This window comes from Ictidomys tridecemlineatus, chromosome 12, assembly GCF_052094955.1.
Source record: "Ictidomys tridecemlineatus isolate mIctTri1 chromosome 12, mIctTri1.hap1, whole genome shotgun sequence".
In the NCBI taxonomy this organism is placed as follows: domain Eukaryota; kingdom Metazoa; phylum Chordata; class Mammalia; order Rodentia; family Sciuridae; genus Ictidomys; species Ictidomys tridecemlineatus.
The window spans coordinates 19,806,146-19,949,361 of NC_135488.1; the positions used below are offsets into that span (position 1 = coordinate 19,806,146).

General features: G+C 46.0%; 1 protein-coding gene and 3 long non-coding RNA genes across 19 annotated transcripts; 3 read left to right on the forward strand and 1 right to left on the reverse strand.

Annotated features, from left to right (window-relative positions):
* Positions 1 to 2,097: 2,097 nt before the first annotated feature.
* LOC144369100 (uncharacterized) lies at positions 2,098 to 5,859 on the reverse strand. 2 transcript variants are annotated; one of them, XR_013428556.1, is made up of 4 exons: positions 5,689 to 5,859; positions 5,054 to 5,197; positions 4,413 to 4,613; positions 2,098 to 3,251 (listed from the first exon to the last, which is right to left on the reverse strand). It is a non-coding gene; the product is annotated as an uncharacterized LOC144369100 (long non-coding RNA). The 2 variants fall into 2 exon arrangements; XR_013428555.1 differs by lacking the exon at positions 2,098 to 3,251 and having other exon boundaries at positions 4,035 to 4,613.
* Positions 4,306 to 66,357, forward strand: LOC144369099 (uncharacterized). 4 transcript variants are annotated; one of them, XR_013428552.1, is made up of 6 exons: positions 4,306 to 4,632; positions 18,498 to 18,587; positions 62,473 to 62,599; positions 62,927 to 63,054; positions 64,019 to 64,804; positions 65,652 to 66,357. It is a non-coding gene; the product is annotated as an uncharacterized LOC144369099 (long non-coding RNA). The 4 variants fall into 4 exon arrangements; XR_013428551.1 differs by having other exon boundaries at positions 4,408 to 4,632; positions 64,019 to 64,143; XR_013428553.1 differs by lacking the exon at positions 62,927 to 63,054 and having other exon boundaries at positions 4,411 to 4,632; positions 64,019 to 64,143.
* LOC144369552 (uncharacterized) lies at positions 43,459 to 45,935 on the forward strand. The gene is made up of 2 exons (XR_013429341.1): positions 43,459 to 44,363; positions 44,524 to 45,935. It is a non-coding gene; the product is annotated as an uncharacterized LOC144369552 (long non-coding RNA).
* A 7,587-nt stretch (positions 66,358 to 73,944) lies between the features above and the next one.
* Positions 73,945 to 108,988, forward strand: LOC144369101 (uncharacterized). 12 transcript variants are annotated; one of them, XM_078028159.1, is made up of 18 exons: positions 73,946 to 74,920; positions 75,046 to 75,327; positions 76,221 to 76,303; positions 78,391 to 78,549; positions 79,670 to 79,769; positions 85,272 to 85,438; positions 88,226 to 88,439; positions 90,364 to 90,532; positions 91,178 to 98,285; positions 98,522 to 98,727; positions 99,801 to 99,915; positions 101,248 to 101,363; positions 101,530 to 101,760; positions 102,843 to 102,957; positions 105,255 to 105,352; positions 105,519 to 105,635; positions 106,608 to 106,722; positions 108,617 to 108,988. In XM_078028159.1, exons 10-18 carry the CDS (start codon positions 98,659 to 98,661, stop codon positions 108,820 to 108,822), a joined length of 1,182 nt encoding a protein of 393 aa, XP_077884285.1. In that variant the 5' UTR covers positions 73,946 to 74,920; positions 75,046 to 75,327; positions 76,221 to 76,303; positions 78,391 to 78,549; positions 79,670 to 79,769; positions 85,272 to 85,438; positions 88,226 to 88,439; positions 90,364 to 90,532; positions 91,178 to 98,285; positions 98,522 to 98,658; the 3' UTR covers positions 108,823 to 108,988. The 12 variants fall into 12 exon arrangements, with proteins under 12 accessions (XP_077884289.1, XP_077884285.1, XP_077884290.1 ...); XM_078028163.1 differs by lacking the exon at positions 85,272 to 85,438 and having other exon boundaries at positions 73,945 to 74,920; XM_078028164.1 differs by lacking the exon at positions 85,272 to 85,438 and having other exon boundaries at positions 78,391 to 78,467.
* Positions 108,989 to 143,216: the final 34,228 nt, after the last annotated feature.

Sequence of the window (143,216 nt, forward strand, 5' to 3'; positions counted from 1 at the left end):
GACTGTGGATTTTGTGTGCACCTTGTTCTCTTCACTGAGGCTGTGAACTTAAATGCTATGATGTGTGAAACAAATCCATAGTATTGGATGCTGAGGTTGTTTCAAACTTTTCCATGTTATACCTGCAGGAACTTGAGGGAAATATGTGCTACATTGGATTCTCTGAGAGCAATTCCTAGCAGCAGGAGTCCTGGCCCAAGGATGTCAGGACTTTGGGGGCCTTGACCTGCAGGAGCATGCTTTCTCTAGAGAGCTTAGGTCCATCTCCATGGTGGGGAGTGTTTCTCAGCACCCCCTGGTAACACCCAGGTGGAAGCAAGCACACTGTGTATAGCCCATCAAATACTGGAAGGTAGTTCTCAGACTTCCCAGCTTCCCACACTCACTGGCTAAACAGCCATTTCTTTAAAATCCTGCACAGTCTACTCTCCAAGCTCCTCACTGTATCAGTCTGGGGATTACGAAATATTCTGGTTTGTAATTATGGTTTTAAAAAGGCGCCACCTAGACAGAACACAGTACACCTAGTGTGCCCTCACCCATTGTTGCGTCCTTTGCTTTGAACCCTGTTCTATTGTTGGTTTTTGTCTCAGCAGCTCACGTGAGGCTCACAGGAGCCTGTGGTGTGGGGACATTCAGAGTCCTCAATGCTCTGGTTAATTAGAGTTTCTTTCATTTGTTGCTTGTTTGGCTGGTTTTTGGAGCCCAGACCCAGGACTTCTATTTGGTGTGTGACAGTTCAATGCCGCAGCTTGTTTAAATGCCAGAGAGGCCCCTGAAAGCCAGTCCTTGGTGCCTCCAGTGAGACCACACCACATGACCCTGTGGGCCCAACCTGTCCCTGTGCAGAGGTCAGGAGGAGGCCATGGGTTGTTGAGGCCTGGGCTGCCTGGCGCCACCTCGGCCGGCTGTCCACTTACAGAGGTTCTCAAGAGCAACCAGGACCTTGGCTTGAAACAACTCTGGTGGAGGGTGCAGCTGACTCCCTGAGAAGGGCTCTCAGGTGACGTTGGACAATCTGCTAGCAGGTGGGGGGTGGTGCGCTATTGGCTGGCTCCTCCGGCCAGACACAGAGGCGAGTCTGGAGGCTGCCAGGACTCCAGCCCCCTCTGCCTCCCTTTGGCCTCTTTCCCTGTGCAAATAGAATGCAATTCCTCTGTGAAGCTGGCATTTAACCTTAGTGTTATAGGCAGGCTGAGGGTTGGCAGGACCTGTGGCCAAAGGTCTATCGTGCCCCCTGCTCCAGCTCTGACCTGATCCCCAAAGGCTTCCTACACAGCTATGTGGCTGTCTCGGCCCCTTCACATTTCTTCTGAAATAGTCAAGCCTTGGCCACTCCCAGGTGCAGATGTGTCTACAGGAGCCTGTCCAGATGTTGAGGGGCTCCAGGTGGGCTTGGCCCCTTGTTCGCCAGACTCCTCACCTTCTGGAAAGACTCATGGCTGAGCAGAGCCCTCAAAGGCACACGGCCTGCTGCAGAAACCCTGGCTGCTCCAGGGTCTGAGGTGACATCGCTCATGGAAAACTCTGAAATCAGCCTTTAGCCTCTAGATCTATAAGCTTCTGTATGGGGCAGGGAGAGGCAAACGTAGATGTTGGGACGGAGAAGCTGAGCTGCATAGACAGATAGCCTGTGTCCCGGGGCCTGGGCCAGTTCTAAGTGCTCTGTTGTACTTACAAATACAGGCAGAGACCTTGGCACTATGAAGGGTGTGGAGATGGAAGGACAGACGTTGGCCAGGGCTGGGGAGCCCAGACTGTAACAGTGAGACCTGGCCACTGAATGCTCTGACCCAAGGTGTTTGGGCAGCTGGAGTCCAGGGTCACAGGTAGGAAGGAACACACCTCCACGTGGCTCCCAGGGTACCCACAGTCATTATGCACCGGTTGCTGTTGGTGCCTACTTCCCACCCGAGGAAGATGGTCTTTAGTGTCTCTGGAGCCCAGGCAAGAGACCTTGACATGGTGAAGTGTTATCCTGGCTTTCCCTCCACGTTTCAGTGTTTGGATACTATAAAGGATAATGAGACTCTTATTTAATTCAAGTCAATTCAATTCCACCCCACTCAACCGTCTCCCATCAACGACGTCTGTGTCTTTTATCTCAATCATCATTTTTTTTTTGGAGGAGATAAAGCAGAAAATATAAACATACGTTAAAAATAAACCCCCTGCCTTGCTCTTCATATTTTCAACGTGTTTTCACATAACGTATTTCATTACAGACTCAAGCAGATGCTGTCATAAAAATGGTCTCAGATGTGGGATCCATGAAAACCAACTAAAAAGAACCCCTGAGAGCCGAGGGAGGAGAGCCATCCCGTTAGGCCCTGGCCCCACAGCTGCTGGTCCCCGGCAGTAGGGAGGCATTACTGGTTGTCACGATTAATCAAAGTGTTTGGAAACATCTCTTGCTTCTTCTAAAATTCCTTTTCCCACCTTAATTTCTTCTTCCCATATTATGCTGCTTCTCAAAGAGAAAATCCATACATTTCAGGGCTGGAAGAAGCCCCGGTCATCAGTTTGGCCAGTGGTTCTCAAAGTGTGGTCCCTGGGTGGATGGTCCCATCCAGGAACTTGTTAGAATGACTCAGGCCTCACCTGATCTGCTGAGCGTGAAGCTCGGGGACAGCATCCATGTTCTAACAGGCTCTCCAGGTGCTTCCAATGTGCACCTGTTTGAGGGCCAGTGATTTGAGTCAATTCCCTAATTTCAGACTAAGGTCCTGCGGGCAGAGGGTCAAGGTACACACATGGTGAGCAGCAGACTCCAATGTAAAGCCAGTTCCCAGGCTCCTGTCCTGGGCACTTCCTCCTGCCACCACCCTGCCCCTGCTGACCCCCCACAGAACAGTTCCAATCTCTGCTTCTGAGGGTGCAGAGGCCAGGCGGCTGATGGCCAGTGTCTCATAGCAACATCTCCCTGCTTGTGGGAGGCCATGTTGCCTGCAACTTAGTGGGCAGCACCAGACTTCAGAAGTTCCAATCTGGGAGGAAATGTAAGTGCTAAAACTCAGAACACAATAGGAGGCCACTGTCCCCGGGCCTCCTTCTGGACATGTCTGTGGGACTGGGAAAGCAGCCTCCCCTGCACCACACAGACAGCGGCCTCACCAAGGTGTCAGGGTCGTCTCTGGCCTGCCGATGTGTTTTAGGATGGGGGACGTCTGCCCTTCTTCCACTGCTGCTCAAGCACAGGGTCCACAGGGGAAGGCTGCAGAAGGGGCCACTGGATCCTCGATGCCCGCATTCTTGGGATGGTTTTGAAAACAATAAAAATCACATATTCCATGTCAGCGTGAGCCTGAGCAACTGCATGTTTACCGGGTAGTTATGAGGTGCCAGGCTCAGGGCCCTGTGGTCAATGAGTCACCAGGGCCTCTCTCAGGCACATTTCCACTCATGTGACGTCAGGCGTCCATCCCGGCCTCGCCCTTCCCGTCTCTCCTCCACTCTCTGTTGCCCCACAGATGGGCCATGTGGAGGGTTCCTTCTCCCCAAGGAGGAACAGACAGAGGTTCAGCCACTGGTTCAAAAGGAGGGTGAGGGTAGAACCAGGCGCCCCAGAGAACTGGAGCTGCTCTCAAACAACTGGAGAGAGGAGGAGTTCAAGATGGACATGGGAGGGACATCACAGGCAGGATCTCCGGGTTTTGCAACTGTGCCACAGACTGGATGGGACTTTGGGAGGCAAGGGCTGCAGCAGGTCAGGGAGGATGGTAGAGGGGGCCAGATGCCAGGATCTAGTCTGGACGAGACTCACGTCCAGTTCACTGAGCACTGGGAGGCCCTGGAGGTGAGGGAGGCTGGTGAGGGTAAAAGGGCAGTGGGTGGTCATGGGGTAGCCAGGGAGGAGTGGCCAGGGGGAGAGCCTCTGGTGTGAGGGTGCAGACAGACACTGCCCCAGGGATTAGCCCTGGCCAGAGCCAGTTACTGCAGCTGCAGCATCTGTGGGTCTGGCCTAACAATAACTGTGGGGAACGCATTTTCTCTTTATCCCTCACAATTTTTTTAGCACCAGATAACCGAGGACCTTTCCCATTTCCATTTCATTTAATCCATGTCACCACAGCCTGGAGAACAGGTGTGGGGAACGAGGAATAGAAATGTTTTGTGACTTGCCAGGGACCCATTGCCAGCAGGGAGCCCAGATCTCCTGTTCAAAAGCCATCACTCTCGAAAATGCCTCAGCGGGTTCTTGGTGTTCGGAGAAGCCAGAGAGTCACAGCCGGGGGAGCAGCCCAGGAGGAGCCCAAATGGCCAGCTCCCCAAAGCCAGTGCAGGAGAATGGGGAGAAAGAAGCAGAGAGTTGGCCCCTATCTCAGAGCATGCAGGCAGCTGCCCACCTTCCAGGGCAGCATCAGGGGTCTTTTGTAGGGTCTGTGCTCAGAAACTTCAGTGCTGATGCTTACGGTTGAGAGGTCTGGAGGAGCCTCATGTGGATGGGTGGACAGGAAGGCCCGCAGAGGTCAACCCTCAGAGCTGCTGGGAGGACCAGACAGAGTGCTGCCAGAGGGCACCACAAGCTCCCTTCAATGATAATGACTCCTGTTTGTTCTTCCAACAGGTGTCTATGGAGCACCTGCCATGCCATGGTATAGGTGCCTGGACCTCTGCAAAGACAAGTCAAAGGTGAGCTCCCAGCAACCAGAGGACAATAACCACAGCGCAGTTGGTGCCCCAGCCTGTAAATCCCCAGGCCATTTGTTACTCTTGGGGTCACTCCTCCTTTTAGTCCTAACACTGACCCAGTTCCTGACCTCTGGCCTGAGTTGGTGGGTGGTAAATGCTGCTTTTGAGTGGGCTCCCCCTGGAGTAGAACAATGGCCCACGGGGCCTAGACAGGTGGCGTGTTCTGTGGCCCAGGCAAGGCTGGGCCTCCTGCCTTTGCTGCTGAGAGTCACTGGTGTGGGTGGGGCTCCTCTAGGAGACCCCTCCCGCCTGCCGCTTGCAGCCAGTTAAATGTCAGGCACGGGGCAGGGCTGGTGGTGAGCTCTGCTGGGCTGGCGTGTCTGGGCAGCAGAGCAACCTTCCTAACAGTTGATGCCATTACCTCCTGGTTCCGAGAAAGGGTCTGGAGTCCCTGGGTGTTTCACCTGGCTGTTCAGCTCAGCTTGGTTTGGGTTTGGATCTTCCTGAGTCACTGATTCTCTGGGAAGACTGCCATTCTGGGCCCAGCTCCTCCTCCTTAGGGCACCTGAAACAGAGTGTAACCGGAGTTAGGTCTGCCATGGACCCATGCCGTGACCTTGAGCAAGGCACTTCGCATCTTGAACTGTGAAGTGGGGGTAGACATATCCATTGGGCCTGTGTCAGCATCAACTACCGTCCACACTGCCATCACCACCACCAACCCCCTCAGCCAAGTGGGAATCTGCCGTGTGTGGTGCTGGGCAAGCTCTTCTGGAAGTAGCCATTAATCCTCCTCGAATTCTATGGTGCCCAAGTGAGCAGTACTCTTCATTGAGCCATGAAATTCGGTGGGGATGAGCAGAAATTTGGACCCTGCAGGCTGACTCCAGGTTGAAACTCTTCCTCAGCCTCCTCGCTGCTACCTAGGAAACTGAATTCCCTTTCAGTTAACGTATCTGGAGAAGCACAGAGACATCTCTTCCAGTTGCCAACTCCAACCCTTTCCAGGCAAGCCCGGGGAACGGCCACAGGATCACGTCCAACTTAGGCCCATACCTGGCTCTCTGCGTATCAAGTAGCACGGAGGGTCATGACTGGGCCTGAGAACAGGAGACAGCAGCTTGTGGAATGAACTCAATTTGTGCACTTTCCCAGGGCCTGGGGGAGGCAAGGACAGCAACTGTGGCCTGGGAATTGCTGATGGTGGCCTGGTATCTTGGGAATGTACTCAGACGACCAGGGGATGTTTTTCTAGCCTCTCCTCCTCCTCCCCATTCCTGGGATGGTACTTTGGACCCCACCACTATTCCCAGGCACAAAGAGAAGCCTGAACCTGTTGTTTTTGAGTGGTTTTGGTGCTGATCTCATCTCACAAAGCTTTACCTCTGTGGCGGCGTGTGCCTGATTCAATGCTGCTGTTCCACACGACGATAGGCCCCAGCACTCTTATGAGGGAGCTATGATGACATTTATTTTATAAATAAGGGGACTGACATTCAGAGAGGTGAAGAAATGTCCCCAGGACTGTACAGGTGGAAGGGAAATCATGAAACCGGGATCCAGAGACAAGATCTGGATTCTTACCATGTTACAGGACCGTGCTCACAGAGAGTGCCATCTTGGTGGGCCCACCTTGCTTCTTCTGGACTGCACGAGGCTCTGTGCATGCTTCTGTCACCTTGGTGCATGACTCAGGCCAAGTCGCTAGGCCTCTTATGTCCCCTTACAGCACTGTGCTCATTCCAGCCAGGGCCACTATGAGAACAAATCAAAGCAAGTGGAGAAATCCACTTTCAACTCACCAGAAATGTGTACAGCTCCAACCATTGCTGGTGCTTAGTACTGAAGGGGACCACAACTCAGACCCAGAACTCCAGGGACTGCAGGCTCAGGGAACCAGCAGTGTGAGCTTAGTGGCCCAGAGCTGAGGGCGTGCATCTTGAATACAGACAGGCAGGAGAGGTCAAGGAGGAAATAATCCAACACTGGCAAATATTTGGAGAAGGTGGGCTTTGAAAGACCTTGAGAGGCCATTGGCAGGGTGATGAGGTGCTTCTAGAAGATCGCACTGTGGGAATAACCTGGTTCCAGAGCAGGAGTGGGGATGTGAAGGGGCTGGGCCTGTTCAGGTGGGGCATCTGTCTTTCTGGGGTTGCATTTGAGGAGGGGGTGGCCAGTGTCTTAGTCTGCTTGGGACACTTTAACCAAATGTACAGGGCAGCTTATAAACAACATGTTTATTTCTTACTGTTCTAGAGGCTTTGGGAGGACCTACTTTCTGGATAACACCTTTTTGCTGTGTCCTCGAGTGATGGAAGGGCGAGGGTCCTGTGGGGCCTCTTTATGGGGCACTCATGCCAATCACAGAGCCTCTACCCTCAGGACCTAATCACCTCCCCAAAGGCACCATCTTTCAAGGCCTTGGGGGTTAGGATGTCAACATGTAAATTTGGGGGTGCGCATTCAGATGATGGCACCTGTCTTTGAAGGTTTTTCAAGCCATGGGGAAGACTTCGTCATATCTTCTCTGAGCAAGGAGAAGCTCCTGCTGATTTTGAACAGGGAAATGACTGGACACCTGGTGCTAGAGAGGGTCGTCACAGGGCTGGACCAGAGGGGCTGGGGGAACCCAGAAGAGGGCAATGAGGGGGTAAAGATACAGGCAACAGGTGATGAGGGGCTGGCCTGGGGCACTCACAGAGCGCGTGAGGAGGATGTGGGGCGTACCAGGGACAATAAGGAAGGTCACTGCACATGTTTCCAGTGGAGGAGACAGAGAGGACTTCCTCCCACTGCAGCACAGCTGCCCCACGCCCTGGACACATGCTGCTTCCCCACACACCTGGGGGAGCCTGGCAGAAGGCACGCTGACGCCTCTATTTGCTGGCTGTCTAGCTTGGCCCAGAGACACAGAGGCCTCGCTTCCTCTGCCTTCCTGCATTTGGGTGATCTTCCTCCCAATGACTGTCATAGTCATAACTATAATAATCATAGTGGCAATAACATGATTCTGAATGGATGGAGACTCTTTTTTCTGAGGATGCTAATATGTGTGAGGTGGGGATGGGAGGGGTCCTGCAGTCGCAGGATGAGGCCCAACTGGCTGGAAAACCACTCCTGGCTGTGCAGAGAGGACCTAGCCCAGAGGGATGTGTTTCCATGCTCTGGAGCACAGAATCAGGCCCAGATTAGGGCACAAGTCCCCCTCAGATGATGGAGGGCACAGTGGCCCCTGCTGCCTGGTACACGTCCACCGGACTCAGCCTGGCTGGTAGTGATGGAGAAAGATGCTTCAGAGCTTCAAACCCTTCTCACCCTCCTCTAAGGAGCCTTGCCAGGGTCTCAGTGGACAGTGACCCTCCCTTCCTGCTCCAGGCTCCCTTCTGGCTGACTACACAACTAGCCTATAACAATACACACCATCTCGCAGCATTTTATGAAGAGAATGCCTGTCTGTGTTCATTATCTCATTCAGTCCTCCCCACCACACTGATAGCATTAATGTTATCATTCAAGCTTGTTCTGCAAACTTACATGGAGCAGATAGTATTAAATACTGTGAAAATAAGGTCTGCTTGGGGTCAGTTGGGCACCCAAACAAGGGACTCAGGGGTTAAGTGGCTAGGTCTCTATGCTGCACTCAAACTCAGGTCTTCCCCAAGTTGTGTACCTTTCCCCGATCCACAAGGCACTGTATTATTATTATTATTATTATTATTATTATTACTACTGGGGATGGAACCAGGGCCTCGTGCATGCTAGATAAACACTCTACCACTGAAATATGTCCCAGCTCCCTGCCACCTTATTTTTTTTTAACATGCAAACTACCAAATTTCAGCACGTTACTTCTGCAGGTTATGAATATTCATTTTTCTCATCCCCCAGGAAAAATCTATGAAAGGACTCTACACTTACAATTTATTACTATTAGTACCCATTTATGGCAAGTTGTGTGAAAGTTTTTTTTAAAAAAACCCGTTAGGCTTAGCAACATGGTTAGGCATACAGTATTGTAGCTAATCAAAAAATATCTGTAAATGAGGTCTTGACTCCCAGCCTTAGCTGACTTCCTCTCAAAACAAGAGTATCTAAGCTCATCTTTAAAAGTCTTCTATACCCTTCACTTCTCAAACATTTGGAATTAAAAAAAAATATTTTGCAGCTGTTTTTTAAATGATGTCCAATATTTAAGGAGATTACTGATGAGTCTGTTATAAAGAGGCAACACCTGGGCCCAGTAGGGACAATTTAAAAGCTTACCCTCCTTTCCAGTGGTGTGAAGGGGGACTTCATTGCATTTAGATTCTTTAGGTAGATATGGAAGGATGAGAAGCTGGAAATGCCTCCAGGCTGACAGTTCCTCTGCTTGTTCTTTGGTGGGGACCCAGACAGAGGAACTCTCTTTTGACTGTGCACATGCTGCCACCTTCCGGTGAAACTTGGCATCTTCTGTTCTTTTTAATATTATTATTATTATTATTTTATTCTAATTTGTTATATATGACAGCAGAATGCATTACAATTCATATTACACATATACAGCACAATTTTTCATACCTCTGGTTGCACACAAATTAGAGTCACACCATTCATGACTTCATACATGTAGTTAGGATAATGATGTCCATCTCATTCCACCATCTTTCCTATTTCATTTCCCTGTCCCTCCCTCCCTCCCTTTTCCCTACCTATAGTTTGTCTAATCCTCCCAAGCTACTCACCCAACCCCATTATAAATCAGCATCCTTATATCAGAGAAATCCTTATGTCAGAGAAAACATTCAGCATTTGTTTTTTGGGGACTGGCTAACTTCACTTACCAATATATTCTCAACTCCATCCATTTACCTGCAAATGCCATGATTTTATTCTCTTTTAATGCTGAATAGTATGTGTGTGTGTGTGTGTGTGTGTGTGTGTGTGTGTGTGTGTGTATGTATCACAGTTTCTTTAACTGTTCATCAACTGAAGGACATCTATGTTGGTCCTACAGTTTAGCTATTGTAAATTGTGCTGCTATAAACGTTGATATAGCTGCGTCCCTGTAGTATGCTGTTTTTAAGTCCTTTGGGTATAGACCGAGGAGAGGGATAGCTGGGTCAAATAGTGGTTCCATTCCAAGTTTTCCAAAGAATCTCCACGCTGCTTTCCATTTTGGCTGCACCAATTTGCAAGTCCCACCAGCAATGTATGAGTGTACTTTTTTCCTCACATCCTCGCCAACACTTATTGTTATATCTTCATAATAGCTGCCATTCTGACTGGAGTGAGATGAACTCTTAGAGTAGTTGTGATTTGCATTTCTCTAATTGCTAGAGATGTTGAACATTTTTTCATATATTTGTTGATTAATTGTATATCATCTTCTAAGAAGAGTCAGTTCAATTTCTTGGCCCATTTATTGATTGGGTTATTTGTTTTTTTGGTGTTAATATTTTTGAGTTCTTAATATATCCTAGAGATTAGTGCTTTATCTGATGTGCATGTGGGAAAACTTTGCTCCCCAAATCTAGGCTCTCTATTCACTTCACTGATTGTTTCTTTGAAGAAGCTTTTTAGTTTGAATCCATCACATTTATTGATTCTGGATTTTAATTCTTATGCTATAGAAGTTTTATTAAGGAAGCTGGGGCCTAATCAGACATGATGGAGATTTGGGCCTACTTTTTATTCTAAAAGGCACAGTGTCTCTAGTTTAATTCCTAGGTCCTTGATCCATTTTGAGTTGAGTTTTGTGCATGGTGAGAGATAGGGGTTTAATTTCATTTTGTTGCATATGGATTTCCAGTTCTCCCAGCACTATTTGTTGAAGAGGCTATCTTTTCTCCAATGCATGTTTTTGGCCCCTTTGTCTAATATAAGATAACTGTAGTTATGTGTAGCTTGTTTCTGTGTTCTCTATTCTGTACCATTGTTCTACCAGTCTGTTTTGGTGCCAATACCATTTTGTTTTTGTTACTATTGCTCTATAGCATAGTTTAAGGTCTGGTATAGTGATGCCACCTACTTCACTCTTCTTGCTAAAGATTACTTTAGCTATTCTGGGTCTCTTATTTTTCTAGATGAGAAATAGATCTTCTGGTCTTTTCTATTCACTTAGTGAACACAGGTTCTACTTCCGGATCCCATATGCTGGGGATACAAGTGAAATTCTGGGGGGGGGGGAAGTGATATGAAAAATGAGTACCTACACACAGAAAAAGGCAAGATAACTTCCTTACCTAGTGCTAAATGTTATGAAAATAAAGCATGAAGCACAAATAAAGCAAAAAAAATCACTGGAGAAACTGCTGAGGAAACACTTCAGCCAGGTGTCACTGAAGGCCTCCTGAGAAGGGTGTTTAATCCCAGAACTGACCGAGGAGTGGGAATCAGGCCCCAGATAGGAGGTCCCCAGGAGCAGGGGGGATGGGAGGGAGCCCCTAGGCTACAATAGGAGAGACGGTCAAGACATGCAGAGCCTTCTAGAACATTCCATGTACAGTGGAATCCACTGGAAGATTTTAGTCTTAAACGTTCTTTGAGACTTTGTGTCTGGACTTTTCACTAAATTCTTCATGCAGGTGCAAGGAGTCATGATGATAGAGCCCCAGAAACTAAACACTCACAATGCGGAGCTGCACGTTTGGGTCACCTGGGGAATTTATGAAATCCTGGTGCCTCAGCAACTCAATCCTAATTGTGGATGGGGTCCAGAACTCGTATTTGGTCCAATATTTGTGAGTGATTTAGTGCACCACCAGAGCTGAGGACTGCCAAGCGTGTGGGAAACGTGGCCTCAGCTGAGGGTGGTCAGGGAGAGCCTGACTCTCAGGGCGAGGGTTCCAGAAATTCCGGGGTAGTACGAGAGCGCTGATTTGGGGGTGGGCGGGCTGACTTTTGCTCTGGTGGGCTGTGAAGGGAGAAGGAGAAAGCAGACTGCAAAGTGCTGGGTATTATGAGAAAGAGCTGGCTGGGTTTGAAAAGCGACACACGGGAAGGAACACAGAACTGTTTTTATTACTTTGGAGGAAAAGGAGGTACAGAAAAGGTCAGAGGGGAGTCAGGGTGGAGGCCTGATCTGCAGAGGCGGATCTGGAGCTTTGGGAGGCTCACTCTGGTGGCCCCTCATGGACCTGTCCTGCCTTCAGGCATCCCACTCTACCTGGCCTCTTAGCTACCTCTCTTCCAGAAGCTTCCAGGAGAAGCAGCTGCCTACACCCTGAGGCCAAGGGAGAGGCTCCTGCGTCTCGCCAGCTGCCTTCCATGGGCACCCCCTGGCAGGTGCCAGGCTTCCTGTGGGTGAATCTGCACCGCAAATCCAACCCCAAACCGCTCAGGCCGGAGGGAATTTATAGGCTCAAATGGCAGAAGAGTTTAGGGGTGTGGTTTCTGGTGGTCTAGTTCCTGAAGCCAATCGCTGTGGGAGGGGAATACAGGGCTCTGATTGGTCGAACCAGAGTCACATTGGACCAATGGGAGCAGTGGCTGGTGTGGTGGGGGTGTCATACAAAGAGAAGAGCTCAACCCAGAGACAGTAGCAGTTCACCAGAAGACAGTCATCACGGGCTGTAACACCCAAGTGAGGGCCAAGGGTGCTGGCGTGACCCAAGCCAGCCAACATGCCCTGCGAGGTCTCGTCATACCCAGGAAGAGCGCAGAGCTGACCATCTTCCTTGTCCCGTTGGTGGATTTGAGTAGCTGTGGGTTGAGCTTGAAGATTTCGAGGAGCACTGTGGCCACCGCCTCAGGTTGGTTGAGGGACGGCCAACGATGCTTGTTGTAGGGTGAAGGTGACCCAACTTCTCCAGTGACACGCATACTAGAAAATGCCTGGCTGTCTCGCTTGCTTCCCCCGCGAAGCCTCCTCCTCCAGGTGAGTCCTTGCTCCAAGGTAGGCCCATCCTAGTGACAAGGAGTAAAAGGTGATTTGTAGACATTTCTTTTTTCCCCTTCAACATGGATTTTCTTTTCCAGAGCAGTTTTACATTCAGCAAATTTGAGCAAAGAGTACAGACTTCCCACAGGATCCCTGCCCCACCAACTCCCCCACAGGAGGTTACGTGTGTTAGGATTGATGAACCTACAGCGATGCATTGTTACCACCCAAAGTTCATGGTTCGCATTACGGTCCATGACGGTGGCACTCTGAGGGCTTAGGTAGACCCAGGATGGCAGGCATCACCATTATAGTATCACAAAAGAGTGGTTTCCACTGCCCTCAAAATCCTCTGTGCCCTCTTTACCCTGTCTGTTCCTCCAGAGGGCTCTCCCCTTTCCCTCTGGCAACCATTGGAACTTTTTTTTTTAACTGTCTCCACAGTTTTGCCTTTTAGTTGAAATGCAGTATATAGTCTTAAGATTTGCTTCATTCACTTAACAATGTGCACTTAAACTTCATCCACCTCTTTTTGTGGCCTCTTTTTAGTACTAAGGAATATTTTATTGTCTAGATGAACCACAGTTTACTTATCCTGAGGACATCTTGTTAGCTTTCAAGTTTTGGCAATTATGAATAAAGTTGCGAACATCATTTTCAGGTTTTTATGTAGATACACATTTTTAACCCCTCTAGGTCAATACCAAAGAGTGCAATTGCTGGATTGTACAGTAAGAATATGTTTAGTTTTGTAAGAAACTGCCCAACCGCCTGTCTACTAGTTTGCAGTTTGCCCCAGGAATTAATACAAGAGAGTTCTGGCTGCTCCACAGCTCCATCAGTACTTTGTACTGTCAGCGTTCTGGGTTTTGACCATTCTAATAGGTGCCCAGTGATGTCTCTTTATTGTTTTAATTTGTAATTCTCTGATGAAATCTGATGTGGAGCATCTTTTAATATGCTTGTTTGCCATTTTTAGTGAGTTATCTGATCAGGCCTTTGACCCACAGGCTGCACCAAAAGGTTTGTTTTCTTACCAAGTTCATTTTAAGAATTCTCTCCATATTCTGAGTAGCAATCCTTTATTAAAATGTCTTTTGCAAAGTTTTCTCAATCTGTGGCTTGTCTTCATTCTCTTGAAGCAGACAGTTGAGCTAGTACCTTTCTCTTGGTCCTAAACAGTAGAAATCTTTGTCTCCAGGGCTAGAGTGATGGCCATGTGGTGCAAACACCAATGGAGAGCCCTGGCACTGGACTGGCTAATGGTGGGTTTTTATTGAGCTAGCAAGAAGAGGAAGCAAGGCTCAGCAACTAGAATCACCAGATGAGAGTGCACTCAAGGTCGTGAGCAGGGAGCAGCTTCTGGAGGTGACAGTACCACGGACGTGGGCTGGGCAGGTCTGGATGGCTGTAAGAATGTCCAGTCGGGGCTGATCATTAAGGGCTCAAGCTGTCATTATTGATAAAGCCCTTACTGCTGGAATCTCTCTGATTGGAATCAATGGGCTCAGATTGGAAAGAAAAATGCTGAATTCTTTTTTTTTCTGCTAATATTTGTGAATCCAGATCTGTGATCAAATATCAAGAAAAAATTGAGAGATTTCAACTTGGATCAGACAGCATCATGAACAAGCCGCCTTATTGAGCCTCCTCAGTTCTGAGTTTCAAGCCAAATATAAAAGGAAGAGAGGGGGGAAAGACAGTGACAGAAAGAAGGATGGGAAGAGAGTAAAAAGAGAAAGGCGAGAAGGGGAAATCAAGCAAGCAGGGAAGCAGGAAACGAGGAAAGTTTGCTATTATGGGCTTTCCAGATGGCTTAAAATTGAAGACATGCTGGGGTGGAGCTCAGCAGCAGAGCACTTGCCTACCATGCTTGGGGCCCTGGGGTTCCACCCCAAGGCCTGCAAAAGAAAAAAAAAAATGAAGAAGGCAATCACAGCAGGAAAAACTTAGCCGGCTCCTTCTCACCTCCTACCTGCCTGCTTGGCTCGAAGTCATGCTCACCTCATTACCTGAGGAAGAGCAAGAGGCCCGGGCAGCCGGGACCTTGTCCAGGATCACACGGTGAGCTCAGGACATTGTGCCTCTTCTACCTAAAAGCTTACAGAATTGGCTTCTTGGACGTGATATAATTAGAACCTCATATAGAAAGCAAAAGTCATTAACAGCAGAACGAAGATGACTGCAAATGGACCTACAGAATCGGGGAAAGAGGGAGCTGGAAGCAGGTGACTTAGTTTCCACAATGCAGGCAACAGGGCAGTTTCACAACCACCCTGACATCCTGGAAGGCTTGTGGAGGAGAACTAACCCTCAAGGCACAGGAGCTCACAAGGGAAAGAAAAAACAGAATGAATGAGAATATAATCTTACGTTTATAAAAACCAGTACCTTTTTCAAAACAATCATGGGTGTAAAGCTACTGTCCTTGCCAATTTGTCTCAGGTTGGGAAAGACGTACAGGACACAAGTAGAGCTGGCAGAGGGGCTGATGGACCCTAGCCCTTGCCCAGTGCCCTCCTCATGCTGTCTGTCCCTTCAGAAGGGCCTCCACAGACATCTTTCCCCACTGTTTATTCTCCACTGGTGCAACCCTGCCTCTCTCATGGCCCTCAGCATCAGGAAGGATCCCTTCCCCCAGCAACTGTACCTTCTAACTCAACATTTTTCTTGCCTGACTTGTTGGCCCCCAGCCTTGCTACTGGGAAGAGCCATCTGAAAACCTGGCCCTGGATCCCTGTGCTCACTGGGGGCACCCAGGTGGTGAACTTTAAAAAGTCACAAGGTTATTCTGATGAGTGCTGAGGGCTGAGAACTTTCCTGGCTCTGTGAGAGGGCCTATTCTATAATTCACAGTTGCCAGAGTTCAAGAATATTGAGGTTTCCTCAGGACTTTATATGAAGAGGTACTTAAAAAAAAGTTAAATACATTTTTATTTGATACATAATCATTGTACATATTTATGGGGTACTTCAATACATGCATACAAATATGCACAGAACAGATCAGGGTACTTGGCGTATCTATTACCTCAGACATTTACTTTTCCTAGGACCATTCAAACTCTCCTTTACTAGCTGTTTTTCCCCCCCAGACACATGCACATATTTAGCTCAGTCACTTTGCAGCAGGTGTGGGGGTACGCACCTGTAATCCTAGAAACTCACAGGTAGCCTGAGAAAATTAGCACGATCCTATCCCAAAATTTAAAAACTGAAAAAGCCCTAAAGATGCAGCTTGGTAGGAGAATGCCACTGGACTCCAGTACCACAAAAAGGGAACAAAACAAAACCAGAGAGAAATTTGTCACATTGCCAAGAGAGTGGATTAATATGATTGTCAATTCTTGAGTTTTAGCTATTTAAGAATGTATTTGCATCTGAGAGTCTAGGAAAGAAAACAGTGTCAGAGGGTGAATTCAATTTATAACAGTCAACATTTGTTAGATAAGCAAAAGACAATGCTGGATGATAGCTTGACCACATACTCTGAATTTCATTATAGTATATTTGAATTGGAGTAGTAAAATTCATACATTGAAAGTATATGACTTGATGTTTTAAAATACACATAGGAAGGATTTGTAGGAAAAAATTATATAAAATATCTTCATCATCACGTAACATTTTTACAATGTAGGTTCAGTTCCCTTTCCTCGTTCTTGACCTCAGGCAACCACTAATTGAACTGCTAGATTTTCATACAAATGTTAACTTACAATGTAAACTCTTTTGTCAATTAACATGCTTTTGCGATTTTTTGATGTTATATTCACCTGTAGTTTGTCCTCTCTTATTGGCAAGTAGTATTCCACTGAGTGTATAGACCATATTAATTTATCCATTTACTAGTTTATGGTCACTTAGGTTATTTCCATTTTTTTTTTCTACTGCAAAAAATCTATGACTAAAATACACACACAAAGTTTTATGAGAGTATATTTTTGTTCGCTTGGGAAAATACATAACAGTGTGATTCCTGGGTCACTAGCTGTTTTGAAATATTCGGTTTGTTGTTGCCAACCATAGTTACCCCACTGTGCTGCAAACACTGGAATTATTCCTCCTACCCGTGCGTATTCCAGAAGAACCCCGTGGCCATCAGCCCCCTGTCTCCATCCCCTTCTCACCCAGGCTCTGGTGACCACTCTCCCACTCTTCTCTTCTCCAAGACCAATGTTTCAGCTTCCATATGTGAAGGAGATGTGCGGTATGTGTATTGCATACTTTACTTACGTCACCTAATGTCCTCCAGTTTGTCCACTCTGCTGCAAATGAGAGGACTTTCTTTTTGTGGCTAATATTGTGTATGTACAACATGCTTTCCTGACCTGTCCATCTGCCAGTGAGCGCCTAGGTTGATTCCACATCTTGGCTGTGGTGAAGAGTTCTGCAGTAAACACAGGACGCCTTCTTGAGTTACACCCCAGGGTCTCATGTGGATGGGCTGAGGACTCTCTGCCTCTCACTGGGAGTCCTACCAAGAGCTCCTGGAGGTGGAAGCTGGGCATTGCTTTTGGTGGTTTCCACGACTTTTGCAATGTGGTCAGAGTACAGTATCAAGTTCTGCCACACACACACAAATGAACCGCCAAACAAAGAAAATGCGTTGTTAAATAACTTCATCATCACAAATTAAAGGAACAAGGCATCAAACTCTCCAGGGATGATCGATAGACCAGAAATAAAACTAGCAACCAGAGAGCATGCAGGAAAGGCTAAAATAGGTAGCTTTAATAAAGAAAAAGAAAAATACAGTCCTACATGGAACACCTAACGAAGTAATTAAAATGGTTAGAAAATCAACAAATCAGTCAGCCCTTGCAAAAAAATAATAATAATTGTACCAGTAAAAAAAAAAGAGTAAAAAAAATGGAAACAGAAAGAAATATGAGCCCAAGAATGGAAACCAAGATTTGATTCTTTATTTAAAAGCATGACTGAAATAGTCTGGCTTGACCAACCAACAAAAGAGAAAGAGTATTATGAGAATATTAACTTGTTTTAAAAAGGCAATTATCATCATTTAAAAAGGCAGTCACCACATAGAAAAAACATTTTTTTCTTAATGTTATCTACAAGTTCGTGTAGCTGTAACTGCTAAGAATGATTGTGCAAATTAAATAAGCCACTTGAGAATCCAGACTGTTGGGAAGTCTGGCCTTGTGTCATCAAAGGCACACTCTCCAGACCTCGAGGTGTGGGAGCAGGGAGACCAGAGCCTGGGACCCTGGTGCCACTGCCACTCCCCTCCTGCTGGCTACTCTCCGGCTTCCTGTCCAGTGGCTGCTGGCCTAGGGCCCCATGCTCTGAAAGAGGGTGGCCCAGTTGTGACCATGCCCACACAGTGCTGCTTCCAACAGTGGGCCCAGAGGACCAAGCCTCAACTCGTGGGCCTTTGGAGTGGACACCTACTCAAGCCAGAGCACTCGTCAGGGGAGTCCAGATTTCGTTGTCTTCTTTTAGAGAGTAGTGGGCTTTATTAATTTACTGGTGTGTAGACTGGATCTCATTGTGGGCTTTATTAATTTACTGGCGTGTAGACTGGATCTCATTGTAGACTTCAGGGCAGGTCTGGAATTTTTCTTAGTCTCTAGTTAGAGAAAACCTTACTCTTAAAATCATGGCCTTTTTGGGGGGAATCTAAATTAAATGCCCAGGATGATTAGCAAGATCTCTTCCTTCTAAATGGTCAGAATATCAAACCCTCCCAATATATGTGATCTCTGGGATCTCTGGCCAGCTCACAATGCTGTCCCCATCCCCGGTAGCTATTCTCTGCCAGGATTTTAGAATTTGGCCAAGATTCAAAGTGAATTAAAATGCAGTTTTCTGGGGATATTTCTCGGTCAGTTCCATCTGTCATATCTGCTTTCTCCTTTCAAACAGAGCACTATGCCCTGGGCTGAACTCCTAGAGCTGCTTTTTGGAAAACGACCCTAAGCAGGAACATGGGGTGGATGGAAGACTTACATTGAGTGTTTTTTTTTTTCTTTATTTCTAGGATCACATTCCTCTATTGTCTGCTGTCCGGTGCCTGAAGAAGAGTTGCTTTAGCATCTTGTTCAATTTTATCGTTGATCAGAGAAGTAAGGTATGCTTGGCACCTTTCACCCCACTCTAGCAGGAACCAGAGAACTTGCTCCCAAGTCTCTTTATCACACATGTACAGTTATGCTCTCATAGAGATGGTAATTTTATCTGTTGGATGAGAATTCTGCCTTTTTACCTCTTTCTACAGAGGCTGGGTAAGGGATAGAAATTAGGAAAGAGGCTTGGATGGGGATTTTGTATGGGAAGGCATGTGCCTGGGCCAAGCACTACCTGGTTGTCCGCCCTATGGAAATGCTACCGTACTAGTTAGGCACCAGGTGCTGCATTGCCAGCTCCCACTCTATACACATAATTCCCAAATAGCAGTGCCTCCTGTCTTGAGATTCCCCTGAGGTCTGTTTCCTTCGTGGACCCAGATATACAGTGATCACCATTGGCTTATACTAATTGGAGATTAAGACTCTCCAGGGCTGTACACTACCAGCTAGTGGTCTGACAGTAACTGGGAAACGGCATCCCTCCCGGGCTGCCCTTTGCTCTTTTTAGGGAGACATAGGCCATGCATGGCTCATGCAGAAGAGCACAGCTCTGACCCATGGGAGCGCCACTTCATTGTGGATCAGCAATAGCACTGAGGCTATTTAGACTGATTCCTTAGCCTTAGTCCTTGTTTTCTGAGTTCAATGTGATCGTCACCCATGTGTTAATGCTGCCAGCATTTTTTTTAGTGATGACCATTCTCTTCCTTGCTGTTTCTAATTTCTACATTGATTACGTGGGCTCTCAAGTTCCCCCCTTAGAATGGCATATTTGCATATTCTGTTTTATGTGCTTATCTTTGAGCTCCTGTCTCTGTGAACTAAGTTCTTATTCATTTACCTTAGCACCTAAGCTGGTTCTGAAGGCATTCCTTCAGTTGTTTGTGGCATTATCATCAGGGATGATTCGCCCCTGGAGCACTCTGCCTTGACCCACAGGACCGACAGGAGCCCAGAAAAGAAATGTTTTTATTTCTTTCAAAGTCAGAAAAATAAATAATACCAAAAATATGACATTGAATCTACACTGGTGTTATATTAATATTTGTGCCAATGAGATCATAAAATATACTTTGAACACCATTTTTATGGAGGAAGGACATTTTTATGTAGGAAGGAGTTCAAAAAGACAAAAATTCCCTGTGACCACAAAAGTCATAATGTGACCCTGATTATTTTACTTAACAAATTAACATGAATTCCTTGGTATCACTTATCACCTGGATCCTAACTGAATGTCCCTGGCTGTGTTGGAGTTATCGTTTCTAGCTGGTTTGTGGGGTTAACACCTTGTGCTTGGCTGGCAAGACTGTTGAGTCTCTAGGGTGCCCCTTCTTCCCCTGAGCCCCACGCTGACGCTGATGACCTTTTGCAGAAACGTTAGTTGCCTAGCTACTCTGGTTGTCTATAGCTACCTGTTTGATTCTTTGTAGTGGCATTTATCTTCTTTCTCCATTTTCTACGTTGCTTGTTAGGGCAGTTAGTTGTTCAGGCTTCGTATCTGCATGTTGAATGTTCAGGGTAAGGATGTGTCAAAGGCAGGGTCATATTGCTTCGTGTCTTGTTATTACAGAGGTGCCTAAAGGCTGATGTCCCAACTATAGTGACGCTAAGATCAGCAAAGACATTCAGGTGGTGATGGATGATAATTAAATGCTTCAACTTTGCTGCTGGAGAATGCTCTTGTCTGGTCTTGAAAACCGTGATTTTCCTACTTTGTTCATTCTTGTAGCAGTGTCCTCAACACTTTGGAAGATTTGTTCAGATGCTTCATACAGAAAAATCAGGATAAATGCTTATTTTTTCCTTTACACTGTTGTTTTTCATATTAAGCAGTTGGTGAACTGGTTGCTTTTATTGCTGTTCAATGAACCTGAGTGTTTTCCTCTTTCTGCTGAAAACAGAAGCAATACAACCCAACAGCCATGCCTGTGCCGGAACCCAGGCACCCTGAGCAATCATCTCCAGGAGAGGAGCCGAGATTCCTTAAAGGGATGGTTCCAGGACTGGGGCAGGAAGTACACAGGACAATGCCCAGACAACTTTCATGCCAGAAAGCTGAAAGTTATCAAAGAGTAAAGACTTGAGTTGAAAGGACATAGGGTCTTACCACAGCAGACAGAAGGAACATCAGAAAAGACCTATGTAAAATGTTTTTCTGTGTAGCAGAGATTGAACCCAGGGGCGCTTAACTACTGAGCTACATTTCTGGAACTTTGGGTTTTTATTTTATGACAGGGTCTTGCTAAGTTGCTTAGGGCCTTGCTAAGTGGCTGAGGCTGATCTCACATTGCCTCAGCCTCAGCCTCCTGATTTGCTGGAATTACAGACAAAATGAAGTATTGATTAAAATAAACCAACCATATGAAATCTATGTGCTCACTATAGGGAGGGAGGGAGAGAGAGAGTAGAGGGAGAATAAAAAGTGCATATGCAACATTTTAGTTGTCGCCAAACTTCCTCTGCAGAAGCTTCTATATCACTTCCAGAATTGTGCAAGCAGTGTTGTTTTCAAACAGATTCCCAACAGAATACACCAGTGAACTTGGAGGAAAGTGATGCCATTATGGTTTAGTTTTTATTTTTACTTGTCTCATTTTGAGCCCTATTGAAAAATTTTTCTCAATTCAAAGTTTTTTTTCAGTTATTTTCCTATGAACTTTCTGTGCATATATCTTTTAAATTTACTCAATGGCTACTTGGCCTGTTTCCTCCTAAATTTCTAAGAGTTATTTGTATATTAGGGACAGTAGTCCTTTTCTGTAATATAGGTTGCAAATACACTTTCCCACTTTCTCATTTTTTGATTGATTGTAGTCATTTTTGTTTGTTTGCCATGAAAAATTTTTTATTTTGTTTTTCATTAATGCAATTGAATGTATTTGTCTTTTGGATGTTGCTTCTGGATGTTGTGTCATTAAATGGGTGATGTCTTGGATTTTTTTTCAATACATAGAATATTGTATTTACATAGAGTACAGTAAATATAAAAGATTGGAATATGAGCTGGGTGTGGTGGCAGTCGCCTGTATTCCCAGCCCCTCAGCAGGCTGAGGCAGGAGAACAGCAAGTTCAAATCCAGCCTCAGAAACTTAGGCCTAAGCTACTCAGCCAGACCTTGTCTCAAAATAAACTATAAAAAGGGCTGTGGATGTGGCTTAGTGGTTGGGTGTCCCTGAGTTCAATCCGAGGTACCAAAAAAAAAAAAAAAAAAGAAGATGAAATTAAACTATTTCCCCTTTTTATTGGTTCTTTTTAGTTACACATCACATTAAGGTTCATTTTGACGTAACTATAAAAGCTCAGAAGGTAGTTTGCTATAACTCAGTCCCTGCTTCTCCCCTCTCCCCCATCCTCTCCCCGCTCCCCCCTCCTGTCCCCCTCCCCCCTCCTGTCCCCCTCCCCCCTCCGCTCCACCTCCCCCCTCCGCTTCCCCTCCCTCCTCCCCCTCCTCTCTCCTCTTCTCCCTTCCCCTCCCCTCCCCTCCCTCCTCTTCCCTTTCCTCTGCTCCACTGATCTATTTACTTTTAGCTTTTTGCTAGTAGTCCCAAAAGCTAAAAGTAAATAGACTTTTCTGTTTACATTTGGACTTCTTGATTCCCTGCCCCAACACACCAGTGCATCTGTTGAGCCACGTGATGAAGACCAGGCATTTTGTGATCCCAGAGAAACAGGCAGCTGATGGCTGAGCTGGCCTGGCCTTGGGCTGCCTGGCGCCCACCCGGGGCCTGCGAGTCCTCCTGCCGGACAGACAATTCCCCAGAACATCTACAATGGAGGAGACCGCTTTGTGCCCAAACCTAAGACCAAGGAAGACCACTCCGTGGTGGCTGCGGGGCGCGGAGAAAGCAGGCCCAGCTCAGATCTCAGGAGTGACCACCACACGGGCTCCGCCTCCGACTGCAGCTCCTCGCCTTTCACACGCCCCCGCCCCAATCAGGTTATGAGGATGCCCGATGGAGGATCACCTGCTTCCCACACTCTCATAGGCCCCCAGTCCTGAGGCTCCTGTCCTTTCCGGCTCTTAGTGAGACCCCGGGTTCCCCTGCCCACTCCACTTGCACTGCCCTGTTCTGGTAGCCCAGGGAGCCGGGGAGTCCCAGGGGAAGGAGCAGGGCGGGGGGGGGGGGGGTCTGAGTGCAGGTTCCAGGCTGCCAGGTGTGAGCTGAGGCACCCGGGCTTTGGCGCACCTTCCTAAATCCAGGTGTGGCTCTGACTCTGGCAGAGAAGGTCCACCCCAAAGCCTCTCCGATCTGTTCCCACTCATCCCTAGTGTCCCTTTCCACCAGGCATCAGCCAGGAGAGGACCCCAGGGAGGCCTGCAGGGCCCATTTGCTCTGCCCACGTCCGGTGCCCTAGGGAAAATCCTCCAGACTTGGGGTGGGCGTGGAGGGGGGTCTGCCAGCCGGTGGTCGCCCAGCACCGCTGCCCCTCTGTTTGTTCCACTTGGAGTCCCCAGTTTCTTGACGTTTTTGTGTATTTATGTCCCTTTCCCTTTTTGATTGCTGTGAGTCAAGTTTTTATTGGTTTTAAATGTTGGCTCTCTAATTTTGTCAGCGCTGGGGAGGGGAATTCTGCAGTCTTGCCGCTTTCTGGTAAAGAAGGTGTCTCCGTCCCCCACCAGCTTCCTCCCTTAAAACACTTGGTGAGTAATCCTCTTCTTCACCTTTTCTGTAGATCCTGCAAGCTCTCCTTTCTTTTCAGGTGATCATTTTGGCAACAAACGTCATTTTTCCCCCTGCTAATGTATACTTCCTCCAGGTATTAAAACAGAATCAGGCTCTTGATTGAATAAAGGAAATAAAAAAATACCAGAAATTCATGGCAAAGGCATCTTCCTTTCACCTAGTGTGTAAGTTGGGGCTTACTGCAGTGGTGACCTGTGGTCATTCCTCAGAGTTTATGTTCATGCTACTCAATGTCCCATGTCAATGGGGACCTTTGCTCAGTGAATGGGCAGCCCTATTTATAAAGGAATTTGTCATTGTCTTGAACAAAATTGTTTCCCCAGTGTCTTAGTCTGCTTTGTGCTGCTATAACAGAATACCACAGGCTGGGTGATTTATAAAGGAGAAATTTATGTTCTCACAGTTCTGAAGGCTGGGAGTTCAAGGTCAAGGGGCCACAGGTTCCGAGTCAGGTAAGGGCCCCCTATTTGCTTCCAAGGTGGCGTCCTGATGCTGTGTCTTCACAGAACAGTGGGCAGGTGAACCCACTCCCACAAGCCTTTTGCACAGGGCATGAATTCATTCACAAAGACACATGACCTGGATGCCACAGAGGCCCTGCCTCCCAATGTGGCTGCAGTAGGGATTAAGTTTCCCACAGGTGGATCTGGGGACACATTCAAACCACAGGACCAGTCAGTTCTCCTCTGAACTGTTCTCCACCACCATGTTAGGTATGTCTGTGCACCTTCTCCAACGGCCCCCAGCTGGCTGTCTCAGCTTAGGCTTCTCTTGGTTAAGCACTTGCAGCGACCCTCGCTGGCCTCTCCATAGCAAGAAAAACACTCTATGTGGAGACCCATGGTCCATAGTGTGCCACTCAGAACTGCAGTGACCAGGGACGTCAGGGGCATGAGTTTAGGAATTCTGCTCACCACCAGCCAACTGTTGGCTCACACAAGCTTGTGGTAGTTAAAATACGGGCCTGATTCTCCTTATTTATGCTGGTACATTTAAATTTTTTTATATCCAATGTCGGATACTTCCAATTAGCCTAGTTCCCTGGGTGGTAAGTTCTGGGAGGATCCGTACTGGATGATCATGGCAGAACTTAGCCCTGTGATCAAATAAGAAATAACTCTGCAGACACTTTCTGTATTGTTTCCACGCCCACCCCCTACCCCTTCTCCTGGGCAGCTGAACAGAGTGGTCCTGGGGGGTGTGGCCTTGACCATGCTGAGCTCAGGAGCAGAACACTCAGGCCCATAAGTCTCAGGCCCTTTCTGTCTCTCTTACAGCCCTGATAAAGGAACCAGGGTGAGCGCTGACCACCCTCCTCTCTCTCCTACTTGTCTCTTCCCTTCTGAGCCCTCTGTCTCTGCTGAACTCAGGGCTGGGGGCACCCTGTGCGCTCAGAACCCACAGCTGGGCAGTCCCTTCAGGAAGTTGGAACTCTGGTGGGGCATGCCTGCCCCCTGCTGCCTGTAGGAGGAAGCGCAGCCTGCGCTGGGGAGGGCTCCGAGTTCTCCAGAGGATGCTGTCTCAGCACATGTGTGCTGCTATGGCGGACAGCCACACGCTAATGACTTTGTAAAGAAGAAGGATTCCTTTCTTATGGTCTTGGAGCCTGGGAAGTCCAAGATCGGCAGGCTTGGTGTCTGGGGACAGTCCCATCTGCGTTTCCAAGACAGCCTTGAACTCTGCAGACTCCAGAGTTCTGTGTCCTCCTATGACAGAAGGTGGGAAGCAGAGGGCGAAGCTCTACCTGTCAGGCCCTTGGGTGAGGGCACTTCATCCCGCTCACGAAGGCAGAGTCCTCATGGCCAGTCGTCCACCTCTTCACACCATGAACAACACACTCAACCAAAGCAGCTGCTCCTGAAACCACAAACTGTGGCTAATGCCAGCGAGAGAGGAGCTGGGGGTCTGGGAGGCTTGAGGATGTACGGCTCGTGTTCCTTTCCTCGGGGCAAAGGCATTCATTACTTGGAATGGAAGAAGAGAAAAACGAAAAATTGCATCATGAGCCAAGGGCTTCAATGATGTCACAATGCATAAAAACAACATCTGTATGTATAAGCACCTCGAGGATGGAAGAGGTCACCAGTCTTGGCTCTTGGTTAGAAACGAACTTCAACTGTGGGCTGAGCTTCTTTACCCAGTGCTCATCACATTGCACAAGTGTTATCCTGCTCAGGGGTTCACTCATCAGCAAAAATCTATTATGGTTAACTGTGCTCCATGTACTGGGGAGGTGTTTAGGGCGGTTGAAGGGAGGAAATAGAAACTTTAGTAACACAGTCTCTGTCCTAAGCAGCTCACAGGATGGAGGGACCTGACAAGGCAGAGTTCACAGAGGGTCAGACCATGGAAAGCGTTCACTCAAGGCCAGCTCTCTCCCATCCCTCTCTGGTCCCCCGAGTGTCCCCCTGTGCGGTACCACCTGTACTGCTTTCCTACCTTGCTTCTCATGATTCTCAGCTTAGGGGCTATTTCTCTGGGCAGTCTTCAGCTTTCAAGTTCACTGAAATGTATTTCTGGGTTACTGTGTCCTCACCACACTGGGTTTCCAAATGCCTGGTCCACACGTTTGTTCCTTCAGCAGATCCTCAGCTGTGCTCATTGATGAAATTCAGGGCTTCACGCAAGATGTAGCCTATAAATAGCCACTGAAGGAATTGTGGCTACTCAGCTTGGAGAAGAGAGCCAACAGGACAGAGACGATCAGACTTGTGAAGATCTGTCCTGGACTCTGTGTCAGAGGCAGAACTGACTGATTGATAGAAGAGAAAGACTGTGGCTTCAAACCAGTAATGTTGCCAAAACCAGAGCCAACCCAAAGTAGGATGCCCTGCTTTTGGATCCTTGGTTACTAATTTTTCCTTTATGTAAGTGTGAAGGCTCATGTGTGACACAATTCAAGAAAGTTCAGAGGAGAAAAGATTGGGTTGTGAGAGTCTTAACCCCATCAGTGAATTCATCCCCTGATAGGGATCAACTGAGTGGTAACTGAAGTGGTGGGTGTGGCTGGAGGAGGGGGGAATTAGGGTTTTGTGTGTGTGTGTGTGTGTGTGTGTGTGTGTGTGTCTGGCAAGTGGAAATCCTTCTCTGCTTCTTGATCACCATGATGTGAGCTGCTTCCCTCTGCCACACACTCTGCCATGATGTTCAGCCTCACCTTGAGCCCCAAGAAATGGAGCCAATCTTCTATGGCCTAGGACTTCTGAAAATATGAGCACTCAAACTTTTCCTCCTCTAAAGTAGATCTGGTTGAATCCTTTAGTCACAGCTGCAAAAAAAAAAAAAAAAAAAAAAATGCTGACTGAAACAGTAAGTAATGCTGAGATGAAAAGATTCTGTCAGCTTCTAATCATTTTTGAATAAATATCATATAAGTAACCCTATCAGAAAATGTTGCAGTCATAATTAGCTAATGCAAAGTTTCAAGAGATTTTAGTTCTACTTACAGCATTCGTTCTGAAGTACTTTCTATAGGAGGTAGGCAGTCAGCATTCGTTACTCCTTAGTTTTTGATTAATTGACTTTCTCTGACTTTGACAGGAGAAAGGGGAAATCTAGGATACCTTTGCACGGCATGGTCAGATGCAAGTGCAGGGTAGGAGTGCCCTCTAGCTGCCACATTTAAATCAAGAGAAATAAATTACAATCGCAGCCATGTAACGATCGCACGCCCCCCTCTAGTGGCTGAAGTGGATACATGCAGCGTTTCCAGTCCCAATGACTAGTGCTGCTCACTATGCGCTTGAGGTCTCAGGAAATGAAGAAATAGGTGGAGCCTCAGAGATGGCAAGGTTCAGTTTCTTCATTTGCAAAAGAAAGGGAAAAAACCCCTACGTTCAGAATAGGGAAGTGACTTGCCCAAAGCCAGGCGTTGCAAACAGCCTAGAATAGATCCTTGGCTTCCTGATGCTGGATGAATGTTTCCTGCGGGCCAGGTCTAGCCTGGATGCTGCAACTCTTGGTTTCCTGCCCACACATGCTCCCCTGACCGCGGGCATGTGTGGGCAGGAAGGTGGGCACCAGGAGTCCTTCCTCTTGGATAGTCTGAGCTCCATACGAACAAGCTGCTACCCTCAGATGGCACCACAGGTTTCCCTTCCTCGACCCGCCCCAGCATGAGCCTGGCTCAGTGTCCCTCTCGCTGTACTGGCGCCATCACACCTAGCCTGCAAGTGAGTGTTGCACAGCCTGGGAGTCTGTCCCTGGAGGCTGACCTGGAGTGCCCTGGGCGAGCAGATGGGGGCTCTCCGTATTGCCTCTCTTTACCGGGGCTGGGAGGGGCTGCTCCGGGCAGGTCTCTCAGGGCTAGGCCAGCGGTCCACCACTGCTCCTTCCCGGCCAGCCTCAAACCTCAAGGGAGGTGCGGCTCAGCCCAGTCATTCTCAACAGAGATGGATTCTGCCCCACAGTCAATGCTTTCGAATGACGGGTTAAACATTGTGGTGGTGTGAACGAACATGAATTTAATGCATCTGCTTCCAATTTTGACTTTTGATCTTTCCCCGGCTTCGGCGGGATACTCTCCAGGGCCAGCATCAGCGGGTCCCCGCTAGGGAGTCACCTGGGGAGACTCCCTAACTGCCTGGCCAGTATTTTTTGGCGATTGCGTTTTCTCATCTCATCATGTCTATACAACTCCCCTTCGCGTGTAGACGAGCCACCCAGTGCTTCTGTATGGACTGTCCCCTGTCGTGGTTGTGTCCTACTGCGCAGACCAGGAAGGCTCTCAGCGCGCCGGAGCAGGTGGGGCTCAGCCGCGGTGCCCGCAGGTCAGGCGTATTCTGTTCACCTCCTCTCCGGTATGGTCAGCCCGGGAGGGGTTATGATCATGATGACATTATGATAATAATGATCCTCTGAGGAGGGAGCTTCTGTAAATGACAATAAGTCGTATCGGGGGCCTTTGCCCAGGTCGGTTTCCTTGGAGAATGGCAGAGCTGAGGTTAATTCCGGGATCCCTGGTGGGTTCCTGTACAGGTAGACCCAGCTCAGGACCACCCCTGGCGGTCATAGTGACATAAGTCACACATGTCAGCTATAGGGACAAAGAAAACTGAGAGGGACTGAAGAGGGATTCCTGGTCTCTAATATTTAAGGGGCAGTAAGAACACAACGCACACAGTAAAAGAGAGGAAGAGAAAGGAGGTAGTCGGAGGAGAATTGAGAGAGGAGACACGCAGGAGGGGCAGCGTTCTCAGAAGGAAGTGGGCAGCAGTGTCCACCCCCGGAAGAGACCCGAGATAGAGTCAGGATGCCGCTGGCAATGGCTGGCCATGCTGATTTGCTGATGCTGGTTTTGCAGCTTCGGTGAGTGATGAGGACCGAAGTCAGGTCTTAACTGACTGAGGAGGAAGAGGGTACCAAGAAGGGGAGTCCTGGGCGTGGGCAGCTCTTCCAAAGCCAAATACAAAGGGAGGGAGAGAGAGAAGTGTGGTGGCCAAAGGGAACTAGAAGCTGGAGGCCAGGCCATGATGATGATGATGATGATGACGAGGACTGCAGGAAGCTCAGAGATGGAAGGTTGTGGTCATTGGAAACCACAAAGTAAAGCAGCATTCAGGAGCGCACATGGGGCAGTCTGGCCCACAGTTAACAGAGTCCCTGCAGCCACTTGAACCTGGAAGCTGAGAAGAGACACCCGTGTCACTTCATCAGAGGGGTGACTGCCAGCACCTGTGGAGTGGCTTGTCCTGTGATCACGCAGCCACTCAAACTCATGCTTCTCTGTATGAAGGGAAGCACAGGAATCGCCCCAGGCTGAGCTCTGGGCATGTCACTCCCAGACCTATGATTTCCCCAGATCCTTCTCTGGCCAATCAGCATCATCAGCAATATCCCTGTCCCTGCTCCAGTCCCATCAGTGTCCCTAGGATATGTAGTGATGTCCTCTCCTTCATCTGATATTAGCAGTTAGTGTCTGGTCTCTCTCTCTCTTTAGTGATCCTGGCTATAGGCTAATCAATTTTATTGATATTTTAAATATTTATTGATATTTTAATCAGTTTTTTGTCTTGTTGATATTTTCTATTGATTACCTGTTTTAAATTTCACTGATGTCTAATTCTTTAAATTATTTTCATTATATCTGGCTTACTTTAGATATAAGTTGTTTTTTCCCCCCAGTTTTTCTACTGTGGAATATTAATGACTTTAGATGTTTCCTTATTTGTCATATATGCAATCAGTTATTCAGATGTGCTTTATGACCCAGGATATGGTATATGTTGGTGGATGTCCCATGTGCATTTAAGAAGAACTTATAATCTCTGATTATTGCATGAAGCAGTATACAGATGCCAATCATATGCAATTGGTGGATTGTGATATTGAGTTCAATTATGTCTACTCATTTTCCTACGTACCTGCTAAATCTCTCCATCTCTCATAGAGGACTGTTGGAGTCTACAGCTCTAAGAGTAGATTCATTTACTTGACCTTGCATTTCCTATGTTTTTTGCCTTGTTCTGACTCTCTGCTATTAGGTGCATACACATACATGCATACACATACATCGAGAATTATTTTTTCTGTGAGAGTTGACTCCTGTGTAATTATGTAATGATTCATTATCCCTGGCCATTTTTCTTTCTCTGAGGTGTGCTCTGTTTGGAATTAATGTAATCCTTACAACTTTGTTTTTTAGCTAGCAAGGTCTGTCTTTCTCTATCCATTTACTTTTAGTCTATATCTTCTTACATTTAGGTTGGGTTTCTAATAGACAACACACGGTTGGGCCTTGTTCCTTGAATCATTTTGACAGTCTGTTTTTTAATTTATATATTTAGATATTTGACACCTAAAGTGATTATCGATGTAGTGGAATGCATTTTTATGATATTTGTCATTGTTTTCAATTTGTGCTCTTAGCTTTTGCTCATTTATTTTCTGTCATATTTCTTCCTTTTGTAATATTAATTAAACTTTTTATATGATTGTCTTTTCTTTCCCTTATTAGCATATAACATATTTTTATTTACTTCTTTTAGTGGTTTCCCTAAATTTGCATCTACTTCTAAGTCCATTTTCAATAAAATTATACTGCTTCAGGGATAATAAGGAATGTGTAATAAAATTAGTTCTAAATTCTTCTTCCTGCCCTTCATATTATTGCTGTCATCCATTTCACTTAAGTAAAAGAATACACAAACCATGTTCCCCTATGTGACAGTTTCCCTATTACATCACTTGCAGGCTAATCCTAGTTTTCTAAAATTCTTGGTCTTATAATTCCAAAGGTCTTTCCCTATCTGACTCCAGTTCTTATACATGTTTTGTGTCTTCAAACTATGTGTGTGGGGGGGGGAGGGGCGGTGTAAGATTGTTTAATATATTTCTTGAAAATGGACATGATGTCCTAGTTAAAAGGAAACCCCATAAACTGGCCTTGGATAATGCAGTGGAGGGGTGTGGAGATGGTGCATTCTTTGTCCACATGATTAGTTCTCAGTCCACCCTGAGTCTGCGCCTGTGGACCGTGATGCTTACTGGCTGCCTCTCAGGAGCCCCTTCCCTGTCGGTACAGAAGATGGAGAGATGGAGCTTGAGGAGAGCACCTCCCTTTCTTATTGAAAGACCTGGGATGAGTGTTTTCTTCCCTCAGACAGGAGAGTGAAGAAATCCTGGAGAGTAAGGTCATGGTGAAATCGCCTGTCGCCCGAGGACAGGCCTTGTTAACAGGAACAGAATGCTCTGAACAAGTTAGAATGGTTAACTTTCCCGTTTCCTGCTAGAAGCAAAATGGGACATATTCTGTCAGGATCTGCTGGGACTCCTAGAGTGAAACCCACAGACTGGGCCCCTGGACTCAGTTCTCCTGGGTTTGACTCTCACACTGGGTCACGCTGAACCACCAGCAAGTTGCCAGGTACAGTTTGTTTTTCTCACCTTGAACTGATCCTCACAGACGTGTCTGCTCAGGGATTCTGCCCTGTGACTTGTGTGTTTGTACAATCCCATCTGTCTGTCCAAGTTTGGAGGTGGCAGTTGCTCTGTGGCCTTGCTTCTCTGACAGGTTGAAGAGTTGCTGAAGCCCCAGGCTGCTCATCTCTCCATGTGCTGAGGTACAGTGTGACCTCGAAGCTCCTAGTATTCTGCACCACCAAGGTCCTGAGTTCTATTTTAACATTGATATCATGTTCTTGGTGACAAAGTTTTGACTAAGTCTCCTTCTCCCCTTTCTGCTTCTCTCCTTGGGAGATCATTACCACCATCAGCAGAATGTAAAGAAAAACAAAAAGAGAGACAGACAGAAAAGCGAGCATCATGTAGGGGCAAAGTAAAAGGGGCTTCTCATCTAAGCTGCCAGCTTTATTTATATCCATAAGTTACATTAGGTCATTGACATCATTGGTACATATTGCTCATTGTATAAAGTTACTGTTACGTGGGCAGGTTTAGGCACAGTGACACATTGGTGTTGTCTAAGAGAATTCCTTTATTTCCAGAACTGAGTGTCTGAGATTAAGGCCGAGGCTGGTAAGACACTAGCATAGAGCCTCCTCTTGAAGGACATTACCATAGCAGCTAGGCATTGAGCATGTATTAGTCATCTTACTAGTTCCAGAGATTAACTGTAGAATATTCCAAATGTGGATAACAGGGTGGCTCTTACCCTCCAGGAACTTGCTCACCAGAGGAACACTGCCTTATACATATCAACAGTCAGAATCATTACAGCAGAACCTGCGGGACAGAGACTGGTGACAGAGTCCGCAATCCCCTGACAGGCTGCCAAGAGAAACCAGGCTACTCATCCATGCCCTAGTGTGTGGGTCAACTCTGCATCTCAATGGTGCCCACTTGGTGTTGGCAGTTAAATGTCTAGACCACAGATTGTACTTTCCAGCCAAGAGTGTGCAGGTAATGACATGGTTAATTATTAACACCAACAGGTTAGTAAAGCCACCATTCCAGGACCCTCTTTAGAGACTAGAAACTCCCAACTGTACCCTTAAGGAAGGGGTCTTGGTTCAGTTCCTTGTTCCTAAAGACCCTAAGCAGCCCTGTAGGGACACACAGGAAGAAGAAGGGGGCAGGTGAAAGAAGTTATCTCTCATTCAGACAAAATTTTGATAATTGTTATGATAATTATGATAATTATCATAGCAAGCTATTAAGAACAAGTTGACTCTGAAAGTTACATGAAAATTTCATGAACAAATAAATTAGAAATATCTAACAAGGGGCTGGGGTGGTGGCTCGGTTGTAGAGCGCCTGCCTACCATGTGCGAGGCACTGGGTTCAATTCTTAGCACAGCGTATAAATAAATAAAATAAAGGTCCATTGACGACTAAAAATTCTAAAATATATATATTTAACAAAAAATGTATAGAACTGCAATAGCACAAAGGGAGTGAAAATATATTTCATATTCCTTGATACAGTTTTTTTTACTATAACAGTATATTAGAGAAGAATAAGAATATTTTGTATTGAATAAGTTGGTTTTAAAAACATGAACTGAATCATCATGTGGGTTTTTTGTTTTAGACCAGATCATGCGGTGAGAATTATCTTTCCTTTTTTTTAAAATTTATTTTTTATTCTAATTTGTTATATGTGACTGCAGAATACATTACATTCATATTACACATATAGAGAACAATTGTTCATATCTCTGGTTGTACATAAAGTGTATTCACACTATTCATGTCTTCATACATGTACTTAGGGTAATGATGTCCATCTCATTCCACCATCTTTTTGACCCCCATGCTCCCTCATGTCCCCTCTCACCCCTTCCCCTATCTAGAATTTATCTAATCCTCCCATGCTCCCTCTATCAAACCCACTATGTATCAGCCTCCTTATATCAGAGAAGTCATTCAGCATTTTGTTTTTTGGGGATTGGCTAACTTCACTTATCTTCTCTAACTCCATCCATTTACCTGCAAATGCCTTGATTTTATTCTCTTTATAGCTCAGTAAAATCCCATTGTGTATATATACCACATTTTCTTTTTATCCATTCATCTACTGAAGGGCATCTAGGTTGGTTCCACAGTTTAGCTATTGTGAATTGTACTGCTATAAACATCGATATGGCTGTGTCCCTGTTGTATGGTGTTTTAAGTCCTTTGGGTATAGACTAAGGAGAGGATAGCTGGGTTAAATGGTGGATCCATTCCCAGCTTTCCAAGGAATCTCCATACTACTTTCCATATTGTTTACTCCATTTTGTATTCCCACCAGCAATGTATGAGTATACATTTTCCTCTACATCCTTGCCAACATTTATTGTTGTTTGTGTTCTCAATACAAACAACAAACTGACCAGAGTGAGATGAATCAAAGCAGTTTTTATTTGCATTTCTCTAATTGCTAGAGATGTTGAACAGTTTTTCATTATTTGTTTGAATGTATATCCTTTTCTGAGAAGTGTCTTTCACATCTTGGCCCATTTATTGATTGGGCTATTTGTTTTTTTGGTGTTTAGCTTTTTGATTCTTTATATACCCTAGAGATTAGTGCTCTATCTGATGTGTGAGGGGTAAAAATTTCCTCCCAGGATGTAGGCTCTCTGTTCACCTCACAGATTGTTTCTTTTGCTGAGAAGAAACTTTTTAGTTTGAATCCATCCAATTTATTAATTCTTGGTTTTAATTCTTGTGCTATAGGAGTCTTATTAAGGAAGTTGGGGCTAATCCACATGATGAAGATTAGGGCCTACTTTTTCTTCTATTAGACACAGTGTCTCTGATTTAATTCCTAGGTCCTTGATTCACTTTGAGTTGAGTTTTGTGCATGGTGAGAGATAGGGGTTTAACTTCATTTTTTTAATTAATTTTTTAGTTTTCAGCAGACACAACATCTTTGTTGGTATGTGGTGCTGAGGATCGAACCCGGGCCGCACACATGCCAAGCGAGCGCGCTACCGCTTGAACCACATCCCCAGCCCCATAACTTCATTTTGTTGTATATGGATTTCCAGTTTTCCCAGCACCATTTGTTGAAGAGGCTATCTTTTCTCCAATGCATGTTTTTGTACCATTGGTCTCCCAGTCTGTTTTTGGTGCCAATACTATGCTGTTTTTGTTACTATTGCTCTGTAGTATAGTTTACTCTGGTATAGTGGTGCCACCTGCTTCACTTTGCATGCTAAGGATTGCTTTAGCTATTCTGGGTCTCTTATTCTTCCAGATGAATTTTATGACTCTTTTTTGTTTTACTATGAGGAATGCCATAATTTCATTTTATTGGAATTACATTAAATCTGTATAGTACTTTTGGTAGTATGGTCATTTTGACAATATTAATTTTGCCTATCCAAGAACAAGGGAGAGCATTCTATTTTCTAAGTTCTTCTTTAAATTATCTCTTTAGCATTTTGAACTTTTCTTTTCTAAAAAATTGATTTAAAAAAAATAAATGACTGTTGAATGCATTGCAGTTTTTATTACACGTATACAGCTCAAATTTTCATAACTCTTTTGTATATAAAGTATGTTGTGTCTTCATACATGTACTTTGGATAATGATATCTATCACATTCCATCATCCTTGCTAATCCCCTGCCCCCTCCCTTTCCCTCCCACCCCTCTGCCCTATCTAGAATTCATCTATTCCTCCCATGATCTATACAATGAAATCCATAAAGAAAGAAATCAAAGAATACCTTAGAAGATGGAAAGATCTACCTTGCTTTTGGATGGGCAAAATTAATATTATCCAAATGACCATACTTCCAAAAGCGCTATACAGATTTAATGCAATTCTAATCAAAATCCCAATGGCATTCCGCATAGAAATAGAAAAGGCAATCATGAAATTCATATGGAAAAATAAGAGACCCAGAATAGCGAAAGCAATCCTTAGCAGGAAGAGTGAAGCAAGTGGCATCACTAAACCAGACCTTAAACTGTACCAGTGGTACAGAATAGAGGACACAGAATTACAATTATCTCATATTACAAAATTACAATTATCTCATATTAGAAAAAGGTGCCAAAAACATGCATTGGAGAAAAGCTAGCCTCTTCAACAAATGGTGCTGGGAAAACTGGAAATCCATATGCAACAAAATTAAATTAAACCCCTCTCTCTCACCATGAGCAAAACTCAACTTGAAGTGGATCAAGGGCCTAGGAATTAAACCAGATACTCTGCGTCTAATAGAAGAAAAAGTAGGCCCTAATCTTCATCCTGTGGGATTAGGCCCCAGCTTCCTTAATAAGACTCCTATAGTGCAAGAATTAAAACCAAGAATCAATAAATGGGATGGATTCAAACTAAAAAGTTTTTTCTCAGCAAATGAAAAAAAATCTGTGAAGTGAACAGACAGCCTACATCCTGGGAGGAAAATTTTACCCCTCACACATCAGATAGAGCACTAATGTCTAGGGTATATAAAGAAATCAAAAAGCTAAGCACATACATACACACACACACACACACACACACACACACACACACACACACACATACACAAATAAAAACAATCAACAAATGGGCCAAGGATCTGAATAGTCACTTCTCAGAAGAAGATATACAATCAATCAACAAATATATGAAAAAATGTTTATCCTCTTTAGCAATTAGAGAAATGCAAATCAAAACTACTCTAAAATATCATCTCACTCCAGTCAGAATGGCAGCTATTATGAAAACAAACAACAATAAGTGTTAGCGAGGATGTGGGGGAAAAGATACACTCATACACTGCTAGTGGGACTGCAAATTGATGCAGCCAATATGGAAAGCAGTATGGAGATTCCTTGGAAAGCTGGGAATGCAACGGCCATTTGGCCCAGCTATCACTCTCCTCGTTCTATACCCAAAAGACTTAAAAACAGCATACTGAAGGGACATAGCCTCATCAATTTTTATAGCAGCACAATTCACAATAGCTAAACTGTGGAGCCAAACTAGGTGCACTTCAGTGGATGAATGGATAAAAAAAATGTGGCATATATACACAATGGAATTTTATTCAGCAATAAAATAGAACAAAATCATAGCATTTGCAAGTGAATGGATGACATTGGAGAAGATAATGCTAAGTTAGCCAATTCCCTCCCCCAAAAAACAAATACCAAATGTTTTTTTCTGATATAAGGAGGCTGACTTATAGAATTCTGTACTTTTCATCGTAGAGGTCTTTTACATCTCTTGTTAGGTTGATTCTCAAGTATTTTATTTTATTTTTTTAAGGTTATTGCAGATAGGGAAAGTTTTCCTCATTTCCCTTTTAGAGGATTTGTCACTAATATACAGACATGCCTTTGATTTATGGATGTTGATTTTGTATCCTGCTACTTTGCTGAATTCATTTACTAGTTCTAGAAGTTTTCGGGTGAAATTTTTTGGGTCTTCTAGGTGTAGAATCAAATCATCAGCAAATAGTGCTAATTTGAGTTCTTCTTTTCCTATCCATATCCCTTTAATTTCTTTAGTTTGTCTAATTGCTCTGGCCACTATTTCAAGAACTATGTTGAATAGAAGTGGTGGAAGAGGGCATCTCAGTCTTGTTTCAGTTTTTAGAGGGAATGCTTTCAATTTTTCTCCATTTATAATGATTTTGGCCTGGGGCTTAGCATAGATAGCTTTTATGATGTTGAGATATGTTCCTGTTATCCCTAGTTTTTCTAGTGTTTTGAACATGTGTGGGTGCTGTATTTTGTTGAATGTTTTTTCTGCATATATTGAGATGATCATATGATTCTTATCTTTAAGTCTATTGATGTGGGCTGGGGTTGTGGCTCAGTGATAGAGGGCTTGCCTTGCACACATGAAGCACTGGGTTTAATCCCCACACCACATAAAAATTAATAAATAAAATAAGATGTGGTGTCCATCTGCAACTAAAAAATAAAAAATAAAATAAAAAAGAGTCTATTGATGTGATGAATTGTGGGGAGCCACTCTGAATGACCCATGCCTTCCAGTCCTGAAGCAAGAAGCTGTGACCAATTAACTACATTTTGTGGTGATGTGGGCATTGTCTCAGCTCTAGAAGTAGAAGGCGTGTCTTCGGATGTAGGTGTCAGCCTGAGGTTGAATTACACTCATCTATCCCTTGTAACCCTGCCCCTTCTGGCCTTTTTTGGATAGAACTTTCTAAAGAACAAGAGTTTCCCCAATAAAAGCCCACTTCTGAATGTGCTTGCTTGCTCTCTCCAGACTTTCTCTTGCTCTCCCTTTTGGAGAGCCTGAGGCCGAGAGCGGAGGAGCCCTCCTGAAGCTTGCTCAAAGGTAAAGTGTGTCTGTGTTTTATTTGGTGTCCCTGGAAATTCACACAAGCGACCTTAAGTTCAGCTGCCCACGCAGGTCGGGGGTGGCAATGAATTACATTTTTTGATTTCCATATGTTGAATTAACCTTGCCTTCCTGGCATGAACCCCATTTGATTGTGGTGCACTATATTTTTGATATTTTTTTTAATTTGATTTGCCAGAATTTTATTGAGAACTTTTGCATCTGTGTTCATTAGTGATATTGGTCTGAAGCTGTATTTCTCTGATGTGTCTTTGCCTGGTTTTGGAATCAAGGTGATATTAGCCTCATAGAATGAGTTTGGAAGTGCTCCATTTTTTTTTTTACTATTTAATGAAATAATTTGAAGAGTATGAGCATTAGTTCTTCTTTATAGGTCTTGTAGAACTCAGCAGTGTATCCATCTGGTCTTGAGTTTTTCCTGGTTGGTAAGATTCTGACGCCTTCTTTTATTTCCTTGCTTGAAATTAATCTATATAAATTGTGTATATCATCCTGATTCAATTTGTGTGAATCATATAAATCTAGAAATTTGTTGATATCTTCAGTATTCTCTATTTTATTGTAATACAAGTTTTCAAAATAATTTCTGGTTATCTTCTGTATTTCTGTAGTGTCTATTTTGATATTTCCTTTTCATCATGTATGCTAGTCATTTAAGTTTTATCACTCCTTGTTAGCATGGCTAAGGGTTTATCAATTTTATTTATTTTTTTGAAGAGCCAACTTTTTGTTTTGTCAATTTTCCCAATTGTTTTAATTTCATTGATTTCAGCTCTGATTTTAATTATTTCCTCTCTTGTACTGCTTTTAATTGTTGATTTGTTCTTCTTTTTCTAGGGCTTTGAGATGTAATGTTAGGTCATTTTTTGTTGACTTTTTATTCTTTTAATGAATAAACTCCATGCAATGAACTTTCCTCTTAGTACTGCTTCATAGTGTCCCAGAGCTTTTGTTCTCATTTACCTCTAAGAATTTTTTAATCACCTCCTTGATGTCTTTTGCAACTCCATTGTTCATTCAGTAGAATATTATTTAGTCTCCAGGTATTGTAGTAGTTTTTATTTTTTATTTTATCCTTGATCTCTAATTTCATTCCATTGTGATCTGATAGAATGCAGGGTAATATATCTACTTTTTTGTATTTGTTAAGAGTTGCTTTGTGGCATAATATTTGGTCTACTTTAGAGAAAGTTTCATGTGCTGCTGAGAAGAAAGTGTATTCACTTGTTGAAGAATAAAATATTCTATTTATGTCAGTTCAGTCTAAGTTGTTGATTTTATTGAGTTCTATAGTTTCTTGGTTCAATTTTGTTTGGAAGATCTATCCAGTGGTGAAAGAGCCATGTTAAAGTCACCCAGCATTATTGTGTTATGGTCAATTTGACACTTGAACTTGAGAAGAGTTTGTTTGATGAATATAGATGCTCCATTGTTTGGGGCTTATATATTTATAATTGTTCTGTCTTTTGATGAATGGTTCCCTTAAGCAGTATGAAATGTCCTTCTTTATTCCTTTTGATTAACTTTATCTTAAATTTTACTTTATCTGATACAAGAATGGAAACCCCTTCTTGCTTCTGCAGTCCATGTGAATAGTATGATTTTCCCTAACCTTTCACCTTCAATCTGTGGATGTCTTTTTCTATGAGATGAGTCTCTTGGAGGCAGCATATTGTTGGGTTTTTTTTATCCAATCAGTAAGTTTATGTCTTTCAATTGATGACTTTAGGCCATTAACATTCAGAGTTATTATCGAGACATAATTTGTATTCCCATCCATTTTTGTTATTTAACTTGACTTGGTTTCTCCTTTGATTAGTTTTTTTCTTTAGTATAATACCTCCCTCCGTTGATTTTCATTGTTATTTTTCATTTCCTCTTCATGGAATATTATGCTGAGGATGTTCTACAGTGTAGGTTTTTTTTTTTAGCTGTAAATTATTTTAACTTTTGTTTATCATGAAAGGCTTTTATTTCATCATCAAATCTAAAGCTGAATTTTGCTGGATACAAGATTCTTGGTTGGCATCCATTTTCTTTCAGAGCTTGATATATATTGTTCCAGGATCTTCTAGATTTCAGGGTCTGGGTTGAAAATCTGCACAGAATCTAATTTGTTTTCACCTATATGTAATCTTCTCTTGTGGCTTTTAAAATTCTCTCCTTATGCTGTAGGCTAGGCATTTTCATTATAATGTGCTTTGGTGTGGATCTGTTATGATTTTGTACATTTGGTAAACTGTAAGCCTCTTGAATTTGGTTTTCCATTTGTTCTTCATGTTTGAAAAATTTTCTGATATTATTTCATTGAAGAGATTGTTCACTCCTTTGGTTCGGAACTCTGTGCTTTCTTCTATCCCAATAACTCTTAAATTTGGTCTTTTGGGGCTGGGGATGTGGCTCAAGCCGTAGCGCGCTCGCCTGGCATACGTGCGGCTCGGGTTCAATCCTCAGCACCACATACAAACAAAGATGTTGTGTCCGCTGAAAAAAACTGAAAAATAAATATTAAAAAATTCTCTCTCTCTCTCAAAAAAAAAAATTTAGTCTTTTTATGCTATCCCACATTTCTTGAATGTTCTGATTGCTTATGGTTTCTTATCATTTTCACTGTGTGGTCTATATTTTTTTCAAGATTATATATTTTGTCTTCATTGTCTAAGGTCCTGTATTCCAAGTGGTCTAACCTATTAGTGATGCTTTCAATTTGGTTTATTGTTTCTTTCATTTCAAGGATTTCTGTATGGTTTTTCTTTAGAACCTCTAGCTCCCTATTGAAGTAATCTTTTGCTTCCTGTATTTGCTTATGTATCTCTTTGTCAAAATGATATTTAGCTGCCTGTATTTGCTCTCTTATGTCATCCTTTAATCATTTTATCTGCTGTGCTGGCCATGGATTCTAATAATGTGATATCTTGATTTGTTTGGGGCACTTTCTTCCTTTGTTTTTTCATGTTGCTTGTGTGTCTTCCTTTCTAGCTCTGTGGATCCAAGGCATTATCATTATACCCTATAGACTTATAGAGCCCCTGTAGGATTCCAATACCTCTCCTTTGAGGGGAAGGACAATGTTAATAGATCCCAATATAAAAATATTGGGATCTATTTATCTAAAAATAAATAGTTGCTATTAAGATGTTTACAGTTTGGTCACAATGTGCAGAAATGGTGAATTCAATTATTATCTACAATACAATCAGTAGGTTTGTAAAAGGGTCTACAGTTTCTGATGGTGGACAAAGAACTGGGAATGAGGTGTAGGAAGGTATGATGAGGAGGTATGAGATGAGGACATAATGTTATTATATCTTAGGAAGTGTGAAAGAGAAACCTAAAGAAGAAAGTTAGTAGCAGGAGAATAGAGAGGTAGTAATTTTGGGTAGATAAGTAAGAGGTAAGACAGTAGAGTACATAAAACAAACACACATATATATTAAGAAAAATAAAAATGTTAAAATAGTAAAAATTGGAGATAAAAAAGAAAACAGAGAAAAAAAGAATATACAATAATATACTATTCATTCATCTCAGTCCTAAATATCCTAATTTATGCAAAGCACTTGGTTACATATATTGGCGATGGGAGGATGGGAGAATAAAAAGGGAGAAGAAAGAAAAAAAAATCTTGAAGGAAGAAACATGAATTGTTTTGGTTGGAGATCAGTGTCTTTCCGCTTCTCTTCTTCTCCTATAGGTGGGGTTGTCTGTTCTTAGTTGGTATCTCCGCCCTCAGGATGGTGGGGCTTACCAGGGTGTGAGGGTTGGTCTTGGGTGCAGGACACTTGGAAGTGTGGTATGGCACCCCTGGTCCTGATGGGAGACCGCACCTCAAGGATCTCCTTTGGGGTCTGCTCCTGTGATGTGGGCACCTGATCTTATCTCCTCATCTCGCCTGTAGACCTCACAGTTCCTGGCCTCTGCATTAGTCTGTAAAGTGTGTCTCCCTCACTCTCTCCTTTTCTCCTTCCTAATCAGGAACCTTGCTCTCTGGGGGTCTTGTGTGTTGCACTCTGGTGGTTGCACACCTGTCCCAGAGGGCTGTTTTGATTTGAGCAGTCATTCTGGCGAGTTAGCAGCTGCTGGGGATTAGGGGGAATTAGAAAACTATGGGTACCTGGCTAACTGGTGCTCCAAACTGGTCTTTGCCCCAACTAAAGATGATGATAGATGTGACCCAAGATGGAGGCAGCTGCTTTCAGCACTGGGGTGTCAGGTCAGGTGGGGGGAGCTGGGTGATGGCCTTGTGCCATGCGTTCAGAGATGAGCTCTGTAGCATGCAGTGTTGCGGCTCTCAGCTGTGTTCAGAGCCTGAGATGACCCAGGTGCAGGCAAGCTACTGTGAGTAGGGGACTTTGGCAGTGGCTGCCAAGATGATGGTAGATGGAGGTTCACATGAGAGTGGTGGCCCGGGTTTCTGAGTATGGGTAGCCGCTGAGAACCCTGCGTGGGAGCAGCATCTGGAAATTCTGCACCAGTGCTGATGCCAGTGGTCCCTTAAGGCACCTGTGAGACCTGTGTGGATGAGTAGTTGGGAGTCCTTTCCTAAAGCTGAGGCCTGGGGCCCTGTGTGGGCATGGCAGCCCATGACTTCTGTGAGGGAGCAGCTGCTGAGGGGTCCTCTATCATTCTCAGAAAAGCAGTATTCCCACTAGTTGAGACCCAGGTCACAGAGTAACACAGAATTCTGCCTCCCTCTTGGATACACTCCCCTCCCGCCCCAGAATCATCTTTCTATATCTTTATAAAAGTTCATTAACTTTAATATTAAGATATGAAAAAATAGCATAAAAGGAAAATGCAAACCATTTCATTCAGAACTATAAATGCATAAACAGAAAGTGCATGTTAAGATTTCTTCCATATATTAAAGTATGATGTGACAATATATTTTAATATAGTAAATTGCAGCAATATTAAGAACTTGCAAGAATGCAAAAACACATCAGTACTAAGAAGTTTATATATAGTAAATAAAAGTGCTTTCTGTTTGATACAATATGACATGAAATTGGAGATAGAGTGTGGTGAGCCGTTTCTGCGGACCATAGCCACCATTACAATATGGCGCTGGCTGCCACTGTGGTCAGTGATAAACAACTCCTTATTAGGGAGAGTTGGCGCATTTTGAGGTAACATCCTATGAGAAAGATCCACGTGGCAGCTTTGCATTGGGGCTTAGGATGCTTTATTAAGGTTAGGAGGCACGGGTGGAGGAGGAGAAGCTTGAAGATACATTTTGAATAAAGGCCTGAATAAACTGCTGAAAGAAGAATCCTGTGTTGCGTCTCCTTTGTTGGCCGGGGGTCGCAACAATAGAGTATCGGGAACTGTGCAGGGGGTGCTTTGGGAAGGCTGAGATCCATACATAGTCCTCATCACTTATGCAAAATGTAATTACAGGAACTTCTCATAGGCTGGTCCTATGAGAATACTATTGCAGTGTAGTGTGATTAAAATTCCTCTGAAGACTGTGGCTGGACCTCAGGAAGACTGACAGCCACCTGCTTGGAAATTGCAGGGAACTAAGGAGCATCCCAGGAGATTTCCAAAAGGAGGGGAGACACATGAAGGTCTAGATGTTAAGAAAAAACAGGAAAGGTAGAGCACTTGCCTAGTGTGTGTGAAGCATTGGGTTTGATTCTCAGAACCACATAAAAGTAAATTAAATAAAAGTCCATCAACAACTCAAAAAGATTTTAAAAAGACAAAGACAAAACAGGAAAAATGCACTCCTCACAAACATACCCACAAACCAGGTTTTACAAAGCAAGGCTCAAATTAATTATTACTGTGTCTTGTACTAGCAGTGGAGGGTAGTTTGAAATTCAGCTGCTTCCTGGGTGAGATACTCTTTTAAGGAGCTACTGGAAATTGCATTTTTACCCATAGTAATGATGATGCCCAGGAACTCTAGTGAGTTCAGGATGTTTATTAATGTCACCAAATATAATGATAGGTAACAGAAGAAGATGAAAATCAGTCATATTAATAGATGATATAAAATATTTGTTAATTTTACATGTAAGACTTTCAGTTAAGAAATATCTCAGTGTACTTGGAAGAAGGAGAATCAGAATATATAGTGGTCACAAAATTTTATGTGAGGATAGAAAGGCAGAGCTGTTAATAATTACACTGGAACCCTCTCAGGCAAAGAAGACAGTCTTACCCCAAGATATGACAGTGTAGTAAGAGAAAGTGAGAGAAATAGGAGAAATAATATAGAAAATGAGAAAAAGTTAAGAAGCAAAATGCATGATATCCAAAGTAAAGGATCACACTGGCTATGGGAAGATGTTCCATAATCTGAGTCTCTTCTGGTGCACAGCGCCCCCAATTGGTATGCCATGGACTTGCTTCAGGACATCCTCTCTCCAGGGCACCTAGCATCTCCTCTACACTACGGAGCCATTTTTTTTTCATAGCCACCTATATAAGAGGATATTCCATGGAATTCTAGAAGGACAATTACATGTTCATATTAAGAATTAAGTTATGGGATCAGATAGCTTCCCCCACCCTCTGTCTTAGAAGGAAGATGCCCTATTCTAACTACAAACTCTCATACCCTGAGGACAAAGAAGGACCACACAAATTAGAGGTGTTTTCATTTCACTGGCCAAGAAGAAACTCCTCTGGGACTGTATGTGGAAGTCAGCTGGAACTGACCCCCAGGCTGTCGGCCCTGAAGCTAACAGACCAGGCCTGCCCCACCCTTGCTGATTTGCATGTTTCCCCAGAGCCAATTTCTGCTTCTCAGAGTCCTCGTGAAAAGGCTGCTTGGTGAGCCTGGGCAGCAGGAGCCTCAGGCAGGGCCAGACTGAGCATGGGTGACCTGGCTGCACTCATCTGCCTTCTGCTGCTCTGGAGTCCAGGTGAGGAGGGAGCACAGGGGACAGCCTGAGGAATAGCCTCTTCTAATATGAGGGCTCTGTGCGTCAATGGCCCACAGTGCTCTCAGGTTACAGGACCAGGACAGCCAGGTCTGCTGGGGGAAATGGAGTTAAAACAGGAATGCTGTCTCTTTCTTCCCAGGTGCCAGTGGGAGCCCAGGGCTGACACAGTCACAAGACTCCCTGACTGTGTCTGGAGGAGAGAGCGCCTCCATCACCTGTACTGCCAATGAGAGCATCAGTGACTATCTAACCTGGTACCAGCAGAAACCAGGCCAGGCTCCCAAGATTCTCATCTATGATGCTGATAATCTATGGTCTGGCGTCTCAGATCGTTTTTCTGGGAAACAGTCCGGGACAGAATTAATTCTCAAAATCAGCAGGGTACAGGCTGAGGATGCTGCCAGCTATTACTGCCAGCAGGACTATGCAGTCCCTCCCACACAGTCACAGCCCCGTACACAAACCCTCCTCCCAGGGATGGTACAGGGAGTCACATGGTGTCACCAGCTGCTCTCTGCCACGGGGCATACTCAGAGGCACTGGGTCTGGTGGGAAGCACTGGCCGGGCTCATGGTAAAGGCCTGAAAGGGACTTCAGACTTCTGAAAGCAGGCTGTCCCATTACCACCACCACGAGGGACACTGACCAGCAGCGCACACTCCACAGCCAGTGGCCAGGGACTGAGATTTGGAGATTGCTGGGTGTTGAAACCACACTAAGGGCTCAGGTATCTGGTGTGACTGGCCTCTAGTAATCCTGTACAGATGTGGCTTTGGAGGTTCTCAGAGCTCAGCTTGCTTCCTGTGTCTGCAGGAGGAGATGGAAACAGACTCTGAGGCTCTGGCTCTATAACTCCCACTCATGCCTTCATTTAAAGCCAGATGCAATTAAATCCAGAAAAGCACACGTGTTCCAGTAAGTGAATGTAAAGTGACCAGCTGGGTGAACATGAACTTCCTACACCCCTTAGCCACTGCCCCATGGGGGATACAGATGTTCCAGCCCCTCACAGGCCCTCCTGCTCCTCCCACTCACCCACCACCTCCGCTTCCCATCAACATAGGTCAGATCTCCTGGAACTTTCTGTCAGTGGACCTCCTGGACACTGCATTTGGCATCTTGCTCTTTTAAAAAAGTTAATTCATTTATTTGTTTCAATTAGTTATACATGACACTAGAATGTATTTATGCACTTTGCTACATATAGATGGGATATAATTTCTCATTTTTCTGAATGTGCACTTTGTAGAATCATATTGGATGCAGTTATATATATATATAAACATAGCACATTTTCTTTATCCATTTATCTATGGAAGGACACCTAGTTTGGTTCCATAGTTTAGCCATTGTGAATTGAGCTACTATAAACATTGATGTGGCTGCATCACTGCAGTATGCTGATTTTAAGTCCTTTGTATATAAATCGAGGAGTGGGATAGCTGGGTCAAATGGTAGTTCCACTCCAAGTTTTCTGAGGAACCTCCATACTGCTTTCCATAGTGGTTGCACCAGTTTGCAGTCCCATCAGCAATTTATGAGTGAACCTTTCTCCCCACATCCTCGCCAACATTTATTATTGCCTATATTCTTGATGATTGCCATTCTGACAGGAGTGAGATGAAATATTAGAGTAGTTCTGATTTGCATTTCTGTAATTGCTAGAGATGTTGAATACTTTTTCATATATTAGTTGATTGATTGTATTTCTTCTTCTGTGAAGTGTCTGTTCAATTCCTTAGCCCATTTATCTATTGGGTTATTTGTTTTTTGAGGTTAAGTTTTTTGAGTACTATATATATCCTAGAGATTAATGCTTTATCAGAGGTGCATATGGTAAAGATTTTCTCCCAACCTGTAGTCTCTCTCCTCACATTATTAATTATTTCCTTTGCTGAGAAGTTGTTTTCTAATTTGAATCAATATCATTTATTGATTCTTGATTTTACTTCTTGCACTTTAGGAGTCTTGTTAAGGAAGTCAGACCCTAGAGTGACATAGTGAAGATTTGGGCCTATTTCTCTTCCATTAGGCACAGGGTCTCTGTTCTAGTGTCTGTAAATTTGATCCACTTTGAGTTGATTTTTGTGCAGGGTGAGAGATAGAGGTTTAATTTCATATTGCTACATATGGATTTCCAGTTTTGCCAGTACCATTTGGTAAATAGGCCATTTTTCTCCAGTGAATGTTTTTGGCACCTTTGTCTAGTATAACATAACCGTTTTATGTGGGTTTGTCTCTGGGTCCTCTATTCTGTACCATTGCTCTACAAGTGTATTTTGATGCCAATAACATGCCATTTTTGTTACTGTAAATGTGTAGTATAGTTTAAGGTCTGGTATTGTGATACCTCCTGCTTCCCTTTTTTTTTTGCTAAGGATTGCTTTAGCTATTCTGAGGCTCTTATTTTTCCAAATAAATTTAATGATTGCTTTTTCTATTTCTATGAAGAATGCCATTCAAATTTAATAGGAATTGCATGAAATCTGTATAACATTTTTGGTAATATGGGCATTTTGACAATATTAATTCTGCCTATCCAGGAGCAGGGGAGATCTTTCCATCTTCTGAGGTTTTCTTCAGTTACTTTCTTTAGTGTTTTGTAGTTTTTGTTGTAGAAGTCTTTCACCTCTTTTGTTAGATCGATTCCCAATTTTTTTAGGCTATTTTGAATGAGATAGTTTTCCTAATTTCTCTTTCAGTGGATTCATTGCTGATGTATAGGAATGCATTTGATTAATAGGTGTTGATTTTATATCCAGCTAGTTTGCTGAATTTATTTTTTAGTTCTAGAAGTTTTTTGGTGGAATTTTTTATATCTTCAGATATAGAATCAGGTCACCAGAAAATAGTGATAGTTTGAGTTCTTCTTTACCTATCTGTACACCTTTAATTTCTTTCTTTTGTCTAATTGCTGTGGCTGGAGTTTCAAGGAGGGAATGCTTTCAATTTTTCTCCATTTTGAATAATGCTGGCCTTGGGTTTAGCATAGATAGCTTTTACAATGCTGAGCTATGTTCCTACTATCACTAGTTTTTCAAGTGTTTTGAACATGAAGTTGTGCTGTATTTTGTCAAATGCTTTTTCTGAATCTGTTGAGATGATCATAAGATCCTTGTTTCTAAGTCTATTAATATGATGAATTACATTTATTCATTTCCATATGTTGAACCAACCCTGCATCCCTGGGATGAAGCCCATTTGATCATGGTGCACTATCTTTTTAATATGTTTTTGTATGTGATTTGCCAGAATTTTATTGAGAATTTTTGCATCTATGTTTATGAGGCATATTGATCTCAATTTTTCTTTCCTTGATGTGTCTTTGTCTGGTTTTGGTATCAGGGTCATATTAGCTTCATAGAATGAGTTTGGAAGAGTTCCCTCCTTTTCTATTTCATGGAATACTTTGAGAAGTATAGATGTTAATTCTACTTTAAAAGTATTGTAGAACTCAGCTGAGAATCCAACTGGTCCTGGGTTTTTCTTGGTTGGTAGGCTTTTCATGGCATTTTCTATTTCATTACTTAAAATTGATCTGTTTAAATCATGTATGACCTCCTCATTCAGTTTGGGTAGGTCGTATGTCTCTAGAAATTTGTCAATGTCTTCAATATGTTTTATTTTATTGGAATATAAATTTTCAAAATAGTTTCTAAATATCTTCTGTATTTCAGACATGTTCATTGTGATATTTCCTTTTTAATTTTGTATTTTCATAATTTGAATTTTCTCTTCATTAGAATGGTGAGGGGTTTACCTATTTTATATATATATTTTTCAAAGAACCAATTTTTTTGCCAATTTTTTTCAATTATTTCTTTTGTTTCAATTTCAGCTCTGATTTAATTATTTTCTGTCTTCTACTGTTTTTGGGGTTGATTTGTTCTTCTTTTTTTAGGGCTTTTTTCTTTTAAAGAATGAACTTCATGCAATGAACTTTCCTCTTAGTGTCTCAGAGATTTTGATATACTGTATCAGTGTTCTCTTTTACCTCTAAGAATTTTTTATTTCATCCTTGATTTCTTCTACCATCCATTTATCATTCAATAGTGTATTATTTAGTCTCCATTTGTTACAATAGCTTGTATTTTTTATTTTATTATTTATTTCTAATTTCATTCCATTGTGTTCTAATAGAATGCAGGGTATTATCTCTGTTGTTTTGTATTTACCAAGAGTTATTTTGTGACATAATATATGGCCTATTTTAGAAAAGGAGCCATTTGCTGCTGTAAAGAAAGTATATTTGCTGGTTGATGGATAAAATATTCTATATATGTCTGTTAAGTCTAAATTATTGATTGTATCATTTAGTTCTATAATTTCCTTATTTAGTTTTTGTTTGGGAGATCTGTCCAGTAGTGAGAGAACTGTGTTAAAGTCACCCAGTATTATTGTATTGTGGTTTATTTGGTTCTTGAAATTGAGAAGGGTTTGTTTGATGTACATAGATGTTCCATTGTTTAGGGCATAAATATCCATAACTTTTATGTTCTGCTTATATACTTTCCTTAAGAAGTATGAAATGTCCTCCTTTATCTCTTCTGATTAACTTTGGTTTGAAGTCTACTTTATCTGATATGAAGATGGAAACCTCTGCTTGTTGACATAATCCATATAAATGATAAGTTTTCCACATCCTTTCACCTTCAGCCTGTGGATGTCTTTGCCATGAGGTGAGTCTCTTGAAGACAGGATATTGCTGGGTCTAGCTATTTAATCCAATCTACTAGTCTATGTCTTTTGATTGATGAGTTTAGGCTGTTAACATTCAAGGTTATTACTGAGATATGGTTTGTATGCTTTGTCATTTTGATTTATTTCTGGTTTTTGATTTGTCTTAGTTTCTCATTTCTTTGGATGTCCCTTTAGTGTAGATCCTCCCTTTGTTGGTTTTCACTTTTTTTCTTCACTTCATCCTCATTGAATATTTTGTTGAGAATGCTCTCTAGGGTAGGCTTTCTTATTGTGAATTCTTTTAATATATATATTTTTATCATGGAAGGTTTTCATTTCATCTTCAAACCTGAAACTTAATTTTGCTGGCCACAAATGCTGCTGCCATACCCGGAGGTCTCTTCTCTGGGCACCTTCTTGGCTACCTTAGATGCTACTCTGTGGTCACTGTCGCTGAACCCAAGGTATCCTGTCAATAAACTCCACCTGCACAGCTATTCCATCACTGCTGCCTTTGATTCTACTGCTGCTAGCCTGAGGTCACCTGGATATCTTCTTTCTGGGTGATGCTGCCCTTACAGCTGCAACCCTCTGTTGCTGCCCCAGATTCACCTGAAGCTGACACTGCTTCTGACCCCAGAGATTGCCTGGTGATGCTGACCCCAAAGCTTCAGTTGCAGCTACCACTGATGCTGACAACAACTACCACCCTACTGCTGCTACAATGGCCTAGAGGACTGTTATAGGGAGACTCCAGGTTTGGTTGCACATGGCTACAGTGATTTTGGGACACCAGCCAGGGCCTGGGATCTGGGTGTTACCAGCACAAGAGCCTCTGTCTTGGGACTCCAGTTGGGACTGCAGGTCCAATGTGGGGGTGCCTGTGGGTTTGGAGGAGCCTGGGGTCTTCCTGCTAAGAGTGGTGGTGGCCCTTACTTGCTGCTGCATCTCAGGGTTGCTCTTTTTCATGAGTGTATCCCTGGTGGCCTCTCTGCAAAAAGGAGCAGCACTGAGATCTTGGGCAAGCAGGTGACTGAGCCTGAGGTATCTGAAGCCCAGATTGGTGGAATAGTGACTGGGTTTTCAATGGCTGATGTGGTTTGGTGATTTTGAGAGATGTCAGAGACAGGGCTGAGACATTGTTGAACACTGACAGAGACAGGTCGACTTTCCAGCAAAATTTATTTTATTTTTTGATTCATTAATATCTCTACCATATTTAGAACAGATTTTTTAAGCACCAGTGTGTGGAGGACAATGATATATGAAAGCTGTTTTGTATTTTCATTGTATTCTTATGTCTTTAATTTTTTGTCTTTGTTCCTATTCTTCTACTCTCTTGTCTGTTTTCTTTCTAACTTTTCTCCAACCAATAGCCAATCTCTATCAACTCCTCTTCCTTTCTTCCTGTGAATTTTTACTTCTAGATTCTCTCTTCCTTTCTCTCAAATATTGTGTACTACACTACCTCTGTTCTCTCATTCACCATTTGAAATTGTAAACCATTTTAACAAATTTCCTATTTATACTATAGATAGTTATTGAACTCATCATTTTGGTTTAATGCTAGAAAGCAGTAGACACCTTAGTGGGAGTATTAGGTTTAAGGATATATATTATCTACATTGGGGGTGCTGTTGATATTGGTCTCATCATTAAAAGTGAGGCACTAGAAACTTTCAGGATCACTACAGGTCTACAGGGTAGAAATTTATGCTGCCTTAAATCCATACTTCTAGATGGCAAAACACACTAACAACATATAAAAATAAAAGGGGGAATAAAGTGTCCCAAACAAACCAAGATGCTTCAACAACAGATGCCACTGATAAAACAGTAGAATAATGTCTAAGAAGGAGTTCAGATTGTACACAGTTAAATTGACATGTGAAGTAAAGAATAGTATAAGGAGTGAAATCAAAGAAAATATACAGGAAGTGAAAAATCAATAAAGAGTTAGAGATTGTGGGGAAAAAATCAGAAATCCTCAAAATGAAGGAATCAGTAAACCAAATTATAAATTCAATAGAAAGCATCACCAACAGACTAGACCACTTGGAACACAGAACCACAGACAATGAAGACAAAATATATAATCTTGAAAGTAGGGTTGACTGTGCAGAAAAGTTGGTAAGAAGCCATGAAAAGAACATCCAAGAATTATGGGATAACATGAAAAGACTAAATTTAAGAGAGGTATCAGAATAGATGAAAGAGCAGAGATACAAACCAAAGGAATGCACAATCTTTTCAAAGATATAATAGCAGAAAATTTCCCATACCTAAATAATAGAATGGAAAATCAAATACAAGAGGCTTACAGGACCCAAACTATACAAAATTATAGCAGACCCACACCAAGACACATTACAATGAGAGTGACTAACACAGAATAAAGATAAAATCTTAAAGGCTGTGAGAGGAAAATTAAAATTTCATATAGGGAGAAACTAATTTGGATTTCAACTGATTTCTCAAACCAGATCCTCAAAGCTAGGCAGTCCTGGAATGATATATTTCAAGCTCTGAAAGAAAATTAATGCCATCCAAGAATTTTATATCTGACATCTTGCTCTTTTTGATAAACATGTTCTTCAAAATTCACCTGTGTGGTGGGTATGGTAGAAGTTTGTTCCCTTTAACTAAGGATAATTTCCTATTATATGAACATGTCAGTCAATCTTCATGTTAACAAGTTGGCATAGGTTTGAGACTGTTGTTAATGTTTTAGGGACATTCTTGCAACATCCTTTATAGACGTGTGCATTCACTTGTCTTGAGTATATTCCTAGGTATGAAAGTGGTGAGTCAGAGTTTTCCTGTGCAGTTTAGCTTCAGTGAACACTAAAATAATAGAGTGATGTTTTCTAAAATAGTGAGCATGTTTGCAGTCTACCAACCTGTACCATACAGAAAGGTACTAGTTGCTATAAAACTTCCTGAATAATATTTGATATTGTTAACTTTGTGAAATTGTATCCATATTGGTACATCTTAAAATGGTATTTATTTGATGAGCAATGAAATTGAGCATTTTGATATTTTCCCTTAGGAACAGCTAGTGATCAAATCAAATCATTCTCACCTTTATGCTTTCCTCCATTTTGATATTTTCCCTTAGGAACACAGCACACTTCTGGGTGTGACTGTGAAGGTATTTCAAGAAATTATTGGCAAGTTGAGGGAAGTGAGTCAAAGACTCAGCCTGAATGTGAGCAAAATAGTAGGAGAGACCACCATCTCTTCTCTCTCCACTTCCCCACTTGACCAAGTGCGCTGACCCACTTGACCACTGTTCCCTGTGAGTGCCAAATACTAGGTTTCTTAGATTTTGAATGTGAACTTGCACCAGTGAACCTTCAGGGACTTTCAGACCTAAGGATACAAACAGGGAGCATATGGTGCATTTTCTACCCCACAACCCCCACCTTCTTGTACTGAGTAACTACCAGTTTCCTTGGTTCTTCTGAGTGAAAATAGTCATTGGTGAACATTTCAGCCTATGTGACCTTGTGACTGAATCTATTTTTCTACTATACCTAAATATTAGAGATATGTATATAGACATGTACTTGTGTGCATGTATATATGTATGTGTTCTGTTTCTCTGGAGAACTTGTACACTGATAAAAAATTCTTTCTAAGATATATATAAAACCCAAAGAACTTAAAAACATCATACCACAGGGACACAGCCACATCAATGTTTATAGAAGCACAATTCATAATAGCTAAATTGTGGAACCAATCTTGATGCCCTTCAGTAGATAAATGGATAAAGAAAATGTGGTGTGTATACACAATGGAATATTACTCAGCAATAAAAGAGAATTAATATTCTTTAGTCCAGTCCAGGTGACAGCAAAATTGACTATCACAGCTAGAAATATGCATTGGAATATCTTCTCTAAGTTGATATCTTGCCAATTTGCTTTCTGTTTTTGAATTTTAATATATTTTTTGAAAAACAAATCAAAAATTTGCATTCATGAGTTCTGCATCTTTGGATTCAATCAATAATAAATTGAACATATTTCAGAAAAAAATGTATCTGTACTGAATATAACAGACTCTTTCCATGACATTATTCTCTAAATAATATAGTAGAACAAAACCACATAAAGAGATGATTTTAAAGCATATGAGGGATGGAATTTTCTACATCAGACTAATTAGTCCATCAGCTTTAAATTCACTGTCATAGAAAGTCTCAATTCACATACCACATGCCTGTAATCCCAGCAGCTCAGGAGGTTGAGGCAGGAGGATGGAGTTCAAAGACAGCCTCAGCAAAAGTGAGGTGCTAAGCAACTCATGAGACCCTGTCTCTAAATAAAATCAAAATAGGAGTGGGGATGTGGCTCTGTGGTTGAGTGCCCCTGAATTCAATCCCTGGAATAGAGACTTCTTCCTCTGAAAACTCATGAGCCCAGTCTTTACTGTCCACAGTTCCATCGGCATTCTGGTCTGTGAGTTTTCATCAGAATCACCCATTAAACTCTGCTCACAACAACCTAAAGATTTTCCAACTTGCATTCCTAATCTTTTCAAAATTGTGCCCACAAGTTCCAAAAAGAATCTGAAACATGTGGTTAGGTTAGTTACAGCAACCACGGTACTTCTTGGTATGAATTTTTGTTTTAGTCAACTTTTTCAAAATACCAGAGAAGAAAACACAGAGGAGGAAAAGTATTTTTTGGCTCATGGATTCAGATGTCTCTGACTACAGATGGCTGACTTCATAGCACTGAGGACATCATGGTGGAAAGACATAGAGGAGGAAAGCAGCTCAGGACATGGCAACAAGCAAGCAGAGAGAGTTCCTCCAACCAGGGACAAAATGTAAACCCAAAGAGACACCCTCAGTGACCTACCTCCTTCAGTTACACCTTGTCTACCTACAGTTGCCACCATTTAATCTGCATTGGTGGATTCATTCACTGACTAGGATAAAACTTTCATAATCCCATCATTTCACCTGGAATATCCTGGAACAACATTTTTCAAACACTGAAAGATAATGGGTGCCAACCAAGAATATTGTATCCAGCAAAACTAAGCTTCAGGTTTGACAATGAAATAAAAATCTTCCATGATAAACAAAAGTTAAAAGAATTCACAGCCAGAAAACCAACACTGCAAAGCATTTTGAGCAAAACACTACACGAAGAGGAAATGAAAAACAACAACAAAAACTAACAGTGGGAAGTACCTCAGTAAAGAGGTGGGGGATAAAAAACTAATCAAAGAGAAAAAACAAGCCAAAATTTTTAAAAAATAATTAAATAAATAAACAAACATTATTGGAAGTACAAAGCGTATTCAATAGTAACCCTAAAAGTTAATGGCTTAAACTCACCAATTAAGCAACATAGGCTAGTAACCTGGAATAAAAAAGCAGATCCAACAATATGCTGCCTTCAGGAGACTCATCTGATAGGAAAAGACATACACAGGCTGAAGGTGAAGGGTTGGGAAAAATCATACAACACACATGGACCTTGGAAGCAAGCAGGTGTGGCTATACTCATATCAAATAAAATCGACTTCAAGTCTAAATTAATCAAAAGGGATAAAGAAGGACACTATATATTGCTAAAGGGAACCATTCACCAATAAGACATAACAATTATCAATTTATATGCCCCAAACAATGGTGCTGCTGTGTTCATAAAACAAACTCTCCTCAAGTTCAAGGGACAAATTGACTACAACACAATAATTATGGGTGACTTCAACACACCTCTCTCACCACTGGACAGATATTCCAAACAAAAGTTGAATAAAGAAACTATAGAACTCAATTACACAATTAATAACCTAGACTTAACTGACTTATATAGAATATATCAACCATTAGCAAGCAGATATACTTTTTTCTCAGCAGCACATGGATACTTCTCAAAAATAGACCATATATTATGCCATAGGGTAACTCTTAGCAATTATAAAGGAGTAGAGATAATACCATGCATCTTTTCTGATCATAATGGAATGAAATTGAAAATCAACAATAAAAGAAGGAGGGAAAAATCCTTCATCCCTTGGAGATTGAACAATATGTTACTGAATGATCAATGGGTTACAGTAGACATCAAGGAGGAAATTAAAAAATTCATAGAGACAAATGAAAACACAGACACAACATATCAGAATCTATGGGACACAATGAAAGCAGTTGTAAGAGGAAAATTCATTGCTTGTAGTTCATTCCTCAGAAAAAGGAAAAACCAACAAATAAATTATCTCACACTTCATCTCAAAGCCCTTGAAAACGAAGAGCAAAGTAACAGCAAATGTAGTAGAAGGCAAGAAATAATTAAAATCACAGCTGAAATCAATGCAATTGAAACAAAAGAAACAACTGAAAAAATTGACAAAACTAAAAGTTATTTTTTCAAAAATAAATAAGATTGACAGACCCTTAGCCATGCTAACAAAGAGAAGAAGAGAGGGAACTCAAATTACTAGCATACAGGATCAAAAAGGCAATATCACAATATACAGATAATAACTAGAAATTATTTTAAAATCTTATATGCCAATAAAATAAAATATAGTGAAGGCATCAATAAATTTCTTAAGTCATATGATTTGCCCAGATTGAGTCAGGAGGATATACACAAGTTAAACAGAATAATATCAATTGAGGAAATAGAAGAAGCTATCAAAAGATTACCAATCAAGAAAAGCCCAGGACTGGATGGGTATACAGCAGAGTTTTACAAAACCTTTAAAGAAGAACTAATACCAATACTTTTAAAGCTATTTCACAAAACAGAAAAAGAGGGAGTACTTCCAAATTCATTCTACTAGGCCAACATCACCCTGATTCCTAAACCAGATAAACACACTTCAAAGAAAGAAAACTACAGACCAATATCTCTAATGAACATAGATGCAAAAATCCTCAATAAAATTCTGGCAAATCGGATACAAAAACATCAAAAAGATTGTGCACCATGATCAAGTAGGATTCATACCTGGGATGCAAGGCTGGTTCAATATACGGAAATCAATAAATGTAATCCACCACATTAATAGACTTAAAGATAAGAACCATATGAACATCTCAAGAGATGCTGAAAAAGCATTCAACAAAATACAGCATCCCTTTATGTTCAAAACATTAGAAAAACTAGAGATAACAGGAACTTACCTCAACATTGTAAAAGCTATTTATGCTAAGGCTCAGGCTAGCATCATTCTAAATGGAGAAAAAATGAAGACATTCCCTCTAAAATCTGGAACAAGACAGGGATGCCCTCTCTCACACTCCTATTCAACATAGTTCTCGAAACACTGGCCAGAGCAATTAGACAGATGAAAGAAATTAAAGGCATAAAAACAGGAGAAGAAGAACTGAAATTAGCACCATTTGTGGATGACATGATCCTATACCTAATGGACCCAAAATGTTCTACCAAGAAACTTCTAGAACTAGTAAATGAATTTAGCAAAGTGGCAGGATATAAAATCAACACTCAAGTCTAAGGCATTCCTGTATATCAGTGACAAACCCTCTGAAAGGGAAATCAGACAACCACCCCCTTCACAATATCCTCAAAAAAAAAAAAATACTTAGGAATCAACCTAACAAAAGAGGTGAAAGACCTTTACAATGAAAACTACAGAACCCTAAAGAGAGAAATAGAAGAAGACCTTAGAATATGGAAAGACATACCTTGTTCATGGATAGACAGAATTAATATCATTAAAATGGTCACATTACCAAAAGTACCCTATAGGTTTAATGCAATGCCAATCAAAAGACCACGGCATTCCTCACAGAAATAGAAAAAGCAATCATGAAATTCATATGGAGAAATAAAAGACCCAGAATAGCTAAAGCAATTCTAAGCAGGAAGTGTGAATCAGGAGGTATAGCAACACCAGATTTCAAACTGTACTACAGAGCAATAGTAACAAAAACAGCATGGTACTGGTACCAAAACAGGCAGGTGGACCAATGGTACAGAATAGAGGACACAGAGACCAATCAACAAAATTACAACCATCTTATATTTGATAAAGGGGCTAAAAGCATGCAATGGAGGGAGGATAGCATCTTCAACAAATGGTACAGGGAAAACTGGAAATCCATATGCAACAAAATGAAATTGAATCCCTTTCTCTCACCATGCACAAAAATTAACTCAAAATGGATCAAGGAGCTAGGAATGAAACAAGAGACTCTGCATCTAACAGAAGAAAAAGTTGGCCCTAGTCTCCATCTTGTGGGGACGGGCTCCAAATCTTTCATAGGACACCTGTAGCACAAGAGTTAAAATTAAGAATCAACAAATGGGATGTATTCAAACTAAAAAGCTTTTTTCTCAGCAAGAGAATAAGTGAGGTAAATAGGGAGCCTATACCTGGGAACAAATTTTTACCCCTCACACTTCAGATAGAGCACTAATCTCCAGAATATACAAAGAACTCAAAAAGTTATAAAACAAACAAACAAACAAAAAACATAACCCAATCAACAAATGGGCCAATGATCTAAACAGACACTTCTCAGAGGAGGACATACAATCAATAAACAAATACACAAAAAAGTGGTCACCATCTCTAGCAGTCAGAGAAATGCAAATTAAAATCACTCGAAGATACCATCTCACTCCAGTCAGAATGGCAGCCATTATGAAGTTAAACAACAACAAGTGCTGGCGAGGATGTGGGGAAAAGGGTACAATTGTACATTACCGGTGGGACTGCAAATTGGTGCAGCCAATTTGGAGGGCAGTATGGAGATTCCCTGGAAAGCTGGGAATGGAACCACCATTTGACCCAGCTATTCCCCTTCTCGGACTATACCCAAAAGACCTAAAAAGAGCATACTACAGGGACATAGGTACATCAATGTTCATAGCAGCACAATTCACAATAGATAGATTGTGGAACCAACCTAGATGCCCTTCAACAGATGAATGGATAAAAAATGTAGCATTTATACACAATGGAATATTACTCAGCACTAAGAAATAACAAATCGTGGAATTTGCAGGGAAATGGATGGCATTAGAGCAGATTATGTTAAGCAAAGTTAGCCAATCCCTAAAAAAAATGCCAAATATCTTCTCTGATATAAGGGAGGTGGCTCAAAACAGAGTAGGGAGGAAGACCATGAGAAGAAGATTACCATGAAATAAGGAAAAGAGATGGTAGGGAATGGGAGGGAGAAGGGGAATTGCATGGAAGATGGAAGGAGACCCTCATGGTTACACAAAATACATATACGCTAGTGTGAGGGGGAAGGGAAGAAAATAAAAAGAAAGAGATAAGTGTCACAGCAGAATGGGTAGAGAAAGGTGATGGGAGGGGAGGGGAGGGGGGATAGGGAGGACAGCAGAATACAACTGACACTAAGATTGCTGTATGTATACACATGGATGTATAACCAGTGTGATCCTGCAATTTGTATATGTGGAAAATTGAGAATTCATAACTTATTTGAATCAAATGTATGATATGTCAAGATCATTGTAATGTCTTGAACAACTAATGATATAAAAAGAATATTTGGAGTTCCAGAAAGAGAGAGCAGAAAAAAATGGGCAGAAAGAACATTCAAACACATGTTGTTTGAAAAACCAAAATAATTAGTAATCATCAGAAGGGTTTAAAATAAATAGAATGTAATCCTGGATAGAAATATGAAGCTGGAAAGAGGACACATATGTATAAATGAGGATTAGCCTTGGCTGCATGTAAGAGCCAGAGCAATATCATGTAATTTGAGGTGCATACATAAGAGCAATGTGAGAGAAATTAACAAAAAGGGGATGTGATTGGAATTAAAGGACCTAGTAGTTTTAGAAAACAGGCATCATGTGATGTTAGGTAGGTAAGGAAATCTCTTGTAAGTGAATCCGTAATTACCTATTTAATGTAACAGAAGTTTGACACCATGAATGTACAGTGCACAGCATAATTTAAATCTGTGAAGATTTAAATCTGATGTGCTCATAAATTGCATGTGGTTGTGTACATTGGAAAAAAAATATCATGAAAAGTGTTTGCTATGCCCAAGTTTTATAAGAGCATCAGTAAATTCCAAGGATTATAACCAAGATATACAAGTGAATATGTCCACAAAGAGATACGTAGATGACTGTGCATAAAAAATCTAACTTTATGGCCGATTTTTGGATACAATCTAACTGACTTAACTACAAATGTATAGATTGTGGAATATTCACAGAACAACTGTATAAAACAACTATAACATTTACTATTTTGCAGCAGGAATCCACTGTATCTCAAACAGAAAGATAAGGGAAAGATGCTAGAAACGAAAGTATGCTTACTTCAGTGTACATGATGTTCCAATCCAGGAACAAGAAAACTATTCGACAATCTGCAGAGTAACAATTTCCTTGCTAGAGGTTAGAGACAAATGTTGACTTGGAAGACATACAAAGGAAGTTTGGAGAGCTCTATATCTTGATCTGAAAGATGAATATACAAAAAATGCTTGTTTGTACAATTCATATTTCTTCAATTTATACAGTGTGCCTTTTCTGTGTTTGAAGACCAAACTATGCCCTTATGTTATATGAACATCTACTAAAGGTGGCATATTTACAGACATACTACTTTTAAAGAAGTATAAAATGTACCCAGAAAAATGCTAAAAGCCTTGAAAACTGGGAGAGGAAATAGTTCAGTAAAACTATATTTCAAATAATTAGAAGTATAAATATAAGATGTGTGTATAAATTATATGTATAAATATAAGAGACTATAACAGGAGACATGCAATGTTTGAAATATCTGTTGAAGAAGACACAACAGTTGCTCTAAATAGTGGAAGACTGTTTAGCTGGAGCAGAAAGCTGGAGACCTATCAGAATGAGGTGAAATACAACATGAAAAAAATCATTAGAAAGTTCAAGACTTGATAGAATTATGAAAATTCTACAAGGTATGAGATTGACATATGGAGAGGATATTGAGAATGCTAAGGAGAAATGAGTCAAAAGGAACAAAAAGAATTAGCAATTTCATCCATGTGACTTACAAATACTTTCTCCCATTCAGTGGGTTGCCTTTTCACTCTGTTGATAAGAGTTTTTGAGACTCTCTGATGCACGTATGTTTTTAACTAATTTTTACTCTTAATGATGCTGGTTTTAGTGTCAATCCAAGAAATAACTGCCAAATCCAATGTCATGAAACATTTCCCTGTATTTTCTTTTTCAGTTTTTGCTCTTACTCTTAGGTCAATGATTTTTTTGTATGATTTTGAGTTATTTGTTTATTCATGGATCAAGTTAAGTATTCAACTTAATTCATTTTTAGTATCTGATTTTCCCTACACACTTTACTGAAAAGATTGTCCTCTCTCCCATTCAACTGTGTCCCTGGCTGAGCATCATTAAACCTTAAATGTGAAGTTTTCTTTGTGAACTCTGGATCTTACAGCTGGGTGTCTGTGTTTATGCCAATACTGTGAAGATGGAATCTTTTAATTTTTAATTTGTTTTATTGATGTATAATTCACAAGTATATTTTTTGGTCATTTTCATAATTTTCAGTTGGATTAATGATTTTTGTTTTGCTTTCTTTTTGTTGTCCATGTAGTTGTGTTAGTTCCTCATATATTTTGGATATTAACCCATTATTAGTTATATGGTTTACAAATATTTTCTACCATTCCATGGGCTATCCTTTTATTCTGTCAATAGCTTCTTTTCTGTGATGAAGCATCCTAGGTTGCTGCAGTCCCATTTGGTTATATTTTGGAGAGAGAGAGAGACAGAGAGAGAGAGAGAGAATTTTTTAATATTTATTTTTTTAGTTTTCGGCAGACACATCTTTGTTTGTGTGTGGTGTTGAGGATCGAACCCAGGCAGAACGCATGCCAGGCGAGCGCACTACCACTTGAGCCACATCCCCAGCCCCTCATTTGCTTATTTTTGATTTTGTTATTTTAGCTTTTGATGTGACATAAAAAACAATTATTACTAATGCCAACATGAAGGAGATTTCCCACATGCTTTCTCTAGGAGCATGCCTGCTTATGTTATTTTATATGTATTGCTGATTCTTCATAATTATTTTGCTTGGAGGTGTTTTGATGAGCCAGCGTTCAAATATCTAGATCCTCTGAAGGTTGAAGGTAGTTGACACTTTGAAATGCATTTCAACACTGGGTTATTCTTAGCTCTTGAACAGGAAACAGAAGAGAAAGTGAAGTTCACTACTGTGAGGTCTGCTTCCTTAAGGCGGAGGGCCACACTCCAGCAGTTGTGCTGCATTGATTGTTGTCATAAGACAAAAATTAGGCACTAAATAATTCATTCATTTCTTGTATCTTTCTTGCTCTTAATTTTTGTTTTTTTCTTACTATGGAAAAAAAGGAAGGAAACATTTGATTGACAAATAATATTAAATGGATAAATTTTATCTTAAGTTTTCTGAGTATCTTGAATTTCCCTTATTGAAAATTCATACAACTCTTTTGTAGATTCTTGGACTTCAGTATGAAAGGAGAAGGAATAAGTATGAAACTGTTCATGTTACAGTCTCAATGTCTTATCTAAAATAAAAAAGCAAAACCTTTTTCTTGTATCTTCTTGGCATATTCTATAAATTTTTATGAGGAAAACTTAAAAGAAGCTTTAAGTACAGTTTAAAACATTGAAATTCACAGTCTTCAAAATCTTTTTGGGTTCTCTATTCCTCATCTCACAAGTGAACCATATTTATAGACACCTTCTTTGGAGGACAGAGGCCTGTGTCCTCAAAAATGTAAACTGACATGGAATCTTAGGAGACCAGGAAGAGAACTTGTAAGACACTGAATAATTAGGTAGTAAATGGAATATTGCTTCACTGCAGTTTGGTGTGGATGAGCTAGGCTTAGCAGAGAGATTAATATCTACAGAAGAAAATCCATATTCTTCCCATGATGTCTAACCTTAAAGGTAAATATTATTTTTTGTCAATTATCTGTTCGAGCCTTGTTAAAGAGTCTTAGTTTGGTACATTTTCCCAAAATATATTAAAAACAATCTTCATTTTTGTGAAATCATGTGTACAATTTCATTTGTTTGTTTGTTTTAGCGATTGAATATGACTTTGGGTTAAATTATCTAAGATTACTTTGTGGTTCTAACTCATCTTTCCATTTCCCAGGATTTGTTTTTTTCTTCCAGGATTGTGACTCCCCTTTTTATGTAGAAGCCATTTTCCATGACCTTTTGAATTCAATATTAAGTGTATCGATAACAAATGATGAAAGGTGAAGTTGCTTCCCTATTGAGGTGACTAGCCACATGGTAGAATGATCCCTGAGCAGGCACCGTTTTTAAATGAAGGCCTAGGAAAATGTCAGTGCTGGCACAGGGTGCCCCAAGACTCTACTGCCTAGGATGCAATTGTTGTTCTTTTCTTACAGGGAATCTCCCTTGCATCTTGATTTAAGGCTGTTGCTCCCCAGACAGGCCAGAGGAGAGATGAGTGACCTCACACAGTGACAAGGAGCAGAATCCTGAAGGACCTGGTTCTGCAGGACCAGATAGAATGTAAGACTGTTACCAGAGTTTTTCTTAACACCACTTATTTAAAAAACTTTTTTTCTTTGATTTTTCATTCTGTACCAGTAAATTGAGAAGTTCTTTTACTAATAAACACCTGTGGGTTATCTGTTATTTGTTAAGGAAGTTATGATGGGAAATACATCAAATCGTAACAACTCACCACAAGGAATTTCATATCTATTACCTAAGGCATGGAATTATATCTTCTTTTCCTCTTACTTAAATGGGGCTTTCAGCTTTAGATGTGCAAGAGACAGACTCATGCTTTTATCCTTGTCATGACCTTCAAAAGAATGCTTTTGTGGATTTTAGGTTCCATGGAAAGCAGCTTCCAAAACCTGTATCTAACATTCTCCAGCACTGTAGCTGGGATGCAGATGAAAGAGTCTTCTACTGGCTCAAGACCACCTTTGCATCTGGAGGCTTCCCCCATCAGACTTGTGAGTATGAGAGCTGTGTCCTTTTCCACATTACCTGGGAGCAAAACAAGCTGGACAGCATTCAGCTCTCAGATTAATCCTAGACACCCTGCACTGTCTGGGACTTGCTGTCTTAGAGTGGCAGCTCCAAAATCATGTGACCATGTTCTAACCAGGTGCTGTCACATGGTTCTTCCATATTTCCACAAACAAACTGACTTAATCTGTATCTATGTACCAGCAAGAGATGTTTTATGTCACCTTGTACACAGAGGAGGGCCTGTCCTGCTGTCTCCTCCCACTTCATCCAGCAGGTTGTCTCACCCCACTGCATCCACCATGGGATTTGCATACTGTCCCACAGGAAGGCTCTTTCTTACAAATCTGAGAAAACGCTCAGCTCTAATCTGGCCTTGGCTCACCAGGGCTGCTCAACTTAACCTTCTGCTGTGCCCTGCTCAGCTCCTGGGGCTGCTGATGCTCTGGGTCCCTGCTGAGGCTGAGGGATTTAGGAAAGGAGAATGGGGTAGAAGGGTCCCATTTCTTGTCATATTTATTCTTTCTTTGCAGTAGAGGCAAGTATTTTGTGTTCCATGGAATGGTATTTCATACTTTTCCTGTTAGAATTAGGATCCACTTAACAATGACCAATGCCCTAATGGAGATCTTGGATAACACAGAACACATTGTGACTTATATATAAAATAGCAAATTATTTCTTACAGGTTTATGTTTTCTTGGTATGAATCAGAAAATTATTTGATATTTTTAGCATTAGCATCCACTCAACAATAACCAGTGTTCTAATGAAAATCATGAATAACAAATAGCACTTTGTGACTTATATATAAAATAGCAAATTATTTTTGTAGGTTTATTTTTTCCTGGCATGCATCAGAAAATATTGAAATAAGTAGCAGACTGAAAATAATGAATATTGATCACAGTATTGGTACGTAACCTTGCTTTTCTGTCATCTTTTCAGGATCCAGTGGCAATGTTGTTATGACCCAGACTCCTGTCTCCAAGCCTGTCACCCCTGGACAGCCCCCTGCCATCTCCTACATAGTAATGGAAACACCTATTTGTGTTAGTTTCTTCAGAAGCCAGGCAAGTCTCCAAAGCTTCTCATCTACAAAGTTTCCAACCAATTCTCTAGGGTCCCAGATGAGTTCAGCGTTAGTGGGTCAGGGACAGATTTTGCACTGAGAATCAGCAGGGAGGAGGCTGAGGACGCTGGAGTGTATTACTGCAGGCAAGGTACACAAGCTCCTCCCACAGTGTGCAGCCCCAAACAAAAATTTCTTTGCTATGGTGACTCAGCAAATATACTTTATGTCCCCAACAGGAAGCAGGATCTTAGGTTTCTATTACTGCATTCTTTCTATCACACTGTGTTCTGACATGTGACTGACATGGCTCCTTATTATATCAGATGCAAATTTGGAGCACTACTTGAAACAGATCTGTTGAAAGCTATATGTGCTGCTTGTCTAACAACAGTTTTTTTTGAGTCTGCGTGAGAGGAAGATGCTGAGGAACTCAGGGAACAGGCTGACAGCTCATGATTCACATATTCAGGCTTCTATTCTGCAGCTGCCCTGAATGGAGGAGCAGCAGGAGGAGAGAGGCGTGACAGGCAGAGCTGAGTGACAGCTCAGCCCAACTCTTCCTCATTTGCCCACAGTTGTTGAGAAATTACTCCACATGACAAGCAGGTCATTGGTGCAGATCAATGGAACAGGAGTCCAGTACCTGCTGGAAATGAATGGTGGGCTGTTATTTTTCTCATATTTAGTAATATTCAGAAATTCCATTTTCTCACTGACCTAATTTCTCACATCAACTTTACCATCTACCCTTTTGATGAACATGTTTAGGAAATCATATGATACACCAATCCTTAGAGAAGGAAGAAGTGGATTATTTATAGCAATGTTTGCCTTTTGAGCACAATCAAGGCAGATATAGATCCTAATCCAACATATTTTATTTGCCCCAGTTACTGTTCACTGATTGAAAAGGCAGTTCACCCCATTCTTATTGTGAGTTTTGAAAATAAAGGGCAGAAACTGAATAATGAAGAACAAGTATACACCATGTAGCACAGGAAAGATAGAGGTTTTTATTTTTTACCTCAAATTTTAGGAATTTTATAAATATCTTCAACAGTTTTCAAGATGAGAATTTTAATCTTTTGCTAAAAGAAAATATAAAAGTGGATTATTTTCATGACATCATCTTTACATGGAATTGAATTTGATTTTATTTTACTTGTAAATGGATACAGATGGTTTGCTTTCAACAGGTCTATTTGAAGAAGTGCTCCAAATTTACATCTGATGTAACAATGGGTCATTTCAGTCACATGTCAGAACACAGTGTGATACACACAATGCAGCGATAGAAACCTAAGATCCTGCTTCCCATTGGGGAACAGAAAGTATATTTGAAATGATTTTATATCAAGAGTTTGGATCATGGCAAGTCCATTTAAAATCCTAATGGTTCATATCCATTAGGTTTAAAAATTGTGTAAGGGTATCTGTATGAATTTCTTGTGAAATGTTAGTCTTCTCTCCTTAACTTGTTCCACAAATCATTTGCATTTCCTACAGAATCCTGCCCAGTGACAGATGGAAGAAGATCATCTTCAGGAATGTGAAAGAGAGCTGGGGATGTGGCTCAAAGGAAGAACGCTCACCTTGAATGTGGAAGGCACTGAGTTCGACCCTCAGCACCACATAAAGATAAAATAAAGATATCGTGTCTAGCTACAAATAAAAGTATTTTTTAAAAATGTGAAAGAAGAAATCCACAGTCAAGACACTGGGTCCACAGACCCAAAATCCCACACGTTGTTGTGACATCTACCTGCCGTGAGAATGCGAACAAACTTGACTTTTAAAATAAAGCCCAGAGGCCAGATCTCAGAAGCCCTGAGGAAGTATCTATGTCCTGCCCAGGAGGGACCCTAAATCTTGGGAGCTGTGCCCAGCTCAGGCCCAGGACTGCTGGGGCTCTGTACTCACTGGGCCAAGTCTCCCCATCAGCAATTTATGAGCATTTTTAAATTTCACTTTGTGATCTGCAATGACCACAACCTGGCAATGATGACAGTTCCCTGAGGACTCATGGAGTGGGGTCAGAACTAAGGGTCAGCAGTGGGCCAGAATGTGTGAGAGGGCAAGGCCACAGCTCTGAGGACTGTGCAGCCCTGTGTGCAGTGAGGGTGACTTGCCTCGTGAATTCAGAGGAGGCGCCACTGAGTGATGTGCCCTCACATGGGGTCCTGTGAGTCCCAACCCTACTTCCAATACAAAATACCAAGAAACCCAAGCACATAGACAAGAGTCTCCTCCTTGCTCAAGTGCTGTGGGTTCCCCTTTAGTGTAATCAAGGGGCTTTGCCCATGAGATTGTCTTCCTAAGAAAAACTCTGGGGATAGCTCTTCTTCAGTGAAACTGTATCTGTCTCTTGTCAAAACCAACACCAGGTGACAAAAACATGGAGACACTGGGAGCAGAGAGGACAGCCACCCACTCAGGGATGGCAAGCCCTCTCTCTCCTCCTGAGTTGCCTGCAGCTGTTGCAACATATCCCAGGACCTCTCGGGCTCCACACAGCACACATGGAGCCCACGGTTCTGGAGGTCACAGGCTCTCTCAGACGGTGTTCCATCTGGAGGCTTCCGAGGAGAGAATCTTAGTCTGCCTTTCCTCCTCCAAGATGATCCCAATCCCTGATTCTTGCCCCTTCCTCCATCACGGCACCATCCTCCTCATTGTCACTTCCCCTTCTGAGTTGACTGTCACAAGGCCAATCTATAAAGAGACTAGAATAAAATGTGACTCGGGGTCCTCTGGCTTGAGGATTTAAAAGCTGGTGATTTGATTACACTGGCCCTCATGTTGCACAGATATTTGATAAAGGCTGCCTTGATCTTGGACAAACAGAAAGGAATCACTCCATAAATCCAATCTAGGAGACATTGGCAAAGGAAAATAAATATTTCTGGAATTTTCTTTATAATAGAGGAGGAGAGGTGAGATCTCGGACCAGGGATGCCCTGCAGGAATAGGATCTGTTTCTCTCCTAGGTTGAGTCCCAGGACAGAGAGGACTATGCAGTCACTCCATTACAAGCCACACTGCTGAGGATGGTGGCAGCTCAAGCCCACATGGAAACAGAGAAAATGCCCCTGATGACTCCAGCTGAGCTGAGGGGCTGGGATGTGTGCCTCTCCTGCCATTTCCCTCTGGAACGGTCCTGGGAATGGTCAGCCCAGGCCCTGTGTCTGCCTTGTGTGCAGCACAGCTGCCTCCTGAGCCTCAGAGAGCAGACTGAGCATAGGTGTCTCTAGGGAATCAGCACAAACACAGTGTGGCATCAAAGGACAATGCACCAGCAAGGACTGCCAATAAAGTCAGAAAAATGGGGAAAGACTTTCAAACTTGAACAGAGCTTGTTGGAATTGGCTCTGCCTGGGCTGCTTTCTAGCAAGGCTCCCTGTAGTTCAGGCCCCTGGAAAGGCAGCAGGTGTGTGCTCAGCCCATGGTACTGCAGCCAGACCCCTCAGCCTGTATTCAGCAGGGAGATCCCTGGTCCCCAGCTGCCAGGGTGTGGATGCTGAAGACACAGCTGGCTCCACTTCCCCTGCTGCTGAGCTGGGATGGACGTCTAAAGCAAAGGCACAGAGGTGACACAGGAGCTGTTTGAATCTGTGCCCAAGTTCACCTGGGTCTAATTTCTCCTCCATGGGCATCTGTGCTTGCTGCACAGGAGGCTGAGAATCTCCTGGAGAGGCCCACAGGAGGTGGAGCCTGGGTCAGGATGAGCTGCCCCTCACTGCTGCAGGGAAGAGCAGAAGGGGGCATCCATGGTGCATATCAGGGAAATGCACTGGGTAGCAGTGGCTGTCACTTCGTTACCAGGCCTGGCCTCAATAACCAGCCCTTTGTGATGGTGATCTCTGGGAAGCAATGCCACATGTCAGAAAGGGACAGAATAGGGGAGAGCCCAAGTCAAGGATGAGCTGCAGCCATTCAGCCCCTGAGCTCCAAAGAGATCTGCAGCTACAGGTGACAGGGACGGCGAGTGACACACTCACCAAGAGTCATGTTTGAGCATCTGCTGGACTTTTCACTGGCCCTCATAATGAATGACAGCTATTTCAAATAGCTTTTAATGCACTGAACATGTTTCTGAAAAATTATCTAATTTAAAGAGAAGAAACCACTTTAAAGTCACAGATATGCACAGACAACACAGAGTTCTTACCAATCAGGGTCATTTTGGAGTAAGTTAAAGCCCCACCAGCTCTCTGCCAAGACTGTACTGTGTGTTCTCTACAAAAAAATAAATTCTCCATCACCATTTAAAAACCACCATGAAATGCTTAATTTATAGAAACCTTTCCGTGCATTTCTCATTTTGAAAATAGTCTCTAAAATATCTTTTGTTACAAAGTGACCCCAGGGAGAAACAAGCTCTCTGCATACCCATTTGTGCTGTACTGGTCTCAGCTGAGATCACTGGGGATGCTCGGCCAGTGATGAGTGACTGAGAAAAGCCAGCCCTGCAGCTGTGCCCAGCCCTGCCCAGCCCTGCCCAGCCCTGCCCAGCCCTGCTGATTTGCATGTGCCCACAGCACAGCCCACTGCCCTGAGGACTTCTTAAGAGCCTGCTCACACCCTGTGCAGGAGTCAGTCCCAGTCAGGACACAGCATGGCCATGAGGGCCCCTGCTCAGCTCCTGGGGCTCCTGCTGCTCTGCCTCCCAGGTAAGGAGGGTCAACTCTGGGGGGTGTGCTCAGCCCAGTGGTCAGTGCTGCCTCACTCTTCAGGGAAGTCCTCCTGAAACATGATTAATTAAGGATAATTATTTTTATGTTTCCAATGTCAGGGGCCAGATGTGACATCATGATGACCCAGTCTCCATCCTCCCTGTCTGCATCTCCAGGAGACAGAGTCACCATCACCTGCAGGGCCAGTCAGAATATTAACAGTTGGTTAGCTTGGCATCAACAGAAGCCAGGGCAAGCTCCTAAACCCCTGATAAATAAGGCATCCAATCTGCAACCTGGGGTCCCCTCGAGGTTCAGTGGCAGTGGATCTGGGACAGATTACACTCTCACCATCAGCAGCCTGGAGCCTGAAGATACTGCCACTTATTACTGTGTACAAGGCTACAGTTTCCCTCTCACAGTGACACAGGCCATGACAAAAACCTCCCAGGGAGCAGAAGTGTGAGGCTGGGCTGCCCCAGCTGCTCCTCCTGCTGCCTCCACCTGCTGAGGGCACTGCTCAGGGGCACCAGGCTCTGGAGGTCTCTAGTAGACTGTGGTAGGAAGGGCCAGGGAGGGTCCTCTGCACCCCACCCTCTTTCCTTCTCAGCCCCAACAGGTGAGACATGACCATTTCCTCCAGGTTTAGTGAGTGACTGTCACTTTACGGGAGGATCCAGCTCTCTGTGTCAGTTTGGATTCCTTCCTCAGATTTGAAATACATGGAATTACAGTCTAAGTCACAACTTTCAAAAACCACAGCTCCTCTGAGGGAAGGTGGAGCCTGTGGATTCCGGCACTAGCCCAGGAGCTCCTCAGGGACACTCACCCAAACTACAGCACAGACAATAATGTGCACACAGCTGTTGTGATTCCCACATGCAGCATAGAAAACAGAAAAGGTGCTGGCTGGGGTGTGGATCAGTGGTTAAGTGCCCCTGGGACCAATCTCTGGTGCCTACAGCAACAGCAATATCAGCTCACTGTGCTGGTTTATCCTTGAACCCTCCTCTTCCCCAGGCATCCCATTGGCCTGGGCAAGACCCACAACAGTTCTACCTACTCATCCTCTGAGGGCTCCCAATCTTACCTTACCTTCTCTGGTGGCAACTTATCATCTGCTTTTGACACGTGTCCATCAAGTTTCCTGGGTCCTGATACACTCCCAGGTGAACTTCTATGAGCCATTTAGTAAGAAGCAGGAGACCGTCACTGCAATAGTTTTGAAACTGGAGTTTCCTGGCTTCTGCAGGCAGGTTGGTTTAGCACAAGCTGCAGCCTTTGGAGCTCTGGAGTATTGTTGCTCTTAACAGGGGCCATGCTCACCAGCCTTGCACAGACCCCAGAAAACAATGCTCACATTTTGGGCTCAGATCACTCCTCTGTCCACATCAAGGTTATGACCATGTGCTCTGCTCAGACATCTGCTAACCTCAAGTAATAAGTCAGTTGTCCCCATTACCATGGCTGCACCGGGAAGGCAGTGCACCTTCTTTGTGCTATTTGAATACAGTCTAGCTTCTTTCCCTCTGGCATAAACATATGTGTAACATCAATGAGGTCACAGGGGTCAAGTTATGCTATAAGGAAAGGGAAGGCTCTTGGGACCCTGGGACACTGTGTGTGTGTTAAGTGGAGCCTCTGCATCTCCTCAAGTCCAATCTCAATGTACCACTTCCATCTTAATGTAAGCAGAGCTGGGCCCAGTTGGTGCTGCCCTGTGCTGAGTCCCACATTCCCCTGGGGTGAGCAGCTCAGTCACTCAGTGCCCAGGGCATGGTGCCAGGGCTCAGGGATGCCTTGGAGCTGCTTTTAGAACAGTCAGTAGTCATTCTTCCTCCCTCCCTTTTTCCTTCCTTCCTTCCTTCCTTCCTTCCTTCCTTCCTTCCTTCCTTCCTTCCTTCCTTCCTTCCTTCCTTCCTTCCTTCCTTTTTTTCTTTCCTTCTGTTTTATTTCTTGGGATTGGCCTGCTCTTCTCTAGTGCTCTGCAGGTCTCTGCTGTAACTCTTATTGGGGACTTGTCAGAGACACACACACTGTCCTCATCTAGTACAAACACCCCTACCCCTAGCAATGTGCTGGGCCCCATGGCCACACAGCAGGGCTCCTGGGTCACAGCACAAGCCTGCTACAGAGTGTCCTGCTCTGGACCCCTCAGCACAGACAGGCTTCCCAGGTAGCTGATGAGTGGTTGGTGCAGCTCACCCAGCATGGAGGGTGCCATCTCAGCTCTGCACAGAGCCCAGCCAGCACTGATCTTTCTTCTCAGTGATTAGAGGAGCAAGGAGCAATGCCTTGTCCTTCTTCTGAAGGAGAGGAAGCAGCAGCCATAAGATATCTGGGCCCCAACATCTTTTCAATGTGACAGGCCCGTCAGTTGCTGTAGGTCTGCAGCCCACCTCTGAAGAGCATGGTTTTCTCTGGACACCAGAGTTCTTGCCATTTCCTGCTCATCATGTCCAAGCAACATGAGGCCATCCATGCAGAGTCACATGGGGCAGTGCTGCCTGGTGTCCACATGACCACAGTTACTTCAGGCTAGAACAAGAGAGTTATTTGACCTAGAACAAGAGAGTTATCTTTGCCTGAGCTCAGGTCTGAGGCCTGAGCTTTAGTGGATTCCAGAACACTACAAGTTCAGCCAGAGATCTGTGGCAGGTAGTGTCAGCTCTGTGACTGGGCCCTGTAGCTGGTCCCTGTATCTGTCCTGACAGAGACACTTGGTTACACCATTCTCTGTTTCTGAGCTTTGAAGGCACAGCTGGTACTTGAAGCCTCTCCCACCCCAGCAGACTTGAACCAGGTCACTTCATGACATTGTCATCTGGGCCATCTGTCACTTTTCAAATTGGAAAAACATTTTCACAGATATACTCCCCTTTTCTTTCAATAGATGTACATATAGTGTCCTTTACAAGTTTTCCCTGGTGGCTAAAGTTGCTCATTTAGTAAATCTCAGGAACGTGGATGACTTCATGTTGCTGGGACATGGTGACCAGGGCTCTGGGAAGTTTTGCCTCCGATGGGACCCAGAGGGAGCCATGGCAGCCCCCAGTCAGCTCCTCTGCCTCCTGTTACTCTGGCTCCCAGGTGAGGGATCATGGGATGGTTCTACACACCTGTGAAAACTCTTTCATTGTGCTTGGGTCCTGTGTCCTGGCACCTCTGTGTAGCAAGCCCATTGATTCAAGCTCTGGTTGCTGCAGGGTCCTGGCTCTACTGTGGAGACTGGGGTATGACCTAGACTGCACAGGTGACCTTTCTGTTCTCTTTCCATCTCAGGGACCACAGGAGAAACTGTGCTGACATAGACTACACGCTCATGGCTTTGTTTCCAGGGGAAAGAGCCACCCTCACCTGCAGGGCCAGTCAGATTGTTGGCAGCTCCTTTTTCTGGTACCATCAGAGGCCTGGGCAGGCTCCCAGATGCCTCATCTAGGGTGCATCCAGCAGGGCCAGTGGCATCCCAGTCCAGTTCAGTGGCAGTGGGTCAGGGACAGTCTTCACCCTCCCATCACAGCCAGGAGCCTGGGGAGGCTGCAGTGTGGGACTGTCTGCAAGGCCATGCAGGTTACCACAGTGGTTCCATCCCTGTCAGAAACCTCACAGTCCCTCTGCCACCCTCCCCCTGGAGTACAGCAGCTTCCCCCAGAGGCCGCCAGTCAGATCGTTTGCATTTTTCTCTTCCCACTGCTCCTGGAAAGGTTGTGTGAGTGGAAACCAAGGTTCATTCAGGTCTGAAAGATGCATGGTCTCCTGGGCCCTCTTTGCTTTCCTGGAAAAAATGTGAGTGATTACAAAAAATGGGGACACTTGGTGTTATTTTCCTATTTACCAGATGAGGATGGAGTCTCTGGAAGAGCCATGAGATCCCAAGCACAGGCAGTTAAAGGTGAATCCCTCAGTGCAGTTTGATTCCCAGACATTTATATCCTCCTCATTTTGACCTCAACAGTATGGGGTTAGATCTGTCCAAGCACAGACACTGTCAAATGGTTCCAGAAATTGCTCCCAGGTCCTGTTCACATTGAAGCCAGGGTAAGAGGGAGGATCTCCCACATTCTGACCCTGGGATGTGGATGCAACCACAGCTTTTTTGCTTTGTGTGCAGCACAAGGAGGCTCTTTCTGCCGTTCCTGCTTCTCCACAGATGGAGGGTCCAGGGTTCCCAGGAGGTGGGGATTTGTGGAAGGCGGCTTTCCCAGGACCATTCCATGGAGCTGACATCTGAGTGACCTGTCCTAACTTTCAAAAGAAAAAAATCTTGTCACATTCCTGCCTCCTGGTGTCTGACCCTGAATGGGAAAGAGTGTGAATCCAGTTCTAGCTCAACACACCTGGACATGACTTTCTTTAATAGCCAAACACTGAGGAAGTTGTCTGGTAAAACCTCCAGAGTCCATTCAAGGACACTTTGCTATGGTTTTTTCATCATTGAAAATGCAAGACAATGCCAGCTGTCCTGGCCAAGGAACTTTAGAAGCCACAAGCTCAGTATCTCACATGCAGAACAAGATACCTGCCCCCAAAGGACCATGTTCCTATGAAGAGACACCATGACCTCCTCCACCTGCATGAAGGGCATAAGACTCCCCTCTCACCTCCCAGTCCATGGACAGACTCTGGGTGTTTCCACTTTGTGTTGATTGTATGGATGTCACCTACACATGCCCTGTGGGTGCCCTGGAGCTGCCACCCACTCTCCTGAGCAGGATGCTCACCAGGTTCTGCAGGTGCAGCACCACAGCACCAGCCCCCAGGGAGGGCAGACATCCTTCTAAATATCAGTGGAAGCCTCCACAAACCCTGAACTTCAGCACCCTGCATTCCTGTAGAAGCAGCATGACATGCTGACCCCAAGGACTGTCACCATCTTGATAAGCAGCCAAGACTCCAGGAACCATGTCCCTATCTGCAGCAGCCTCTGAGTGTGTGGGCAGCTGAGCATGGTGAAACTCCTTCCTAGACCTCTGACTCAGAGGTGGAGAACTGTGCAGCATGCACATGGCCTTAGTTTCAGTCATCAGCACCGAAGGGGAAAATTAAAGGAAAAGAAAGAAAGAAAGAGAAAAGTAAAAATAGAAAGAAAAGAAAAGAAAAAAAGATTGTGGACAGTTATTTAGAAGGTTTTTTGATAACTCTTAGAAGAGCAGGGGTGAAGAACTTTGTCCTGCTTTATTTCTGAAAAATTTACAAGAGGACCTGAAGGAGGACATGATGTTTAGAAACACTGCAGCCCTCTTGAGGTCATGAGGTATTACTAAGACTTAAAAACACATGTGGTAATACTGGTAAAGCAGAATTATATACGGAATCTGGATCTTTACTGAGTTTACTAAGATGCTAAACATGACCTATATTCTCCAATCTTCAATCTCTAAAGTACTTTCACTAGTTTGTAAAATTATTCTTACTTCTCCTAAGATATAGTTAAGAGGAAGAGCCTGACTGGCCTTAGACCTGCTGGTCTGGGGAAGATGGGCACCATGATGGGTGTGAGTGTACTCTGTGGGGCTCTGAGGCAGAGAGGGCTGGGTCCATGGGTGAGTCCCTCCTCCCTGCCTCTTACCCATGCTGTGCCAATGTCCAGAAACCCCAAACACCTCAGTGAGTTTACACATCTTCCTCTCTTTCTGTCTTTATTTCTGTTTTTACCTCCAAAGCATAAACTATCCCCTTGCTTCTGTAATGTCCCCTCCTCCTCCAAGGGTCACCAACACAGAACTGTGCTTAAGGCACAAGGACAGCCTGTCCTCAACCAGAAAGTGACTACAGATCACCACTCACAGCTCAGGGGGCTGACTGTGTCCTGTGGCCCCAGGGAACTATGTTCCCCCCAAGCAAATCTGAGCTGCCCTGGTCTGACCTGGGACACCTGGACACACTGAGCCTGTGTTGATTGACCAGGAGGAGCCCGCCCTGCAGCTGTGCCCAGCCTGCCCAGCCCTGCTGATTTGCATGTGCCCACAGCACAGCCCACTGCCCTGAGGACTTCTTAAGAGGCTGCTCACACCCTGTGCAGGAGTCAGTCCCAGTCAGGACACAGCATGGACATGAGGGCCCCTGCTCAGCTCCTGGGGCTCCTGCTGCTCTGCCTCCCAGGTAAGGAGGGACAGTACTGGGGATTTACTAATCACAGTGTGGTCAGTGCTGCCTGGCTACTCAGGAAAGTCCTCTTGCAACATCACTACTTGCAAAGATATTTCTTTTTATGTTTTTAATGGCAGGTGTTAGATGTGACATCATGATGACCCAGTCTCCATCCTCCTTGCCTGTGTCTCCTGGAGACAGCGTCACCATCACCTGCAGGGCCAGTCAGGGCATTAGCAATTATTTATACTGGTACCAGCAGAAACCAGTCTGAGCTCCTAAGCTCCTCATCTATTATGCAACCAGTTTGGAATCTGGGGTCTCCTCGAGGTTCAGTGGCAGTGGATCTGGGACAGATTTCACTCACACCATCAGCAGCCTGGAACCTGAAGATGTTGCCACTTATTACTGTCAACAAGGTAACAGTTATCCTCCCACAGTGACACAGGCCATGACAAAAACCTCCCAGGGAGCAGAAGTGTGAGGCTGGGCTGCCCCAGCTGCTCCTCCTGTTGCCTCAGAGGCAGCCAGGTTCCCAGGGCCATGGGGAGGGTTTGTGGAAGGATCCAGGGGGCTCCTCTGCACCCTGACTCTTTCCTTCAGCTCAGCCCCAGCAGGTGACCATGATAACAGCCTCAATGATATGGGCAGAATTTAGACTCTAATGGCAATAGTTGGTGTCGTGCAGCAAAGACAGGCCTCTCCACATATTCCACACGGGAATATTTTAAGACTTTGATTTTTAGTGTAGTTTAAGTTCCCAGCAAGTACAGGGTACTCCTGTGTCCCCCTTGCTTCCACAGCCCCTCTGTCACCACCCCAAGACTCTGTTGCTATTGTTACAATAGCTATCACTGAACTGCTGACAGAACTTGCCTCGACTATGTATCACATTTATGCATTGTGAACTATCTGTTGGTGCAGCAACTTGTGGTAGTGCTGGGGTATTTTTGCTGATGGTGTTATTGGTGGTACAATTTTTCCAAAAGGAGCTGGTGTATCCTCCTCCCTGTGATGGTCGTTTAGCTAAAATTTGGGGGCCAACAGAGGTGAGGCAAAGAACCTCACCCCCCCCCCACTAGTACAAAGGCCTATCTACAGGTGTGGCTATATGTTGGACTGGTAGTTAATGATGGGTCACTTAAAGTGGCACCTCTGCTGTACCCGGGACCCACCACGTTTCATTTGCTTTTCTGGGGCAGAACTGCTTAGCCCTAAGCGGGGATACTGGCCTTGTTCCTTTCAGGGGCTTGCATGCGCTTATAATTTGACTCGTTCAGATGTTGTTTCTCAGACTTGTTTTATTTCCTAGTCAACGGGTGAGAGAGGAGAGTTGAGTTGCGGCTGGGTGTTTCTCAGGCTCTTCGATGCCAGTGGCGTTCCAATACCAGCAAAGTAAGTGCTCTGCGAATTCCTAGCAGTTGTGTGATTTTGTAGAAGTTCTTTTTTTAGGATCAAGGAACTCAGGTTTGTTCTGTTGGCATGTCAACAGCTTTTGGGGCGAGGGCTTTTAATGTTGATTTTAGTGTTGTATAAAGTAGTGTATGAAAGCAACACACACACCCTCCCCCAGAGAGGGAGAAGGACACATAGGACATGTTCTAGAATATGCTTGCACTGTCTGCCTGCTGGGACTGTTCCCTGAAGTACTGGCACATTCCACCATGCTGAAAACAGTGCAAAAGCTAAGTCCAGGGTCCCCAGGTCCTCTGTGAATCTGTGTAGGACATTGAAATTATAGCAGTTTTTTTAATATTTATTTTTTAGTTGTAGTTGGACACAATACCTTTATTTATTTATTTTTATGTGGTACTGAGGACTGAACCCAGGGCCCCGCACTTGCTAGGCAAGTGCTCTACCTCAGCCCCAGCCCTCCTGTAAGCAAATTTAAACTTTAAAAGCACAGTGCAAGCTAGAAGCAAATATCCTCATGCATACCACAAAGTTGGAATGTTGTTAGCCCTAACGTAAAAAGAGCCCTTGAAAACTAATAAGTAAAAGATCATCTGAATTTGTATTTATTTATTTATTGGTTCCAGTGATTGAACCCAGGGGTGCTTAACCACTGAGCCACATCTCCAGTCCTTTTTATTTGTTATTTTGAGACAGAGTCTCGCTGAGTTAGTTAGGACCTCACTAAGTTACTGAGGCTGTCTTTGACTTGTGATCCATCTGCCTCAGCCTCCCAAGTCACTGGGATCATAGGCATGTGCCTCCTCACCCAGCTCATCTGAATTTTTAAATGGGGAAAATAAAGATCTAAGTCTAGGATATAAACAGGACATTCACAGAGGGCTACAGATGGACAAGCAGTAGGGAGGATGGTGATCAAGATTCTAAATTTGTCATTACGGAAACTCAGGGTGCTGGGTCCCACACTGCCTGTATAACAGGAGGTATGCGCCATAGTGTCCAAATTCCCCCACCTTTAATCTGGGGAAATAATTTCTACCCCACAAGCTCCTGGTGAGGATTAACTTGGATAACATGCCCTGCACAGCCTCCTTACCACTGAACCCTAGTTTCTAATTTCATCCTAGCCGGAGCAGGAGGGGCGCCCCATTATCAGGAGTGAATACAGAAACTCAAGTTTCTTATGATTCTTTAAAAAATATGCTCAGGGTTTTCACTTATACTTAGAAGAAAAAAATAAGGAAACATCCAAAATTCCACCTTGGCAAAGTGAGGTCCCAGTTATTTCCTAGAAGGTGGAGCTCGGTCGATAGGGAAGCATTCTGATGTGTATTGTGAGGCACAGGGAGTCACAGGGTGGGTGACAGACAGGGCAGGAGACTTACTGAAGTAGGGGGAAGGACAGAGGAATTTTTCACTTTTTACGTGTCCTGTCTATGCCATTCCAACATTTTTCTTAAATATTTATTTTCTAGTTATCGGTAGACACAATATTTTTATTTTTTATTTTATGTGGTGCTGAGGATCGAACCCAGTGCCTCACGCATGCTAGGCAAGTGTTCTACCTCCAAGCCACAACCCCAGCCCCCATTCCAACATTTTACAACCATCTATGTTACTGTTTTATTTTAAAAATCATATAAATTCATAATGGCTTAATTTTAAATATTGATTCAACACATTTAAAAACAGTAATTACTTGCTATTAACAAGTCATTCAAGTCAAAACATCTTTATTTTTATTTGTTTATTTTTATTGGTGCTGAGGACCGAACCCAGTGCCTCACGTGTGCAAGGCAAGTGCTCTACCACTGAGCTACAGCCTCAGGCCCATCTTAATAACAGAAATCTTTCTCATTTTCATATAAGTACATTTCCTGTGTTGATGCTTGGGACAGAGTCTCTTTGCTGAGATGACACCCCATGGAAGGGTCAACACTGTCATTCTCACTCATCAATGAGACATAATTAGAATGAATACATTTGTGCTAAAAATGTTTCACTTCTGGTTCAGGTGTCTCCGGAATGCCCGCCATGCGCAGCCATCATAGTATGTTATTCCTTCACAGGACTTACGAGCTCTTCTTGAATGGTGGCACTCCTTATGAAAAAGGTGTTGAAGTGGACCCTTCAGTGACCAGAAGAGGTACTGCAGTGGTGCGCTGCCTTCTGTCAGCTTTCCGTCACTGTGACAACGTACCTGAGATAATCAACTTCAGAAGAAAGAGGTTTATTTTGCTTCACGGGTTTCCGTCCATGATTGCTTGGCTGTTTCTTTGAGCCTGTGACATCAAGGTGGGAGCACATGGCAGAGGAGGCCTGTTCATCTCATGGTTGCCAGGACTCAGAGGAAGGGTTGGGGTCCAGTATCTTCAACTGACCAGTGTCCTAGCCTCCTCCCATAAGGCCCCATCTCTTAAAGGTCCCACACCTTCTCCCTCAGTGCCACAGGCTGGTGACCAGGCCTTTAATTTGTGGGCCTTTGGGGAACACCTCAGATCCAAACCGTGGCACCTCCTTTTCCTTAAAGATGAAACAAATGGCAGAGGCTTCAGAGAAGGCAGCCATATTCCAGTAAGCATGACAGTTTCTACTTGGATTCCCATGTTTTAAGATGTGCCATTTGGTGATGTGATCTTAGTCATTTTTATCTCAGTGATTGTTATTTTGGTAGCACATGTAAGACTATAATGTTGAAAATCGTGAGAAATGGGGCCCTGCATTAGTTCTGTCGCTGAACGCTGAGCTGATGCTGTGGCAGGTACAGAGTGAGTGAAGCCGGCTTCCTCAGAGATGGCCCATTTCAGGGTCAGGGCGTGTAGGCATTGAAATCGTGACATGCATGCCACCTCACCCTCCAGGAAGATGGAGCACCCGTCAGTATGTCTGTTGGCCAGGGGACACCAGGGAAGGGAGTGGAGGGCAGCACAGATGGGCCCTCCCTCGGGAAGCTGTGGGCTGACGGCTGGAGCCCCCTCGCACGCCTCAGCCCTCCCGTCCTTGTGTGGTCCAGGACACCAACCCTGGCTGCTGCCCCAGTGGCAGGCTCTCTCCTCCTTGGAACAGGAAGGAGTTGGGGTTTGGGGTGTAGGTGCTTCTTCCTGGGGCCGCATGTGCCCTTCCCCCTTTCCCTGCGTGCTGCTGCGGCCATCTGCCCTAGTGGCCAGGGGTGCTGTAGGGAGGCCGCAGGTGTCTGTCACCGCCAGGTCTCTTCTGACAGCCGGAGGGATGTGGGCGCCTCCTGCCTGCTATAACCACCAGTTGTGCTGACCTGTCACTTAATAGTCTTAACAAATAGTCTTACCCGTTCCGAGCGCTGACAGCTGTGGGTCTGTTTCTGTTTGACAGCGCAAGGCAGTGTTTTCCAGCAGATGATGACCATGCGGAGGCAGCCTCAACTCCTGGTGAAACTGAGGTCTCTCACCCAAAGGTCACGGAGCATGCTCAGGTGCGTCCCGCTTCCAGGGCAGTGACCGCGGGGCACTCGGCCCCAGGTCGCATCTGCCTTGGGTCCCCCTTGCTTGGCTGTCTCTTGTCAGTTACTTTTTCCCTCATTAATTATTTTTGCCAAAGAGCAGAAGAGAAATAGAAAAATAATAAAGCTTAGCATCATTTACTATTCTTTACCACTTAGCTCAAGTGACAGACTTGGTAATAAATCCTTCAGCTACTTTTGAACAAATGAGACTTACCAATGCCTGGGCCTATCTTCAGGGAAATCTTTTTTTACTTGTTCTTTTTCGTTTTATAGGACAGGAGAATGTATTTTGACATATCCTACATACATGGTGTGGGACTTCCCATTCTTGTGGTTGTACATAGTGTGGAGTTCCACTGGTCGTGGGTTCATATGTGAACACAGGAAAGTGACGTCCCACTCATTCTGCTGTCTTTCCTATTTCCAGCCCCTCTCCCTCCCCCTCACACTCTTTGTCTAATCCAATGAACTTTTCTTCTTCTCTCCCCTCCTCTTCCCTTATTGTGCGTTTGCATCTGCATATCAGAGAGAACATTTGGCCTTTGGTTTTTGGGGACTGACTAGCATATTTTACTTAGCATGATAATCTCCAGTTTCATCCATTTATTGGCAAATGCTAGTTTCCTTCTTCTTTAGGCTAAGTAATGCTCTCTTGTGTGTATAGATACCATATTTTCTTCATCCATTCATCTGTTGAAGGGCACCTAGGTTGGTTCTGTAGCTTGGCTACTGTGAATTGAGCTGCTATAAACACTGATGTGGCCAAGTTACTACAGTATGAACTTTTTTTTTTATGTTAGGTTTATTTAGGTTTGACTTGCATGCAGTAAAATTTATGATTTGGGGGTTGCAGTTTCTGGAGTTTTGACAAATGTACCGATCACGTGACAATCACCACAATCCAAAGAATATTCCCTTTGCTCTCAAAGGTTCTTTTGTGTCCCTCTGTTGTCAGCTCCCAGCTCTGGACTTGGGGAAGCACTCCTCAGTTTTTTTCCCCAGCACTTTGGCCTTTCCCAGATGCCGTAGGTGGATTCATGTGGCCTGCGGCCTGCAGCCTCTGAGTCTGGCGTCTTGGACCATCATACATCTGAGGCTCGTCCACGCTGTTGCCTTTGTTAGTGATTTGTTCCTGTTCATTCTGTATGGTAACTGCTGCATTTGATGGACATACCACCATGTGTTTATCATCCTCTAGTTGGTGGTCATTTGGGTTTTTCTAGGTTTGGGTAACTATAAATAAACCTGCTCTAAATATTTGCATACACGTTTCTGCGTGTGTGGACGTGAGGCTCCCTACATCTCAAGTAGGACTGCCTAGCAGAGGGTTTGTTGTTACATCTGGTGTTGGTCTGGCTGCTTCCCTGAACGCCTGTGCCATTGACCCTCTCCCCCTCTCTGTGCACGGGTTTCAGTGATTCCGTGTTCTTGGCAGCATATGATATGATTTTTCTGTTTAGACCAGTTTAAAAAGGGAACAGCAGTTTCTCACCATGGTTTCATTTGCCTTTTTCTGGGGAGATCCCAGAGCTTCCAGTTCTCACTGGATCCCCTGTAGTCATGTAACCTTCTCTCAGGGTTTCAGTGGCTGCCTCTTTAAAATGGGGATAATAGCAATGTCAATTCCCTCCAGCTCTAATGAGGTTTAATTGAAAGCAAGTATATAAAACACTTAGTCCATATTTATAGTCCGTGGCTATAGGGAAACACAATGGTGTTGGCTATAATTGTCTATATCATAATTATTTTATATCCAAATAAATGTCAGTGCACATCAGGTAGATACATGCTGCCATTTCCTGAAATTTGTTCAAATGAAGAGGATTGAGGAATTTAAAACAGATGTTAACCGATTGGAGGGATGAGAGGGCCTTCCTCCAGGTCACACAGGGGACAGGAGACGGTGAGCCTGATGCAGGTTGGGGAGCAGCAGGGGAAGCAGACTGAGTGGTGGCTTCGCCCCTGGGTCAGGGCCTTGCTTTAAATATCCCCTGTTCCTTCTCCAGAGCTGACAGGTGCTTGTCATCACACACGGGTGTTGAGTCTTTCAGTAACTGTTAATAACGTGCTCCTGGGGATTAATCTCTCTTTACCTGCCCCGCCTCTTTTTTCTTTCCTGGATGTTCGTGGCCCTTTTTTGGCAAATCTTTTCTCAGAAAAATTGTGTTTTTTTCCCAGTGTGAGGAGAAGCAGCACAGTAGCGGTCTTTGTCAGGGGCCAGCCGGACCCATGGGGCCTAGTTCTCCCTCTTGCTGCTGCTGCCAGCCGCTCCTCCGGGAGCCCAGGGCACCCCCGCAGCCCTGTCAGCACAGCGCTTCCGGCAGTTTCTGTGGCTCCAGATACTAGCTTTTAAGTCCCTTCACCATCTCAAGGTCAGGTTTGACTGTGGTGCAGGGGGTGGATGAAACTAGGAGCACTCTTCTGTGTGTTGGCTTACTAAGAAGGGCCCTGGGTCCTTGTCCCCAACCTCAGGGACTGAGGCTCTCGCTTGAGTGTAGTGCACACGGGCACCCAGACCTTTGGTATCAGAGCATGCCTCTCAGGCGCCCTGCTGCTGCCGCCCCTGCCCCTTACCCAGACTTGGGCTGTCCTGGCATTGCCTCTGCACATGGCGGGATCCTGCCGTGTGCGTCCCTGGTGATGCTAAGGGTGGGTTTGGGCACCCTGCTGTTGTGACCCAGGGACAGGCTGGCTCACCAACAGCAGGCCATGGCAGTGAAACCAGAGGCCCTAGGCCTTTCCAAAGCCGTGGACCATGGGCTGCGGTGTACATAGGTCAAGGTCAGGGGCCAGATGTGAACTTTAGGATGTTGCTGCCCTGCCTGAGCACCTGGAGGGGCAAAGGCAGGACTGACCCAACTGGGCATCCTCGCCACCCATCCTGCTACCTACAGAGAGAAGGGAGCGAGTGTGGCACCTGCAGCCCTCTCCTCTCTTTCCAAGGAGCATCCACCTCCAGCCCCACCTGCCCTGCCTACCAGCTCCACCTTGGCTCAGCCATGTCTCTGCTCCCAGGAGACACGAGGGGTCTTTCCAGGACGCCAGCGAGCACAGAACAGTGGAGCAGCAGCGCCAAGAGCAGGAAGCCCAGTATTTGTCTCAGAGCCCTTTGTCCCCTAGGGCCCTAGCTGCCCCAGCCCACAGCCTTACATGAGTGTAGCCTGTGGGTGTCAAGAGACCTTGAAAATGCGGATGAAGCTGGGCAGACCCCTGCTCCCTGGAGAGAGCTCCAGGGTCCTGCACAGGGGCCCAGCAGACTGTTCAGCGAGCTGGCTGGGCTGGGACAGGCTAGGGGGCGCTGTCATCGTGGCAGGGAGCACACAGGTGTCTCGGGCTCCCCAAGGCTTGGCTTTCTGACTCTGGAGCTGTTTCAGATCTAACTTAGTGCTCTATATTGTTTAGCCTTCTCTCAGGGTTAAATAGGAATTACCTCTCTCGTTCTGGAGCTCTTGTACAAAGGGTTCAATTTGCAGTGATCAGGTTCTCAGCCCCTTAGGGGAGGGGAAGCTCCGAATTTTAACTCTGAGTTCTGAGCACCAAGAAGCGCTGGCCTGTAGAAGGAAGCTACGTGCACGTGTGTGTGGCGGTGCTAGAAATGGACTTCCCTTTGCCTTTTTGATGCATTCTTTTTTCTTTTTTTAATTTTTATTGTTGGTTGTTCAAAACATTACATAGTTCTTGATATATCATATTTCACACTTTGATTCAAGTGGGTTATGAACTCCCATTTTTACCCCGTATACAGATTGCAGAATCACATCAGTTACACTTCCATTGATTTACATATTGCCATACTCGTGTCTGTTGTATTCTGCTGCCTTTCCTATCCTCTACTATCCCCCCTCCCCTCCCCTCTTCTCTCTCTACCCCCTCTACTGTAATTCATTTCTCCCCCTTGTATTATTTTTCCCTTTCCCCTCACTTCCTCTTGTATGTAATTTTGTATAACCCTGAGGGTCTCCTTCCATTTCCATGCAATTTCCCTTCTCTCTCCCTTTCCCTCCCACCTCTCATCCCTGTTTAATGTTAATCTTCTTCTCATGCTCTTTGTCCCTACTATGTTCTTAGTTACTCTCCTTGATGCATTCTTTTCCTCTCTTTTAATGCTGTTATATTATTGCTAAAAATAAAAAGGATATGGCCTACCTGAGGCCCATTCACCCCAATCACAGCACCTCTGCCACCAGAGACTGCTGGTCCCCGTGTGAGGTCAAGAGGATATGTTCTTACTACTTCAACTCAGCTAACCTTTGGTGACACAGAACTTTCTGGCCATCTTAGGTTTGGAAAAGTCAGGAGGTTTCTCTAAAGGAATTTAAAAAAAAAAAAAACAGGTAAGCAGCATTGCCTCATGGAGTGGGAAGGTGCCAGAAGGAAAGGCGTGCCCACTGTGGGAGTGCCCAGCCTGCCAGACAGATGAACAGGGAGGTGGGCAGCAAACAGCAAAGGAGGGGGTGAGAAGGAAGGAAGGAAGGAGGGCTCAGCCTTCCCCTGCGCAGCACAGCGACCACTGTTACTCAGCAGCAGCTGGAACACAGGCCATGGGGGCCTGGGGCAGAACAGCCTCTGGAGTCGCAGCATGACTGCTGGGTGCACATGGGGCACTGAGGCTGCCAGTCTTCGGCTCCTAGGTCAGGAGTAGACATGGGAACCTGAGTGGCTTCAAAGAGGGCTGAGGCTGCTCCCGCCTGGAAGTGGGGGAAACTGGCCTGCACCATGCCTTGATGCTTCTGGACAGTGGGCAAGGTGCTGCTCCAGTTCCCAGGAAGCTCAGGAATGGGGATCCCCTCGCTCAGGCCAGCCCAGGGTCAGGATCACCGTTTCCTTCCAGCCAGCTGGAAGCCTGAATGTGGCCCCTAGGATAATTGTTCTAAAACTCTGGAGTTAATTAAGATAGAGGATAAATTTATAAAATTAAATTAAAAGTAAAAGTGAGTCTCTTATAGGAAAGCATATAGTTGGATCTCGTTTTTGCAGCCACAGGCCTCACTCCTAGGAAGCTGGGGACAGGTGAGGACTCTAGTTAGTTGCTGTCCCGCCTTAGCTCACCAGCTGAGGTGACAGCTCCTCTGGCAGGGCTCCAAGGGCCCCACCTTCCCCAGGGAGACGGGGGCGGGGCCTATGCCAGGGCGGGAACTTGGAGCCTGGTCCCCCACAGCTCTGTGTGGGAGGAGCCTGGAAGTAGTGCCCTGGAGGCGGGGCTGCAGCTCTGGGTGTGGTGGGTCCAGCTCCTGGGATCCAGGAGCGGAGAAGGTGAGCTGGCCCGGAGCGGCCAAGTCTAGACGCCCACAGGAGGTTGGGACCCCAGGAGGACTCTGACGCCGCCCTGGAACCTCGGCCCCGGGTTGCCTGTCCCCTGGAGCCCAGGGCGGTCCCCACAGCGCCCACCGCCCGACCCCGCTGTCCTGGTTCTCACCTAAGGGCTTTCCTCAGCGGAGCTGCTGGTCACAGCTGGTGGGTTTTGATTTGCAGGGTCCTGTTCAGGATGCGGTGGCCTCAGCAGTGTGGCCTGCGCCTTGGACCTCAGAGGAGAAGAGGTGGCCTGATCCATCCGCAGGCCCCCTGGAGAGGGGAGGGCCAATGGAGGAGCCCAGTGTGACCTGGGGGCAGGAGGCAGGTTAAAAGACAGACCTGCCCAGGTATTTCAGGTCTCACTGACTCTGTGTCCTTTTGTTTTCCTGTCGCACCTGTGGATTTTGTTTTAAGTCCTCGCTTTAAAAACCCTCTCCTGTTCCTTCTGTGTACCTGACCCATCATTTTAAACCATGTTCCAAGGTCACTTTTTGGTGTATGTGTGGTTCTGGGGATTGAACCCAGGTCCTTGAGCCTGTTAGGCAAGTGACCTACCTGAGCTACACCCTCAGAGACCCCTGTAAACTTTTTCCCCTCTGCCACGGGGTCAAGTTGCCAAGGCTGACCTCGAAGGTTCCTCTTCCTCAGCCTCCCTGGTGGCTGGCATGACAGGCATGCACCTGGGACTGTCACTCTAGCCTGTGATGGGAACTCATGTGCATCTGTCCAGGGCTAGGCATGGTTCTGCAGAGCTGTGCTCCAGGCTCCCTGCAGGGCTGTGGAGGCTTCTGCTGCCCAGCAGCCCTGGTGCCATGGCCAGGGCTCCTCCCACCCTGGGGCAGGCAGCTGCCCATTGCTGTAGGCTGACCTTATTTTCTTATGGCACCCTTACATACCCTGGAGTATGTTGGATTGTTTGTCCATTACGAGTCTAACAGGTCCTCTAGAACCTTCAAATAATTAGTAAAATTCCTAAAGAGTAAGTGAGCATGCAGAGAAATTGGGCTAATGGGAAGAATGATGTTGGATGATATTTTCATGACTTGACTATATTATCCAACATGAAGTTACATTTTATTACTTACAAAATAATAAAATAATGAAGCAATACCATGGGCTGAGCCAAAATAAATCCTCAGGATCTTAGGCATTCTGTAATAAATTTGCATCATTTGAAGTATAGAGTTGATCATCTCTGGGTAATGAAATGGAAGTAAAGGTATCAAAGCCAATGATCATCTGTTTCCAATTTTCTGTGATTTGCTTCAAGTGATAAAGTGGTGATATTTATTAATAATGGATCAAATAGGTTCATAATTGTTTTAGATAACAATTAGATGCCTTTACACTTTAGGCTATATGGGCACATTTGAGAACGGTTCCAGCCATTCTCTCATCCTTTGGGTCATTCCCCTCCTATGTCCTGTGAGACATTTTCTATGTGAGGCTTTAAGAGGAAGAAGAGAATATTCTGTAAAGAAAGCCTTGTGATCTGTGCATTATAAAATTAAATGGGTTCATTCAGAAATCAGAATTTCTATTGAAAGCTATTTGCATGAGCCAAATAAAACCTATTTCTAGGCGTCCTGGTGAAGACAAGGTTTTATCTTTATATGTCTCATTGTTTCTGCCTTGCGACCAGCTCGAGCTTCATGAAAGAAGGTTCAGTTCATAAGAAATTGCTAGTGAGTTTTAAATTAAAGACATAAGACTCTCATTACCTTTCACACAGCTCTGAGACGGCTTCTTCTAGCTCCCACTTCTAGCCACCTAATGTGGTGGCGAGGTTTACACAAGAGACTAGGGAGAGAGGGAGAGCATGCAGGGAGTAAGCTTTTATTGGGGAATAAAAAATTCAAGGGAAAATCCCATCCAGTGAACGTTAAGGGGGGCAGCATCCCAAGGTCAAGGGCAACGATTGGGTCTTCAGGTCAGTGGCCAGGCACGCCTCTGCATGGACAAGCCCTCGGACCTGGGAAAGGGTGGGGAATGGCTCTGACACAACTATGTTTGAGCGCCTCTCACCCAGCCAGGGAAGTAAGTCAAATCACGTGCGAGGATGGCCTCCCACAATTGTCTGGTTTTTTTTTTCTTGTTGTTGTTAAAATGAAATTCATAAGTTGGCAGACCATTTTTTCAGATGTGTAACTAGATGCCATTTAAATTACCCACCTTTAAATGGTAGACATTTTGTACATGAACACTGCCTGTCTGCACCTTTTTTAACAACCAGTCTGGGCTCAGGAGCCCAAATACCATTGTTAGCTGGAACATGTTCTTCAATTTGGCCTACTTGCCAGTATCCCCTGAGGTCATCTGTTCAATGAGCTTCCTTACTCCTGCTCCCTCACTGGCTTTCATAGAAACCACATACTGTCTATGAATCAGGGACACCAATCCCACAACATTGTGTTCTTTGAGCATCCAAAGTCCCACTTTTCACTTCACCATGCCTGACATAAGCAGTAATATTTATCAGCAAATGTGAGGTTTTCAAAGATCCAATTCTATGTGCTCCTTTCTCAAAGAGCATTAGGCAGGGCTATAGCATACATAAATATTAAGTAAAGGCCATAGTTTTAAAATGTCATCCATTGAATAGTTGACACATGTCTGAGATACTTTTTATTTTGGAGGAAGTATTTTTTAATAGGGAATTCCAACAGCTACGTAATAGTGAAATGAGAAATCTTGCATCCATTTTATTCTTTGTTTCTTATGATTTTTATCAGTAAGGATAAGATACTTTCTTGTTCCAATGCAGATGTTGCCCACTTCTGTAAATGGATGTGGGGTGTCACCTGCTACTTGCATGTCTGCATGTTGTGCTTGACACTAATATCGTACTTGGTAGGTGGCAGAAAGTCAATACTGAAGTTAAGGTCTTGTGTTGTAGCAGCAGAGCTGAAGATCCTTGGTGTGCCACCTTCTGCAACCCATGCTGCTCTGTTCGAGTCCTTTAATGACTTCCTGGTGATGAGCATCATGGTCTCCTGGTCTTTGAGAATGGCCAAGCATTGCTCTGTGAATGTGGAAGATGGGCGTGTGGAAGGCTCCAGGGAGGATGGATCATTGAACATGTACTCTAATCCATATGCCTCTTTAATGACCTGTTTTTCTTCTTGGGTTTTAAGGGAGACAGTGCCCTCAGACACTTCTGTGCAGCTGGGAATGCAGGCTTCTGCTTCACCTTGAAGGAAGCATTAATGATTCATTTCCAGAAGACATCAGAAGAGAGAAGTGAGCCTCTGGTATCATGCAGGTTCCTTGCATTGCCCATGGGCTAGAAGGGAGAAGAGTTGCTTCATGAGATTTGATCCCCTTTTTCCTGAAGAGTTTCACACAGAGGTGAGTCCCCAGCATGTTTAGACACCATTTCAGACCCCTTTGTTGACGGAAATGAATCGCACCCCCTGATGATGTGGAAGAGCTAAAGATGTGTTTGCTATGAATTTTCTATTTTATTTCTCAGGGCCTGAGTCAAGCCAGCCATTGTGCTGTCAGCGCATGAGCTGCTGGTCAAATGTGAGGAAGTGGTCTTGCTTTATGAAAATACCACCCTGATTCAGTGAGCCAGAGGCAGCCTGCAGTCCCTGTTTTCCTATAAAGGCAGATTGCTGTGGATGGCCTCTGGCCTCGTCATGCAGCCCTGCTCAGAGTAGGGGATTGAGGGTCCAGGCAGATCCCTAGTTCCTTTTGACCTTTATTGCCATTGGGCCACCCCAGGGTCCTTGGACTCTACCTGGTCTTCTGGCCTGGGTCAGGGGATGTGAGGTTTGGAATCCCCCTCTGTGGCAGGATCCCAGGTCCCCCAGCCACTTGAGGGCAGCACATCCTTCCCTAATTGTGTTAGAGGGGGAGGATTCTCCCACCCATCCTCATCCATGCTCATCCCACATTTTGTCGCTTGACACCTGAGGACCTTTATTCATTGACTTAGTGGTTAGTGATGATGGTTACTAAGACTAAATGACTCTTTCAAGTCACATCACGTGCATGGTAGGGCTAGAGCATGGATCTTCCCAATTGATTTCATGGGACTCTCTCATGGAAACTGTGACTGCTTCCTAAACACACACTCTACATTTGCAGTGTCAAAATTCTTGGCACTGCCTCCTTGGCAAGTGTATCTTCTCTTCTATGTGGGAATTTCACAAATATTTTCCTTTTGTTTGTGGAGGTCATGCAGAAGGGATTTCATTTGAAATAGCCCCAACAAGAAATACCAGTTGTCTTTTTCACACATGGATGTGTGTAGTGAACACCTCTCTCTGTGTGCTTGCATGAGTTGCTCCTTTGAATTTGTTGAAGAATGGTTGGCTGGGGAACAAGGTAACGAGAGATGGATATCAATGGTTGTCAAGTATTCTGAAGTGAAGAATGTATTGAGGATATCAAGGCTTTTCTAGCCAGTTCCTATGGCTCAGTCAGGGATCAGTCAGAGGATTCTGTCTGGTAGACTCTTTGGAACAGATGTCAAAGTGGCCTGGTCTTACCCTGTCCAGGACTAAATGCTGAGCTTGAGTGGGAGCTTCTTGTCATTTCAAGCATTTCCATGAGTCTGTCCTCTGTTCTCTTGTATCCATGTGGTTTCTAAGAGGAAAGCGGAACAAAAATTGAAAGTATGGTGATTGATTATTTATACCAATGTTATTTCAATCAACTTTGTATAATACGAAATTAACTTTCTCCTAGTAAGATTTCATATGTGAGGAAATAATGAAAATATTGGGGTTAGGGGATGAGAATATGCAAATCAAACATTTTTGAGCACCAAGACCCGTTTTTTGTTTTTGTTTTTGTGTTTTTAACTTAAATAATAAAGTGCCAGAGGACCATACCTGCCATTCAGCCTCAACAACCTCCAGGTCCAGCTTCCAGGCGGCCCATTTCACCAGGGTGTGTGGGACCACACTGTCCTGGGATGAGAGAGCAGTACCCATGGATGTTGTCATCTCACAGAGTAGATATTGCCAGAGACAGTAGGGAGCTAGTGGCACATGAGGAAGGGAAGAGCTCTCAGGATGGGAAGAGGGGGCCGCTTCGAGACTCACTGGGTATGGCACGAGGCTGCTGGGTGTGGTGTTGGCCTGGGCCCACTGAGTGGGGCAGATCCGTGGTCTGTGTCCCTGTACCCTCCTCTGTAGCCTGTGTTGGCAGCAGATCAGGGAATTGGGATCAGAAGTGCTCCCAGTAACACAGGCACCAGCCCCCAGAGTGTGTGCCTCGCCGTTTCCCCACCTGGCCTGACTTGGTGCTTGTCTTGCCTCAGGGCTGAGACCCTACAGTCTCTGATGAGGGTGTCTGTGGTCCAGATCCAACCTGCATGGCCAACAACTCAGACCTTCAGCTGGGTCCTAGGCTGCTGCAACCAAACTCTGTCAACTGGGTGGCCGACAACAGAGGATGTGTCTTCCGTTGAGCTCCAGAGGCTCATCACAGTAGGTGTTGGGCTGTCCCAGTTCCATAACCCCTCCCAAGTTTCAAGGGGACTGTCCCCCCAACTCTCCCAGCCCTTCCCACTCTCCTACTGCTGCCCACGATCTGTGGTTCCCATATGGGCATCCCCTCCTGACTCCATCCTCACTTAGGCTGTATCCCCAAGTCTCCCTGGTCTCTGGGTCCAGACTCTCCTCTTCCTACAAGAATATCAGAAATTGGATTTGGTCCCAGTTGATGCCGTGTTCCATCATGTGAGCTCTTAGCTTCATCACTGTGCAAAGACTCTTTTTCCACACAAGTTCGCACGACTTTTGGCTGGCTAAGAATTTTTCAGGGGACACTTTTCTAATGAGTACACTTTCCTTCCTTCAGATCTCCCCCCAGTGAGCATTCCTCGCACCCTTGTCCTAGTTCCTTTATGGCAGGTTCCCTCCTTATGGCTGAGAGGACCTAGTGACCCCTGGATTCACACATTCTCCTTAATCACCAACACACTGCAGAATTCTCTATGGGACTGCGGTGTTTTGCATTGGAACCCACCCCCTGACCTCTAAAAGTGGTCTAGACAATTGGGTTGGCTCCCTCCCTCCTGAACCTCTTTGATGTCCTTTAAAGTAAGTTATTCTTTTGGATTCCTTCCACAGTAGGCAAGTCCTTGGATCCCCTGCTAGAAAGTCTTCCAGCCTGAAGGTCAGATGTGTCCAGATGTTGAATTGAAGGATATCAGCTCCTAGAAGCCCTCATCCTGGCTGCAGTGTTTCCTCCCCTCAATGCAAAGCAAGAAAGTGCAGTTGGCCCTGCACCCATTCTTCTGCATCCATGATCCCCACCAGCTGGAAATCCAAACTATTAGGAAAGGAGTTGTGTCTCTCTGGACAGATACTTCTCTCCTCATTGTTTCCTGGATCTTACAGTGTTACAGAGAATCACACTGCCCTTTCATTGTATTAGGTGTCAGAAGTCATCTGGAGATAATGGAAGTGCTACAGGAAGAAGATATGCAGGGTTTAAATGCAAATTACTCGGGCACTTTTGTAAGAGACTTGAGCCTGTGTGGACTGGTGTTTTGGGCTGACTTTGAACAAATCTCCCTTGGATTTCTTGTAACATTTCTGGTTTCTGGGCTTGGGAGTGTTCAGGACTTGTGTGTGAGTCAGCCTCATGGGGATGTGATGGGGGGCAGTCGGAGCTGTTGTGCAGAACCTCAGTGATGGCTTGTAAGGCCACCTGCAACACTGCAAGCAGCAGACGAGAAGGGAGCCCGCTCCCCTTGTGTTCAGCTTAACTCTTGTCTTATCCAAAATCATGACTTGTGAAATGTTGCAGAAATGGACTCATGCCAAAAGTTGGGATGTTCTGGGGAGCATGGGCTGTCATTCTATGCTCTCTCTGCATTATGATGTGTTAGTGGGTGGGAACTTGAAGACGTGCTTAGGCCATGGATTCTCCTTCCCTGGGAAAGGGCTTCTCAAATCAGCCCTTGTCCCTCTTTCACCTGCTTGCCCAGGAGGACACAACAAGAACGTTCTTACAAGTTGGCCCCCGGTCTTGGTCTTCCAGCCTCCCAAATTTGAGAAATAAAATCTGTGCTATGAATTACCCAGTGCCAATACAACACAAACTATGCTAAGATAAGTCAATCAGCAGTCTCCCAAGTGTTTACATTGTGGTAATTGACACCAAACATCCGTTTTGTAATTAAACCATTTTGGAGTACACAGTTGAGTGGCATTAAGCATGTTCATGTTGGTGTATAGGCGTCACCACCATGCATCTCCAGAACTCACGTGGACATACTCTTGCCATCAATGCTGAATTCTAGTGCCCTTGAGGCCTAGGAAAAGAACATGGTATTTACTTTTTATGAACCTGATAATTGAGAATCTGAGATAAGTGAAATCCTACAAAATTTGCCTTTCTCTGGACACGATCATTTTCAAGAAATGCAGATCACCCTCACTCGTGGGCATACCAGGTCCACTGCTAACTCTGCGGGTGTTTCAATTGCACTCTCAGTGACAGTGGTGACTGCGCACATGACCTGTGTGTCCAGCTCAGATCTCAGGATCTAGGGTCTTTGGTTCCACGCAGCCTATAGGTTGCCTGCTCCTCCAGATCTCTGCAGGCCAGTGGCACGAAGGCCCTGGGCCTGGTGGTTTCTTTAGTGAGTGCAATACGTGTCCACAGTGTCGTGGGTCATGATGGACTATAAATAGAAGCAATGCCTGGATACTCCTGGGATCTCAGTAGGCTCAGCCTGTGTGCTGAGAATTGTTGTGACCTCCTAATTAATGGGCCCCCAGAATCCCAGAGAAAAGGTCAAATCCAGAGCCAGTTGAACTTCAGTGTCTCTGAGAGAACTTTTGGGGTGGGGGGCCTGGATACATTGATGTGATGACTCTGATGCAGAGTCACGTGCTTCGAATCCAGGTAGAGGTGCTCAGGAGCAGCCTGGGCTGGCACGTGGGTTCCCCACCTCCACACCTGTGGAACATCTTGGGGCTCTGATTAGCACAGCAGCCTGACCACGTGAGGGCATCTGCTGTCTCTGCATATAGTGAGCTGGGTTTTCGTCACATCTCTCAACAATTCCACATAACATCAGCTCTGAACCCAGAGTCCTTGGCACTTAGTTGAGGCTCCATCAGCTCCCACCTCTCTACCTGACAGAGCCCTCCTGGCTCCCTCTGCACTCATTACATTGAAGATGAAAACCTGGAGGGTGGGACTTCCCGTCATCCAGAAGTTCGCAAACACATTCCACTGTGGCATTTGTTCCTGGAACCCAAATGGTTGGGGGTCCACAAGCACCCTGGCATCCATGTGTGGGAACCATGGTAGTATAATCAAGAAACAGGAAGGAGAGGGGTTGGACTGATCAGTACAGATGGCAGGGCATAGTACAGAGTGGAATGGAGAGTTCTCACCCGGGGTGATTGTTGTGATGTGCACAAATGCTCTGCTGGTGCTGGGGTGCCCGCATGGTTTCTGGGGTCTTGAAAGGCTACAGATGCCCACAGAGTGTTCTCAGATGCACAGTGGGAGGCCCGTTGCAATATATACATGTGGAAGAAGTAGGAGACCCCCTTAGTGTGGAGGTGCCATCTAGAAGGCAGCCTCACTTCTCTGAAAAACTTGATTGGAAAAAAAGGGTCCGTACCTGTGCCCAAAGGGCCATATATGCTCCTGGAAGTTGGTGGTGGAAATAGTTCTCCATCCATTAATCACTCCCTCACTCACTAATGTCCTTGTGTCCTTGAGAAAGGCTCTCCCTTTCCTGGTTTTCCTGAATAGAAATCCTCTTGCCTCTTGGGTGAATAGGGTTATGGGTTGTGCAGAGGGTGGTGGTTTACTGAGCATCTTAGAGACTGTCCTTTATGGAGCCTAATGATCCAAACTGGGGAATGAGGCCAGGGTCCTAACTGTGGTTAGTGTGAGGACACCATGGGTTCAGAGAGGGAAAGAAGGACAAGGGAAACTCAGATGTCCCTTCATGGCCCCTGGAGTTAGAGGACTTACCCCTTTGCACCTGGGATCAGGAGACCTCATTTCCTCGAGGACACGCACACTCGGACGTTAACCTTGAGTGTGGGTTCCTTTCTGGGGTCCAGGGCTGTTGTTAGCCACCAGGAATGACAGTGCTCTCCATGCTGAGTGGAGCCATTTTTGCCAGGAAAGAGAGCCTATGGTCACGCCTTGTGCAAAGCATCCCACGCCAGGGGCTCCCATCCCTACATTCCTGTCCTGAAAGGAAGCCACTCAGAGGCAAGGTGAGTCCAACCACCTCCCGTGTGTTCACTCATCACTGTGTTCCAGCATCACCCCAGTTCACAGTCCTGATGGGATTGGATGTGTCTCAGAATGTCACCCTCATGAGCTCTACCCTGCTACAGCTGCAGTTCTGCAGTGGGAGAAACTCAAAACCTCAAAACACATGCACATGAAAGAAAAGAGCAAGAGCCAGAGCCCAAACAGGCCAGGTGTGGCAAAGACAGCTGGAGTGCCTAGGTTGGGACTCAGAATTATGTCAGTGGGGTGGCATTGCTGCTGGCACCAGCATGATAACAGAGAGCCAGCCCTGCTCATTTTGGGGAGCAGTGTGTTGGCGAAGGCAGCAGAAATTGAGAGGCAGGATTGAGTTTGGCCCTAGGAGGAGGTTGGGTAAAAGGCCAGTGTGAGTTGGAGGGCTTGGGCAGATAGAGAGAGGCCAGGGCACACCCCAAAGCCTGGAGACTGCACTTGATGTCCAGGGTTGTGAAACACCACCTCCCCTCTTACTCACAACTGAGAGCAAGGGGCATTGATGAGTTCAGTTTTTGTGCGGCTGCATCCAAGGTGGCTTGGCTAGGCACCTCTGTTTCCTTGACTCAGGAGGCTGGGAGTCCAGGCTCCACTGAGGCTCGGCTGGGAGGATCGGACTCTGAGTTTATGCCTGTGTTCCTGGTAGGATCCATGTTGGCTGAGCCTCAGTGTTTTTGCAATGAGAGGATGGGTGACTGTCATGTCTTTATCACAGGACACACTTGCTAAATGGATTTGTTTGCTCTGAGGAGGAAAGAGAGAGAGGGGAGTGGTGCTGGAGACAGGGATGCAGACAGGGGTCATGGACTTGGCATAACTCAGTCTTGGAGGTGATATCCCATCACCTGTACCCACTTCAATTCCCATGAATCCAGAGGCTGAGCCCCCTTGAGGTGAGGGGTGAACCGGTTCTGGGCAGCAGGATGCTGTGGTACCTCGGAGTCTCTGTGAGACCCCAACACTAGACACACTTGGCCCTTTTGAAATCTTAGGAGAAGCCTTGGGAAGTTGTATGGCAGAGGGGAGCAGCCTCTGCATCTCAGTCCCCTCCAGCTTGCCATGGTGTAGAGAGGGAACTGCAGCCACGATGGGACGGACATTGGCCACATTCCTGTGTGGGACACAGGCCTGATTGAGTTGGGGTGCATTCTTTGTCTCTGCCCTTCTTGTGATTGTCCCATCTCTACATTTGTGCTTTAGCCACCTGTGAGTCCCATCTCTGGTTTCAGAGAGAATAGAGGGTGTTATGGGCCAATAGACACAATAAACCCTAGAGATTAGATGCTACCCTACTTTCCAGAAAAGACTGGGCACAGCATGAGTTGCACATTAATGGGACCAGGGTCCAAAAGCTGCTGAGAGGGAAGGACTAGTTGTGAATGCATTTTTGAAGGCTCCAAGCTGGAACTCTAGTGGCACCAAGCAGGGCAGATTTTGGTGGGGATGTTTGGGTAGTTGTTGGCGAACACCTGCGCACCTGAGATGGGTAGGCATGGAGGAGAAATCAGCAGCCCATAGGGCTTTTGAAAGTGGTCTTATGTGAAAAGAGGCTCAGGTATGGACACAGGAAATGACATCATTGCCTTGACAATGGATCAAACAGAACATGGAACCCTGGTATCCAGGCACCCACTTAACTGACCAAGCCATCCGAGCTCATTTGGTTGGAGAAACTGGAGTGAGAAGGATGTTCTCCTGTGGTTGCAAACAATGCCGAGCCTCAGGCTCCCAGGAATCTCAGGGGGGCCAACTAGCCCTTTTGTGGATGCACTGGGTGAGGCTTCATCTTAGACGCCAGAGCCTCTGGAGATTGTCGCAGAGGAGCTCAAGAATAACAGTAAGTAGCACAGGGCAGGTGAGCCCAGCAGGCCCTCTAGTCTAATCCCTGATGAATGGCCCAGGACTCCTATTCTGACTCTGTATGTGTGTGTGTGTGTGTGTGTGTGTGTGTGTGTGTGTTTGTACTGATGGGAACTGTCCCATTGTGCTTTGACTCTAGTGTATTTGCACAAGTCATTTTTCTGTTTGTCACCATTTCCATTTTGAACCCACCATTCTTGGTCCCAACCCAGGGTGAAAATGATGAGAACACGGAGGAGCCCTTCAGGGTACAGAGCCTTGAACCTTATAGGCAGGACCAGCTTAGGAATGAGCTCCTGCCTGTCATTTGTGGGAGAAACCTACATTTCAGCAGCAACATGGGGTTAATCTCCTGGGATTTCATCCCCACCCAGCAGGTGCTGGATCTCTTGTTCCCAAGGTAAGCACCAGACCACCAAGCCCAAGTGTGTAGCCCCCTCATGCCTGGGTTCTGGGGCTGCCATGTACCTCTCAGGGACCCAAAGGTTTGTGATACCTAATGAGATAGAGGACCACACTCATAGTGGAATGTCAGCCCCGAATGGGACGAGTCCTGGAGGTGCCTGCCACAGCCTTGCAAGGGGAGTGAACTTCCCCTCTCAGGCAGAGAAACCATTCTGACTCCAGCTGATCCACAGAGGTCCGTGGAGCACTCCCCACACACTGGGCACCACAGCTCAATGGTGTGCACTGAGCTCATTCCCAGGTGGACTCAGCAAGGCCAGGTGGTCTTTCTGGTGTGATGTTGGCTTTGTGAAGAACGTAGATCTGTGCCAGAGGCGTCTCAAAACTCGGGCCTTGGAAAAGCACTTTTGGGTTAATAAAGACATGTTAGTTTCCATAGTGGGACAGAGCATCCTAGCTGGGACATAGCTGGACAGGGGCTTTGGACATGGCAGCTCCCACACCCAGAGATATGTGGGAATCAGCAGTTTGGGCTCATTCACTGATGAACATGGAGAAAGCACCCACTGTGTGAAGACACGTTTCCAGTCACGTGTTTCATAATTCAGTGAAAAATGGGGTGCAAATGACTGCCATTGTGTCCCTTTTCATGGGGGTCAGCCTCAAACCGCAGGTGCCATGAGTACATATCCTACATGTGACTGCATCCCTGACTCCATGGGGCATAACTGCACGTTGTCCTCTTCAGTGACTATGGTGGACCCTTGGACCAACTTCAACATGGAATGGGCTTGGGGTCAAGAGGGTGGGCTCCTGTTTCTAGAGTAGGGACCTGCAAGGTGATTTGACTTGGGAAGGCTGAGGAAAGACTGCTCTCCCCAATTCAGTTTTCTGCCTGCAGTGTAAGGTGTGGGGCTTCAACAGTAGGAGGGGTAAGGCAGGGAGTTGTAGGTAGTCATGGTCCTCTGGGGAAGGCCCTGGAATAATGGATCCCCTACTCTACACCTCCCTGTCCTCCCTCAGGGCCACAGAGATGTGGTCTGCATTCATGGGAAAAGAGAGGTCCACCGCTACTCAGGGGGACTCAGTGAGAGCTCACAGAGAATGAGGTAGCATTGCAGCCCTCGCCAGGGGAGGAGGTGTCTCTTGAGCCCTGAGAAGAGTGGGCAGGAGGACAGACACTCCTGGAAGGTGCATTCCAGGTTGGAGAGCAGGTAGCCAAGAGGAAGAAGAGTGTTGGGCCTGCCCAGAGGAGGGGAGAGCTGGTCATACCATGAATCTAACGCTCCTTCGTTGAAGGTTCTTTGCCTAGTGACCTGTCCTGTCCCTGCCTGTACAGCCACTGTGTCTTTCCTGAGGTGGACTGGTGTGTTCAGAACCAGGGACGGTTCAGGAGGGTAGGGTCAGAGGTTTGCTCTGGAGGCCATGGCGAAGGCAAGGCCAGGGTTTTGCTGACTCCACACCTGCCTCCCCACAGTGCCTCACCTTCCTTCCTGGGGACCTGGGTGAACTTCCACACCGAGGCTTCCCATCAGCCTCCAGGCTCTCTGAGTCTGCAGCAGCTGCTGCCATATGTGTGGCTCCTCGTGAGTGGCTTTAACTTGGAGCACCAAGCACACCACCTGCTGGCCCCTACTGAAGATGGCATATCAAGCCAGGCAGAGCCTGAGAGCCAGGCGGACTGTGGTGAGTACCTAAGGGTATATGAGGAAAGGTCTGACTGTTGTTCCACTGCAGGGAGTCTGTATGCCTGGTGTTGGGTTGGAAATTAGGATAAGCCTTTGTCCATTCAGGAAGTGACCCCAGTCTGCAAAGAGGTCCTGTGTGGGCTAAGGGTCTGAGTTCTTCCTGGCAGCAGGGGTATTGTCTGTCTGTGTGAAGGTCAGGGCAAGGCAGTCATGTTGGCATCTTTTCTCCTCTAGCTACAAGCTCAGTTCCTGTCACGGCTCCTAAGCCAACCCCAGAGCCAGAGCCTTCTCCCAGGGAAGGGGCAGAGCCGGAGTCCAGGACATCAGGGGTCTCCACTCAGTACTCCCCACGGCCCAAATATACCAATCCGATGAGAGGCAGGTGCGTCATTCGCATCTACCTGGAAAATGAAAGGACAACACAGTATAGGAGCATCCTGGTGAGTCTTCGAGCAGGGGAGTCTCCTGGGAGCCCACAGTGGGGAAGACCGAGTCCATAGCAAACACTTTGGACTAGGCCTGTCTTCTTGAACTGGAGCTTTTGGAAGGTCAGGAAGGAGAGCAGAAAGTGAGGAAGAGAGAGGCGGGAGAGCAGCAACATGCCAGGTCTGGGTGCGAGTGGGCCTGCGTGTTTGGGGGTGTGCAGGTCAGAAGTGCAGGAGTGAGTGCTGGGTTCAGAGGAGGTCAGAGAAATATCAAGGGTACAGGCCATCCTCTACTGACCTTGGTATTGAGGAGGAGTATATTGAACCGTGGTATTGAGGAGGAGTATATTGAAGCAGAGGAGTTGGCAGTCATTTTCTTGTGTGTGGGAGGGGATATGTTGCTGGTTGAAGGGAAGGGAGCCATTGTAGAATGATTGGGGTGGGTAGGTGTGGGTCACAGACAACTGGGGGCCTTGGAGGGGCCCATTAGTGTCCTAGTTTGCATGTATGTGAATAGAGATTTAGCGGGTCTCTCTGCAGGATCTTCCTGGGTGTGGAGTATCCATCATGAGACTCTGGTGACCACCTCCAGGGGAGCCATGTTGAACCACTGCACCTGCTGGGTCCAAAACTCCTGACACCCCAGCAAGCACTGAAACTCTCGAGCCCAGCAGCTTCCATGCCTATCATTAAAGAGTCCGTGTGTGTGTTGTGCCTGGGTGTCAAGACCAAAGCACCTAGGTTTTGTGCCTTGTCCACACAAAAATGCAGCTGCATCCCAGACCAGAGCAGGGATATGGAAGTCCACTGGACCATTCCTCCCATCTGTGGGGACTAGAGTGTGCCTTTTGGTCCTTATTCCCTTGTCCCTGTAGGGCATAGCAGGTTGAAGCAAACTCTTGTACCAAGATTGGACTAGAGGCTCATAGGAAGACCCCACGTGTTCACATGAAGGCCTCAGGTAGCAGGGTATCAAGATGGTGCCCTTGTGTTGAGAGCTCTCTTGTCTCTGATTGTCCTCGAGCACTGTCCTCTGGGTAGCTACTCCCAAATTCCCTCTCTGATGAGCTTTCTTCAACCCTGCTCAGGTGACCTCCCAGGACAGGACTCCAGTCGTAATCCGCAAGGCCTTAGATGTACACTTGCTCCAGCAGAAGGATCCAAAAAACTATGAGCTTCTGCATATTGTCGAGAACCATCAGAGTAAGTGGAACCATCAGAGGGTAGGGAGCAGTGAGTCACAGTGGGCTCACGATAACTGGGAGACAAAACACAGTGTGCGTTGGCCCAATGCCCAGGAAGAGTATGGTGGGACTTGTGCACAAAACAAAGTGTAATGATGGGGCATAAATCTGCAGGTTCTTCATGTTCCCCAGGGGCTGTGGACCTGCCTATCGTGTTCTTTCCTTGGCCTGAGGAGGCATTGCAAAGCTATTATCCACAAAGGGCCAAGAAGAGAGGCTTCTTTGTCTTGTGTCAAAGAAGACAGACAACCACAGGGTGCCTACTTTGGCAGCCTTTCCTGACCTAGATGAGTACATGAGAAAAGCAGTTCAATGAAGAATCATTTCTGGCTTCCAATCTTTTTATTCATTGCAAACTGAGTCCACTTAGGACCAGAGGCCATTTCTAGAGAGAAGTGTGTAGTAGAATAGAACCCTTCACAGCTTGTAGACTGTTCTTGGAGAGAGAGAGGGAGGGAGGGAGGGAGAGAGAGAGAGAGAGAGAGAGAGAGAGAGAGAGAGAGAGAGAAAGAAAGAAGAAGGAGAAGGAGGAGGAGGAGGAGGAGGAGGAGGAGGAGGAGAAGGAGAAGGAAGAGTAGAAAAATGAAAATAAGTTGAAGGAGAAGACCATGAATAAGAAGTTCAAGATGACTATAAGAAGAAGCATGAGGAGAAGATGAAGAAGAACAAGAACAAGAAGGAGAAACACAAGGTGAACAAGAAGTATAACAATACATTGATTAAAAATGTGAATGAGAATTATACTCATGAGCAGGAAATGCAGTAGTGGGGAATTCAAGAGAAATATATTGCTCTGGATGGCACAGCCCTGCTGTGGACATCCTCCACCCATGCTCAACACACCTCCAAACCATACCCCTCCAATTAGTGTAGCCCTGTATGAGTGTATGAATCCACTGGCAAGGTGGAGGCACCCACCATCAAATGCTTTTCCCCAAACCCACCTGTGATCATTGCTGCAGTGGGGAGAAAACCTTCAACACATGAGTCTTTTGTGACCAATCCAGATACAAAGTCTAGCTGTTTCTCTTTGTTGGGTCCAACGTGAACTAAGAGAGTCTGGGGTTCAAGGGGCTATTTCCTTGAAAGGTGTTCCTGTAGTGGACCTCCTGTGCATAGAGGGTCCTCAGGGAGGAATCAGTGGGGAGTCTTTGGTGGAACAGTAGCTGGATTCGGGGGCTCTCAGGTCTGCGTGTGAGACCTGAGCTGGCAGAGGCTCTCAGTTGTGGGGGATGTTGGGTAGTGTATTTTTTGAGTGTCACCTACCACGCCTCTGCCCCTGCCTCTCCAGAGCTGAGGGTCCCTGCTGATGCGAAAGTATATTACAGCCTGATTGGAGGAGTGCATTATAACTTTCTTCTTCGGGAAACAGATGCCAGCAAGTCGTTGAAGGTCAAGCCAAAGGAGGTAAACAGTCACCTTCTTCACTCTTTACTCCTGGTGCCACTCCACATCCTCCAAGGGGACAAGAACCTCAGGTTCTGGATGGATGTTGTAGAATGCCCACAGAGCCAACTGCCAGGCTGTGTGGGGTGCAGGTGCTGGGCTTTGCTGATGTTGTCATCCCCCACAGTTCTTGGAGCCTTCTGTGGCAGTGGCATCCAGGACCCCAGCAGCTGTGAGCAGCAGCTCTGCAGTGGCTGCAGGATCATTGCCCCAGGCCACCCAAAGCAATGAGTGCTGCATGAGAAAAGTCACCAGTAGCAGCTCCTCACTGCTTCACTCCAGCGAGCAGGTGGAAGACAACCGCTTTATTTATGTCCTCCTAGAGGGACAGAGCGAGAGAGAGTCAAAGCGCATCCTGGTAAGCCCGACAGTAGGGCTGCCTCCTGGGTGTCCACACAGTGGAAGGCAGGAGACACAGCCAACCCCGGGGCTGTGGTGGGAAATAAAGAAGAGAGAGGTCCATCTTAAGGGCTTGACCTGAGGAGGGAGAGCATCAGCATGCCCAGCTCCAGTGGTGAGTGGGTGTTGTAGTGTGGGTTTTGCAGGCCAGAAGTGCAGACGGAAGTTCTGTGGACAGATGAAGTCAGAGATATGTCCAGGGTGCAGGCTGCAGTGCCTAGAACTTGGTATTCTCAATGAGTGAGGTTGGAGCAGAGGAGGTGGCAGTGACTTGTCACATGTGTAGGAGGGGATGTGTTCCTTGTAGCAGGGAAGAGAACCTCCTTAGCATGACTAGGTGTGGGAATTTGGGGTCGGGATCACCTGGGGGGTCATGCCAAAGCTTCGGAATGTTAGCCTTTGCATGTATGTAAATGCGGAGCTAAAGGGGTTCTTGGCAGAATTTCTATGGATGTGCAGTAGACACGCTAATGCTGCAGGTGTCCAGCTTCAGAGAAGACACGTTCAGTGACTGCCAGTGCTGAGTCAAGTACATCATTACAACCAGACCCCCACCGAGCTTCCAGAGGCCAGGGCCTCTCAAGGCTATCATGAAGCACTCAAGTACACACTCTTGTATCTGAGTCTGTTTTGTGTAGTGGCAGTCAGGACCAAAATTTTCAGTGCGTCTGCCTCTTCCACGCACAAAGGCAGCCTGCACCCCAGAGCACACTTGGTGCACAGATCCCTGGCCCATTGCTCTCGTCTCAGTGAGATGAGAGTGTGTCTGTGCATAGGCAGCTTGGTCCTTTGACCTGAGTGGAATGTGGCTCCCCAGGGGGAGGGGAGATGGCAGGTACAGGCAGATATTTGTACCAAGATTGTTCTAGTAGCACGTTGCAAGAACCCAGGGGTTATATGGAGGCTACACTCAGGTAGCAGGATAACAAGATTGTGCCCTTGTATATGTAGCTGATATTTCTCCTGAATGTTTGACCACAGTCTTCTGGGTAGCTCCTCTAAAAGCCATTCTCTGATGACATTTATTCCACCCTGATCCAGGTGACCAGTGTGGATACAGTGAAGAGCCTCATCCGCAGGGCCTTGGACCAAAATTTGTTGCAGCATGAGGATGTGGACAACTTTGAGCTGCTGAGAATGATTCCTCTGCATGAGAGTAAGTAGGACAATCAGACAGTGGGGAGACATGATCCACAGTGGGCTCAGGATAACTCACAGCCAAGAGAAAGTGGGCCTTGGCCACAAAATACCAAAGTGTGGTGGGCCTGGTGCAGGAGACCAAGTGCAGTGATGGGCGTGTCCAATGTGGAGGTGCTCAATGAGGCCCAAGGGGGCTGCTGAACCTCCCTAAATGTGTTCTCCCCTGGACCTGGTCTGGCAATGTGAAGCTAATATCCATGAGGGCAAGGCAGAGAGAGGCTCAATCCATCATCAGTTTGGTTTATGGCTCACTGATAAGGATGCCTTCAAATGAAGAGGAGGAGAACATGGGTCCTGATTGGATCAGCATTGCTATGGACGGAAGCAGCACAGGTCCCAATCCATGGCCAGGATATGAGAAGTCCTGCCTACTCACAGGAATGTCAGGATTGCAGCAACTGGGAACAGGACTCAGTGAAGAGGAAGTCAAGGCTAGGGGACAGCCTGTTTGGGTTCTTTTGGGAACAATTCCACGTTCTCTGTGCCTGGGTGCCCATCTCCTGAAGATATCAGAATGGCCAGGTTATTATTCCTTCCAGCAACAAAGAAGGGCTCTGAAGAACAGAGGCCACAATGCTGAGCTGTCCACAATGCCAGTGCTCTTTCCTTTCTTGTGAGCCAAACACTCCTAGCCTTCACCATCCCAGCCTGTCCACAATAGAACCCACCATCTGTCGGGCACGTAAGTGAGTTTTCCAATTTTCCCACACCACCTCATTTGGGTTGGCTCTGTCTCACACATGAGGAAGACTGAGGTGCAAGGAGCTGGGCAAGGGGCAGTGTCTGCGAATCTCAGGGACTTGGGAGGCAGTGCAGGGGGATGGGGATTTCCAAACAACCTCAGAAACTTAGGGAGACCCTGTACCCAAGTAAAAAGGCCTGGGAATGGTCTCAGTGCTTAATTGCCTCTGGTTTTATCCCTAGTACAAAAATAAGCCAGTCAATAAGGAATTACCAAACTGAGAATCTACGAAGATGATTTCAGAAACAGACTTTCAACCCAAGCATCAGTTGAGAGCAGGCTCCAGACCAGGGGAGGTTTGTGTGTAACAGACGTCAAAAGGGAGGACTACGGGGGGCCTGGAACCCACTAGGTGTGATGGCATCTATGCCTTATGGCAGGAGGGTGGCAGTGATGCTGGCCCTCTCCTAGATTTTGGAAACCTTGTTTTCATTGGGGAAACTTTATGGAGGTGGAATCTATTTTAGCAATCCTGGTCCAGATGAGGTGCGGACTTCCACAGGTAGAAGCCTATCCAGAATACGATGTCTGTTAGGAAGTCTTTCCTGACTGTGACAATGACAAAGAAAGGAAGTCACTTGTCTTTGGTCTTGGTTTCACTCCTGGCCATTGATTGAGAACTGATTTCATCTTGGACTACTGAACAGAGGCTGCATCTGGGCAGAAGAGTGTGATAGATTTGAACTCCTCAGGATGCCCCACCATTGCCAGAGATATAAGGAGAAGGAGGAGGAGAAAGAGGACACAACTGAGTGGGGAGAGGATCACACGATGAAGAGCAGGAGGAAGAAGAAGAAAAAGAAGGAAGTGAACAGAAGGAAGGGTGGAGGGAGATACACAAGAAGAAGAACAAGAAGGAACCATGTAAGAACAAGAAAAAGACCCAGAACTACAAGAAGATGCAGGACAGAAAGAAGAGCCAGAAGTAGAACAAAAACCAGAATAAAAGTACCAAGCAGACAGCTCATGATGAGAAACAAGGGGAAGGAGAGCGAACCTAGAAAACAATAGAGTTCTCCAGGGCACCACCCTGCTGAAGTCCTCCCATGTCCATGCCCAACACACCTCTGATGGATACCACCTCCCCTCCACGTAGTCATCCATGAGTGGATTCATCCAGGGCAAGGGGATGAATTCGCCCACCATCCAACGCTTCCCTGAATGCCCATGTGTGAGCATGGCTGCCCTGGGGAGAAAGGCCTAAGCACAGGAGCCTTTGCCAATCCTGATGCAGAGCCTAGCAGTGTCCCTTTGGCAGATCCAACCTGCACTGAGAAGTTCTGGGCCCAAGGTGCTGTTTCCATTGCCTGGTGCTCTTTTGGTTTAGAATCCTGTACATCATCTTCTCCAGGGAAGAATCACTGAGGGAGTCTTTGGTGGCACTGTAGCTGGATAGGAGGGCTCTCAATTCTGGTGCAGGCTCGCCCTGGCGGAGACTCTCAGGGGTTGTGTGTGTTTTGTGGTAAAATCCTTGAGTGCCATCTAACAATTCTCTCCACTTTGCTCTGCAGAAATCAAGGCCCCTGACCACTCACCCATGTATCAGTCTAGGACCCCGCGGATAAAATATTTCATCGTGAGGAAACGCCGCGAGGTCAAGAGAAAGGAGGTAAACACCTACCTTATTCAAGCTGTACTTGTGTTGCCATTCCACTCCCACCTGGGGAAATAAGAAGCCTCAGCACCTGGACATATGTGCTAGAAGCCCATAGAGCCAACTGACAGGCTGGGGTGGCTTTCTGTTTCTGGGTTTGCTGATGTTCCATCCCCCACAGTTCTCAGAATCAACCTGCAAGTCCTCCAGGCCGCATTCCCACAAGCAGGTGGGAGACACCTGCTTAATTCGTGTCCACTTAGAAATACAAAGTCCAAAGTCGGCCAAGAAGGTCCTGGTAAGCCTGGGAGCAGGGGTGTCCCCTGGTGCTTACACCTGGGTGGGGAGCAGACACTGGTCCAATACCATGGACTACTCATGCCCTCTTGAATTTGGAGCTTCTGGATGATCAGGAGGATAGATGGGAATCAAGAAGGGAGAGGTCAGTGTGAAGGGCTGGAGCTGAGATGAGGGAGAGCAGCAGCTTGTCCACCACCATGTCTGAGGGAGTCTGTGTGTCAGGTGGCAGCATGCAGTCCAGAAGGGCAGAGGCAGGTATAGGTGACAGATGAGAACAGGCCAGGACCTAGATTGCAGGTTCCACTCTATGGGATGCTGACATCTATGGAGGAGGACAGCAGTGTGAGGTTCTGCATGTTCCTTGAACAAGGAGCTGAGAGGGTCTCTCTGCAGAGTCAGTATGGATGTGGAACAAGCACACTAAATGTCCAGGTAACCCAATGACCACCCTTGCTGGATGAGGTGCCCTCCTACACCCCAGCCAGCACTGAGCCTCTGGAGGCCAGGAGCTCTCGTGGCTATGTTTCAGCACTCCTGTGTGTGGTCATGTTCCTGGGTCTGATTTGGGCCCTGGCAATCCAGACCAAAGCCTGTAGGTTTTGTGCCTAGGCCATTCCCAATGCCGCCTGCATCCTCGGGCTGACCTGGGATCTTGGAGGCTATTGTCCAATTCCTCTCAACTTGTGGGATGAGATTGCATCTGTATGCAGGTAGTGGGGTCCTTTCACTTGGAGAGAAGTGCAGCTGCACAAAGAGCAATGGCAGGTCCAGGAAGTTATGTACAAGGATTGGGCTAGTAGCCTATGGGAAGAGCCCACGCGATGAGGAGGAGGTCAGCCTCAGGTAGTAGGGTCATGGATGTTGCCCTTGTATTTAGAGTGGAGGTGCCTCCAGAATGCCCCTGCCCACTGTCCTTGAGTAGTCACTTCAAGGCCCATTTCCTGAAGGCCTGTCTCCCATGCTGCTCCAGGTGACCTGCCAAGATCGGGCTCCTGTCGTCATCCGCAGGGCCCTCGACCGACACTTGCTTACTCAGGAGAAGCCGGAGGATTATGAGCTGGGCCAAATCATCTCTCACCGTCAGAGTAAGTGGGACAATCAGATGGCAGAGAGCAAGGGTCAGGATGTGGACTCAGGTCAACTCTTAGCACCAAAGTGTAGTCTCTGACCCCCAAGAACACTCCAATAGGTGTGTTGGGTTCGTGCACAAAGCCAACTGCACTTCTGCTGGTGGAAGGTCTCGAGGTCCAATGGTATACCCCAGTGGATATTGTGGCTCCCCACCAGGTGCCTCCCCTGTACATGAACAGGTATCCAAAGCTGACATCTTTGAGGAGTGAGGAGGAAAGCCTCTTTCCAGGAGCAGTATGCTTTCATGGTCTGGGATAGGAGTGGTTTCAGAGGAACATGGAATGCATGGGCTAAAGAGGGAACTGGCATTTTGTGGACTGAAGCAGTAGGATTGAAAGCCTTCTGTGTGACCAGAAAACCTCTGCCTTGGCAGAGCATTGGCAGGATTCTAGCAAGCAGTAACAGGATGAAATTGGGAAGAAAACACAGCCTGGGAGACAGCTTGAATCATCTGTCTTTGCATAAATTCCATGGTCTTCTGTACCTGAGTTCACTTGCCAAGGAGTGATCACAATAGCCAGGTTATGATCCCTAACTAGAGTCAGATGAGGGCTTCCTGAGCACGTAGCCACAAAGCTCATCTGATAATAATGCCAGCACTTTTTCGTTGGTTGGTTGGTTGGTTTTTGTGAGCCAAACACCACAGCAGCCATTATCCCAGCCTATTTATGCTGAAGACCACCATCCCTATGAGTTCTAGAATCACTTGTCTCCTATCTTAACCTACTGTTAGGTTAGTAGAATCAATGGAAGAGGAAGTCTGTCTGGGGCCTTGGTAGCCTTAGAAATTCATAGCAGAGATCTTGACATCCAACCCAGAAGGGATGGAGAACAGGCTCTAGGTTAGAGGAGGGTGACAGGAAACACGTGTTCAGAGGAAGGAGAAGCGGGCTGTTGTATTCTCCCACTTGGGGTCATGGCACCACTGGACCATACACCATGTTGGAGGGAAGCATTCCCTTTGCTGGCCTTTGGAACCATTGTTCTCAATAGAGCAGCATTTGGAATGTGGCCTCCATTCTCAGAAGCCTGGTTCACATGGAGGCGGGCTCCACCAATGCAGAAGCATGGCTCTAATGTGGTATTTGTGCTGGTCAGCCTGTCCTCACTGTGGCCATACTTGAGGAATCCTAGGCCTTTTCTCTGGCTTTCACAACTTTCTCTTTGGTTGTGTACTGAGGCTGTCTATAAAGCTCTAGTGTGTGGCAGTGGAGAGCTTCTCAGCCCTTGCCAAACAGGCATAGACTGGGAGAGAGAGAACAAGGCTGGGAGAGAGGGAGAGAGAGAAAGATGGAGAAGGAGGACCTCTACTTGGAGAATGAGGATTCAGTGGATCCTACAGGAACAAGGTATTATTGCCCAGGGTGCACCCCTGTTTAGGTCTTCCTCCAACCACGCTCAACCTTTCTTCCAGTCCCTCCCACCTCCCAGTAGTGTATTCATCTTGAATGAGAATTTTATGTTGACACCAGAGCACTCACCATCCAATGCTTCCCTCCAAACCCACTCATGAAGATGGCTCATGTGGGGACTGAATCTTCGGCACAGGAGCCTTTTGTGGGAGATTTCAGATGCAAACCCTAGTGGTGTACTTTGGCAGATGTAAGAGGACCTGGGATGTTCTGGAGTCCAAAGCTTTTGGTAGGAACCGACATTAGGTCTGTGGAAGTGCTCTGCCTAGTTCTTCCTCAGGGAGGACTGTGGAGGCTGTCTTGTTGGTATTGGTGCTGAATTGGAGAGCTCTCAGGTGTGTGGCTCTGGCCTTTTCTGGCACAGGCTCTCAGATGTTGGGGTGTCCCAGAGAGCACCTCCTGAGCCACCTTATTTTGTATACCCCTCTCTTTCCAGAGCTGAGGATTCCAGCGCAGGCCAACGTATTTTACGCAAAGAACCCTCACAGAAAACCCATCTTCGTGCTGAGGAAAAGGAGCCACCCCCAAAATAATGATGAGTGGATCCAGCCTCAACCTCCCTCTCATCCTACAAAGAAGGCTCCAGCCCTCCTGAGGATGCTTGCAAAACCATTCTGCTGCTGTGTGCCTGGGCAGGGCTGAGGCAGCCCAGAAATATTTACATTGATAATTATTTTCTTCAAAGTTTGTATCTATAGTTTGCCATTGTCCTTGACCTTGTTTAGTAACATAGTTGTTACTCTATCCTGTATTTGTTGTTTCCATTAATATATTATTATTTTAAAATATATATGTTTTTGTTTCCTGATCTACTGTGATGATTTGAGTATACTAAATGTAGCAGTGATTCCTAAAGGACACATCCAAACCAACAGGAAGGAATGTTTCCTTGTATTAGCAAGAAGTTTGGTTTTTAGGAGTTTGGCAGATGGCATTATCTGAGTCAGTTTTCCAATGGGGGCAATGAAGTATCGGCTATCTTGGTACAAATACAAACAAAGACACACTAGAGCGCGCACACACACACACACACACACACACACACACACACACACTAGAGCACACACACTGACTGAGCGATAGATACACAGATGGAGTTGGTCTCTTCTGAAATACTTTGGAGATGTGGTTCTGATTTCTCCCATTTTGGAGTATTTTCCATTGATAAGGTGTCTTGCAAATGAATCCCATGTCTGAAGAAGACATGCATGTGTACTTCACATGCCACTTTCTACATAACCAGAAGGTCATGTCATGTAATATTTTTCATGCAGCTGTGTTTTCACTGTGTACCATCCCATGAGGTCAGCTGTGGAATTTTCCACTGGTAGCATCACAAAGGAGATCCACTCTTTGGATTTGGGGATATTTCTGATTTTCTTGATTCAGATTGGAAATATATATATATACATACATATATATATATATATGGTTTTTGATGAAAATTCTGCATTTGATGATAATGAATGCCATGCATCTAGGAATCTGTAGACTGCAGACAATGAATGGATGCCTACTGTTGTCTGGACTGGTCTGCAAAGTCCTGTAGCATCTGAGCATGTGTGAGGGCTGTACAGGTCTTGCCAAAAGTCCAGGTCTGATGATCCTGCACAAAGCTGAGCTAGTGGTCTCCAAAACAGCATAAGGGCCAAGGAGAAACACAGTTCCACACAGAAGTTGGGAAGCTACCTTATGAAGGTAATCATATGTATGGGATCCTCTTGCTAGGTCCCTTTTTCCATTGGGCCAGAACTGTTTTCTGAATGTGCTTGCTGAGAAGAGCTTGGAATTTTCTATCTGAAGCAGTTTATGCAAGCTGCTTCCACTTGCAGGAACAAAGTGTGTTCTCATTGACCACTTTGGGCTTTCCCTGGTTCAACTAGAGTGTGTCAGAAGCACTTGTAATGATTGGCATTCACGGTTTCACATTGAAGCCTCTGTGCCATCTGTCAACCATTGATGGCTGCAAGTGGGGAATGGAAGCCATTTGCTGCAAGCAGTTTCAACTTGCAAGACTAACTTTGTTGTAAGTAGGCACATGGTGTTTTCTTCTGTGTGAGCTAGAAGAAAGCAAAACTGCTTCTTACAGGTGACAGGCATGCTTTCACATTGAAGCCTCTGTGCCATTGATCAAAAACAGTTCACTCATTTGGGTACCTGCATTTCAAGTGTATATTGTAAACAAATGTGATAAGTGGATGTCAGTGAGACTTTGGAGAACTGATCTTCTCAGCTGGTCCTCTTTCCTCCTGCAAGTTGGTGATCTCTTTCTGGTGCACTTTGTGTTTCATGCCTGAACTGTGCTCTGAATGTGCTTGATGAGAACAGCTTAGAAGTGCAGAAGTAAAACTGTTTGTGGAAGCAGCTTCAAGTAGCACAAGCTAACTTGTTCTCAGTGAGCACATGGGGATTTTTCCCAGGTTGAAGAAGTGTGAATGAGAATGGCTTCTCAGAGCTGGTAGGCATGTTTGCATTTGGCAAACTTTGCCATCTGTCACACACAGTTCCTTGCATGCAGAAACCTGCATTTCAAGTGTTCTCAGAAAGGTCCGATGAGTGGGTTTCCATGGAATTTTGTGGAGTTCATCTTTTCAGCAGTCCTCGTTGCCTTCTCAAAATTGGTGATCCTGGGTGCAAGGCCTCTCTTGTCAGCCAACATTGTATTTTGGGCCTGACCTCGGTTCTGAATGTGCTTGCTGAGAGTAGTTTGGGAGTGCAAAAGTAAAGCAGTCTCTCAGAAGCTTCAACATTCAGGAGCTCATTTTATTCTCAGTGAGCACATTGGGGTTTGTCACTACTTAAACTAGCATGAAGAACCACCGCTTCTCAGAGGTGGCAGTTTCCCTTTGAAGTGTTTGTACAATTGGTCAGTGCGAGTTCAATGCAGGCAGGCACTTGGATTTCAAGTGAATTCTGTGACAAACAATTGAGCAATGGATTTCAATCCACCTTGGGGAATTGCTCTTCCCAGTGGGCCCACAGTTCTCCAAGTTGCTGACCTAGGTCCAAGGGCACTCTTGCTAGCACTCTTTGCATATCGGCTGAAACTGTGCTCTGAGTGTGCTTCCTGAAAATATTTTGGAAGTGCAGCACAGAAGAATTTTGGCAAGCAGCTTCCACATTAGGAAATGACATTTTTCTCATCGTGCCCATTGAGCTTTGATCCTGGCTGAAGAAGCCTTAAATCCAATGGCTTCTGAGAGCTAACAGGCACAGTTTTCATTGGAAACAACTGTGCTCTTGGTCAATGGTAAGTTGGTTGCTGTCAGGCACCTGCAGTTTCAATGAGTTTTTAGAAAAAGGAGACCAAGGGAATACAATGAAACCTGTGCAATTCATTTCCTAATCAATGTTGGTGATGCTAGACCAGAGTGGACTTTTGCAAGGATACTTTCTCATGTTTTTTGCAGGAAATGTGTTCTGAATGTGCATCCTGAGATGCATATGTAGGGGGCAAACAGAAAAATTTTGTGCACAAGTAGCTTTGTTCTCAGTGAACACGTGGCGATTTTTCCCTGGTTGAACATGCAGGAAGCAGAACCTCTTGTCAGAGATGATGGTGCCATTTCACTTGGAACCATCTATGCACTCAATAAAGCAGAGGTCATTGTAGTCAGGCTCATGCAATTTCAAGATAGTTTTTAGAATCCGTTTGAGGAATGGATTCCAAAGAATCATGGAGGAATTGAACCACCCATCAGACCTATCTGAGCAACTGCTCCAAGGTACAAGGGCTCTCCAGCTAGTGCACTTTGGATATTGAGCCTGCACTGTTCTCTGAATGTGCTCAGTGAGAAGAGTGTGAAGTGCAGAAGAGAACCAGGGTGTGCAAACAGCTCTAGAGTGTGAAGTGCAGAAGAGAAGCAGGGTATGCAAACAGCTTCAATTGCAAGATGTAAAAGTGTTCCTAGAGAGCACATTGGGATTTGGGCTTGGTTGAACTAGTAGGATTTGGAACCCCTTCTTAGAGCCAGCAGTCCCGGGCTTTACTTAGAAGTTTCTGTGTCTTGTATAAGGCAGAGTTTGTTGCTTGTGGGCCTTTCATTTCCAGTGAGTTTTCAAAAAAAATTGAGAAAAAGATTTCAATGAAACTCTGGGCCATTGATCTTGTCAACCGTCCAACTTTCCATGTGAATACTGGTGATGATGTTAGGTCCAAGGGCTCTCTGGGTAGCACAATTTGCACTTTGGGTGTAAAGTGTTGACTGAACGTGCTGGCTGAGAAAAGCTTGGAAGTGCAGAATGGAAGCATTTTGTGCAGGCAGCTTCCAATTGAAGGAACGGTCTTGTTCTCTGTAAGCACATTGGGTTTTGTTTCTGGTTGAAGCTGCATGAAGCAGAACTGCTTCTCAGAGCCGGCACTCTCACTTTCTCTCTGAAGTATCTGTTCCATTAGAAATGCAGGTTCCCCTCATGAAGGCTCCTGCGTTTCTATTTTGTTTTCTGAGTAAGGGGGAACCATTGATTTCAGTGAAACATTGGCAAATGGATTTTCTTCAGAGGGCAGCTTTCCTCTTTAAAGTTGGTGATGAGAGCTACAAGGGCTCTCTTCTAGGTACACTTTTCCTATTGGGCCTGAAGTGGGTTCTGAATGTGCTTGCTCAGGAGAACTTTAGAAGTTCAGAAGTGAAGCGGTTCATGCAAGCAGCGTCCACTTGCGGCAGCAAAGAGGGTTCCCAGTGAGCAATTTGTGGCTGTCCCTGTTTGAACTAGAGTGCCACAGAATGATGTGTAATAACTGGCAGACACAGTTTCACTTTGAAGCCCTTGTGCCATCAGTAAATGTGTTTGTTGCATATGGGTCCCTGCATGTCATTTATCACTAAACTCATCCAAGTCCAGCAGAACACGAAGCTCACATATTGGCAAGGAAGGCTGTGCTTGAAAACATCTCAAGCCCTCACGGGTGTCTTCAGCTGAGAGTCTGTAGCATTTCCTCCTGGGGCCTCTTTTCCAGTGATGCTGCCACCCTGCCCTCGCCAGCTTCCCTCCCTTTCCCATCTTTCCTCTCTCTGGTCCACTCCTCAGATCCCATCCTCCCTTAAATAGGGCCTCATCCAGGAAGCCTGCCCATGTGCCTCCCACTTGATTCAAACTTCTCCAGTGCACTTGTTGTCAAAGCAGGGAGTCTGAGGAGAGAGGGGCTCTCCTTTCTCCACATTGAAGTCTCTCAACAGGGAGGACTCTGCTTTGGAGAATGAATCTTCTAAATGTTATTGGGCTGGCTTTTGAAATCTCATGTGGTTTGGCTAGATGTAGAATTCTTCCATAAAATTAAGCATGATGTACACTTAGAGAGCATTTTCGCTTCCTTCAGGGTGAAGCAGAAGCCTGCATTCCCAGCTGCACAGAAGTGTCTGAGGGCCTTGTCTCCCTTAAAACCAAAGAAGAAAAACAGGTCATTAAACAGGCACATGGATTAGAGTACATGATCATCCCTCCTCCCTGGAGCCTTCCACATGCCCATCTTCCACATTCACAGAGCAATGCTTGGCCATTCTCAAGACCAGGAGACCATGATACTCACCACCAGGAAGTCAATAGGAACATGAACAGAGCAGCATGGATTGCAGAAGGTGGCACACCAAGGATCTGCAGCACAACTGGTAGAACACAAGAGCTTAACTTCAGTATTGACTTTCTGCCACCTGCCAAGTATGATATTAGTGTCAAGCACAACATGCAGACATGCAAGTAGCAGGTGACACCCCACATCCATTCACAGAAGTGGGCAACATCTTCATTGGAACAAGGAAGTATCTTATCCTTACTCATAAAATTCATCAGGCACAAAGAATAAAATGGATGCATTTTATTCTTTGTGTCTCATTTCACTATTATGTAACTGTTGGATAATTAAATAATACCTCCTCCAAAATAAAAAGTATCTCAGACATGTATCAACTATTCAATGGATGACATTTTAAAAACTACAGCCTTTTAATATTTATGTATGCTATATCCTTGCCTAATGCTCCTTGAGAAAGGAGCACACAGAATTGGATCTTTGAAAACCTCACATTTGCTGATAAATATTACTGCCTATGTCAGGCATGGTGAAGTGAAAAGTGGGACTTTGGATACTCAAAGAACACAATGTTGTGGGATTGGTGTCCCTGATTCATAGACAGTATGTGGTTTCTATGAAAGCCAGTGAGGGAGCAGGAGTAACGAAGCTCATTGAACAGATGACCTCAGGGGATACTGACGGATAGGCCAAATAAAGAACATGTTCCAGCTAACCATTGGTATTTGGGCTCCTGAGCCCAGACTGGCTGTTCAAAAAGGTGCAGACAGTCAGTGTTCATGTACAAAATGTCTACCATTTAAGAGTGGGTAATTTAAATGGCATCTAGTTACACATCTGAAAAAAATGGAATGCCAACTTATGAATTTCATTCTAACAACAACAACAACAAAAAGAAAAAACACTGACAATTGTGAGAGGCCATCCTCCTACGTGATTTGACTTACCTCCCTGGCAGGGTGAGAGGCGCTCAAACACAGATGTGTCAGAGCCATTCCCCACCCTTTCCAAGGTCCCAGGGCTTGTCCCTGCAGATGCCTCCTGGCCACTGACCTGAAGACCCAATCATTGTCCTTGACCTTGGGATTCTGCTCCCCCTTAACCTTCACTGGATGGGATTTTCCCTTGAATTGTTTATTCACCAATAAAAGCTCACTCCCTGGCGTGCTCTCCCTCTCTCCCTAGTTTTTTTTTTTTTATTGGTTGTTCAAAACCTTACAAAGCTCTTGACATATCATATTTCATACATTAGATTCAAGTGGGTTATGAACTCCCATTTTTACCCCATATACAGATTGCAGAATCACATCGGTTACACATCCACATTTTTACATAATGCCCTATTAGTAACTGTTGTATTCTGTTACCTTTCCTATCCTCCACTATCCCCCTCCCCTCCTCTCCCATCTTCTCTCTCTACCCCATTTACTGTAATTCATTTCTCTCCTTGTTTATTTTCCCATTCCCCTCACAACCTCTTACATGTAATTTTGTATAACAATGAGGGTCTCCCTCCATTTCCATGCAATTTCCCTTTTCTCTCCCTTTCCCTCCCACCTCATGTCTCTGTTTAATGTTAATCTTTTCTTCCTTCTCTTCCTCCCTGCTCTGTTCTTAGTTGCTCTCATTATATCAAAGAAGACATTTGGTATTTGTTTCTTAGGGATTGGCTAGCTTCACTAAGCATAATCTGCTCTAGTGCCATCCGTTTCCCTGCAAATTCCATGATTTTGTCATTTTTTAGTGCTGAGTAATAATCCATGGTGTATAAATGCCACATTTTTTAAATCCATTCATCTATTGAAGGGCATCTAAGTTGGTTCCACAGTCTAGCTATTGTGAATTGTGCTGCTATGAACATCTATGTGGCAGTATCCCTGTAGTACACTCTTTTAAGGTCTTCGGGGCATAGTCTGAGAAGGGCATTAGCTGGGTCAAATGGTGGTTTTATTCCTAGCTTTCCCAGGAATCTCTGTACTGCTTTCCAAATTGGCCGCACCAATTTGCAGTCCCACCAGCAATGTACAAGAGTACATTTTTCCCCACATCCTCGCCAGCACTTGTTGTTGTTTGACTTCATAATGGCTGCCAATCTTACTGGAGTGAGATGGTATCTTAGAGTGGTTTTGATTTGCATTTCTCTGACTGGTAGCGATGGTGAGCATTTTTTCATGTACTTGTTGATTGATTGTATGTCCTCCTCTGAGAAGTGTCTATTCAGGTCCTTGGCCCATTTGTTGATTGGGTTATTTGTTTTCTTATCGCTTAACTTTTTGAGTTCTTTGTATACTCTGGATATTAGGGCTCTATCTGAAGTGTGAGGAAGAAAGATTTGTTCCCAGGATGTAGGCTCCCTATTTACCTCTCTTATTGTTTCTCTTGCTGAGAAAAAACTTTTTAGTTTGAGTAAGTCCCATTTGTTGATTCTTGTTATTAACTCTTGTGCTACGGGTGTCCTATTAAGGAATTTGGAGCCCGACCCCACAATATGTAGATTGGAGCCAACTTTTTCTTCTATCAGACACAGAGTCTCTGATTTGATATCAAGCTCCTTGATCCATTTTGAGTTAACTTTTGTGCATGGCGAGAGGAGGGGATTCAGTTTCATTTTGTTGCATATGGATTTCCAGTTTTCCCAATATCAGTTATTGAAGATGCTATCCTTCCTCCATTGCATGCTTTTAGCCCTTTTATCAAATATAAGATAGCTGTAACTTTGTGGATTAGTCTCTGTGTCCTCTATTCTGTACCATTGGTCCACCTGCCTGTTTTGGTACCAGTACCATGCTGTTTTTGTTACTATTGCTCTGTAGTACAGTTTGAAATCTGGTATCGCTATACCACCTGATTCACACTTCCTGCTTAGAATTGCTCTTGCTATTCTGGGTCTTTTATTTTTCTATATGAATTTCTTGATTGCTTTATCTATTTCTACAAGAAATGCCATTGGGATTTTGATTGGCATTGCATTAAACCTATAGAGAACTTTTGGTAATATCGCCATTTTGATGATGTTAGTTCTCCTATCCATGAACAGGGTATATTTTTCCATCTTCTAAGATCTTCTTCTACTTCTCTCTTTAGGGTTCTGTAGTTTTCATTGTATAAATCTTTCACCTCTTTTGTTAGGTTGATTCCCAAGTATTTTATTTTCTTTGAGGATATTGTGAATGGAGTGTTTTTCCTCATTTCTGTTTCAGAAGTTTTTTCGCTGATATACAGAAATGCCTTTGATTTATGCGTGTTGATTTTATATCCTGCCACTTTGCTGAATTCATTTATTAGTTCTAGTAGTTTTTTTGTAGACCCTTTTGGGTCTTCTAGGTATAGAATCATGTCATCTGCAAATAGTGATAATTTAAGTTCTTCTTATCCTATTTTTATGCCTTTAATTTCTTCTGTCTGTCTAATTGCTCTGGCCAGTGTTTCGAGAACTATATTGAATAGAAGTGGTGATAGAGGGCATCTCTGTCTTGTTCCAGATTTTAGAGGGAATGCCTTCAATTTTTCTCCATTCAGAATGATGCTAGCCTGAGGTTTAGCATAGATAGCTTTTACAATGTCGAGGTAAGTTTCTGTTATCCCTAGTTTTTGTAATGTTTTGAACATAAATGGATGCTGTACTTTGTTGAATGCTTTTTCTGCGTCTATCGAGATAATCATATGGTTCTTATCTTTAAGTCTATTGATGTGGTGAATAGCATTTATTGATTTCCGTATATTGAACCATCCTTGCATCCCAGGGATGAATCCTACTTGATCATGGTGCACAATTTTTTTGATGTGCCTTTGTTTCTGATTCGCCAGAATTTTATTGAGGATTTTTGTATCTAGGTTCATCAGAGATATTGGTCTGTAGTTTTCTTTCTTTGAGGTGTCTTTGTCTGGTTTCAGAATCAGGGTGATGTTGGCCTCATAGAATGAATTTGGAAGAGCTCCCTCTTTTTCTATTTCCTGAAATAACTTGAAAAGTGTTGGTATTAATTCTTCTTTAAAGGTTTTGTAAAACTCCACTGTATACCCATCCGGTCCTGAGATTTTCTTGGTTGGTAGTCTTTTGATTGCTTCTTCTATTTCATCGATTGATATTGGTCTGTTCAAATTGTGTGTATCCTCCTGACTCAGTCTGGGCAAATCATATGACTTAAGAAATTTATCGACGTCTTCACTATCTTCTATTTTATTGGAATATAGGTTTTCAAAATAATTTCTAATAGTCTTCTGTATTTCTGAAGCATCTGTTGTGATATTGCCTTTTTCATCCTGTATGTTAGTAATTTGAGTTCTCTCTCTTCTTGTCTTTGTTAGCATGGCTAAGGGTCTGTCGATCTTATTCATTTTTTCAAAGAACCAACTTTTAGTTTTGTTAATTTTTTCAATAGTTTCATTTTTCAATTTCGTTGATTTCCACTCTGATTTTAATTATTTCTTGCCTTCTGCTACATTTGCTGTTGTTTTGCTCTTCCATTTCTAGGGCTTTGAGATGAAGTGTGAGCTCATTTATTTGTTGGTTTTTCCTTTTTTTGAGGAATGACCTCCAGGCAATGAATTTCCCTCTTAAAACTGCTTTCATTGTGTCCCATAGATTCCGATATGTTGTGTCTGTATTTTCATTTAACTCTAAGAATTTTTTGATTTCCTCCTTTATGTCTTCTGTAACCCATTGATCATTCAGTAACATATTGTTCATTTTCCATGTGATGTAGGATTTTTCCTTCCTTCTTTTATCATTGATTTCCAGTTTCATTCCATTATGATCAGATAAAATGTATGATATTATGTCACGACCCCCTTGCCAGCCAGAAAGACGTGACTCAGGAATCTTCTTTCAGCAGTTTATTCAGGCCCTTGATATTTTTCTAATAATTCTCCTAATAATTCTCGGATGCCCCTCCCAGCCTTAAGAAAGCACTGCGAACCCCTATGCGAAGCTGCCACGTGGACCCTTCTCACAGGGTGCTAGAAAACAACATGCCAACTCTCTCTGATAAGGAGTTGACAACACGCCAACTCTCTCTGATACGGAGTTGTCCTTCACAGACCACAGCGGAGCCAGCGCCATCATGTAATGTCGACCACAGTCCGCAGGAACGGCTCACCACAATATTATCTCCACCCCTTTATATTCACTGAGGGTTGCCTTATGACATAATATATGGTCTATTTTTGAGAAGGATCCATGTGCTGCTGAGAAAAAAGTATATCCATTTGATGATGGTTGATATATTCTATATATGTCAATTAAGTCTAGGTTATTGATTGTGATATTGAGTTCTATACTTTCTTTATTCAACTTTTGTTTGGAGGATCTGTCCAATGGTGAGAGAGGTGTGTGAAGTCACCCATAATTATTGTGTTGTGGTCTATTTAATTCTTGAACTTGAGGAGAATTTGTTTTATGACTGTCGAAGCACCATTATTTGTTGCATAAATATTGATAATTGTTATGTCTTCTTGGTGAATGGTTCCTTTTAACAGTATATAATGTCCTTCCTCATCCCTTTTGATTAACTTAGTCTTGAAGTCGATTTTATTCGATATGAAGATGGCCACCCCTGTTTGCTTACAAGGACCGTGTGCTTGATATATTTTTTCCCAACCTTTCACCTTCACCCTGTGTGTGTCTTTTCCAATCAGATGTCTCTCCTGGAGGCAGCATATTGTTGGATTTGTTTTTTTAATCCATGTTACCAGCCTATGTCGCTTTATTGGAGAGTTTAAGCCATTAACGTTTATAGTTACTATTGATATATGGTTTGTACTTGCAGCCATGTTTGATTATTTATCTTTTTTTTTTAATTTTAGTTTGTTTCTCCATGATTAGCTTTTCCCCCCACCCTCTGTCTTTACAGAGGGACTTCCCACTGATGGTTTTGGTTATTGTTTTTCATTTCTTCCTCGTGTAGTGTTTTGCTCAAGACACTTTGCAATGCTGGTTTTCTGGCTGCAAATTCTTTTAGCTTTTGTTTATCATGAAAGATTTTTATTTCGTTGTCATACCTGAAGCTTAATTTTGCTGGATATAGAATTCTTCATTGGCATCCATTCTCTTTCCGTGTTTGAAATACGTTGTTCCAGGATCTTCTCGCTTTCAGTGTCTATGATGAAAAATCCGTTGTTAACCCTATTGGTTTACCCCTGAATGTAATATGCCTCCTTTCTCTTGTAGCTTTTAATATTTTCTCTTTGTTCTGTATATTGGATATCTTCATAACAATGTGTCTTGGCGTTGGTCTACTGTAATTTTGTATGCTCGGTGTCCTGTATGCATCTACAATTTGTATATCCATTTTCTTTTTTATTTCTGGAAAGTTTTCTGTAATTATTTCATTCAGTAGGTTACTCATTCCCTTGGTTTGAATCTCTATACCTTCCTCTATCCCGATGACTCTTAAATTTGTTTTTTTTTTTATGTTATCCCATATCTCTTGGATGTTTTACTCGTGATTTTTTTACCAGCCTTTTTGAGTTGGCTAGACTCTTTTCAAGATGATATATTTTGTCTTCGTTATCTGACGTTCTGGCTTCTACTTGCTCCAATCTGTTGTTGATACTCTCATTTGAGTTTTTAATTTGGTTTATAATTTCCTTCATTTCTAGAATTAATGTTTGATTTTTTTATAATCTCTATAGCCTGATAAAGATGCTTAACTTCTTCTTTTATCTGTTTATGTAATTCATTTTCAATGTGTTCTTTCACTGTTTGAATTTGCTGTCTCGTATCCTCTTTAAGGTTCCATTCCATCTGTCTAAGGTATTCCTTGAGTTCTTTATATGACCATTTTTCAGATGACTCTAGGTCCTCCTGAATATTTAGGCTGTCCTGCATTGTTTGTACTCCTTTTCTTCCTTGCTTTTTCATGCTGCACATGTTACTTCTTGTTCTGTTTGACTGCTGAGTTACTGTTTACTCCTATAAATTTATTTGATGCTTGGGAGAAAAGGTATTAGAAGGGAAGGGAAGAAGTCACTAAAGAGAATGAGAGTAAGCAGGTAGAATTCAAGGAAGGGGAAATAAGAAAATTGAAAAGAAATGAAAAGACAAAAGAAAAAATAGAAAATAAAGAAGAAAAAAATTTTTAAATAATAATAGTAATAAAAAATGAAAATGAAAATTAAAAAAAATTAAATTAAATTAAAAAATTTTAAAAAAATTTTTAAAAAAATTTTAAAAAAATTTAAAAAAATTAATAAATGCAGTCTTAGAGTTTGATTAACTTCTCTTCCAGTAGGTGGAGCTGTGCCCACTGGGTCAAGCTTCTCCTCTCAATAGGTGGGAACCAATCACTGTGCAGCAGCTCTTCCTCCCAGACTGGGCGGGTCTCCAATCCTGAGTGTCTAGGGCCTTCTCTTGTGTGTAGTCACTTCCCCACTTTTTCTCAAGCCAGGACCCGCTCACAGGTGACGTTCACCACAATACTGGCTACACGCCAGGTCTGCTGCTCCTTGGAGCCTGTTTTCATGAACGCCTGGGCACACTCTCCCTGTTTGCCATTCCCTCAGACCCTAAGTTTGTGGAGTTTGGGGTGGAGAATCCCCAGCGAATTTGCTTGCCCTCCGGTAGCCACACCCCCGGTAGCTGGTGCAGGAGACCTCAGTTGTCAGCACTGGTGGGAGCAGTAGCCGGGAGTTCCATGCCTCGAGTCTGGCTATTGCGTTCATGGGAGACTTGGGAGGGGCCCTTAAGGTTTCCCTGCTGCGTGGAGATGGCTAGGGGATTACACACCTGTAGCCACAGGTTTCAATGAAGTTATCTCCTCCACCACGTTCTGGTGAAGTCAGTTCTCTGCCATGGTGGTATCCCATGCAAATGGTGACATTTCGTTCCCTCTGCCTGGTGACCACTGCAACGGGTAGGTCCTGACTGTCTCTCCCAAGCCCCAATTCAATCCTGTGGCAACTGCCTATGAAGGCTCAGTTGGCATTTACCTCCGTAAGTTCATGAGGGCCCACCAGTTGTTTCCGTGGGATCGTTAGTGCTGAGTCACAGCAGTTTGTCTGAGAGAAGCAGGCGAACAGGAGGGAGCTTGAATTCAGCCGATCTGGGCTTGGTGTGTGTTCTGAGAGGCCCACACTGCTCGCCCCAGTTCCACGTCAGCTCAGCATTGCCTAGTGATCCTGAGCAAACACCATTTAGACAGATTACAACTCCCTATGCCCACACAGCTGAAGAGGTCAGAGACTTGATCTCTTCGTGCCCGCCGCCATGTTGCCGTTTTTTCTCTCCCTAGTTTCTTGTGTAAACCTCACCACCACATTAGGTGGCCAGAAGCGGGAGCTAGGAGAAGCCGTTTCAGAGCTGTGTGAAAGGTAATGAGAATCTTTTCTCTTTAATTTAAAACTCACTCGCAATTTCTTATGAACCTAACCTTCTTTCATGAAGTTCGCACTGGTCGTGAGGCAGAGACAATGAGACATATAAAGATAAAATCTTGTCTTCACCAGGATGCCCAGAAATTGGTTTTATTTGGCTAATGCAAATATCTTTCAATAGAACTTTTGATTTCTGAATGAACCCATTCAATTTTATAATGTACAGATCATAAGGTTTTCTTTACAGAATATTCTCTTCTTAAAGCCTCACATAGAAAATGTCTCACAGGACATAGGAGGGGAATGACTCAAAGGATGAGAGAATGGCTATAACCATTCTCAAATGTGCCCATGTAGCCTAAAGTTTGAAGGCATCTAATTGTACTCTAAAAGAATTATGAATCTATTTGATCTATTATTAATAAATATCACCACTTTACCACTTGAACCAAATCACAGAAAACTGGAAACAGATGATCATTTGCTTTGATATCTTTACTTCCATTTCATTACCCAGAGATGATCAACTCTATATTTCAAGTGATGCAGATTTATTATAGAATGCCTAAGATCCTGAGGATTTATTTTGCCTCAGCCCATGGTATTGCTTCATTATTTTATTATTTTGTAAGTAATAAAATGTAACTTCATGTTGGATGATATATTTAAGCCATGAAAATATCATCCAACATTGTTCTTCCCAAAACATTAGCCCAAATTCTGCGCATGCTCACTTACTGTTTAGGAATTTTACTAATTGTTTGAAGGTTCTAGAGGACCTGTTAGACTCCTAATGGACAAACAATCCAACATACTCCAGAGAACGTATGAGTGCCATAAGAAGAAAATAAGGTCAGCCTACAGCAATGGGCAGCTGCCTGCCCTCGGCTGGGAGGAGCCCTGGACATGGCACCAGGGCTGCTGGGCAGCAGAAGCCTCCACAGCCCTGCAGGGAGCCTGGAGCACAGCTCTGCAGAACCATGCTCAGCTCTGGACAGAGGCACATGAGTTCCCATCACAGGCTCGTGACAGTCCCAGGTGCACGCCTGTCATGCCAGCCACCAGGGAGGCTGAGGCAAGAGGAACCTTCGAGGTCAGCCCTGGCAACTTGACCCCGTGGCAGAAAGGAAGAAGTTTACAGGGGTCTCTGAGGGTGGAGCTCAGGCAGGTCGCTTGCCTCACAGGCTCAGGGCCCTGGGTTCAATCCCCAGAACCACATACACCAAAAAGTGACCTTGGAACATGGTTTAAAATGATGGGTCAGGTACACAGAAGGAAACAGGAGAGGGTTTTTAAAGCGAGGACTTAAACCCCAGAATCCACAGGTGCCACAGGAAAACAAAAGGACACAGAGTCAGTGACACCTGACACTTGGGTGGGTCTCCCTTCTAAACCGCCTCCTGCCCCCAGGTCACCTGGGCTCCCCTTCCCTCTCCAGGAGCCTGTGGGTCAGGCTACCTCTTCTCCTCTGAGGTCCGCAGCGCAGGCCACACGGCTGAGGCCACCGCGTCCTGAACAGGACCCTGCAGATCAAACTCCACCCGCTGTGACCAGCAGCTCTGCCGAGGAGGGCCCTCAGGTGAGAACCGGGAGCGCGCGGTCTGCGGTGGGCGCTGTGGGGACCGCCCCGGCGGCTCCAGGGGACAGGCAGCCAGGGACCGAGGCTCCAGGGCGGCGGCAGAGTCCTCCCAGGTCCCCCCTCGTGTGGGCGCCTAGACCCGGGCCACTCCCGGCAGCTCACCTTCTCCTGTCATGGACCCCGGGATTCGGACCCTCCATCCGGGACCCACCACCCTGGAACCACAGCCCTGCAGTGGGCGCTACTTCCAGGCTCCTCCACTTTCCAGAACTTTCCCACCTCTGCAATCCTTTTAGCCATTTTGGTCCTTTGTCCCCAAGCCCAGGGCTGTCCATTGCCCTCTCCTGTCTGCACTTCTGGGACTGTGCCTTCACTGGTGCCAAATGGTGGGGAACAGAAGAGGATGAGGTGCAGTGGGGTTGCTACCCTCCTGGAGTCTCATATCCACTAACTGGAGAAGTTTCATCCCTCAGGGCTTCAGTTCTTGTGGTTCCTGTTGTGGTTTCTGCCCCAAATGCCACAGGATTGCCTGGGGGCTGGGGTCGGAGATAACAGAAGAGCAAGGATGTGGGGGTCTGCAGCGTCAGGAGACACCTTCCCAGCCCTTGAGCTGGAATTTGAGGGCCCTCTCTGTGTGAGCTGAGGCCCATTTTGGGTTTGAAGCTGCCCTGCGCTCAGGCCAAGCCACACAGGCGGAAACTTGCACTCTCACTGCTGGTTGGTGAGACCCCGAAGTCTGATTTTCTTTCCTACTCTGTCTGCTGCAATTAATTTCCAGAGTCCCCCAGTACCCAGTCCACACATCTGCCCAGGTCTTGTAGTTGTATCCCAAGGAGGAAACCAGATGGGGCATCATTACGCCATCTTATCTGAAGATTGAATCATTGCCTTTATTTTTAAGGACATTTCAACGTATGAAATTCTAGTTGATAGTTTTCAACTAATTACTGTGGAATTGTTGACCCAGTGTCTTCTCGCTCACATTGTTTCAGTAAGAAATCTGCTGTCGTTTTAAACTAGGTTTCTCTGTAGGTGATAGTGTTCCTCCGGCTACTTTGAAGGTAACTCTCTTTTGCGATTTGATTATGATGTGCCTTTATGTTTTTTTGTGCTTGTGGTACATTGAGCCTCTGGAATAGTAAATATGTGGTTTTCATCAAGCCTGGGGTGTTTTTAGCCATTATTTCTTCAAATAGATTTTCTATCCTCCTTTTCTCTTTCTGAGATTCTAATTACATTGACATCAGACAGCTTGGAGTTATTCCCAAGCTCACTAATCCTACATAAATTTTCTATACTCAATTTTTGATTTGTTCTTTTTAGACATACATGACAGTGGAGTGTATTTTGACATATTATACATACATGGAGTGTAATTAGGATCCCGTTCTTGTGGTTTTACGTGATGTGCAGTTTCATTGGTCATGTCTTCATATATGAACACAGGAAAGTGATGTCTGGTTCATTCTCCTCTCTTTTCTCATTATCCCTCCCTTCCCTTCATTTCCCTTTGTCTCATCCAATGAACTTCTATTCTCCCCTCCCACCTTATTGTGTGTTAACATTCACATATCAGAGAGAACGTTTGGGCTTTCGTTTTTAGGAAATGGCTTATTTCACTTGGCACGATTGTCTCTAGGTCCATCCATTTACTGGCAAATGCCATAATCTCATTGTTCTTTATGGCTGAGTAATATTCCATTGTGTATGTATACCATGTTTTCTCTATCCATTCATTTGGTGAAAGGCACCTAAGTTGTTTCGATAGCTTAGCTATTATAAATTGAGCTTCTGTAAGCACTGATATGGTTGCATCACTGTAGTATGCTGATTTTAAGTCCTTTGGGTATATACTAAGGAGTGGGATAACTGGGTCAAATTTTGGTTCCATTCTAAGTTTTCAGATGAATTTCCATACTGCTTTCCAGAGTGGTTGCACCAATTCCCAGTCCTATTTGCCATGTATGATTTATTGTTACTTGTATTCTTGATAATTGCCATTCTGACTGGAGAGATGAAATCACAATGTAATTTTTTTTAGCTTTATATCATTTACTTATTTTCATATGGTGCTGAGGATCAAACCCAGTGCCTCACACGTGCTAAGCAAGTGCGCTACCACTGAGACACAACCACAGCCGTCAGTGTAGTTTAAATTTGAATTTCTCTAATTGCTAGAGATGTTGAACATTTTTTTCATATATTTGTTGACAGTTTGAATTTCTTCTTCTGTGAAGGGTCTGTTCAGTTCCTTTGCCCATTTATTTATTGAGTTATTTGCTTATTTGGTGTTAAGTTTTTTGAATTCTTTATATATCCTGGAAATTAATGCTCTCTCTGAGGTGAAGGTGGCAAAGATTTTCTCCCATTCCATAGGCTCTCTTTTCACATTCTTGATGGTTCTATCTTCTCTTGTTAGTTTGATACTATCTCATTTATTGATTCTTGAGTTTACTTCTTTGCTTTAGGAGTCTGGTTGAGGAATTTGGTTCCTAAGCCAACATGATGTAAATTTGGGCCTACCTTTTCTTCTAGTAGGTGCAGGGTCTGTGGTCTAGAGCCTAGGTCCTTGATCCATTTTGAGTTGAGTTTTGTGCAAAGTGAGAGATAGGGGTTAAATTTCATTTTGCTACAAATGGATTTCCAGTTTTCTCAGCATCATTTATTGAAGAGGCTATCTTTTCTCCAATGTATGTTTATGGCGCCTTTGACTAGAATAAGAAAACTGGATTTATGTGGATGTGTCTCTGTGTCTTCTGTTCTCTTCCATGGGTCTTCATGTCTGTTTTGGCGCCAATGCCATTCCACTTTTGTTACTATAGCTCTGTAGTATAATTAAGGCCTGGTATTGTGATGCCTCTTCCTTCACTCTTCTTGCCAAGGATTGCTTTGGCTATTCTGGGTCTCTTATTTTTCAAATATTTTTTTTACTGCCTTTTCTATTTATGAAGAATGTTTTTGAGATTTTAATAGGAATTGCACTAAATCTGTATGTGCCTTTGGTAGTCTGGCCATATTGTCAATATTAATTCTGCCCATCTTAGAACATGGGAGATCTTTTCATTTTCTAAGGTTTTCTTCAATTTCTTTCCTTAGTGTTCTATAGTTATCTTTATAGAGGTCTTTAATCTCTTTTGTTAGATTGATTACCAAGCATTTTATTTTATTTTATTGAAGCTATTGTGAGTGAGAGAGTTTTCCTAATTTCTCTTCCAGTTGATTCATCATTGGCTACATCAATTTTTAAAAATTATTTTTCTCTTTGAGTTTTGTTTTGGAGACTTTCATTACTATTCTTTAAGTTTGTTGATCTTTCCTTCTTCAGTGTCTAATCTGCTATTAAATGATATTCAGTGTATTTTTCATGCCTAGAAATTTGATTTGGGCCTTTTTATATTTTTCATGCTTCTAACTAAGCATGTGGAATATACTTATAATAGTTTCTTGAATGTTTTTGCCTGCTAATTCTAATGTTCATGCCACTTATGAGCTTACGATGAGTTATAATGGTGATAATAGTGATGCTTCTTTGCCTGACTAAAGTTTTTGATCAGGTGTCAGACACTGAAGTTTTACATTTTTGGTGCTGAATTTGCTTTTGTCTTTCCAAACTCTTTTTGAGCTTACCCGAGATGCAGTTGACTTATGTGGGAACACGTTGATCCTTGCAGATCTTATGTTTAAGACTTGATAGATGAGATAGATCAGTGTATGATCCACGGTTAATTATTCCTGGGACTGAGGCACTTCCTTCTGATCTCTACCCAGAGCTTCCCTGGAGCTGAGCTTTTTCAGTCTGACTGGTAGGAACAGTGACAGTCCGTCCCCCCCCATGATCAAGGGGCACCATTTCCTCTAATCCTTTGGCTGCTCCTTTCCCAGCCCTGGGTGGTTTCCTCACCTTCACGCACTATCTGTGGCTCTGCTTGACCCTTGAAGGGGACCCTCTGCACACCTCCAGAAGTCAGTTGCCTCCTCTCTGACCTGTCCTCCAGACTCTAGCTGGCCTGGTCTCCCTGGACTCTCAGCTCCGACCCATCCACTCTGGGGTCTACTGGGCTCTGGTTCTCCATCCCTGTGCTGAACCTGGGAACGTGACCACCTGGGAGAAGGGTTTGCCAGGCCTCCTGCTCTCAACCCTCCTCTCTGGGCTCCTCTTTCAAAGCTGAGCGACTGGGTCTCCTCAAACCCCCAAACCCCTCAGGATGTGTGGCCCAGCACTTTCCACGTTCTGGAAAGCACGGGCTCCTTCCCTCTGTCCCTCTGCTAGGTGCTGCTGTGCGGGTGAAGGGTGCTGAGGCCCTCTCCTCACCTCCTGCCCCCATCCCGCCCGCCTTCCCTCCTGAGCCCACCCAGCAGCTGCATCGGCTGCCCTGCCTGGAGAATCCGTCACCCCTTGCAAGCCGGGAAAATGCAAATAAAAGCAAGATTATGATATTTTTCGTAAATAAGCAATGCAGCAGCTCAAATCTGGTTCGGGCCATCAGCTGAAGCCACCAGAGACACATCGGTGTTGAAATATTTGCGTATGTTCTCGTGGAACATTTACTGTGGTGCGCGCGGGGCTCCAATAAAGCTTTTATATAAATTATTCATTATGGAATTCAGATGGAACGCCAAAGCCCTCCCACCCAGGGACGCCTTTTTTACTTCCGTTTTTTTTTTTATTACCTCTGAAGAGCTCATCTTGTTAGCATCCAGTGCCATCAGCCAGGCAGGCCGCATAATTAGCCGGGGAAGCGGTTGTCTGGGGAGACGGCGCTGACCTTATGGTCACGTCTTCTCAAGGAAACTTGGCCTTTCTTAAAGGGTTTTCTCTGCTGGTGGACATGCTAGTGTCCCCTCCCATCCTCGAGACCTAGTGTCCAGAGGGTTGCAGGGAGATCGGAGCCCTGTCTGTCTTGCTCCCTGTCCCTGGAGAGGAAAGGGTGACCCTAGGCACGGCCCTTTAAAGCTCACAGTGCTGCCTGTGCCCCACCTAGGAGGTCTGCCTGGGGACCGTGTGACCGAAGCCATCATGCCGACTTTCCGGGTGAGGCTCAGGGATGGTTCTGGGCTGAATTGTGACCCTGGTGACTCAGCCCCAGGTCTGAGGTTCTCACCTGTGGTACCTGACCTGTGACCTCATGTGGAGACGGGATCTTCCAAAGATGATTAAAGTAAAATGAGGTCATTACAATGGCCCTAATCCAACCTGATGGATGTCCTTATAGGGAGGGGACATTGAGACACAGACACACAGATTGGGCACATGATGTGAGGTCCCAGGAGAAGACGGCAGCTACCAGCCAAGCAGAGGGGCCCCAGGAGGCACTGACCGGGGACCCCTGATCCTGGGCTTCAGCCTTCGGAACCATGGGGACGCGCACCCTGTTGTGGAAGCCGCCAGCCACAGGGCTGCTCCGTCAGCCCCAAGGAGCCGACCAAGGCTCTTCTCCAGGTTCAACCACAGCGGGGGGGCTCTGACCTCCTGGCCTCAGCGTCCAGCCTCAGTGTCCGGCTGGAGGAGCAAGGAGCAGGTTTTGTAAGTGGCCTGAAACCCCCCATGGAGCCAGCGTGTGGCGGGAGGCGGGCGAGGGAGGGAGCTCCGCCAGCAACTTCATTTCCCCTTCAAAGAACTCTGCAAAGCTCTCTGTAAATATTTGCAGGATTAATTTCCCAATTCACGAAAGAATAAACGAAGGACTGAGCACATCGGCCGGTCTTACTTGCTCGGGACAGTGTCTCAAACAAGACGCTATCCCAGCGGCAGCCTGCGTGTTTGGTGACCACAATGGCCCAAGTCCCTGGGCCTTGTGACCTCCTCAAGGGCCCTGACATGGCACAGGTTCCCAGGGCAGCACCATGGGACCATTCTGCCAGAGCCTCCTGGCCCAGCCTCCGGGAACGATGGGGCCTGCGGGCCCAGACGGCCTGGGGCACGAGGGCAGAGCCTGGTGCAGAGTCGGGCACACACCACCCAGAGCCGTGGTGGCCAGGCAGCCGGGCCTCACCTTCCCTGCCCAGGGTCTTCCCTGAGAAGGGCAGCGCCAGCCAGATCCGTGCGGAAGCGTAGCCTGGCGCACCCTGGCACACCCTGGCTCTTCTTGTGCCCTTTAGAAGGTCTTTTTGGGATTTTACAATGTCTCTCTTCAAAAGTGATGCTAAGACGTTATTCATTACCTTTTACCCCTTAGGGAGAAGCAGGGGGTGCATTAAAAACGAACACCCCAAACCCGTGCAATCTGCTGGATTGGTGCTGACCGTGTCCACCCTCCACAGAGGCTGCTGCATCCTGGGGTCCTTCCAGGTCCTCAGGGCTTCCCTTCTCTCCACCTCACAGTGGCTGAGGGGCTGGGTCAGGAGGCCTGTCCCCTCCCTCTCTCCCCTTTCTTCTGTCCAGTGGGCACCAGGCCCTTTGCACCACTGTGTGTCTGTTGCATCTCCCTGACGTTTTCTGTTATCGTCTCATGGAAGACTCTAGCTGGCTGACCCTTCAGCCTGGCCGCACTGCAGCTTCCCCTCCCAGCCTCCGAGCAGGGAGTTCTGATCGCAGGGAACATCCTCCTCCCACTCCCTCTCCCCTGACCAGCCTGACCCAGGCTTTGGGATCCTGTGGGGCTGTGTCCTTGTCCTCACTCACCTGGCCACCCCAGGCCCCTAAGCTGGACCTGCATTGTGGCATTGGGCTGGCATCAGGCTCCCAAAGTTTCCTCTCCTCGGAGCCTGGACCCTGACGGGTGGCCTCCCTCCACCTGTCCAGGACTCTCTCTGCAGGAGCCACTCTCGCTGCATGTGGCGGGCCTCGGGCAGCTGCATAGTGAGGGGGCTCTGGGAGGGACAGCCCAGTCCTGCTAACCACCCATTCGCAGCGATGCCGGCTGCAGAGAGGCAGCACTGGGAGCAAGGGTGGCCCTGCGCCCAGGACGGGCACCCCTTCTCTTTGCCTGAGGCCCAGGGGCTGTGGGCTCCTCCCCTTCCCTTCCATGTCCCCCCTCCAAGTGGGGCTCCTGTGTGACACACATGGGCCTGAGCTCTGGCACGCAGCCTGGACCATCTGTCCTCCTTGTCCTTCACTTAAAAGCCACAGAGAGAGTCGGTCTGGTTTGTCCCCACCTGTTCTGCCAACAGCTGTGGCACATGAGTTTGGGGTCTGCGCCTGTGGGCTTTGGGCCCTGGGGCTCTGCGGTTCTGGCCCCCTCTGCAGTGAGAGTGGAGGGGGATGGTGGGCTTCTGAGGCAGGTGGGCAGGGAGCCCCACGTCCCCTCAAGTTGGAGTGACAGGCAGCGGGCCTCACTGGCCCCACCTCTCTGCTGTTCCGTCATGTGTTGAAATGCGTTCCTGGAACACTCCTCGCCATCTGTCTCTGGAGCGAGATCATCACTGGCTCTGGAGAGGAGCTCCAATTTGCAATTGTAAATTGTCTTTCCCCCCCTTTCACTCCACGTGCAGCGGCTCTGACGGCTTGAAGAGGCTGTCGGTTCTCAGTGAGCATGGCTCCTTTTCCATATGGCACAAGACACACAGCGGCTCTGGAGTCCTGGAGGGCCGGCCACTTCCTGGGCCAGCTGCTGGGCAGAGGAAGCCAGGTGGGCGGGAGGAGTCCCCTGCTTGGAGCCTTTCTCCAGGTTGACCTTGGACTGGTTCCAGGCCTGACCCTGGACCATCCTGGACTCCACCAGGGGACCCGTTTCCGAGCGCACCCTGACAGGTAATGTGTTAAGAGTGGCCTCACAATAGCACCTGTCCTGGGGCCTCTGTGCCCCAGGCCCCTTCACAGCACAGGGGGGTCCTGGCACCTGTCTCCTCATCATGTCCTCCAGCTCCTATCTCAGCTAAGGGCCCTGATGAGGCCGCTGCCTGGGACCTCAGCCCACCTCTGCCCCAGTTATGACCTCCTGATGGTTCTTCCTGGACGTGTCCCCCGTGCCCCTCCCAGCCTTTGTCCTTCACTGTGGACTAAAGGAACTAATGTCAGATCTTCAAAATTCTCCCGGGCAGGAGAGGAGGGGAAAGTGCTTCCCCACTCACTCCAAGTGCAGCTTCTCCGGGTACCAGGTCAGGGGACCAAAGACCAGAGCAGCAGGCCTGTGGCTCCTCCAGGGCTTGCTCCCCTGGCGCCTCCTGCCTCCTGCAGGGGCCTCAGTCCAAACACCCTCCGGTGAGCCTCCCTGGCTGCCGGCCTCCCCCAGCCTCCCCTGCCTAGCCCTTCCCTCAGCCTGCAACCACCAGTGCTTGGCCTCTTGCTGATTGCTGTCTGTCGCCCTCCCTAGGTGCACACTCCGCCTCTCTCTCCTTCAGGCACCTTGATGTTGGCCCAGCCTGGAGCTGTACCTGGCTGGCGGTGGGCACCTCTCTTGCCTGGTGTCGAGCAATGCCTGTGGCTCTCCAGGACCACGGCCTCAGCAGCTGGACTTAAGATGTCCGTGCTCGCTGTTTTTTGTTAGAGCTGCGTGACTTTGCACACCTTGGCTCTGTGTGGCAGGTGGCAGGTGACTGCCATATTTTTGGTTTGTCATTTAAAATGCCATCCCCGTTTGCTCCTCCTGCTCCCCCTTCCCCTCCTTCCCCCCTTCCCCCCTTCCCCTCCTATCTCTACAGTAATTTCTGAGGGTTTCTCTCCACGGCCACTGTCACTCCCTGGTCCATACCTCCACCTGCACTTGATTGTTGCAACAGACAGGGTTCCTCCTCCAACCTGGGTGGTGCTTGGGCTAGTAGAGCCCCTTGACTCCCCACCTGGTGCGCAAGGCCTCCCTGGCTCCCTGGCACCTGCCTCCTGTCTCCCTCCCTTGCACTTGTGCCTGTTCACACCCAGCACCCTCCCCCCGCCCTGCTGCTCTGCCCAGAAGGATCTCTCAGATCTCTGCTGTGCTGTTGTGACATACTCTCTCCCCAGGGAGACTGTGGCCACTGGGTGCTGAGTGGTGGGGGGGAGGATCACCACCAGACCAGGGGCCATCACAGAGGGGATCAATGCTGTGGCCATAGCTTTGTGAGCTTCTCAAGAATTAGGCAAAGCCAGGTTTCCTTTTGCAGGGTGGCATGGACCAGGCCAGGGTGGCGTGGACAAGGCCAGGGTGGCATGAACCAGGCCAGGGTGGCCTCTCTGTTCCCATCCTGAAGGCTGGCCCAGGGTGGCTCTCACTGAGTGTCCGTGGGCAGTGGAGCTCTGGGTGTGTGGTGGGCAGGACAGGCTGGGTGAGCACAGGCTAGTGCAGACATGGCGGGGGGCTCTCAGGGCAGACCCCCACACCAGGCTATGTGCCCGGGCTCTATGCTGGCCTGCAGAGAGCTCCTGAGGACGCCCTGCACGGGTCTCAGCAGGCAGAGGAAGCGCTTCCTGTTCCAGGTCAGCCAGGCGTGGTGCGCCAGGGACCCCCTTTCCCCTGGACAGCTTGAAGAACTCAAAAGCAGAGGGGCTCAGGATGTGACCTTGAACTTGAGCTCTGCCCTGGTCTCTGCTCACCTGGGAGCCATGGTTTTGCATTGGAGAGTGGTTCGCTCTGTTCCACGACAATGAGTAGGGGCCCCAGGGGGCTGGTCCCCGGCACGCACGCTGACTTGACTCTGGCTCCATCCTGGTGGCCCGGGTGTCCTCACTCTGATCACAACTTGGCTGATGTCTCCCCTTGGCCTCTCATCCCCGGAGCTCAGGGCTGGGCGGAGAGCGGGCCTTCCCCAGCTGCCCAGGTCAGGGCTGTGTGTTCATGAGCGCTGATTCCGCTTGATCAACACATGGGTTCTGCCTCAGGCCAGAAGGAGCTGCCTGGGGAGGAGTCCGTGGGCCCCTGTGAAGTGGGGGCCCAGGAGGACACAGGTGCTTTGGAGCTGTTGGTCCTTGGTGCACACAGGGCCCTCTCGTTGCAGGTACAGTGTCCTCGAGAGCTCTCAGCCGTGGTGTCTCCTCATTTCCTCCCTGGTCACATGACCTGGGTGGTGCCGGGGAAGGCCTCCCTTCACAGAGTCAGGAGAGAGGACACCTGCCCTGGTGACAGTCCCTGCTGCTCTATTGTCCCTGAGTTCCTCCCCTCCTTAGTCCTTTGGCCACAACTCAACACTTAGACACATAACAAACATCCCTTCTTCTTGGGTGGGACACAGGGCCACCCTGACAGTGCCGGGTGGCAGAGGGCGTACAGTCCCTGCAGTGGAGGGCAGTGGAGGGGTGCAGGAGAAGGTAAGGGCCACTGGGTCAGTGTCCTGCCTGCCAATGGTGCTGAGCTTTAACTGGTTCAGCTGTGTGGACCCAGCTGCACCCCAGACTGGACCAGCCATATCGCTCTCACCTCACAGAAAGGGTCAGAGGCCCAAAGTCCCTGGCAGGTACATACCAGCAGCAGGATTGGCGTGAGCCGGTGAGTGTGTGCATTAACATGTATGATGGCCGGAGTGGATGTGCACGTGTGTGTATGCAGTTAAGTGTTTAAATCACACTACCCTCTATCCCTGGCTGAGCCACGGACCTGTGTGCACCAATAAGGACAAGAAGCTCCGAGTCACGAGTCCCGAGGCCATGGGAGGACTGTGCGGGGAGGACTGTGTGGGGAGTCCTTCCAGGAGGAGGACTGTGGCAGAGAGCTGAGCCCCGGAGTTTTGAGTTCCTTTTCTCCCCATGGCCTGGTATGCGTAAGGTCCTGTCCCCGGCCCTTTGGTGGCTGGAACTGATGCGGGGTCTCTGACCTGGTCTCATTCGCTCCCCCCAGAAGGTAGGTGGTGTTCTTAGGCTGGCTGCTCTGCTGGCACCAACCCAGGCACAGTCTGAGGTCCTCTGTGCTGGCCAGCTGAGCTGCCTCCCCATGAGGCTGCTTGTTGTCTGTGTCTGTTGGCTGCACAGGGGGCTGGTTCTTCCTGCTGGCCTTAGGGGACAGAGGTTGTGGGTCACCCACTCCAAGGTTCAAGGAGCTGCTCAGGTGGAAATCCAGGGGGGAATCCCTCACCCCAAGCCCATTGCTGACCTGACTTCCCTGCTGCATTATCTGCAGGGACACAGCTGTCCTTTGCCCTGTGGCTTGAGCCCCAGCTCAGGTCCTGGGTGAGGCCTGGCACTCCTTTGCCCGCCTGTCCGAGACGTGGGTTTCCTAAACTTGGGGAGAAAGCCCGTCTTTTTGCTGGTACATGGCTGCTGTCTGCCCAGGCAAACATTTTAAATTATCCTCATTTAATTTGGCTAATTTAGAAAGAACGACTGCGATGATTTGCTCAAGTCACAGAGTCTCATGGAGAGATATTAATATTCTGATTCCAAGAGGGATCTGTGTGAATTCCTCAGTTATAGATAACACAATTATATTCCTAAATTCTTCCCCTAAATTAGTACAGATGATTAAAAATACTCTTGCCTTTTAATTAATCCTCTGAACAATAGGATTATGAATACAAATGGATCATTATCCCCTCGCACAGACCTGGTGGGTGGGAGGGCAGGAGACGCTGGCACATCCCACTGTGGTCCTGTCCCCAGATCCTGGTGTCAGTGGGGAGGCGGGGCTGGGTGTCCACCAGGTTATGGTGGCAGCCCAGGGGAAGGGACAGGGTCTCCCAGCCATCCGGTCACTTCCTGCTGGTTGTGAGGGTGTGTGGGGAGGAATTTCCCTACCCTCTGGCATCTCTGGCTGAGGCTAAGAATTACATCGACACGGGACAGATTAACAGGAGAAGGACACACATTTATATTAGAATCGTCCACGTGCACAGGAGTCTTCCCAAGAAAACCAAGACCCACAGAGGAGCCGGAGCAGAAGGCTCACGCCCCCGTTAGACAGGACGTTTGTACAGAAAGGACGAGGCAAAGGTTCTGGCCAGAGGCAGAAACTCAGGGGAAGAGGGTCGATGGCAAAGAGTGAACGTCAGGGCTGGGGGGTTGCGGCTAAACTGACCATCACAGTTGATTTTCTGTTGCTAAAACTGAATACTCCACACCACATAATACACAAAGAACAGAGGCTTATTGGCTCCTGGTTCTGGAGGGTGGGAAGGTCAAGGGTGTGGCACAGGTATCTGGTGAGGGCCTTCCTGCTGGGTTGTCACATGCTGAGACACAGTGAGCATGTTTCTCCTCTTACAAGGCCACCAGTGCCAAGGTGGGACCCCCCATGACATCATCTGACCCTGATGTCTTACTCAGAGTCCATTGCTGTGACAAAATGCCCAAGACAAACAACTTAAAAGGAAGAAAGGCTTATTTTGCTCATGGTTTCAGTGCCTGGTTTCTGTGGCCTGTGGCAAGGTGATACGTCATGGAAGAAGCATGGAGCCGCAGAGCTGCTCACCTCATGGTGGCTGGAAGGCAAGGAGAGAGACAAGGGCCCCAGGCCCCCAGCACTACCTTGGAGGGCACTCCTCCAGGGACCGGACCTCCTCCCACTGGGCCTCACATCTACAGGTTTCCATATCTCCCAGTAGTGCCTCAGGACCGTGACCAAGCCCTAAACACACAGTCTTTGGAGGAAACTGACGATCCAAACCATGACATTTTGGTCCTGCCTGCCCCCATGTCCATCTCATATGCAAAATGCAGAGCATCAATCTCTGGGGCTCCCTAAAGTCTAAACAGTGCCAGAATTTGCCAAAAGCCAAGTCTCAAGTCTCTGAGACTCAAGGCAACTCCCAGCTATGAAAATCAAAAGAACAAGTTATATGATTCCAAGATACAGGGGCGCAGGGTAGGCATTCCTACTCCGAAAGGGAGGTGTAAGAGAGTAGAGAAGAAAGATTGAACAAAGGAAAGATCAAATCCAGCTGGGAAACATGAAATCCTGTAGCTCCACGTGTGGCACCCGGAGCACACAGTGGCAGAACGTGACCTCCAAAGTGTCTGGGCAGCGTCCCCCTGTGGCCTGGCTGCAGCCCATGGCCTCTTTCTTGGGCTGGCCCTCCACATTACCTGCGGCTGCTCTCAGCAAGCTCCGGGGTGCTGGCATCTCTGACTTCCTGGGGTCCACACTGCTGGGTTCCTTTCTCTTTCAGTTTTGTGTACCCCCCCCTTCCGGCAGGGGTTGCTTGCAGGGATCCTGACCCTGCCACACCCTGCATGGCCTCCCTTGGAAATCCCAGAAGCCTGCAGGACCCCTGGCATTCTGCACATCTGCACACCAGGTCTGCCACTGGCCTGAACATCAGCCAGCCTGCATGGACCACCACTGCAGGAGCTCCTGAGGGCTTGGATAGCCGAACACAGGGAAAAGATCCTGGGAAAATCATCCCTGGACAGCTCTGTGTGAGTATGCTGCCCTCCCTGGGTATCTCTTCTCAGGCAAATCTCTGGACCTGCAAAGATGGGGTCTTGCTGATTCAAGAGATGCCCTCACAGTTTTCTTCCTGTTACCCAGTCCACAGTGCTCGGCTTGATTTTAATAGTGTTAATTTCTTTAGCAACCACAACCTCCTTGGATACAACTTTTAGTACTCCTTTTCTGGATATACAGCAAGTTTTTCAAATCTTTCGGCTTTGTATCTTGCTCCCAATTTTCACTGTAAATATGGATAAAAGCAACAACACCCATCCCACTGTCCGAATACTGTGCTGCCTTGAAATTTCCTACATAAATTAGTTCATCACCTTTAAATTTGGCCTCACACAAAGTCTCAGGGCATGGACAAAACACAGGCAAGTTCTTTTCCAGAATGGAACATGAATGACCTCTAGTCCAAATCCCAATGGAGTCCTCATTCTTTCGGAAACCTCATCAACCTGACCTTTACTGTCTGCATACCTGTCAGCATTCTGGTCTTCTGGGTCCTCACGAGAATTGCACATCAAGATCTGCTGATAGCAATCTGGGCTTTCTCTAACCTTCTCCTCCAGACTTTCCCCAATTCCCACTGTAAGGCAGTTTCAAAGGTCTCTGAATCACATCCTCAGATACAGTCACAGAAACAACCCTGCTTCCTGGTCCTGATTTTCTGTGTTAGTCAGCTTTCCATTACTGTGATAGACAAATGCCTGAGATAGATAAGGGGGACATCCTAAGGAGAACATGGTTATTTGGGTTCATGGTTTCAGACATTTCAGTCCATGGTCACTTCACCTTGTTGCTTTGGGTCTGTGGCCAGGCAGACCCCTCTGCTGAGCTGGAGGGTGGTTTTCAAACAGCAGAAGAAGCCCAGAGCCTCCCAGGGCCAAGCTCCACACAGGCCCCAGACGGGCCCTGAGTTGACCTGGCAAATGTGGAAGGGGAGCAAGGAGAGGCTCCAGAAGCTTTCGGAGTGTGCAGGAGTCCGGGGCAGGGGGCCAGCGTGCCCGAGGCGTGGCTGCACCATTTCCTCGAGGGTGCACCTGTGCCTGTAGGGGACGCCTGCCCCTCCTTCCACTGGCAGGTGGCCTGGGTCTGGTGTTTAACTTCTCGGCCTGTTTCCTCATCTGGAAGGCAGCAGGCAGTAGTCCCTACTGTGAAGACTGGTGGGGGGACTCAGGGGCCAGTTCCTCTAAGCCCCCCTTGCATACTGGGCACACATGGGACTGGGGCTCTCCCTCCAAGAAATGGCCATGCCTTGTGTTCAGCCAGCCTAGTCTGAGGGCGGGCAGCCTACTGCCCTGCAGGGCGTGCATAATAGCTGTCCTTCTCCTCCTGTGCAGACAAGAGGGGGAGTGAGGGGTGAGGGTGAGGGTGAGGGTGAGGATGAGGGTGAGGAGTGAGGATGAGGGTGAGGGTGAGAGTTGAGGGTGAGGGTGAGGGGTGAGGGGTGAGAGGTGAGGGTGAGGGTGAGAGTGAGGGTGAGGGTGATGGTGAGAGGTGAGGGTGAGAATGAGGGTGAGGGGTGAGGGTGAGGGTGAGGATGAGGATGAGGGTGAGAGGTGAGGGTGAGGGTGAGGGTGAGGATGAGGGTGAGGGTGAGAGGTGAGGGTGAGGGTGAGGGTGAGGATGAGGGTGAGGGTGAGAGGTGAGAGGTGAGGGTGAGGGTGAGGGTGAGGATGAGGGTGAGGGTGAGAGGTGAGAGTGAGGGAGAGGGTGAGAGGTGAGGGTGAGGGTGAGGGGTGGGGGTGAGGGTGAGGGTGAGAGGTGAGGGTGAGGGTGAGGGGTGAGAGTGAGGGTGAGGGTGAGGGTGAGGGTGAAGGTGAGGGTGAGGGGTGGGGGTGAGGATGAGGGTGAGGGTGAGAGGTGAGAGTGAGGGAGAGGGTGAGGATGAGGGTGAGGGTGAGAGGTGAGAGTGAGGGAGAGGGTGAGAGGTGAGGGTGAGGGTGAGGGGTGGGGGTGAGGGTGAGGGTGAGAGGTGAGGGTGAGGGTGAGGGGTGAGAGTGAGGGTGAGGGTGAGGGTGAGGGTGAAGGTGAGGGTGAGGGGTGGGGGTGAGGATGAGGGTGAGGGTGAGGGTGAGGGTGAGGGTGAGAGTGAGGGTGAGGGTGAGGCGTGAGAGTGAGGGTGAGAGGTGAGGGGTGAGGGTGAGGGTGAGGGGTGAAGGTGAGGGGTGAGGGTGAGGGTAAGGATGAGGGTGAGGGTGAGAGGTGAGGGTGAGGGTGAGGGTGAGGGTGAGGGGTGAGGGTGAGGGGTGAGGGTGAGAGGTGAGGGTGAGGGTGTGGGTGAGGGTGAGAGGTGATGGTGAGGGGTGAGGGTGAGAGGTGAGAGTGAGGGTGAGGGTGAGGGGTGAGGGTGAGGGATGACGGTGAGGGTAAGGATGAGGGTGAGGGTGAGAGGTGAGGGTGAGGGTGAGGGGTGAGGCTGAGAGTGAGGGCGAGGGTGAGGCCGAGGGTGAGGGTGAAGGGTGAGGGTTAGAGTGAGGGTGAGGGTGCGGGTTGGGGGTGAGGGGTGAGGGTGAATGTGAGGGTGAGGGGTGAGGGTGAGGGTGAGGGGTGAGGGGTGAGGGTGAGAGGTGAGGGGTGAGGGTGAGTGTGAGAGGTGAGGGTGAGGGGTGAGGGGTGAGGGGTGAGAGGTGAGGGTGAGGGTGAGGGTGAGGGCGAGGGTGAGGGTGAGTGGTGAGGGGGAGGGTGAGGGATGAGGGTGAGGGGTGAGGGTGAGGGTGAGTGGTGAGGGTGAGGGTGAAGGGTGAGGGGTGAGGGTGAGGGGTGAGGATGAGGGTCAGAGTGAGGGTGAGGGTGAGGGTGAGGGGTGAGGGTGGGGGTGGGGGTGAGGATGAGGGTGAGGGTGAGGGTGAGGGTGAGAGTGAGGGTGAGAATGAGGGTGAGGGTGAGGGTGAAAGGTGAGAGGTGAGGGGTGAGGGTGAGGGTGAGGGGTGAGAGGTGAGGGTGAGAGTGAGGATGAGGGTGAGGGGTGAGGGTAAGGGGCTGAGGGCTGAGGGTGAGGATGAGGGTCAGAGTGAGGGCGAGGGTGAGGGTGAGGATGAGGGTGGGGGTGAGGGGTGAGGGTGAGGGGTGAGAGGTGAGGGTGAGGGTGAGGGTTAGAGTGAGGGTGAGGGTGAGGGGTGAGGGTGAAGATGAGGGTGAGAGGTGAGGGTGAGTGTGAGGGTGAGGGCTGAGGGTGAGGGCTGAGGGTGAGGGTAAGGATGAGGGTGAGGGTGAGAGGTGAGGGTGAGAGGTGAGGGTGAGGGTGAGGGGTGAGGCTGAGAGTGAGGGCGAGGGTGAGGGCAAGGGTGAGGGGTGAGGGTGAGGGTGAGTGTGAAGGGTGAGGGTGAGAGTGAGGGTGAGGGTGAGGGTGAGGGGTGAGGGTCAGGGTGAGGGTGAAGGGTGAGGGTTAGAGTGAGGGTGAGGGTGCGGGGTGGGGTGAGGGGTGAGGGTGAATGTGAGGGTGAGGGGTGAGGGTGAGGGTGAGGGGTGAGTTGTGAGGGTTAGGGTGAGGGTGAGGGGTGAGGGGTGAGGGGTGAGAAGTGAGGGTGAGGGTGAGGGTGAGGGTGAGTTGTGAGGGGGAGGGTGAGGGATGAGGGTGAGGGGTGAGGGTGAGGGTGAGGGTGAGTGGTGAGGGTGAGGGTGAAGGGTGAGGGGTGAGGGTGAGGGGTGAGGGGTGAGGGTGAGGGTCAGAGTGAGAGTGAGGGTGAGGGTGAGGGGTGAGGGTGGGGCTGGGGGTGAGGGGTCAGGGTGGCGGTGGGGGTGAGGGGTGAGGGTGAGGGGTGCAGCTCCTTCTTGGCCCAGGCTTGGTGTCTTCCTGTTTTCGTGCCAGGGCAGTGACCCAATGGGGAAAACCGGGACAGCTCCCAGGCCCCTGCAGGCGGAGGGCAGCAGCAGGTGTTGAGGCTCGTGTGGTAGCAATGGGGCTGGAGGGTGTGGTGGTGCAATGTGAGCCACTAGGAGGAAGGTGCTTCTGTTTCAAGACGTCAACACAAGCTCAGGTCAGATCCCCCAAGCAGGCTGGACCCGGCTCGGCAGGAGGCCCCTGAGCCCGCTCTGTGAGGCAAGGAGGGGAGCAGCCTGGGGCCTGGGGCTCCCAGCTGGGCATTGCCTCGGAGTCCTACCCTGCTTGGTCCCAGCCTGTGGTGGCCCTGGGAGGTGTGGAAGCTTTAGGAGGGACCAGGGACAGTTATGTATTATTTCTGATGTGTTTAAAAACTCAGCTGCTTAGTTGTTGGAGGTATAACCTGAAGAGGCACTTGGACCTCGGCCTCTTCCTCTGTCTTTGCCTCCATGCCACCATGATGTGATCAGCTTTGGAGGTGTCCCCCCAAATCTCATGTGTGAGATGGTTCAAGGGGGTTCAGAGATGAGATCATAAGATTATGAGAGGTGTGACCTCATCAGTGCATCAATCCCCTGATGGACCAATGGGTGGTAACCCTGGGGGCGGGACAGGAGCAGTACGTCCCTGGGGGCATGAGAGGTATATTTTGTCCCTGGTGAGTGGAGCCCGCTCTGCTCCCTGTTTGCCATGTCCTAAGCTGTTTTTCTCTGCCACGCCCTTCCACTCTGATGTCCTGCCACACCTGCGGCCCTGAGCAATGGGCTTAGCCATCTGTGGATGAGACCTCTGGATCTGTGATCCCCAATAAACTTTTCCTCCTCTGATTGTTCTTGTCAAATCATTTGGTTCAGCAACAAAAATTCTGACTGAAGTCTCTGCCATGATGTTCGGCCTCACCACAGACTCAGAGCCATTGGCAGGGTGACCATGGATGGAATGAAACCTATGAAACTCCCTCCGGAGTCAACGTAAATCTTTCCTCTTTTTAAGTTGATTGTCTTAGGTGTTTTGTTACAGTGACTGAGAGCTGACTCACACAGTTGTCTAATAAGATCTGTTATGTAAACTCAAGTTGCATCAGGTGATGAATTGGGGGCAGGAAGACACCTTTGCAAATGTAAATTTCCCTTGTAAAAGGGAAGTTTATTCTCTGCTTTTAGCCCAAAAGGGGAGGGCAGAGAGGTCTCCCTGTTTTGCGATTTTTTAGTTGCTTTCAGCTCAAAATAGTCCTTATGCTCCAATGGCATATAAAGGGTGGCTTGTGCTGGTCCCCTTTATGGGTATTTGCATTCCTTCCCACAGGGGAGGCAGGGCTAGAGGCCACAGTGGGAACCTGTGTGGAGGCACCGGTGAAGGGGACTGACCAGCAGCAGCCTGGGCTTCAGAGGATGCTCTGTGCTCTGAGGCTGCGTGGCCTCCTCGCTCAGGCCTGGCTGGGACGAGAGAGTCACAGCTGTCCGGCTGGGTGCTGTGGTTTGGATATGAGGCATCCCCAGAAAGCTCAGGTGAGACAACGCAGGAGTATTCAGAGGTGACATCTTTAGATTAGGAGAGCTATAGCCTAATCAATCAGTGGATCAATTCACTTGAAGGATTAATAATTTGAATGGACTAATGAATGGTGACTGTAGGCAGTTAGGGGGTGGATAGAGGAATTAGGTCCCTGGGGCAGGGCTTTGGGTTTACCTCTTGTCTCTGGCAAGCAGAGCTCGCTCTTCTTCCTGCTCTCACGAACTGGGCTGCTCCCCCGAGCTTCTGCCATCCTTGTGCCGTGCTATTCTGCCTCACCTCGCACCCAGAGCTGTGGGGTCAGCTGACCATGGATGGAACGTCTGAACTGGGAGCCAAAGTGAACTTTTCCTCCTCCAAGTTTCTTTTCTGTTAGACGTGTTGGCCACAGTGATGTCAATGTGCCCCGAGACGTGGGCTTGGTGCTGTAGACCATCTGACCACGTGGTTCAGAAGTCTTTGAGATGGTTTGTGGGAGGAGCTTGGAAAAGTCTGGAGATGCGGGATGGAGATGACTTAGGCCACTGTAAACAGAGCTTGCAGGGACTCTGGTGAGAGCTTAGACGAGCAGAATGACAATAGACTGTGACAGTCATGGCTGGGATCACGAGGTCACAGAGGGAAGGAGGACAGGACTGGGTGTAAGACTTCAGGCTACTCACTTTACCTTCCAGCAAAGAAGCTCCTACACTTGGCCCAGGTTCTGAGACCTTATGGGAGGGTGCATTTGAAAGCGATGGACGCATCAATCTAGTGGAAGAAATTTCCAGGCAGCCCGGAACTTCGTCGGGGTGTGGGTGTAGCAGGTTCACTGCGAGAACAGGAGCAGAAAGTAGAGAGGAAGGGTCTTTAAAACTTGCGATTTGACCAGAAAAGTGTGTTTACAATGAAGGCCAAGGAAAGGGAGGTTGTTAAAGAGACTCCGTCTCCTAAAGAGACACTAAGGGCTTTGTGCAGAGACCATAAAAAAGATGGCTCAGGGCGTTTCAAGGGAATAAAAGGAGAAATACCTTTGAGAAAAGACCATGGGGACATCCTGCTGGCACAGGGGACCTTGGAAGATGT

What these genes read in the sequence shown, in the direction of transcription:
- LOC144369101 (XM_078028163.1), top strand. Translation starts at nt 98,659, where the DNA reads ATGAGAGGCAGGTGCGTCATTCGCATCTACCTGGAAAATGAAAGGACA. An exon ending in GAGAGTCAAAGCGCATCCTG is followed by an intron (nt 101,761 to 102,842) that starts GTAAGCCCGACA and finishes ACCCTGATCCAG; the next exon opens with GTGACCAGTGTGGATACAGT. An exon ending in AATCATCTCTCACCGTCAGA is followed by an intron (nt 106,723 to 108,616) that starts GTAAGTGGGACA and finishes CTCTCTTTCCAG; the next exon opens with AGCTGAGGATTCCAGCGCAG.